This window comes from Primulina eburnea, chromosome 10, assembly GCF_022965805.1.
Source record: "Primulina eburnea isolate SZY01 chromosome 10, ASM2296580v1, whole genome shotgun sequence".
Classification (NCBI taxonomy): Eukaryota; Viridiplantae; Streptophyta; class Magnoliopsida; order Lamiales; family Gesneriaceae; genus Primulina; species Primulina eburnea.
In genome coordinates this window covers 4,455,326-4,599,504 of record NC_133110.1, presented here as the reverse complement: position 1 = coordinate 4,599,504, position 144,179 = coordinate 4,455,326, and the positions used below count along the sequence as shown (strand labels likewise).

Below are 144,179 nucleotides of genomic sequence, written 5' to 3'. Positions count from 1 at the left end.
GGATAATAATAATTTCTTAACATCATTACATAAAAATAAAATAAAACTTATAAATAATATTGTTATCATTGAATTTAATTAATAAAAGCACTAATTTACGAAAATAGAAAAGGACTAATTTACGAAAATAAAATAAAATTAGTTTCATAATACTAACTTTACACTATTTTGTTGAGTTATCACGCCGGAGAGGAGGTAGGTAGGACTTTCACCGGAGGACCAATACGTTTAACCAATTTTTAACCAATTCCTAGGTTTAGTGTCCTTTTGGTATCATTGTACCAAACATGAGATGGTAGGAGACTTGGTCTATGATCGATTATAGATTATTTATATCAACGGCTATAAATTAGTCGAGGTGTAAAAAGAAAATGCATCGGGGTGGGATTGTTTATCAAGAATTTGGCTTTCCAGTGATTCCACTAACATATCCAGTCTCCATATCTGGTTATTCTGGTAAAGATGTTTTATTAACGAGAAACTAGGTTGCAGATCTAATTGTTATCATCGATTCAAATTTTCAAACTCTGCAAGTCAAATATAAACTACGATTTCAAAGTAGTCTTGGCCAATCAACTGTCACATAGACATATCAATGGTCATTTTATTGGGTAAAAGAGGGAATATTTCACCTGTGGGGACAGTGCTTCTATGTGTAGATCCAAGATCCAGATTTAGCCACAAGTACACGAGGTCCACTATTTTTTTAAAAAAATTACATATGTGGCTAAATCTGGACCATCTAAATCCTGGGGGCAGTGCCCCCACAGGTAGGATCGAACGATCCGTAAAAGAGTATGTCTATTGTGAGATGGTCTCACGAATCTTTATCTGCGAGACGAGTCAACCCTACCGATATTCACAATAAAAAGTAATACTCTTAGCATAAAAAGTAATATTTTTTCATGGATGACTCAAATAAGATATATGTCTCATAAAATACGACCCGTGATATCGTCTCACACAAATTTTTGACATATGGCACAAGGGCAATGTCTATTTTCAGGAAATACTTTTGTTTTCCAGAAGAAAATATTCTATTATTTTTGGTTTACTTCAAAATTTTATATTTCTATCCATTTTCATAATCTCATTTTTAATTATTGTTTCCAATACAAAATTATCTTTCCCATATAATTTATTACACTATACAAAAAATTACTCCAAACTAAATATACCATGAGTCCTTTGACTGAACAATATTTGTAATATCTATTCCATTGTATTTTATGATGAAATTATGATCAGTCGTGTATTTTTTTTTTATTACATTGGTGATCGTTGGGCTATTTTTAATAATAAAATATATTGACTACAATTTCGTCTTAAAATGTAATTATAATATATAATCATGAACAAAATGGACCGCAAGTAGCTATTCAATCTTGTCGGAAAAAAACTTTCAAAATCTCTCTAATATATCGTGGGCTTTTTTTTTGGCTGAATAGGATGCCAGCCCATTGTTTTTTACGTTTTCAGGCCTCATGCGATTCGGGTGCTATCGGGCTGACCCGACAACAAAATTAGCGGTCTGCCCGAACAGTAATAATAACGGCTCCGAAATAAAGGTCAACTCGATCGGTTCCATGTGTGTGTATTTATTAATTAAGATTTTATATATAATTTGATTTGATCATCATTAGGTATATGAATTCCACCATGTTTTACACGAATCTGCCAGAAAGAATACTGATGTCTAATGAAAAGGTTTTGCATCCTATATTAGATCATCATAGTAATTTAACTGAGCAGGTATCTTGTGAGACAATTTCATAAATCTTTTTTCGTGAGACGTATCAATCATGTCTATATTTACAATAAAAAGTAATATTTTTCATGGATAACCTAAATAGAGTATTAGTCTCACAAAATTGATCCCGAGACCGTCTCACATGAGTTTTTTTATAATTTAATTTGTTTCTGAATTGTACTTAGTTAAAAAAACATCCCGACCAGTTTTCTAAAGTATTTATTTATTTATGTTTTCACATATTTTTATATAAAATCAAATACATATTGTCTATCAATAATCATGTCCACTTTTATTTATATCGCACTCACATATTAGATGTATAATTTTGATATATTTTATCACATTTAATAGATGAGTGTCACTTCATTTATGAGTACCAAAACGAATATTGTGGATAGACAATATATCAAAATTATTTGATCAGTAGAATCTCGTTAGGGTCATTGGATTAGCAGGAAAGAGCTTGAAAAGGCGAGCCAAGTGAAAAATGGATGTCAGCATGCATGTAGGCACGCGTTATTCTTCAATCTTACATAGTAGATTTAGACCGTATTAGGTATGTTTTTGTATATTATTTCGTCAGAATTTCTCAGATTCCAAGAGATTTTTTGGTAATTGGATTCTTTTACCTTTTGGCATTTTCCCACATTTCCATTGTTTTCTATTTTTATTTTGAAAAAGTAATAATTGTCCTTTTTCTTCCTTTTTTCTATGATGTGTTATTTGTCCGATGTGTATATATATACATATATAATATTTTATTTACTTTAACTTTATAATATTTAGTTAGTTCTATTTTGGAATTGAGTGAGTCTCATGTAAGACGGATCAACTCTACCCATATTCACAATAAAAAGTAATATTCTTAGCATAAAAAATAATATTTTTTCATGGATAATCCAAATAAGAGATCCGTCTCACAAATACAATCCGTGACACCGTCTCACACAAGTTTTTAGTCAAATGAAACGCTTTTTTGAAGCGAACTGTAGAAACTCTATCTTCTTTTTTTAGTTTGTTTTATTTTATTTTTAAATAATTGTTAATAGATGATAAACTATATTAGTGATTAATCACAAAAACTAGATAAATAACTTCAGTTATAATATATATATAAGTATTTAGATAATAATAACTAAATGCTTAAACGATAATATTTATCAAAACTTTTTTGTAAAATTATTTAATAAAAAAACATTTAATCAACAAAAAAATATAATGGAAAACAAATTTTAGTGATTATGCTTTTAAATAATGTACTGAAATTCATTGAGATTTACGCTGGATTCTTGGATTTGAAATCAATAGATTTTAATTATAATTTTATTGTTTAAAATGAAAATAGATCAAATCTTAAATCAACACGTTATTTATTTACACATTAGTAATACAAAGTAGAATGAATTTTAAATGAACTCATGATTAGGTGAACTTGATATCAATCTCAATTGACACGAATTAGTATATAAACAGGTAATCATTGAATTTGAAGTTTATGATCTTACTTATCTAAACAACAAAAATATATTTGAATATGTATCAAATATATAAATTTGAAATTCTTCGATTCAAACACAACCCGAGTGTCATGTTTTTATATTTGAGTATTAGGGAAGAATAAACTCTCAAATCAATAATAATGTAACAGCAATATTTTTTCTTAATTATATTGTTAGATACTTTGATTGTGCTTTTGGTTGGCTAAGCGTGTAAATGAATAATATGTAAAACAATTAATGATTTTATGTTTTTTTATCAAGCAAGCATAAAAAATTATGAATCAGATTGATCAGTTGTATATATTTTTTTCTGAATTCCAATTTTTTAGACTAATTGAATCAAATCAGACTCGAGCTCTATTCTTTTTATTTGATTTTAATTATTTTAGTTTTATTAAGCAGAGTTATACTCTCAAGTGCAAGAATGTACTGGGATTATATATATATATATAAATAATTGTTTTATTTTCTTAAAAAAAGCTGACCAATCATACACCGCCACGTAGACGGTGTTCATGATACCCTGTACACCTGGTGTGCAGGATAACAAGTTCGTGTGTGTGTCTATATATATATATATATATATATATATATATATATATATATATATATATATATATATATATATTGTATATGCAAAAACTGAAAAATACCCCAAAAAAAAGGTAAAATTGATAAGAACTTTTGACTGCTATAGTGGTTCTGTACATATTTTAAGGGACTTTTCACTCTTATTGGAATGAGCCTTCCAAAGCTTTTTGCATGCATCAAAGTTACTGACTCCATTCTCCATGGTACAAGTCATTATATATATTGGGTTCTTTAATCCATTTTTTTAAAATTATTATTTTCTACAAAAAAAAAATTAAATATATTTTAATTGAGTTTGATGTAAATGAAATTAATTAATGAACCACGTAAGTAAAGAATACAATTAAACAAATTATACATATAAATATAGATCATATTTTTAGCTGTGGAAATTAGTTTTTCCTAGTACGTTTATAAATCCATATGAGAAAATAGTAAATTCATTCCTCTAAGTTGGATTTTTTTTTTGTCTTCTAATTTGTCAAAGTTGTGTTTCACTCACGTAATTTAACGTTTTGTTGGTTTTTTGTCATATTTCACCCGAGCATTTATGTGACGTCGAAAAATTATGTATGATACTATAAAATATTGACGTGACATCAAAAAATCAATTATATGTTTAGAGCCACCCGGACCCAGTGCCAAAAGATAAACTTATGAGACTAAAATATAACTTCGATAAGTTAAAGGGCAAAAAAAGTGAACATGATAATCCATTTAAAAAATGAAAGTTGGAGCTCAAATTTATTAATTTTAAAAAATAAAAATAAATGGATAGACACACATACACAGTTTTTTTTTTTTTTTTTGAAAACTAAATCAATGTATGTTTAAATAAATAAATATTTTGTTTTAAAAAATAACAAGAGCAAAAATTCAAAAAAGTTGCATACGAAAATTCAAGAATTTTCATATTACAACTATTATTATTATTTATTAATCATATCATTGGCAATAATAAAATATAAAATAAGTTGATGAATATAAATATACATTTTTTTCGAAAACTAAACCAGCGCATATTTTAAAAAACCAAAAATAAATTTAATTTTTTAAAAATATAAATTAATTAATATTTCACAAATAAAAAAAATTTAATAAAAAAAATTGGTTGACTAACTCACCATTTAAAATGATCTAGTTTTCAAATTATTGAACTTGAGTTTCAACTTTTATTTTACATTTAATCTTCCTATTTTACTAATAAGATACGTGTTCAACTTCAATTAAACAATAATGATGAATTTTTTTAAAAAAAAGCAGCATTCACTGCTATTAGTGATTGATGCTGCAAAATATATTGTGACGACCGTCATGAATGGTGACATTTTACCTTAATATTGCAGAACTCCATTGTCAACTTTATTTTTTAAATTCTAAAAAAACCTAAATTTCTGCTATTCTGAAAAAATTAATTTCTAAAAAAACCCTAAATTTCTGCTATTCTAACAAGTAACATGCCTGTCTGAGCGCATAGAATGGATTCTTAAAATAGTGTACTACTTTCTCAGTAGTATACAATTTTGTATGTTCTGAGGTCCAATTAAATTGTTCGATCGAGCAAATCGACCGATGACAGAACTGTGAATGTTTTTGTCCATATTATTTTTGCTTTTTTGTGCAATTATTATTATTATTTTGTATTCATCGCAGAATATTCAGGAATTAGGACACACGTCTATTCCAATCCCAACATATCGATTATATTCAGACACATTATTACACACGGAATACAGAGTACGTACATATCATTTTAATTCATTTTGCTGATTTTTGTACGAATAGTTTATTTATTTGAAGTATTGAATTTTAAAAATAAATGTGATATTCACTTAAAATTTAAGGTGTAGTTTATCTTAGTTCAAATACAACTCTCGAATTTACTCTATGTCTGAAATCACAAAGAATACTGTTAAAAAGAGGTCAGGAGAGTGTCCTGACGTAGCTCATCCAACGCTCAAGTAAGATATTAAGCAGGGGCGGATTTAGTGTAGGGCGAACGGGGGCCACGGCCCCCCCAAAAAATTTAAAAAAAAATTTAGTATATATTAATTTTTTTAAACTAAATATATAAACAGATATATATATATATACATGGCCCCCCAAAATGAATGATACGTCCATGTATCTCAGTGGTTAAAGTCAATTATAACGTTTGCTCCACCCGATTTCGAAACCTGATCTCTCTTTCTTTTTTTTTTTGGCTTAGTGACGGTTGTGACGGAAACCGTCGCAAAATCCGCGACGGTTTCTTATAACCGTCGCCATATAGCGACGGTTGTTGAGAAAACCGTCGCAAAATAAACTAAGCGGCCCCCCAGTGTCGAAATCCTAGATCCGCCCCTGATATTAAGAATATAACGAGAGATCAGCTTAGGGTACTGCTGAAAGTCAATATAGTGAATCCATATATCGAATGAATTAATTGGACGCTCAAACATGATATTTATAGGAGGATACACGAGCCTTCTACCTTAGTTAGAGATGTGTCAGAGTTTGAAATTTGGTTTGAGCTTAATATTAATGGACCAATTCATGGGGTATCAAATTGAAATAGGAAAAATTCATAAAAGTAAGGAACTACATGCGGATGGTACCGGAGTAATTATTTAGGGAATGATTTAAAAAAAAAAAAAAAACCTTTTTCCATATATTCTTGAAAAATGTGAGCAATATTAGATTGGGATTTGATTACTATATAGTTTTTGGGAAAAAAATTAAAATTAAATAATGTTTGTTAAAGAGTTTAAAATCTGATACAATGTAATGAATTTTTATGTATGTCTAATGGTTTGACCAAAAAATCTTGATCAGAATAGACTGAATAATGTATATGTTTGAATTTAGAACTTTTAACTGTCAAAATTTTCAGCTTTGAAGACCGACACAAATAAGACCAATTCACTACCTTTTACAACATTTAACAGTTAGCAACCTACTTGGTCAAGTTTCATTTTAGTTCAAATCTATAGCTCTCCATAGACCGGTCAAACGACGATGCTGGACTCACGTTTGGCTCTGATCGAGCTTGATCATATTTATCGAGAGCGTATCATTTTTATTCATGTTATTAGTCAATTTACAATCTTAATCCACTAATTCACAATGTCCGCCGTCGCATCAATATTTTCCGGCGACACATTATGGTTTCTTTTGTGTCGTATCACACATTGATAAAAAAATTATTAAAATCAGAAAAAATATAAATTAGCTGACTAAGATCAGTCGTATACATATCGACCAATAACATGACAAAATACAAGAAGTATACAAGTTAAATTACAAAACTATGATTTCACTTTTTCCTCTGTCCCAATTATAAAATTCAATTTATACATTTAGTAAATTTTTCCTAATTTTTTTATTAATATAAACTATTTAGAATCATTTATTTGTAAAATATTTTTTAAATAAAAATAAAATGGTAAACTATTTTATGAAATTTTATTTTTCCAAATAATTTTTTATTTTATCTGAAAATACACATATAACGAAGGACATGCATGTCCACTCTTTTCTTTGGTCATGTATATGTATATATATATATATATATATATGTCCTCTCCAATAAATTTAAAAAGCTCAATCTTCGAGATTCGGATTTGTAATTCCCAGAGTGTATGGGGTCCAAAAGATGGGAATTAAATTCAAAAAGCTATATTGTGTGGTCGTAGAGAGTGAAAAAGAAAGAATGAAATGAAAAAGATCGGGGGAGAATGATTCATGTATATTTTATTGGGATCCGAGCCCTCCAAAAAATTAAAGAGAGCAGGGGGCAGCAATGATGATGGGGGGTCATCGATTTGCATGCAAAATATATACAATGTGAATCGGAGAAATAAAACAAAGGATAAATTGTTAATATCTATCTAAACCTAATACTCATTTTATGTTTAAAATTTTATTTTTTGAAAAGTTTGTTTGAACTTCTTAATTATTTAAAATTTTCAAAAATATTCTTGAGTTTTTGGTATGTGTCTTTTTATATTTATTGAGTTTATTCTTTAAAGACATATGCTTAAAGAAAGACATATAGATTCACGATGTTTATGTCACATATACCAGATTATTATTATTATTATTAGTTCATCATTATTCAGTAAAATAAATTAAATATTTTACCTCTTAACCAGAATGTCGTCGGGTTATATATACCGAATTTTAAAGACGGTTCTTCACAGTCTAACCACACAGTCGCAATATATGGTTACTAACATAGATTCAGTTAACAATACTTATCACAACTTTGTATCGTTTTCTACCTCATGATGTATAACAAAGAAGTTTAATTTTCAAAATAATAATGAGAGAGGCAATAAACTTTGGTTCTTTTATTCAAACATATGATACATTATTACATAATAACCTTCTTCAGAGGAGAGAAACTAGTTTAGCTAGCTGGAATTATAACAAACATAAACTGAAAATACTACAAAATTTATTTTAAAAGAAGGTTTAATGGTGTCATGGTGTCTTCATATTTTTTATGTCCGGATATATATAGATGTCTTGGTAGATTTGAAATCCAAACTTCAAACTTGTGAACTGCTTTGCTAGTTGTGGCTGAAAACATCTTTTAGTTGGTGTACCATTACTTAGCAGTCAGTCATATTGTGGTAGTTGAATGGCTTATCCTCCACTAATGAAGTGGTTAAATCACATGTCTTCTTTATTTTTATCGGAAAAACTTTTGCTTTTGTACGGTCTCTGAAGAAAAATGTGACTTGTGAGGACCTTCCCACTTGGACTTGTCTTTGCATTATGTTTTTGTCAGATTGAGGCTGAAAAACTAACCCGAGTTTTGGCTCTTTCTGGTTTGGGCATTCTAGGCAGATTCCATCTGTGATATGACCATCTTCCCACATGTACTTTCTTGCAGAATTTCCAGCGATTTTCTTTATTCCTTTGCAGCTTACTGTTTCATAGTAGATTTATTTATTTTTCAAATATTTATTCTGCAGAGCTAGTAGTTTTTCATATAATAATATTTAAAATAAAATATCCATTTACAAAATTTTGATAAAACTTAAATGAAAATTTGATTTTGTCCATCTCTATCACACAAACATATAATCCCATGCTCCTCTTGTGGAGATGTTGTCTACAATGAGTGATGGAACAAAAGGTGTTTCATTATCGGGAGGGTACTTCTTGATGAAGTTCTAAATATTTATGTCTGATCTTCTCAACTTGATGAAGTGAAAGGTTTCGTGGGAGCCATTCCTGGATGATTCTGGTGCTGCACTAAAAAAAAAATTAAAGCTTCAGAATATCACATCTTGACAAATAATCATTATTTGTTTATATCTAGAGTAAAAAATAATTAATACTTTTGACATAAAAGATTACTTATTTGTTTATCATATATAACAATGTCAATAGGTGAATCTATTCCTTCATTAAAAGAAGCTTTTATCATAATCTGAATTTCTCCGATATGAATCCATGTCATAGTTCATGCTACTTATATTTTGAATTTTTGCATTTCCTCGTTAATTTATTTAGAAGGAATTTATTGCATCTTCATCCGATTTTCCATGTGTTCCAATGGATTATAATTGTCTTATGAAAATTTATAGATTAGATGATACTTTCTGTTTCTCAGGCCGAGATTTCCTAAGAAATTTTCTTCCTTCTCTGCAGAAAATCCTTGATATCTCTGTAAGCTAGGATTTTTCCTCGTTGTCTAGCTAAAGAAACTAGACAAGTCTTCATGTGTTTCATGTCGAAACATCTCGTTTTCAGTCAGATTCTGATTCCACCAGATTATTCATGGCTCAAGATTCCTTCTTCTTCTTTATATATACTCTAGTTTAAAGGAACATCTTCAAAGTGGTACACTTATCTAAATCTTGGTAATAAATTGTTTTTTCAATATCCATAGTTGGTTCGAAGCGTTTTATTATCTTTCTACCATTTTCTAAAAAAAATTCAAATGTGAAATCTTGTTCTACACGTCCAATAATTATGATCTTTAAAATTTTCACTAGCTCATGTTTGAGTTCTTCAAAAAATTTCTTTGGATGTACTTCGACATGAGTTCGATGCTTAAGATGTTATCCTGCTTTTTAATGGTCCATTTTTTTTCAAGATTTATAAGATCTGGCTTTTTGTCTATATCATATTGTTCTTGGTATTCAACAACAACTTCCACTTCTTCCCCTTCAGGTGTAAGGATAAGATCTAAAGCTAGCTCTTCATTTTTTGCCTTTGTGTCTTACTTCCAATTATTGTTGGAAGATTATTTTCTTTACAATATAAAAGAGTACACTTATTAATACCCCTTAATCGTTTGCAATCTTTTTGAAATGTTGTCACGTGACAACAATTTTTCCAATTTCTTTTTTAGAAAAGAAATCATTCGTGTCAAAGTATCTGGATTATTATGGACATTATTCCCTATTTAGCATTTCTCTCTAGGGGGAATATTTTGGCAAATAAAAGTTGCATTGTTATATTTTTTCGACCTCTGAATTTCATCTATATTTAATTAATAACATAATATATTCATCCATCAAAATTATATAATGTAATTATAGACTATACATAGATTGAGTGTATTTATTTTTCTTCTCAGTAATCTACCCCTATAAATCGTTCTTTAAATATGGTAGTCATTCTCCCAGCTATTTTGCTAAGAGATTCTCCGATTAGATTTGAATCTTTGGTTCTGTCGAAGTCATGTTTCAGGAGATTTCAAATGATCCCGTCAGACTCATTTCTAGAAGTTTAATATATCATTATTTATTGAGATCAAGTGTTCCTGCTGTGATTCTCATAGCCGGTGTTCAGTCATCTATAAGATCTTCTTTGTTTTTGAAATCCAGTACATCAAGATAATTAAGATAACCACATAATGATGTATTGGTTCTAAAACATACTTCTCATAGGGTGTTTGGTGCGAGAGAATTTGATTTCTCCTTTACTTTATCCCGCTCATATTTATATTATGAGATCTCAAACTTTCCATTGGTGGTTCGTGAGAAGATGACCAAGTTATTGAGAGAGATTCACTTCATGTTGTATTCTTCTTCGGATCTACATTCGCAAAATTCGCCGGTTCAATGTTTTGACTTTACACTGGCCTTCCATCTTTGATGTAATGAGAGTTCAATACAAAAAAATGTGGTAACCTTCATTTCGTGATCTTTTTACTAGAACTTGGTTGTTATATAATTTGGATTCTTATTTAAATATCATTTAATGTTCCAAGAATTTTTTCCCCCAAAGATTTACTCAATTTTATGCGACACATAGTATAGCTGATTGTCATCACTTTGTACTATTTTTGGATTTCTCTAAGATATCCGGAGAGTTTAGAAGAATCCGGAACTATTTCTAAAAGGCTATTATTTTGAATCACAATTTTACTTCGGATTCTGATGTGTTCTTATTTGATTTCTATGTCTAACCTTGGTTAGCTATTTTTGTAAATACTCCAAAATATCGAAATAAGTTATGTAAATATTTAATTATACAACTTTAATAACATTATATGTTTGAAATAATTTTATATCAATTCTGATATCATTTTTGCTCCAATAAAACAAATAATAATTGTAAAGTTATTATCAAATCGAGTTTAAACAAAGTTTTTAGGATATAACAACTTGTGTTTTGATTTGGAAATTTATCTCCAATTTATGACATATATAATAAAGTAATAAAAGAACACACTTTATCTCCTTTTCTCCCCCTAATTATCTCTCACTTTGTTTGCTTTACGTGTCACCCCCGACCTTTAATCACTACCCTCTTAGATTTCAGTGGCAAAAAGAGCAGCCCACATATCTTTTCTTTTAAATTCTTCTTCTTCTTTTTTTTTTCTCCTTTAATAATTACCCAGTCATTAACCTCCAGTAGAATTATGATTTTAATCATGAGATAATTGCATTGTATATATGAAATTTTTTTAATAAAAAAAGATTAAAAAAAGCAATTGCTCCAATTTTGGTGCTTGATAAGTACAAGGCTATCCATGTGTTTATCTAAATTACAAGCGAGAAAATCACAATTCTGTTTATATATGTTTGCTTCATTGTGATATCGATAATCTCTACTATCAAATGCCAGTCTTTGTCACATATATTCGAGTTTTTGAAAATTTTAACAAATTTTTTATCTAAAAAGCTGATACGACACGGTACATATCAGCGTCATGACTAACCATATTTGTCTTACGTCGAAAAAATACTATTTTTTTCTTTTTAAAAAACGTAACACTTCATATTTTGACAATGAATATAGAACCAAATCGATTACATAAATGGCATGTGTATATTAAAATGTGTCATGTTTACTTGATATTTTTAGATTCAGTTGCTGAACTTTATATATATATATATATATATATATATATATATATATATATATATATATATATATATATGGGCAACAAAAATAGAAGAAAGAATGGAATAATGGAGTCAAGGACTTTGAATGAAAATTATCCCGAAAGCCGAGAAATGGAGAGAGGAATGTTTGAGATTTACTTAGACGATAAAGCGAGCGACGAAAAACAAAAGAAAGAAAGAAAGCAAAAGCAAAAGATGATTGCAGGGAAACAAACACATTCATTTTTATAAGATTTTGAGTTGGGCAAGGCACGCTTGTTCTACAATTTTGGAATTTTCGTTCAAATTTTGTACAATATTGATCGAATTCTTACCTCACTGTTATATGTAATTAAATATAAACTAACCTCTATTTTGATAATAAAAAAAAAATGCTTTGCAAATGTAGTAATCACATTTTAAGCATAAAGGAATTGTTTTATAACCTTATTTCTTTATGGCAAAAATCGTAACCTGAGCTCTGATATCATGTTAAGATTGGAACTTGAACCTAACATAACCTAAAAAACTATCTAAATATGGGAGGATTATTCAAGTCCATATATACATTTATCAAAGATTTTATTTGTTAAGACCAATGACATCCGGATATTTCCACACTAGTATTATATTGTCCACTTTGGGTTTTCACCCTCATGATTTTGCTTTTGGAACCACCCAAAAGGCCTCGTACCAATGGAGATATCATTTCATCTTTATTAACCCATGATCTTTCTCTAGATCTTCCAATGTGGGACTTTCGTTGGCATCCCAACAATCCTCTCCTCAAACGAAGTTCCACTGTTATTCTCAGTGTCCAAGCCTCCCTTCAAGCCTTATTCGTCCTCCAATCGAAGTTACTTCACTTCATTGAGTTGGAGCGCACGCCTTACATGAATACTGAGAGCATAAATCACCCTGAGAGTTTAATCAATGATTTTTACCAGGAGCCCTCACCTCCTTCGTTTAGGTATCGAGGATTCTACCCACACGGCTCGATCTAGACCATGGCTCTGATACCACTTGTTAGGACCAAAGGTATCCGGATATCTCCACATTGGGTTTTAACCCTCATAGTTTTGTTTTTGGAACCACCCAAAATGCCTCGTACTAATGGAGATATCATTCCATGTTTATTAACTCATGATCTTTCCCTAAATCTTCCAATATGGGACTTTGGTTGCATCCCAACATTATTCAACTGATGTTCGACAACAAACATGTTTTAAACTGAATTTTATTCACTGCTAATGATTCGGCTATCTGAAACTTATGATGATTAAGTTGATAAATTTAACTCTTTTTCCTAAATTAAAATGTCTGATTTAATATTACTGCTCCTTCTGGAAAGCTTAGGTTGTCGTCTCATTTAAATGCTTAATTAAGTTCAGTTAAGATTTTCAAGAATAACAGCTGTAAATATGTTATCTCAAAGAAACTACCGGAGCCTATCTAAGAAGCGCTCGAAAAATTATTACAATGAAACTCAGAGTCGGCCGTGAGACGTATCAAAATGGTCTGTATCTAGAGTGAAAAGTGATTAACACTGTTGTGATAATTATCTCGTTTCCGATCTGAGCCAAAAAAAATATTGTTTTTTATATTCGTGAGACGTGTCGAACCGGTCCATATCTAGAATGAAAAGTAATTAATACTTTTTTTCATAAAAAAAAATATTTTTTTATGGATCAGATTGGATATAAGATAATTATCACAAAATTGATTTGTGATACAATCTCATAGTTTTTTTCGTGAAACTCAAATTTCGTCAATTTCTTAACCTCTAACATCAACGATTATTTTCTTGTTTGTTTTGTTTTTGTTACTTTATTTGGGGACGGCCCGAGATGTTTAATTTCTCATGGTTTGTGAATTTTTACAAATGAAACTTTGTTGAATATTTGTCAGGAAACATGCAAACCAAATCATTTGACTCCTAAAAAAAAATATTCAAACTGGAAAGAAAAACTAAATCGAGAGAGAGTGCTTTTCTTGTAATAAGAGAAACCAATTATTCGTTTTGTCATCTTTATATTAACTTTTTTGTAACCCAAATCGAGAAAATAAAAATTTAGATGCTGCTTAAAGAGAAGTGCAAAAATCGACATGATATTTGGTCCAATATTAAATAAAATACTATGAATAGGTACTAAATATAATTTGGCCCAAATTTTTAATAGTACATATATTTTTTGAGTTCGTGTGAAATTAAAAATTTGGCTCAATATTATATTAAATAAAATAAAGACTAATTTGGATCTGCTCTTCAAGTTCAATTTCGAACAATTTAAATAATATCGAGAGACTTTTGGCTATTTGTTGAGTTTGGAGAAGTTAAAAAGTTCATATTTAACTAGGATGATGAAGTATTGTATAGTGTATCAATCATTTTTGAATATGCTATAATGTTTGACGAAACTGAATAATTTGTTCTAAAATATTTATATTGACTATAAGATTTTGTTAATCATATCAGTAAGAATTACATCAGAAAAAAAGAAGTTTATCGAAGTTCAAGTTAATAAAGATTTATTTTGAATCAAAGATGTAGTAGCCCGAATTCCAAATTGGGTAATTAACGGATTAATGGTGATTAAGAATGTTTAATGTGTAATTTTGACCGTGGTCGTGATCGGACGGACCGAAGATGGTTCGGTAGCACCGAAGAGTTCGGACGATCCGAAGTAAGTTCGGTGGATCCGATCATGAGGTGTCAAGAGTCGATCGACACGTCGGTTTACATGCAAGTTCGGATGATCCGAAGTGTAAGTTCGGTGGATCCGATCATGAGGTGTCAAGAGCCGATGGACACGTGGGAGTTCGGACGTTCCGAAGTGGGTTCGGTGGATCCGAACATAGCCTATAAATAGTGCTCGGATTTCCTCATTTTGCATTGCAAATTCTTGAGTTATGTCTCATATTTGAGAAGTTTGGAAGGTTTCTAGGGTTAGTTGTCGGTCGAGCGATAGCCAAGAGCTGCCAGGATTGGTAGCGTAGCGACGCCTGAGTTACGAGGCAATCGACATCAAAGGGCTGTCGACGGACGAAGGTAAACCCTAAACCTTTGGTAGTACTGGAGAATACTGGTTTTGCTAGTCGAGCATGGTAGTATTGTTCATTGGGTATGCTTTTGATGCGTAGGCTTGTTCTAGACCTGATTAGCGGTGTTGCGTAAGGCTAGGCTTGCTGTGATAGAGGTACGAAAGTACTATCCGAGATATCCTGGTCGAGTATACATTCTTATATGTGTTGCATGATTATGTGGTGCATTGATATATGTCATATGATGCATGCTATTATGTCACGCTTTATGATGCATGCTGCATTTCATGTTGAGCCGTATCTCCTTCGAGATAGCCTTTACTGTTGAGCTGTATCTCTTTCGAGATAAGCTATATCTTGTGGGGCCGCTCAGCCCTGTCTTGTCTTGTGGACGCATGGACACCGAGAGTACACAGTGGCCGACGGGTCGGGAGGGCTTCGGTGATCCGGGACATTTTTGGTCCACGTCTGTTCTTGTAGTGGATGCAGTGACCCAGAGGAGTACCGCGCGGCACTATCCACTTGGCGCCTCTAGACTGAGCATATTGAGATCCTTTGTTACTCCTGTTTCTTGACCTACCCTGGTATCATATCATAGCATGTGCATTTCATATAGGTTTGTATACTCATGCTTTTGTACTGGGCGTTCTTATCGCTCACGTCCTCGGTTTTGTTTATCTTGGACACCCCATTCCCATGGGGCAGGCCTCAGGTTGGATGGCTCAGGAAGAGCAGGAGGAGGACAGTGAGTAGCTGGTTGGTTTAGTTTTCAGTACTATTCTTTTCGATATGGTTGTACCGTATATTTCAATTTTAGTTGTCCTGGATTTTCGATTGGGTTGTTTAACTATCTTTTGATGACAGTTTTCCGCCTTTATTTCTGATTGTTCTTAATTAAGTTAATCGCATGCTTAGTTCTTGATTAGTAGGTGATTCTGGAACGGGTCACTACATTTATGGTATCAGAGCATGCTTACGATTTTGGGATATAGATTTCTGTTTTGGGATTTTCGTTGACCATTTTACCATTTTTCCCCATTCTATCTTGTAGCGATGGCTGACCACTTTGGTGATGAGAGTAGTCAGGGAAGTGTAGGTCGTTGGGGTGACCAGGACGATCGTAGGCGTCATCGTGAACATCGTCATCATCGGGATGGTCCTAGGCGTTTTGATTTGCACCGTTTCATTCAGATGGGGCCTAAGCCTTTAGTTGGCGGTGAGACTCCTGATGATGCTGAGGATTGGTTAGAGCGCATGGAGAGTTGTTTCCGTGCATTCCAGTGCACCGAGGAGCAGAGGATGGAGACCCTTAGTTTTCTTCTCGATGGCCGTGCGCGCAAGTGGTGGCGATTGACTTCTGCGCCGATAGTTCAGTCCCAGGGTAGGGTGACTTGGGCCGATTTCCGTGCAGCTTTCATGCAGCTGTATTTTCCTCCAGCCCTTCGCCAGGCAAAGACGATTGAGCTCCTGAATCTTAAGCAGGGGAGTATGTCTGTTGATGAATATCAGCAGAAGTTCTTCGAGTTGTTACCCTTTGCCCCTCATATCAGTGGCAGTTCTGAGGCCAAGTATGACCATTTCCTTCAGGGTCTTAACCAGGAGATTTTTGATCGAGTCACTGTCTGTGATAATCCTACTTCGTATGATGGATTAGTGAACCGGTGTCGCCAGGCAGAGATCAGTCTCCAGCGTGGTAGGGCTATTCTTTCTTCTAGACCTCCGAGTACTTTGAGCCCTCGATCTCAGTCTTTCAAGAAGTCAGGTTCTTCTTCTTCTGGATCTGGATCACGGTCTAGCGGTGTTTTTCGCTTTGGTAAGAGGAAGGTTTCTTGTGTGCATTGTGGGAAGAACCATCCATCGGAGCAATGCCGATCAGCCGCGGGAGCTTGTTTTCAGTGCGGAGAGATGGGTCATCTCAAGAAGAATTGTCCTCAGTTGCGAGGTGGAGCAGGATCTGGTTCCGGATCTCAGACGACTGTTCAGCAGAGGAGGCAGGGTCAGGCAGTGGGTAGTTCAAATCTTCGACCTCGTGCCCAAGGTCAGGTTTTTGCGCTGAACCAGGATCAGGCTGCAGATGAGACAGAGAGAGTCATAGCAGGTACTTTTCGTTTATGCGGTATTCCTGCTTTTGTTCTTATTGATACCGGAGCATCACATTCATTCATTTCTGCACGATTTGTTAAGCGTCATAAGTTACCGTATGTTTCTCTAGACGTCATGCTTTCTGTTTCTACTACGATGGGTCATTCGGTGTTAGCGAAGCGTCTAGTGATGGGTTGTCCCTTAGATTTTGAGGGTAACGAATTGAGTGCGAATCTTATGATCCTGGAGATGGAAGATTTTGATTGTATTCTAGGTATAGACCTTTTGACTACCTACCTAGCTACCGTGGATTGTTACCAGAAGCTTGTTCAGTTTCGTACGACTGAGAGCTCTAGTTGGTTTTTCTATGGTGAGGGAGCGCGACCTCCGATGCCAGTGGTATCTGCTCTGAAAGCCTGTCGTGCTTTAGAGGCGGGCGGGGAAGGCTACCTCGTCTATGCGATTGATTCCTCCACAGGTAGTGTTGGTATAGATGATATTCCAGTGGTTTGTGAATTTCCTGATGTTTTTTCAGATGAGATTCCTGGTTTTCCTCCGGTTAGAGAGGTGGAATTTGGCATTGAGTTAATGCCAGGGACTGCACCGATTTCTCGTTTCCCCTATCGTCTTGCTCCGTCAGAGATGAGAGAATTGAAGCAGCAATTGCAGGATCTTCTTGATAAAGGTTATATTCGCCCGAGTGTTTCACCTTGGGGAGCTCCAGTCTTGTTTGTCAAGAAAAAGGATGGATCGATGCGATTGTGTATTGATTATCGCCAGCTGAATCGTGTGACGATCAAAAACAAGTATCCATTACCTCGTATCGATGACTTGTTCGATCAGCTTCAAGGTACCTCTGTTTACTCCAAGATTGACTTGCGATCAGGTTATCATCAGATGAGAGTCAGAGATGATGATATTTCCAAGACTGCATTTCGTACTCGATATGGGCATTACGAGTTTCTAGTTATGCCATTCGGATTGACGAATACGCCAGCAGTGTTCATGGATCTAATGAACCGAGTCTTTCGTGATTTTCTGGATCAGTTTGTTGTGGTTTTCATCGATGATATCTTGATTTATTCTCACAGTGTGGAAGAGCATATCCAGCACTTGAGGATTGTGTTGAAGATTCTTCGCGAGAAGCAATTGTATGCTAAGCTGAGTAAGTGCGAGTTTTGGATTGATCGTGTAGTATTTCTTGGTCATGTGATTTCCAAGGAAGGAATTTCTGTGGATCCTAGCAAGATTGAGGCAGTGCTGAATTGGTCACGTCCTACGACGGTGGCTGAGATCCGTAGTTTCCTAGGTCTGGCAGGGTATTATCGTCGCTTCATTGTGAATTTCTCTCAGGTAGCTAGACCATTGACGCAACTTACTCGGAAGGATGTCCCATTTGAGTGGTCATCTGTGCGAAGATAGTTTCAGAGAGCTTCGTCGACTTCTGACTTCTGCACCTGTTTTGGCGTTACCGTCAGGATCTGATGGGTTCAGTGTTTACACCGATGCCTCTTTTCAAGGCTTAGGGTGTGTGTTGACGCAGAATGGTCATGTGATCGCTTACGCATCCAGGCAGTTAAAACCTCACGAGGAGAAGTACCCTATTCATGATCTAGAATTAGCTGCTATTGTGTTTGCGCTAAAGATCTGGCGTCATTATTTGTACGGGGTTAAGTTTGAAATTTTTACTGATCATAAGAGTCTGAAGTATCTGTTCACTCAGGCTGAGTTGAACATGAGACAACGTCGTTGGATGGATCTACTTAAAGATTATGACTGCGAGATCAAGTACCATCCAGGTTCTGCGAATCTCACAGCCGATGCTCTTAGTCGCAAGGTGAGAGCCTCTGCACTTCAGACCAGTGCTATGATTAGTACTATCCAGGATTGTTGTTCGTTGGGATTTAATTTCAAACATCGGAAAGGTAGGGAGAGCATTCGTGTTGCTACCATTTTATCTGAGCCAGCTTTGTTCGCTCGGATTCGAGATGCACAGATGTCTGATCTCAAGACTCAGAGATTAGCTCGGTTGGCTGGTGGAGATAGTAACTTCCATTATCAGTCTAATGGTCTTCTGTGTTTGTCTAATCGGGTTGTAGTACCAGAGGATGATACTTTGAGGGAAGAGATCTTATCTCAGGCCCATCGAAGCAAGTTGAGTGTCCATCCGGGAAGCAATAAGATGTATAAAGATTTGAGGACACGATTTTGGTGGAAAGGGATGAAGCGCAGCGTTTATCAGTTTGTTTCCAAGTGTCTTGTTTGTCAGCAGGTTAAGGCAGAGCACCGTCGACCGGGAGGATTATTGCTGAACTTACCTATTCCTGAATGGAAGTGGGAGCATATCGCGATGGATTTCATTACTCACTTACCATTGTCTTCGAGGAATAGTGATGCTATTTGGGTAGTGGTGGATCGACTCACCAAGTCTGCTCATTTTCTGCCATATAACCGTGATTTCACTTTCGATCGTATGGCTCGATTGTACATTCAAGAGATTGTACGTTTGCATGGGGTGCCAGTTAGTATTGTCAGTGACAGAGATCCTCGTTTTACCTCACGATTTTGGGGTAGTTTCCAGTCAGCATTGGGTACGTCCCTAAGTTTAAGTACAGCTTATCATCCAGAGACCGACGGTCAGACGGAGAGGACTATCCGTACACTTGAGGATATGATGCGAGCTTGTGTGATGGATTTCGGAACCGCTTGGCAGGATCATTTGCCTTTGATTGAGTTCGCGTACAACAACAGCTATCATCGTAGTATTGGTATGGCACCATTTGAGGCGTTGTATGGGCGACGTTGTCGTACTCCATTATTCTGGGACGAAGTTGGGGAACGACATGTTGAGGGACCGGAGTTAGTCCAGCAGGCTATTGATAAAGTTGCAGTAATCAAGAAACGGATTAAGATCGCTCAGGATCGACAGGCTAGTTATGCGAACACCAAGCGGCGACCTCTTTATTTTCAGCCAGGTGAGAAAGTGTTTCTCCGAGTTTCGCCTTTTCGCAGGATATTGAGATTTGGTCTCAAGGGTAAGCTGTCTCCGAGATTTATTGGTCCATTTGAAATATTGGAAAGCGTGGGGGATTTGGCTTACAGACTTGCATTGCCGCCGTACCTATCAAGTATTCATGATGTGTTCCACGTATCTTTGTTGAGACGATACGTAGCAGATGAGTCTCACATTTTGCATCCCTCTGAAGTTCAACTAAATTCAGATTTGTCTTACGTGGAGCGACCAGTTCAGGTTCTCGATCGCAAAGACAAGGTGTTGCGAAATAAGATAATTCCTCTTGTTTTAGTTCAGTGGCAGCGCAGAGGCACTGAAGAAGCCACTTGGGAGTTAGAGAGTCGTATGCGTTCAGAGCATCCAGAGCTCTTTTGAGTTGTGCTTTGTATATGTTTGTGTTTTCAGTTGTAATCGAAATATCAGTTGTATTCAACAACAATTGAGGTGTAATAACGATGTTGTTATTTCGTTTTGTTCATCCTCTAAGCCTGATTTCGAGGACGAAATCTTTTAAGGGGGGGAGAATGTAGTAGCCCGAATTCCAAATTGGGTAATTAACGGATTAATGGTGATTAAGAAGGTTTAATGTGTAATTTTGACCGTGGTCGTGATCGGACGGACCGAAGATGGTTCGGTAGCACCGAAGAGTTCGGACGATCCGAAGTAAGTTCGGTGGATCCGATCATGAGGTGTCAAGAGTCGATCGACACGTCGGTTTACATGCAAGTTCGGATGATCCGAAGTGTAAGTTCGGTGGATCCGATCATGAGGTGTCAAGAGCCGATGGACACGTGGGAGTTCGGACGTTCCGAAATGGGTTCGGTGGATCCGAACATAGCCTATAAATAGTGCTCGGATTTCCTCATTTTGCATTGCAAATTCTTGAGTTATGTCTCATATTTGAGAAGTTTGGAAGGTTTCTAGGGTTAGTTGTCGGTCGAGCGATAGCCAAGAGCTGCCAGGATTGGTAGCGTAGCGACGCCTGAGTTACGAGGCAATCGACATCAAAGGGCTGTCGACGGACGAAGGTAAACCCTAAACCTTTGGTAGTACTGGAGAGTACTGGTTTTGCTAGTCGAGCATGGTAGTATTGTTCATTGGGTATGCTTTTGATGCGTAGGCTTGTTCTAGACCTGATTAGCGGTGTTGCGTAAGGCTAGGCTTGCTGTGATAGAGGTACGAAAGTACTATCCGAGATATCCTGGTCGAGTATACATTCTTATATGTGTTGCATGATTATGTGGTGCATTGATATATGTCATATGATGCATGCTATTATGTCACGCTTTATGATGCATGCTGCATTTCATGTTGAGCCGTATCTCCTTCGAGATAGCCTTTACTGTTGAGCTGTATCTCTTTCGAGATAAGCTATATCTTGTGGGGCCGCTCAGCCCTGTCTTGTCTTGTGGACGCATGGACACCGAGAGTACACAGTGGCCGACGGGTCGGGAGGGCTTCGGTGATCCGGGACATTTTTGGTCCACGTCTGTTCTTGTAGTGGATGCAGTGACCCAGAGGAGTACCGCGCGGCACTATCCACTTGGCGCCTCTAGACTGAGCATATTGAGATCCTTTGTTACTCCTGTTTCTTGACCTACCCTGGTATCATATCATAGCATGTGCATTTCATATAGGTTTGTATACTCATGCTTTTGTACTGGGCGTTCTTATCGCTCACGTCCTCGGTTTTGTTTATCTTGGACACCCCATTCCCACGGGGCAGGCCTCAGGTTGGATGGCTCAGGAAGAGCAGGAGGAGGACAGTGAGTAGCTGGTTGGTTTAGTTTTCAGTACTATTCTTTTCGATATGGTTGTACCGTATATTTCAATTTTAGTTGTCCTGGATTTTCGATTGGGTTGTTTAACTATCTTTTGATGACAGTTTTCCGCCTTTATTTCTGATTGTTCTTAATTAAGTTAATCGCATGCTTAGTTCTTGATTAGTAGGTGATTCTGGAACGGGTCACTACAAAAGATGTCACAAGATAAACTAAATTAGTTAATTATGTTGTTGATTGATAAAAAAAAATGGTCCGACAACTGGATTATATAGATTTGATAAATGTTTTTGCCTCTAAAACAACTAGATGAATAATATTTACGAAATTATTTGAAATATTTATTGGTTTTTTTATGTAATATATTATTTTTGGTGTACTTATGTAATGTTTGTTATATTTATTATTTGGCATGAGTATGACTTTTGTGAGACGATTTCATGAATATTTATACGTGAAATGTTTCAACCCTACTTATATTCACAATAAAAAGTAATACTCTTAGCATAAAAAGTAATAATTTTCATGGATGACTCAAATAAGAGATTCGTCTCACAAAATACGACCCATGCGACTGTCTTACACAAGTTTTTGTCATTTGGGCATTTGCAATAAATTTTATGAGTCAAATTTTATTGAGATTTAAATACATTGTTGAACCAAAAAATTAAAAACAATTTATAAGACAAAATGTAAATATCAATTACCAAAATATGAAAATAACAACAAATAATAGGTTACTTTGCATATATATGAGCATCCTGCTTAAAATGTGTTTTTATTAAACATCATATTAAGAATTTCTAAAAAAATTATTATATATTTCGTAAAGTAATTGAAAAAAAAAAACCCCTTTTTATCTAATTTTGATTAATAGAGAAATTCAAATGAAGTATAAAAAAAATCATATGTTCTTAGTTATGTGCAACAAAGATAAGAGTGGGTCTCTCATAAGACGATCTCATGAATCTTTAACGGTAAGACGGGTCAATCATATCGATATTCACAATAAAAAGTAATATTTTTCATGAATGACTCAAATAAAAATTCTGTCTCAAAATACGATTCTGAAACCATTTAACACATGTTTTTGTCCAAGGATAAATGCGAACTTCTCCTAGATTTTTTTTTAATTTTTAAAGATTAAGACCCTTCATTTCAGATTTGATGCTATCCATGCAAGATCTTGATTCCATTCATGCAAGATTTGATTGCTAATAAATTATCTTACTTAAATATTGTGTTGTTTAATGATAATAAATAAGTGGTAATTTAACTTGGAGAGTTAAAAAGGTAACTAATAAATGAAATCAAATTTAAGAGCGAGAAAAGTTGGCATGCAATATTTCACTGTTCTAGAGATCGTATCTATCTTTTCTTGATTTACCAAAAAGTTAATATATATTTATGCGTTGTTTTTCGTCTCACGAAAAACAACTCTATTTTATAAAATTGACTCATGATACGGTGTCACAACGATATATTACGGTTGGAAAGACAGAGAGTTGCTTTTTGGCTTTGGGTACTTGGGGGAAGAATAAAACACTGTCTTCCTATGGGGATTATCGTGACACAATCCCATTATCTTTTTATCTTCCAATAAATAGCTAAATAGTTAATAAAGATAGTAAAAATAGTTAATTTTATTTACGCTGCTCATTTTCAATTAATTATTGGTTTGGAGGATTGTTTTGGTTAATTGGAAATGAGCAATGTAATTAAAATGAACTATTTTTGTTATTTTTGAAAATGAGCTATTTATATATAATATTTTAAAATTATTATATATTAAATTTGAGGAAAGTTTGTTTTATATAATTTTTTTAATAAAAAAATCCTATTAAATAGTGAGTACAAATTAAATGATTAAACATTAAAAGGCAGACATGTCGCTTTTTCTCCTTTTTATCTCTCTTCACAAACTCTCTGTCTCCTTTCAACCTTTTTCTTTTTGCCACTTTATTTGAATTTCTGTTGGTTCACTCTTTTATTCAAAGAGGTGATGTGGAAAATAAAAGTTTTTTTTAAAAAAAACAAAAAAAAAACTTAATTGAATAATTAAAAGTGGGGTCAAACTGTATTAATTTTTAGGAGATGTAGTCATCTTTTTCTTTAAAGAATATAGATTTGCAAGAAATACCAAAAACACAAGTGAAGGAAGGTATTTACAAAAAAAATTCTAAAGAAAAGCTAGCTATATGCATGTCGAGTATGTTTTTTGTGAGACGATATCACGAATCTTTATTTATGAGACGATACAATTCTATCGATATTTACAATAAAAAGTAATGCTCCTAACATGAAGAGTAATATTTTTTCATGGATGACTCAAATAAAATAACAGTCTCACAAAATACGACCCGTGAGACCGTCTCACACAAGTTTTTGCCATTTACGTTTGGCCATGTTATAGAGATTTTTTTAAATTTAAATATTATTATCTTATTTTTAATTTTTTTTCCCGGAAATAATTTCGCTTCATTACGCCTATAATAGTATATTATTTTTACATAAAACAAAATACGATAACATAATTAATTGATAAAATTAAACATGAATTATGTTTCCGATATGGTTTTAAATCGCATTAACAGAAAACACATCTCATATATTTTAACAAGGTAAAAACTTGTGTGAGACGGTCTCACGGATCGTAGTTGTGAGACGGATCTCTTATTTGGGTCATCCATGAAAAAATATAATTTTTTATGCTAAGAGTAGTACTTTTTATTGTGAATATGAGTAGGGTTGACCCGTCTCACAGATTAAGATCCGTGAGACGGTCTCACATGAGACCTACTCTTTTAACAAAATCAAGCATTACCAATAATTCTCAGGCAATTTTTCTTGTCATTATTTTGGGTTTGAAAGGTCGAACTCAACCCAAATTTACCCGTAAAATGTTTACTTATTACATACAAAAGAAAATTTTGCAATATAAAAGTTTCTTGAATATATAAATTATTCGGAATATAATTTACTAAGTTGGGTTTTTCAAATTTTTAACCAAAAAATAGAATCAATATTAATATTTTATAAAGAATCGAAAATATTTTTTTTTATAAAAATACGGAACCAGTAATAAACCACATTTTTTGGCTAGCTTCTGGATTTTTTATTTTTCTGGTGACAAAAACTAAATCAAAATTTTCTTTATAAAGTATATTTTAGAAACAAATATGCATTTTTATTTTTAAATATAAAAGTACAAACGTTTATCATGATTCTAGTCAAAATAAAAGTAAAAGAACCAACTATTTGGAATTTGAATTCTTTCTTCTTCTTTTTTCAGTAATAATTTGAATTTTTTTGTTCTCTCCTGTTGGATTTGTTGATAAAAAGTACAAATATATGTCCAATATATATATATATATATATATAAAAATTGTGTCTAAAACTTTGTGACTCCGTGATGTCATCTTCAACCACAAAATCTATTTTAGTTTAAATTTTACATTAAAATTGCGATTTCTGCACTAAATACAACATCCATCTCCAACCATTTACTTTTAATCTTATACAAACGAATATTTCTTTATTTTACATATGTTAATTATGATTAATGTTTTATTATTAATAATTTTAAATAATAATATTCAACTTTATAGTTTAATTATATATTATAAATTAAATTAAATTATATATAATATGAATCGATATACGAAAATTATTTAAATTGAAAAATATGAATACAAATTCAAACATAATACATATACAACTTCAAATATAATAAAAATACAACATCAAACATTTGATTATTGATTATTTAGTTTGTTTATCTTCTAAATGTATTTTCCTTTCAATGATTGCATTTATATTTGAATTATGTGTTTCAAATTGCATTTGTATTTCAATTTATTTCTGAATTGTATTATTATTAATTTTTTGCATTTGAATTAAATTATATTAATTATAAGTCATTAAATCAAATTAGTCCTTTTAATTTAAATAAAGAAATAAATAAATAATTTAAAAATCAACAAATAGACCTATTCTATTTACACCCTATAAACTATTATCCTCAACGCATCACCTATTTATTCCCTTTGCAGGAAATATTACCATACCATTTCAAACACAACGTCCCATTTTTTCTCATCTCGCAGAAGAAGCGCACACACACACACTAACTAAGTGTTTCGGGGAGGGAATAGTTTGACAAGAAACAAGAACCAAGAAGCAGGTTTCGGCGAGAAGAGAGATTTCGCTTTTTTTTCCGGGGGGGTGTTTGGGGGTGGGGTGTGTTCTAAGTTATGCGTGCAGGAGTTTGCGCAGCTCAACAGACCCTCTCCGTAGAGGCTGCTTCCGTTTTGAAGCATTCTCTTAGCCTGGCACGGCGGCGTGGCCACGCTCAGGTCACACCACTGCATGTCGCCGCCACTTTGCTGAGCTCTAGAGCCAGTCCTCTCAGAAGGGCTTGCCTTAAATCTCAGCCTAACCAACCATCACATCCGCTTCAATGCAGAGCTCTAGAGCTGTGCTTCAATGTCGCACTTAATCGTCTTCCTGCCACCCCTGCTCCTCTTCTTCACGCGCAGCCTTCCTTGTCTAATGCCATTGTTGCTGCTCTTAAAAGGGCTCAAGCTCACCAGAGGAGAGGCTGTATTGAGCAGCAGCAGCAGTCACCGCCGCCGTTGATTGGTGTTAAAGTTGAGCTGGAACAACTTATTTTGTCAATCTTGGATGACCCTAGTGTGAGTAGGGTTATGAGGGAGGCTGGTTTCTCAAGTACTGCAGTGAAAAACAACATGGAGGAGTCTACTAATTCCGTTTCTTCTGTTTTTCAGTGCTACAACAATTCTGGTGGGATTTACTCAACTCCAAGTTCACCTCCAAATTATGATCAAAACCCTAATAGTTTCTGGCATTCCAATCTGATGTCTTACGTTTCTGAGAATAACCCATTGATCTTTTCACCTGATCAGAAGGGTATTTTAAGCAAGCCCGACGCAAATACTTCCTCTCTGAAGGAAGATATCAAGTTGGTTTTCGAGGTTTTGCTCAGAAAGAAGAGACGAAACACTGTAATAGTTGGAGACTCTTTCTCCATGAATGAAGCTCTTGTTGCAGAGCTAATGAATAAAGTAAAGAGAGGAGATGTGCCTGAGGAGTTAAAATCCGTGTACTTTGTTAAGTTTCAGTTCTCATCAGTGCCACTCCAGCTCATGAAAAGAGAAGAAGTGGACATGCATATTGATGATTTGAAAAGAAAGGTCGAATCTTCTGCGTCAAATGGCAGAGTTATAATCTACACTGGTGACTTGAAATGGACAGTTGAAGAACTGTTTTGTGGTGGTAAGGAAGCCACGGTTTATAGCCCTATTGATCACTTAGTTTCTGGGATAGCAAAGCTGCTTTCTTGGTATAATAATGACAGTTTAAACACAAGAGTTTGGTTAATGGCTACTGCAAGCTACCAGACTTATACGAAGTGTCAAATGAAGCAGCCTCCTTTGGATGTTCAATGGAGTTTGCAAGCTGTTTCTGTTCCTTCTGGTGGACTGGGGTTGAGTCTCAATGCTACTGCTACGATGTGAGTGCTCAAATTTCTTGATTTTCTAGAACTTGAAGGCAATGTTTTAATTCTCTTTCGGGATATTTATTTTCAGTTTAAAGATTTTATCTGGTAATTGGTGATTGATTTTTCACTAATTTGTGTGTATTGAATTAAGTTTTATACTATAGTAAATGGGTATTTTTAACCAAAGATGAAAACATAAATTATGAGAATGAGTTTCTGTTTTTGTTTACTGCGAGTAATTTTTCTTAGAAACCAACACAAATAATAGCAAAAGATTCTTGAAATATGCTTTTTATTAGAGAACTGACTATTTTTGGGTGGCTTTAAAGAGCTTTTTGTTTTATGTATTTGCCTTTTTCTTGTAAATATTTATTCATGGTCTGAAGATAATGAAATGCTGGTACATAGCAGTGTGAAAAAGTTCTGTTTTGAAGATGTACTATTTACTTTCTAACTTTGTTCGTCTCCTAGTGTCGATAAATCCGAACGCAAGTTAATGAAATTTAATGATTCTTTGGGTATGTTTCAAAAGTACTTCGAAGTTGTCAAAGTGTTGTCTGTTTGAATAAGATTACACATTTTTACCTTGCTATATTGTCTGCTTGATTTTAGTCAACTTTTTAAATAATATTTAGATCTTCATGACACAGAAAAACAACTATACATTGAAGTATTCTTTTTTCTTCAAATTTATCTTAATCACGTCCCTAATTTACATAATGCAGTGGGTTGGATTCAAGAATCGCCTTTAATGAAAATCCATCAAATGTGATGCACAAATGCCCATTTTTTGGCAAGGAAGAAGATCAAGATATCCTGAATTGCTGTCCAGAATGCACATCCAACTTTGAAAAAGAAGCCAGCCAGAACGATTCTTTTTCATTAAACAAAAAAACAGAGAAGGCTTCTGTCCAATTACCATATTGGCTCAAGCCACAAGGCATTGAAACATATGAGAAGGTACCTATTACATATATTTCTTCTAGCAAATGCTAAATTTGTGATTTATCATGGTTCATTTTCTCTTAATTTTCATCAGGAAGGTTTGCTTCAGCTTAGGAGAAAATATAACAGACACTGCCAGAATCAGCACGGCGGAAGCCAAAATCCAAATAATTCGAGTGCAAATTTGACAAACCAGAGCTTTCTTGGAAGAAATAACTTCAATACTTTAGCACATCCTTTTTGGCCAACTATGAACATCTTTGGTGATTCAGACACAATTTCATTTGGTTATTCTTCTGTCAAGGCTAATCAAATCGCCACCGCTCTGCCTCGATTCAGGAGGCAGCAGTCTTGCCATATCGAGTTTAGTTTTGAGAATGGGAATTCTAAATACCAATCCACCAAACCGAACTTGGATTCACTTAAGAGTATGGATGATAAGGAAGTAAAGATCACTCTCGCTCTTGGAAATTCCATGTTTGCTGCTTCACCAAATTCTGAGACAACTAAATTGAATGCTGAAATGTGTAAAACATTACGAGAAAATCTTCCATGGCAAAAGGAAATGATTCCTTCGATTCTACAGGCACTGATGGATCCTAAAGGAATGGACCAAGATAAATGGTTGCTAATTCAAGGAGACGATTTTATTGGAAAGAGACGACTGGCAGTTAGCATAGCAAAATCCATGTTGGGTTCTTCAGATTTGGTCTTCTGCATGAATATGAGGGAAAATACAAGAACATTGACTCAGAACTGTGAAATGCTCCACAAGGCACTCAAAGATCATGAAAAGATGGTAGTTCTTGTTGAAGATGTAGATTGTGCTGATCCTGAGTTTGTTAAGTTTCTTGATGATGGATTTGAGAGTGGAGACATGGGAAAATTGATGAAAAGAGAAGGAGATTCGGGAAGAAATATAATGGTCTTAACAACTAACGATTCCTTGAGTTTTAACAAGAAAAGGGATATCACAGATTCTGTCATCCAGTTGAAAATAGTTGTCAGCGGATCCAAAATGGATTCAGGGGTGGTATCTGTTCTTGATCATAAGCGTAAATCGGATTGGGATTCTCCGATCATGATCAAGAGCCGAAGGAACAGTGAAATTGAAGATGTCATCTCAAACGAGCTCGACCTCAATGTAAAAGTTGACGAGGATGAACAAGGAGAAGACAAGGCTGGAGACTTAAGCCCGGTTTCAAGTGATTTGACTCGTGAAATCACAACAGATCAACGGAATTCACCAAAGTTTCTTGGAAAGATAAACAACCGCTTCGTTTTCAATCGAAGCACGGATCAACAAAACCAAGCAAAGGATATGTTCTCGTCCATGTTCAAGAGATCTTTTCATGAGGCATGTGGGGGTAGAAACATAAGCAGTTTTAACGTCGATGAGATGGTGTTGGAAGAAGTTTTTCAAGGGTCTGGTTTTTATCTCAACAACTTGTTCGAACAATGGTTAAACAATGTTTTTCAAAGAAGTTTACACATGGTTGATACTTGGGAGAGGGGAAATATTAGAGTTAGGCTGTGTTTAGGAGGAGAGGGGGAATATTGTTCAAACGATGGATTCATGGGCACAAGTCTTCCCAATGGAATCCAAGTTTCTTTTATTGTTTAAAATAGCATGTGAGATGTTCATGTTCTTAGGTTTGTAATTATTGATCTTTTAATACAATGCATGGTTTGTTTTAATAGCACAGTTTCTATAACTATGATTGATATTGCCTTCTCAAAACAAGGATTTGTGGCTTTATTGTTCCAATTTTAATTGAACAAGCAAAATGCCAAGGTCTATATCATGAATGGCTACTGTTGATACTGTATTTTAAAGTTCCTTGAAACTGTAAACATATTTAATCTCAACGGAAAAGGCAAAATATAGTGCTACTTGATCTTACCAAGAACAACACTACAACATGCGATTGGTGCCTTGAAACTGGGACCTAAGTAGGTTTCTGATGATCAGATACAGTGCATTAGAAAGCAGATTGGAGATTAAGGAGGATGTGGAAGTCACTAGCCACAAAGTTTTCTTGAAGTCCCCTTTTGTAAACAATGTTATCCGCACCAGAATTGTAATATTCCAAAGACAAAGATAAACAAATAATCCAAAATGTGTGCACTTTTGACTTCCGCAAGTCACCATTCATATCTTGCAAATCATAAAGAATTCATGATTATACACTTCATAACTACAAGACAAAGGGACTTTCTACTTGAAATTATTGCATCTATTAATTTATGGGGTCATCAAGAATATAGGACATGATTACACCAAGCGGCGGGACGTGGGGTGTGTCTCAATTTGATGGAGAGATGTCATGATTGTAAAACTTGACAATAATCTGGATTTCTGTGGGTTCTCACTGCTTTTCATACTTCGAAGAAAAAAAAAATAGAATGGTAAGGAATGATTGTCACGCTGGTTTCCCCTCCTTCCTATTTGCAAAATCAGACCAATTGCACGTGGGCATTATAGACCAAGAGGCACCTAAACTCTTATTCAATCTCCGGCTCCATAAAAATTGAGAGTCTTGTTTTCTCCCGATATCGTACCCGGAAAGAGCTGGGAGCCGGATGTTCGAGCTTCCGAACATTCGAGATCAAGTCGGATGGAGAAAAGATATCCTGATAAATATTTTTTTAATCCTTTGAATCTCAATTTTTAAGTTCCGATGAACACGAGCACATAAAAAATATACATAACTATTAAAAATTAAATCATCTTCCTAATACATCGCAAATAAACTGAAACAACTTCTTGATTAAGAAAAGCAAATCCAAAACAAAAATTAACATACCGAATCATTTTCTCATCAAACCACCACACAACTTTCTCAAGCTCTATTTACCATCAATTAATATTTAAACAATCACATGTTAATTGTCCCACATCGGTTGGATAAATAATCTTGGAGTTGTATATATGGACTTGAACAATCATCTCCTTGAGCTAGCTTTTAGGTTGAGTTAGGTCCAAGTTTCAATTTAACACCACACAACAATATGTTCACTTCACTCTTCTACGTTGAAGCTGAATGAGAGAAAAGGTTTATATCCTCTCTATTCTATTTTGTTCAAGTTTATTTGAATTACTGTTAGCCTATTTCTGTATGAGTTTCGGCCCAATAATATTCTATTTAAAATTTTAATCTTCCAACCCAATGTGTTAATAATATTATAATATTTTTTTTAAAAAAATATTATTAATATAATAGGATCGGGGCGAGGATCTCATCGAGAATATATTATGTACCTGATATCCTTCTCCTGACATTGATCGGGATGAGAAAAATCACGATAATTCATGTTGGGAAAACGACAGATGGAGATATTTTCGGGACACGAATGAGATGAGATTTCGGATGGATATGGATTTGTAGAAATTTTGCCTTCCCTAATGGCACCATGGATTTCATTTGTTCTCGTCGGCTGAGTCTTCCCCTCCTATTTGTGAATTAAAAGAAGAAGAAAAATTATCATGTGTAGCAAAATAAATAAAGGAGCATTAATAAGCAAAACAAAATAAATATATACAGCACAATTCATATTACTTGAAATTATATAGTAGGAATATGATCAGAAGTTGCAACACCAAAATTGTGCTACCATTTCTGAAAGATGGAACGAAGCCCAAGCTAAAACTGCGTTTCAGTTCACTCACTCATTTCTCAATTATTACAGGGAGAAAAGCAGAAATGGAGGAGGAGCAAGCCCGGCCGAAACAACAAAGTTCGAGGCCCAACCTAAAGCCCAATTGAAGAGGTTGTGGCCTATATTTAAAACTAAATTTTAAAATAAAATCGCCGACTACCGAACGTATTGTTATTTTTCTTCAAATGCCAATTCTCAACTTGTCTTCTTCCAAGATATTATGCAAGTCTGGTAGAGGGATCTTATAAGTTTTGTATCCTATAACATATTTAAGTGGTTAAGACGTTAAAAAATCAGCAGCCTTGTTTGGTTTTATGTCGACTAGTATTTAACCAGTGCGATGCACGGAATGATATTATTAAACATTAGTAAAAATGAATAGATATTTAAATTGAAGAAAATAATATAATTATAAAAATAAAAATAAAAACTATTTTTTCGCTAATTTAAAAGACTTTCTTAAATACAACACATGTCGGTTAAATTTTTTGGCTAATAATCACTATCATATATCAAAATTTTAGATTGTGTTAGCCTAAGACAACCACCAACCTTAATATTTATTTAATTCTTTAATTTTCGAAAAGCTATATATTATTATTTTTTAACATGTGAAAAAAATATTTTAAAATTACATTCAATAAAATTAATGAGAAATACTTTTTTAAAAATTCAGTAATTTCGTCTAAATCCACATTCACAAACAATTTTGTGAAATAGAACGTGTTTGACATATTTGAATGAAAATAAAAATTGTTTCATCAATATCTATATCCAAATGAGTTGTTATTTTATATACAAAATCTCTTTATAATATACGCAACAACCTATTATTCCGAAAGAAAAATGAAACATGTGATCATAAGTAAATTATGTATAAATCCGAAAAGTTATTTTATTAAAATTTACTATGTGCATTCTAAAACAATGTCAATAAATTTTATAAGGTATCTTCTAATAAGATGCGTATTTTTTTTTAGAATTGTTTAATGCATTTTCATTATGGAACATTTTATACTATCATGTATCCATGAACTTTGTAATATAGAAGAAAATTATCACATTAGTAATACGTAATAATTAATTTTTTTACAAATAGAAGAATAATATTTTTTACTTCTCGATCATGAAATAAAGATTTCAGACTTAATGTCTCGTTGTTTTCATATGTAGGTAGTTAGTTAATAACAACGAACAAATCTAAATTTAAACATTACATCTTGGAAGGATTCAACTCATATATGATGCTCAAAAAGATGAGTTATTTCAGAATTCAATTTTAGAGTAGATAAATTTAGTAAGATAAATAGAATAAAATTGGTTTCTAATATAATATACAATATTGCATTATTTATAATTTAAAATTCAAATAAGACATCTCAATGAACAAAAATTATATATTGGATGCTTTTGACAGAATTATATCATACATTAGCTCTTTCAAATTATGGAAATCTCGAATTGCATGCATTGTGTGTCAAACATTTCTGATTATTGAGGGTAATATATATGTTTATTGAGAGTAATTTAATATCCTTTTGAAACTCTTTTGAATCTATCACTTTTAATTTTCTTGTGCTCTCTTATTTGAATTTTAAATAAGACAATTCAAGATATACAATATATATATGATTTTGGAAGAAAATTACAATGCATTAATTCTTTCAAATTAAGGTAATTTCGAAATAATATGCATTTGAGATAAAAAAAATTTATGATTATTAAATGATAATTTAATATCCATAGGAAAACCTTGTTATAGTGATAACTTTTAACACTCAATCAATTTTATTTTTAGAAAAATTAAATAAACTAATTAAATATTTTATTTCTTTTTTAGTAAGTAATTTGAGTAGGAAATTACTGAAAATAGCAAAATATATTTTTGAATAATTACTTCATGAGTGATACTGAACATTACAATCATTTGTATTTTAAATTTATTTATACAGTTCTTAATTAAATTTATTGATATAAACAATGCAAAAATTTTAATGTAGTTAAGTTTTCAATAGAGCTTAGTTTCAATTTGAATAAAAAAATAAAATACATATAATACATAAATTATATTTGAATTAATATAAAAATTAATTAAATTAAAAATTGAATTAAATGAATTGATATAATCAATGCAGACAATAATTGAAGCGGTCATTTATTGCAGTACACATATTCCAATATTCATGATATATCTTTCCTTTTTTAGAAATGATATTTTGGCGGGAACTTTCCAATTTTGGCAACAACTCTGCTTTTATATATATATAGATTTGCTGACCCAACTCGCCTATTTGGCTGGGCGGGGCTATCATATCAATTTTTAGTTATATTTGACAGCGTGGAGTAGACCAACCCAACTGACCGAACCCACTTCTCATTTTCCGAATTGACTCTTGAATCCAAGGCATGAATAACAAGTTTCAACATTTAACACCCAAGAAAAGAGCTGTGAGAAGGCATAAAAAGTCAAACTTTTCGACTCCAAAAACATGTCCAAATTCATGGGAATGATGAGACATAATTCTAGGACCAAAATAAATGAGTTTATTTATAAACTTTTATATAAAACCAAACTGAGTTTATACTTTACAAATAAGTTTTTCATACATACATTTTTTCCAATAATATAATTAATGATTCTCTATAATATTTTTATGTTAACAAATACACTCATATGAGATGAACGAAGGTGAAAATAAATCGACACTTTCAAATACAAATTTAGATTATTCAGGTAATCCAATATTAATATGAAATTTGCGCTCAAATTATTTTGTTTCGGTTTTGTATGTGCGAATTTCATTATTTTTCATGGTACGTTTAAATTTGTTTAATAAAACATGTATCTTAAATTTAAACAGAACGATGTGAGTTTGGATTCAAACTCTAAAGATTAAATTGGAGATAGAAATGTTAGAGTAGATGTCATGTAAGTCAATAGTTGATTAAGAAATTTATGGAGCAGTCTTCATTTAATATAATTTACATTTCATGGTTTTGTTTTACTTTATCTGTATACATAACAATCGACATAGATAAAGACCTTGATTATACTTTAATATAAATGAATCATACATCGATCTTGAAACTCATTTGTATACATCGTATATTTTAAATTCGTTTCTAGTCGATCTAACCGCCTAAGAACAAAGATAAATGTCGTTTAAGCTTGAGACTAGCGTCTGCGATGTAGTATAACATGTTTCATGGTAAGGGCATAGAGATGTCCAATTATGCAGATCATTTGATGATTGTATCGAAATACCCTCCCTTGGACTTTCCAATTGGTTATCATTAATCGAGAGAAAAAAGTCATTGGTTATGACTGTACATCATTAGTCCTTATGACCCGGGACGACACTGAGGCTCTACATACTAGGATTATTCTTTGACTCGTTTACCGATTCCACGATGGTCAAAAGATGATGAGGTTGTGTGTAATTGCAACATGTGTAGAAGCTAGTGCATTATAGTCAGGAATTCACTACTTACCTATGGTGTGGATATCCTATGTGATATAACGAAATAGTAGTGCATAAAATCTCAAACAGAGTGTAAGATGTACTTTAGGGACAATGGGTCTCTAATTGTATATGCAATATCACTATGAATATTTCATGAGTGTATCACATAGCTATTGAATCCAATATGCAATCCTTGATGAACTAATAATTGCAGATTCGATCTGGATATATGAGATTAAATGACAGTACTGTATGTTAATCATAACTGATTGGTTCTTGCAGGCACTATCAGTGATACCTAAGGAATCATGGGGCAATGCTACTAGATTCTCTTACCATGATTTGATTGATTTAATAAAAAAAAAGATTTCTGACATTCTCATGATCAAATGTTGATGCATTGAATGAAGCAAATTAGAGAAAACCTGAATAAAAGAAAATGTCCTGAATCGCAGAGACTTGTGAGCCCACAGCTAGCTGTATCCCTGAACTACTGAGGGTCTCATAAGTACTGGATCATTTGTTCCCGTGGAGACAATAAATTCAAGGAGTTGATTTTATATAAAATTATGAGATAGTAAATTCAAGAAATTGAATTTATGATAATTAAAATTTGGAGAGAATAAATTCAATGAGTTGAATTTATGAAAAGTGAGAGTTTAAAATATTAAAGTCAAACATTAAGTTTATAAAAGATTAAATTAAATGGAGTGAGAAGTATGTATAATAGGTTTGTAGAAGTATAAATTCAACATATTAAATAATTAAAATTCTTAGTGGACTTTAATATAATAAATAATTAAACTAGTTTGACAAGTCAAATTAATTAACTAACTCATTAAGTTTAAGTAATAAACTCTAAACTTATAATTAAAGAAACTATGTTAAGAATTCGATTTTAAGTAAGAAATCCATAAACCCTAGCCTCCACTACATGCAAAATTCGAAAATGGCTCTCAAAAGCTCTCCAAAATTTCAGCCACCTCCGACAACTTTTGGGCTTGAATTGTTAAATGATTTTTGATCTCCAACAATAAAAACTACTCTAAATTTTCTAGTGTAATTTAGAGGAGGAACAAATATTCTAGTCGCAGAAGAATAAATTGTCCTTTCTATTAGGTGTGATAATTTTAATTTTATGATAAAATACACTAAAAATGATTTAATTTCTCTCAATTTATAAATGATTTTTATAAATCTATGTCAGTATGTAGAAATTAAAATCAAATAAATATTTTTATTTATTTTTATATATTATATAATATGATAATTATATAAATGAATTCGAGATAATTATATAAATAATTTTTATAAATATCAATATAATTATTAGTATCACTCGACTAACCTTAAAAATTGATATTTGGCTTGAATTAAGGACTCAATTATCATATTATATAATATATAAAATTAAGTAAGAATAAATAAATCATGCAAGCACTATCGACGCATAAACAGATAAAAAATATGAACTCAAGCAACAACTTTGAAATTATAAAATTTATTATGATAAGGTTAATTTTGTCATTACAATCTAATATATAAATTTAATCACTCTTATTAAAATAATACCAAACATTAATATAATATCTTATATCTTATTTATCTTTAACTTATCATTTTATTATATATCACATGTTTATCCTATCACGTGTACCAAACTATGCCTAAAGATAAATTCATAAACACCCTATGAATATTTTGTTATTGATTAAACAATACGAGTGTCCAAAGACGTTATATAAATGTCAAAATAAAAATTTTAGAACTCTTGCTATCTTTTAAACACGAGAAAAAGGATTTCCCAACAAGAAAAAATATTTCGTATTATGCTTTCGAGCACTCGTATAAAATTGTGAATGAAATATTAAAATAAATAATCAAATATATCATGTCGCAAAGTTATATCAGAACTGATGATTTATATTTCATCCTATGTCAATTTCTAAAATTTAAAATAAGCTCTCAAATCTAGATCCAAATATAAATGCACACCACTTCAAGCTTTTTTTCTTTAAAAAAGAAACAATTGGACCTCGGATGTTTAAATTGATAGAATAAATGAAATATAAGCGTTTAATCAATGATCAAAAATTCGTTTCCTCGAGCGAGTTATATCCTTGTCACAAGACATAACCTTAACCAGTCCCTTACATGCATGTTAGCCCGACCCCCAATTCAGCTAGTTTTATTACAACCGTCGCTAATACAACGACGGTTTATCAGAAACCGTCGCTATGTGTAATATAAAACCGTCGTCAAACCACCGTTTTTTTGTAGTGAAAGGCAATGCGCAGAGATTCCTCAGAGATCCCTATCCTCCTTATATATCCTGTAGTGACCATGGACAGTAGAGATCCTCTTCTCCTTATATCTTTTACTATTTATTAAGTTTAAGCATATTAAAATAACTGTTTTTGGTGTCTTTGGTCTGTTTTTTGGTTTCCCTATTTGCCTCTATTTGATATCAAAATACTTTTTTGGTTTTTTTTTTAAATTTCAAAACACTTGTGGTTTTATTTTTTTTTATACAAATTATTCAAATAGCACTTTAGTACCTCGATAATTTGTCAAATTTCATTTTAGTCCCTAAATAATTATAAAAAAAATTGTACACACACGCACCGCGTGTGCAGAGTAGCTAGTATACATTAATGCCGTGGATCATAGACTGATTCAATATAAATCTCAACTTATACTAATGTATTATTACTAGTCATGAAAGTTGGTCCAAACTCCAACGTGATCCGTAACCCATGCCTTAGTCTATAAACCTACGACTCATACCAATAGTACTGATGTATGGACATAAACTGAGGCTCGTGTTACTACCCACGATCTTTACATATACACATACCATTATTTGCACAGAAAAACTAGCATTCGGTGGAAAGAAATCAAAACCCTTTTCGTCAAAAAATATAGCAAACCACAATTCTTTCCCTTCTGAAAATCGAAGAGATTGTGAGTATGTGTTTTCTGGGCTGCGACGAGGAGGATGCGGAGGTGGAGCGGCAGCAGGCGCCGAGATCGTGCCCCTACTACGGCAGAAAGGTTCATGCAATCTACGTCCGGGGCCAATTCCGAATATGTTTTTCCCCATTTGCTTTAGATTCAAACGCAAGTAAGGATACAAATGAATCAAAACGTTTGTGAGCTATTCGAAGCTCGATTCGAAAAAAGCTCGTTTAATGATGTTCATTAAGATAAACAGATCAAGCTCGAGCTTTACAATATTCGGCTCGTTAGCTTGTGAACATGCTTGTTGGTAAGTTCACGAGTACCTCTTATATAAAAAAATAATAGTTTTGATATTTGATATTTTGCACATTACTTATTAAATATATAGAAAAATCTTTTATTTTATTTATTATAATAAATTTATAAATTTTAATAAGAATGTTATATTTTTCTTTAAATATATAATTTACTTTTAAATTAATTTAATGAAAATTCAAATGTATAATTCATATTTATCATGCTCACTATGGCTTATATTAAATTTTCCATCGCTATGGAGTAAAATATTTTTAGGTTTGATGAAATTTTACGGACTTTATTTTTTGAAATTACCCTATTAAGATTTTAGAACAATAATGCAAAGAAACACAAAAACCCATTTAGACATCATGAATCAATTTTAACTTTAATACATAAAATATTACTTTTACGTAGGAGTAAATAATATTTTTTATTTTAAAAAAATATTATTTTTTATTATATATATTAATCTGTCAAAATATAAATTTATGAGATCACAAACGGAAATCACATGATTTACTCATTTATAATTTAATTAACAATAATTCATAATATATATACACGATTAAATTACAGTTGGACCCCTAAAAAATAAACTCGAAAAGGAGTTGTCGATATTGAATTTTAGCAAACAAAGCCAAGCTTTGCAATTGTAGATCAATCATTTATCTTTCGGGTCAATAATTACTTCTATCATACAAAATTTCTATTTATTTATTTATCCTTTCCTTTTCACGTCCATATCCATATAAATTCCATTCAAAGTCAAATTACTTCTAGTATGCAAAATTTATTTATTTATGTATTTATTTATTGAGTGAGTCTCATGTGAGACCGTCTCACGGATCTTAATCTGTGAGACGGGTCAATCCTACCCATATTCACAATAAAAAGTAATACTCTTAGCATAAAAAGTAATAATTTTTCGTGGATGATCCAAATAGGAGAACCGTCTCACAAATACGACCCGTGAGATCGTCTCACACAAGTTTTTGCTTTATTTATTTATATTTTGAAACACTTTCTATCATATGATATTATTATTTCTTTTATTTGTTGATTTGAATGCGAAACTGTGCAAATATTTTATCAATAAATGAATTATCTAAAAAAAGAAATACGGAAATTTATGTGACGAACTGAGGGATCAGTTAGGATACGATCATTTAAAATAATATGGATATTTGGTATGAGTATGGGTACGTACGTATCATTTTACGTATGTAAATACAAATTTGTACACTTTTTCGTCGAACTTTAAAAAAGAATACTTCCAATTCTAAATTTAAAGCAGTAAGCGTTACAGAACTCCAAGGGACAATCTTAGATTTTCCATGAATTATTATTGCTAATGCATTCTTGAAATATATAAGATTTTAAAAAGTATGTAATTGGATAATTAGTATCATATCATCTCATAAAATGTAAAACACAGATAAATATACTGTAAAACAAAAAAAAAAATTATTTAGAACACATTGTGAAAAAAATGCTTTTGAAAAAAGAATATAAAACAAGATATAATTGAAATTTTTATTTTGGGAACCAAAAACCATATTGTTAAAATAAAACAATAAATTGCCCAAAAAACTTAGAAAAGCCAAATGTCATAGTTTATAATAAACCCAAAACTTATAGAATATGCCAATTTTTTTTTAAAAAAAAATTATAGAATACGCTTTCATAAATAAAATTTGGAAATAATTTTCAAATTCCAGACACAGAGTCAAGTTTCATCACTAAACACTAGCTCGAAAGGGCTGCGAAAGGCGTAGTCAAACGATCAACAAAGTACAAACTCCAAAACAAGTCCAAATTCAATGTCATTTAAAAATTCAAGTTGAAAATTATTTTTTTGATCATTTAGCTTGCATGTATTTTCATTTTCTGTCAATTTTCGATCAATTTATAGTCATGCGATCTATTAATTTGCATTTTTTGTCTTAATTTTTGTCATTTTTCATTATAGTTATGACGTGACATGTCTGACGTCATTTTAGTATTTTTCGATCAGACGATATCATATTCAATATTTTTTTTGAAAAAAAAAATTGTAATTTAGTGGATTAAAATCATAACTAATTAAGGGATCACAAGATCAATAATAAAATACATTTATCGGGAAAGAGTTTCCTCCTAAGAGACCCACCACCGTCCGCGGGTAAGTTCAGTGTGAGACGGTGACCCCGGAAGCTGACATGTATTACCCTTGAACCAGTACCTTTCGGGCACGTTGGCCACGCCCCACATGCATAAAAACCAAGACCGACACTGCATCGAACCTTCCAGCTCCCGATCGACGCACCCTCCCCCATATATATCCATACAGCACATAACATTAATTACACAGTCGACTGAAATAATTAATATATGATCAAAATCGATCCCCAGCTGAGCTAGAAGCAAAGAGAGACTGCTCCCGTGACTCATGTGTTTTCTGGGTTGTGAAGAGGAGGAGACGGAGGTGGGGCGGCAGCAGGCGCCGGGATCGTGCCCCTACTGCGGCGGAAAGGTTCATGCAGTGGACGTCGGCAGCCGATTCAGATTCTGTTTTCTCCCCGTTTGCTTCAGATTCAAACGCAAGTATTCTTGTACTCTCTGTTCGAAGCGCTTGGTTTCGTATGATTATTAATATTAGAAATAGAAGGGACTATCGATATTTCGTTTCCTTCGACTGATCAAACAGTTTTCCCGTTGATCGGTTCCGATGGAATTGAATATGTAATTGGATTTTAATTTCTCTTCTTCTTTTTTTGTTTCCAATTTAAATTTTCGATATATTTCTCTTGTAATTAAACATGCATACATATATACTTGACTACGGATTTGGAAGAAGATTTTTGTAGTTAATTTCTGATAAAATATTATAAAGCCAAAGTTCTAGAAAAGAAATCACAAAGGAAAGTTTGCTACGAAGCAAACCCCCAAGTTTTAGCACTTGCGTGTCAAGAATTATTTTATTATTTCATTATGATTCAAACCAATTATTTTTATACTTTCCTTTTCACGTATATATTTATATAAATTCAAATAAAAAAAACCAAATCTTTTGATAAGAAATCCGACCTAAAAACCCTGTTAAAGTAAATACTTTAATAAGCTACAGGCTACAGGGTTTTTTTTGGGTTGTTGTTTCTGATTTTTTAAACTTCAAAGTTTTCATAGGTAGACAGGTTTCATACGTATCCATTAATTTATCCAATTTTATCCTGGAGGGGGGAATTAATTTTTGATTAGTAGGAAGGAATGAATTCTAGTATAAATTATTCCTTGAAGAAAAAGACTCAAAAATATATCTTTGACCTAATATTGATATTTTAGAATTAATTTGCGAGAATGCTCTTCCAGCTTTTACATGTCATTCATCATTCATGATGTACCAACGTACCATAAAATTTGTGGTGTTGACATTAGATTATTTTGTTTGATAAATTGTCCTGAGGCAATACTCCTTTTTATTTAATTCTTTATTTATATTTCAAAAAATCTTCAGTAAAACTCCATGTAATATTTTATTTATATTTGACTTTTGGAATTGTCATTAATGCATGATAGTAAATATTTAATTATCATCATGATCGTTGTGTGTACAGCTTTAAATATTGAAATATTATTATTAAACTAACTATGAATTTGATAAAAAACAAAAAAAAAACAAACAACTGATCATATTAATCATTATCAGAGTTAAAAGTCATATGTAAATGTTTCTCATTGGTGTCGAGGATTGCATGTATTAGTTATTAGGAGACGGAAGGGGGATTGTTGTGAGTGGGGAGCATAAAACTTCGACGGTGTAATATTATTTAAAATATTGAAATTGTATTGTTATCACTTGTTTATAAATTTTCGTAAAAATTCAAGCAAATTTGGAATCATGTCCTATGTTTCTAAGTTATAACACAATTATTTATAATGCATGGTCATTTCACTGCAAACCATCAATATCACCATCAATATGACAAAAAATTCATTTAATTTTCATTTCAGAGGCTAATCCAAAGATGTCAAGAAACATTAAAAAAAGTCTCAACTTATAAAATCGTTGTTGTTCAAGTGTTGGGTATGTGTAATAATTGTCACTGCTTGGTAGAACGATTGAACCGTGGTGCAACATTACCACTAGCTATAACTTTTGGTAAAGCGACAAGCACTCGGTCCTACGTCAAGACTAACGACTATTGATTAAATGTCGGAATTCAAACTCGTAGCCAATTAACATAGACGGTTTTAACGATGGTTATGACCGTCGCTAGTGGCTTTTTTTTTAGTGAAATGGTAGTAATAAATAATACATGATATGAAAATTCATGTTTAGAATTTCAAAAATTCGTGTGGGCAAGACAACTATCTGAATAAATAATTAAATCATAAAATGTGATGATTTTGTTTCTCAACTACAAGTCAAAATTATGTGCTTCCTCCTCTCTTTCAGCAATATATTATTTTTTAAAACACGATTATTTTTTTTGCGATCCAAGCTACAATTGAGTGATCATGGGGATAAGTAAAAACTTCATCGGATTATATATTTTGCTTATAATCCCTTTTTTTTTTTATACTTGCGATGAAACTTCGATAAGGGAATATAATCTCATTTTTTAAAGGTAATATGTATTGTACGTTTTTTAAAGGGAAGTAATTGGATGAGATATTATCTTCCACATTGACAGTCGACCATAGGGTGGAGCCACCCTCAACTTTATTGTTTTTGGGAGATCAAATAAATTTTTTTTCATGCAATCTCTCTTGCATTTGAAGCTTTAACTACCCAACAATTTTGACCAATATATTATTTTTCAACGTCAATTTAGCTTTTGCACCATGCACTTTCAGAATTGGCCGAAACATTATGAACTCGATGATGCTCAAGCACCCGAGGATGACATGCATGGTGTTCATGATAACTATTTTACAATATCGCGTCGTTTATTATAAATACTAGCGGGTCCTGACACATCAAGAAGTATTTTAAAAAAATTGAAATGGTAGAAGAAATAAGATACAGTGCGAAGATAAACGTATAATATACGTGGTTAAATTATATTTTTGGAATTGGGAAAAAGGTTCACTAACGTTACAAAAGTAAGTTACTTTAGGGTTTGGCTTCAATTAATATATATGTACTTGAAGATTTCGTTTCGGGGAGTTGTTTTAATTGACTTGTCTCTATGTTTCAAATGACCCCATCACGTGCTTTCCAACATCAGATCGAAAATCGAAGGATTTAATACACTTCAATAGTCAAAACTTGGTGAATAAAATTTTGTAACATAATAACAAATATACATGTGAAATAGTTGGTAAGGAATTGGAATCTTTGGATTACATTTATATCGAATTCTAACTTTCATTCCTTATTATTGGGTTCTTGTGAATATCTAGTTCAGATTATGAAGCATGTTGCTCGGGTGTTGTCAACCTCTAATAATTATGGATATTGGATATATACTGAGGAGCAATATTGATTATATGTATACTTTCTGAAAAGCATGAATCGTCAATCAAGCTTAAATAAGTTCGTACGAAATTAAACGCGAAAAAATATTTTTAGTTTTACTATAATTTTAAATATATCAAGTCAATCATCAGATTAAACATCACACAAACATACAAAATTTTAAAAATACTTAGAATTTTTTTTAGTACTTGAGTAATTAACCATTAAATAATGTCTTTATGTTCTTTTGTTTATAAATGTTATATTATCACCTATGTAACATTTAAAATTTTATTTTATTTAAAAAATAGTAAAAGTTAATTTAGATTTCCGGAAAAAAATTAACTTAAAATTTTATCGCGCTTTTTCATATTCCTTTCACTCTTAATGTGGTCAACGCTTTTTCCAGTTTTTTTTTTTTCTAGATTAGAACATCGATCACAAATAGTTATAAAGCGAATTAATCCCACAAATTTTATTTCTCCCAATAAAAAATTTCGGTCACAAATACCCATTGTCAAGAAAGGAAATCACTGGGACGAGGAGGCTTCTGTGGATCGCATTCGCAGTGGCAAACGTGACCCTTTCCGACTTTTAAACACGTACCTCCAAACTTGCATCCCATAGCACAATATTCGTAACACTTCCCGCTGAGTTCGACGCTGTCATCTACGCCTGGAATGCAGTCTCCTAGGCTCGGAACATTTTGACAGCATCTTTCAAAACTATATTCGCCGTTGGTGCCTATTAAAAATATAATAACACACATGATATCATAAAAACAAATTCCAAAAACATTTAAGCTTCGTCTTCTAAAAATACATTAACTATCATCATGAATAATTATTATTACGAACAGTTCGACGTCGTTTCGAGATGTATATATCATTGAGAAAGAACGTGAAAATATCGAAAATTTACTCTTTGTTCGATCAAGATTTTGATAAACGATCATCGATACAAAAATATCGGACTAACCTACGAATATGGCCACAAGTATGGCTAGGAAAATGGGAATACTTCTGATCAAGATGGTCATTCTTTTCAAAATTATATTAATATATATAATATATTCCTCGATTTTTTTATAACATATAATGCAGAGGGTTTGGAAGGATTAATTATTTTTAACCAGATTATAATTTGCGAAAGATTTTTATTGCCATAATTTATTAATATAAGATCTTGCATTGTCACCTAATTTTATCCCAAGATTTAATGTGATAATAATTGTGTTAAATATAATACAGACAACTTGATATTAACCTATTTTGATTACTGATGAAATTTTAATATTTAATTCCATTTCGATGCTATGGAAATGAGATTTATTGAGTTGTACGACTGTTAGATTATCAAATATTGCATATATATTTATATAATATAAATTTCATAATTCAAGTATATAAAGTGTGTCAATGGTGTATTGTTGAAAACCAGTCCATCCATCTGGTAACAAGATATTGGTCAATAGCTTTTCCCTGACTTGTTCGAATAAATTACCTATATTTGTTTGTAATTATTTTGTCAAGAAAAAAGGAAAAAAGTTTATGATTCAACCTAAGGTGACATTTTTACTATTTCGAAATGAATGTAATTTTTGTTTTTATATTTGTTTCTTACTATTTTAGTTATCTATATTGTTCAATTTTAATTTTAGTAATTTATCATTCATGTTTGTAATTTCAATAACTTTTTTATCGGAAGTATTGATGTGATGATACCACATAGGAGAAATGACAACAATTGTGAAAAAATAAAGATATAAGATAAAAATTGAAATATGATAACATAAATGATCGGAATTGAAAAGAGACAAATATACAGGTCTAATATTGCAGTTTTCCCAAAATAAAATAAATAGTTTTAGGAATGACTAAATAATTCCTTAGTCTAAGGTCTAATTTAGTTAATTTTATGGCAACATAATTTACAAGGATAGTTTAATTATTTTTTGAAGCGAAATGTCTATGCTCGACATTTGACACACACACACACACATATAGGTAAATAAATGTGCACGGTTGGTACACACTTAATCGGTGGGCATAAAAATGAGTACGGTTTGTAAACAACATATCCAAATTGATATATATCAACTATGAGAAGCAGCTGTACATAGGAGACGATTAGAATTTTTCATCAATCGGTCGGATAAAAGATCTATCTTACAAATTTACTCGTGAGACAGTCTCCTATGAGTATTTGTTGCAATTTAAATATATTTTTATTAGACTTGATCAGAAATATAATTTGAGTGATGCTAGAGGTACATCAAATATTGTACATCAGTTCTTACATCCATCTCCACGATTAGCAAATTACCCCGTAAAAATCAAAAAATTACAACTCACTTTTCTGAAAGTCATTTTGTAGCAAAAAACACACTTCATCCATGCGTATTTTTTCGCATCATGGTCAAATCTCACTATATGAAAAATTAACTGATGCATCATGAAATGTCAATTTACGTCAATTTATTTCATCTTTTATTTTGATATCATTACACACATTGTAAACAAATTGAAACTAGTATTTATGAAATTTGACTTTTCTCTCAAAAGAAAGCGAAAATTCTTTTACTCAATTTGAAAAAAGAAAAATAATTTTTTTTGTTCAAACTCTTGTTATATATTGAATAAAAATTATCGCGATATAATGATTATAAATACTGATATAGCGAAATATGAATATACCTATAGTATTATTCATATATTTATGGAGGTCGGTTGCCATGCTCTCTCGAGATTTTTTGAATCATAACATTAGAAGAAAATCTACTAACCTCGTATTAATTGGTATCAGGCTTAGGGATTAAGCCCGACCATGGTTCTTGCTTCCGAGTATTGTCATAAGAATAACATTAAATTTTCTAGGCTTCATTCAAGAATAACTTAAAATTTCCATACTTAATATTTTTATTGCTTGAATTTGATATTTAAAATTTATTTGGTGTGTAAAATTTTAAGTTAACAAGTATGGAATTATTCACACTTTAATTAAATATTTCTAATTTAATTTTTTAAGTAAAGTTACTCAGTTATTTATTATTGAATTATTTTTTTATTTTAACTGTAATACAATTTGAGTTGTGTTTTGCAAGCTTAATTAAAATCAAGCCCAATTAAAACCCAAAAAAAATAGAACAACACAAAGTGTTGTTGTCCTCTGCACAGCAGAGGATCCGTGTCTGTACAAACTCCACAAACTCTTATATAATAAATTAATTATTGTCAAACAAAATGAAGTATTAAGATATAAAATAATCAAACACAACTTTCAAATATTCAAATGTAAATTTTACGGAGTAACTCATCTAAATTCTCAAGAATCAAATATGCAATGTTGAAAAAACATAAAGTGATATTTGCAAATGTTTTAAAAAAAATGATTATGAATTTTTTAAAAAATTTATAATATTTTTAAAATATTTGCAAACAATAACTAATTATCGGGCAATATTTTTTGGTTTAGATTGCGGATCGTGTCTTAAATGGGCCTAACTGACCTGAATTGTGGCCCATCACTTTAAGTTTGTTAAGTTAGCACATGGGTCGGTGCAACAATTCACAATTACTTCACCCACCCGCTTTCTACTAACGGAAATGGGAAAATGTTAATATTAAATATGAAAAAAGACGATATGAGTGATTGAATTTTATCGTATTTTTCATTTAAATCGAATAATGAAATTTGAGTTATATATAGTTGAAAAATGATTCAAGTGATTTAACATATTCTATTTAACATACTCAATAAATTCACCAAATATATATATATGTTTCCTATAAAATAGATTAGTGTAAAAATAAAAAATAAAAACCAATGAAATATAAATATTTATGTATATTATATACTATTAATTAAGAGGCAAAAACAGATAAACTTGTATGAGACGGTCTCACGTGTCGTATTTTGTGAGATGAATCTCTTATTTGGGTTATTCATGAAAAATTATTACTTTTTATTGTAAATATTGGTAGGGTTGACTCGTCTCATAGATAAAGATTCGTGAGACCGTCCCAGAAGAGACCTACTCTAATTAAGAATGTGTGACATTTAGAACTACCTTGGTCACCAATGGATTTCCTGAAATACACCTTTTTCTTTTTTCTTTTTCTTTTTTCTTTTTGTAAAAGAGATGCATAAATGATACACATTTTAAAATATTAGACTTATTGTTTGGGCAAATACTTATAAAATATTTTTATTAAAGTGTTTTTTAATTTTTTTTACAAAACATGTGCGACCAAATCGACCATGGTTAAACATGTGTCGTGAGATGATCAAATGTAGAAACATGTAAGCCACGAGCTTCTTGACTCAATGATCCCCATTATATCTTGATATACGACACCGTTACAAGCTCGAGACAGTATATTTCATGACTCCTCAAATATAAAATATATTTGTTTTTTCTAAAAAAATATAATTTTCTATAATTATAATTTCATATTTTCAGCTCTTGAGACAAAAATACATCACCACCGTCCAGAATTTTTTTTTCTTTTTAATAATATTTGCGTGGGGAACATATGCACGTTGCTCTTCGAATTTCTAGGAAATTTCCTCCAAGAAAACTGCTATCGAATTGCGTCAACTGATAAGTGGCCACTTCCTAATTTTAATTAATTCAATGATATTTATTAAACGTACATGTAAGTGATATGTATACGTGTTTTAAGAAAATTTTATATTTAAAATTTTCTTAAAACACGTATGAATTAAAATTTTCTTACAACACGTATACATATCACTTACATGTACGTAAAACATTAGATTATAAAAGTAGTTGAAAAAAAATATGTAGATCTTAAATTCAAAACCAAAATCAACAATTCCGATCCATTATTTTTTTTTTTTTCAGCTTTAGCTTTGCGATATTTTATCTATAAATATGAAAAGAATATAGCCAGAGGTTTCAAAGAATTCTCAAAGTTGAGGTTCAATATAGAATCAAAGTTACATCGAATTCCTCTGATGGGACATCTTATTATAAAATTAGCATTAAGTCTTAGTTAAGCAATCGCGTATTCTGTAACATTTTTATTACTGGCTTGATTTGGCTTGCAAACGAATCAAGTTATTGTACAGTTTATATGTATAAATTGCACTTTTAATAAGTGGATGTTATCTCATATCTCAGCGATTCTTTAAAAATTGATATTCCAACAATACAATTAGTTATTACACGTACACCATATAAATTTCTAGCTTTTGTTTGCAGTAAAAGGCTAGAAATAACAGAGTTTTGGGTCAGACGTTATATATATTAAGAAATACTTGCTATGTGTTGTAAATTTTTGGTTTATTTAGAGCGATGTGGCATTATTTGGATTCGACGAAATCGAAATCGAAATCGAGCTCGAACTCATTATTTACTGTATTTGAATATGTTATCAAAACATTTACATTACTTTCCGTTATTGATGAAAACTTTAAATTCATGTCATATTCTTGGTCCAAAAAACGAAGATATGTAAGTCTTTTCATTTCTGGTAAGGCTCGCTGGACTTGTGGCGAGGTCTAAGAGACGACTATCTTATGCTCCATCTTCGAGCTTAGGGATGTAAACGATCTAAACAAAACCAAACAATATCAGGCTTGAGCTTGACTCGTTTAAGATTATTTGAGCTTGAGCTCGATTCGAGTTTCTATTATCAAGTTCGAGTTCGGTTTGTATTGAAATTACTAAACTCGAGAAAAGCTCGAGCTGGACTCGTTAAAAGCTCGTTTATCATGTTAATTAAGTTGGGCTCGAGCTTGATTCATTAATAGCTCGTTTATCATGTTTAACAAGCATGTCTTGAGCTCGGCTCGTTTTTTAGCTCGTAAAGCATAGAATTGAGCTTGTTAAAAATTAAATATATCTATAAACTAATTTTAAATCAGACATAAAAATATAAATGCATTCATAAATAACCAAAACGACAAACATAACAACTAAAAAAAATCATTATATTATTGAATATCCCAAAAATAATACATATAGCATCCAAATAACAAATATTCACCGTATAAATAACACTGCAATAACTTCACTCCTTTAATACTCCATTCGTTGTGTTCCAGATAAATTTTATTTTTTAATCAATATAAATTCATTATATTCAATATAATATAATATTGTATGTTAATAATTTGTAAAGTTACTCAACGTGTATATGACTTGATAATGTAAATTTTTTGGGGAAAAAATAATAAGTTGGTGTGTTCTTGTTATTTTATTATTTTTTAAAAACATTTTAGTATAATGATATGCAAGTAAGATAAAAAATGTAATTGTGATCCAGCTAAACTTATTTAAAACAATTTATAAATTCATATGTCTTATAAACTGTTTTAGAAGTTTATAAGATTTATGATTTTATTTCCGGGCATAAGTCATAAAACTGTGAAATATAATAATAATAATAATAATAATAATAATAATAATAATAATAATAATAATAATAATATATATTTGAGATATTATAAATATATGAGAATAATTTGATACTTCAATAAGATATTAAAAAAATAAATATATTTGATTATATTATAATATTTTGAGTATTTTGTATCATTTTATTTCATATTTTATTTATATTATACATATTTAGTTTTTATAAAAGCTACTATTTGGCATTTGCACGGTTACGTATTTTATACAGTTAAGTTTATTTATAAACAAGATTTTTATATTTTTAATATACGATATAAATAATAATTTGTATGATATTCGGCTTTTTTTTTAGAGAATATTCGGCAAAATTTGGAAGCTGCATGCATGCATTGGTTGACATGACGTCGTGGTTTTTGGGCCATCAATACATAAATAGAATAGATATTGTTCCAACCATATATATATATATATATATATATATATATATATATATATATATATATATATATAATAATAATATTATTATTTGAATTTAAGTGGGATGTATATTAATATTATTATTTGAATTTAAGTGGCATCCCAATAAAGGGTCGTGACGAACACTTTTGTCTGACAATCTTATCTCCATACAATAAAATAGATTTAAATTTAAAATGTATTGTTCATCCAAGACTTTTAGTTTATTTAAAATTAAAAAGAAAAAGAAAGAAGGTGGAGTTTGAAAGCAATATGACTTATTGCCCTGATTTTATGAACACAAATTTTGGTCTCTTTTGAGACTGTCTCATGAATTTTTATCATTGAGATGAGTCAATCTTACCGATATTCACAATAAAAAAGTAATACTCTTCGCATAAAAAGTAATAATTTTTCATGGATGATCTAAATAAGAGATCCGTCTCACAAAATACGACGCGTGAGACCGTCTCACAATCTTATATTTGACTCATTAAAAAGTATTACATTAGTTTTATGTTAAAAGTATTATTTTTCACTTCAGGTATACATCAATTCGATCAATTTCATATATATGAATCCGTTGACGACCGTCTCACAAAAATCTATTAATTTATTAAGTATGGTCGTGTTGGAATGCGCTGGATACATGGTGTTACAGGTAGATGACCGCAGATCACTAACACCACCCGTTTTCTAGTTTGGTTCTCAAAAAAAGTTTATTTGGCCACGAACGCTCTCCATCACTAGACCAAAAATGTCAACATAGATTACTGAAACATTAATCACACGATTTATTAGAATATTGATGAACTTATATTTACTAATTCATTTATAGAATTTTAATTTTTTTTACTTAAAAATAAGTTAAATAACTATTCACTCAATTATCTAAACCTTATTTCATTTACGCGCGGACGAAAACATTTATATATTTTTTTCCAATAACGAAACAAAATTTTATTATAAATGCATTTCATTCTTGTGCATATTTAAAAGAGTAGGTAAAATAATTTTTTTAGTCCAATAAATATTCAAAATTTAGTTTTGATTCAGTAACTATGATCTTTTTCGGTTTAGTCTTTTTTTGCCAGATTACTGACATAACAATTAGAAATTGATGATATGTCTGATATCACATTATAAATTAGACCAAGATAGTCTGAAAATAAAAATTAATGCACCAAAATCAAAACTTGACAATTTAATACAACTAAAATACAAAATTGGACAAGCTAGTAATAAACAAAAGAAATTAAAAAATATTTTCCCTAAAACAGTATAAGATCACCACTTAAAAACATACATGATTCTTGACTTTTTATTGAGTATATATATATATATATATATATATATATATATATATATATATATATATATATATATATATATAAACATACATGATTCTTGACTTTTTATTGAGTATATATATATATATATATATATATATATATATATATATATATATATATATATATATATAAAATATATCACTAATATCATTCATATGTTTCATGCATGACAATTTATGAAACTCACAAGTTGTCTTGCTTCTTGTCCAAAAACGATTTCCGTTATCTCCCATCAAGTTTCATGCCCCTTTTGGGTAAAAACAGAAGAAGTGTAGATTATGAATAATTTGGTATTTAATATCTGATTTTTTTAATACATAAAGGATATATAATCGTAATCTCCATTGATGAAATTAAGTCATCTGAGAGCGAAAATATTAAAAGTAAACAAATAAACAATAAAATAAAATAAAGAAAATATTTTCGAATTTTATTGTGTGATATTACACATTTAATTGTAGAGTAGGTCTCATGTAAGACCGTCTCACGGATCATAATCCGTGAGACGGGTCAGCCCTACTCATATTCACAATAAAAAGTAATATTTTTAGCATAAAAAGTAATACTTTTGCATGAGTGACCCAAATAAGAGATCCGTCTTACAGATACGATCCGTGAGACCGTCTCACACAAGTTTTTACCTTAATTGTAAAGAGTTTTTGACCAAAAGGGATGATGAATTTCAACTTCCATAGCATGTGGAACGCGGATATATTGTTATTTAATCAGGAAAATAAAATGGCAAAATCCTTTTCTATTATTTTATGGGACACTTTTTTAAATAAGTTAAATGTCTCATTTTTCAAACTATTGAAAAAATATTCCATATGAAAAATGTCGTTATTCTTTATAATTTGAATGAGTCTCATGGGACATCGTCTCACAGATCTTAATCTGTGAGACGGTTCAACCCTACCGATATTCACAAATAAAAAGTAATACTTTTAAGCATAAAAAAGTAATATTTTTTCTTGGATGACCCAAATAAGATATCCGTCTCACAAATACGACCCGTAAGACCGTTTCACACAAGTTTTTGCCTAATAAAAATTCAAGGTCTGAAAAACTCGAAATGTATATATTTAATGATAAATTATAAGACTCACGAACGACTCGTAAATTAGAAGTGGCATATAGGACATTGTTAGTGCGTCCAACGTCGAGACCCCGATAAAAAGGATCCGTTTATATTGGATTAAAACTGTAATTGAAAGTTTTTGGGACTAAAAATGGAAATAGTCAGATTATAAACCAAAATTGAAATTATTCTAAAAGGTATTGGTACAGAAGAGCAGGTATGAAATGTAAGTGTAGCCATATTTCCGTTTTTGGTAAACTGCAACTTTCCCTTTACAAAAATAGCTATAGCTAACTTCACCAAATAAAACTTGTTCAAACTCCCTGGTAGGGATGTTAATGGGTAGGGTATGAATCGGATTTCATACATCAATCTTCATACTCCATTTATTAAATTCATCCTCGTACCAATCCACATACCCTATCGGGTATTGAATTTCATCCCTATACCCATCGGATTATCGGATACACATACACTACCCAAATATCCTATTATCATATATAATTGAATTTTTTCAAATTTAAATTGTTTCAATAAAGTTATGAATATTTAAAAAATTATTTAAATGAAGATTATGAAAAATTATTAATGATAAAAATTTGCAAAATAAACTTTATAGAAAAAATAATAAAATATTAAAGTAGTTTATATTAGTTGAATAAAAGTACGCAATTCAACAAAAATAAAATATTTTTCAATTTTTGAAGTCAAACATGGAATAAACTTACTAATTGAGAAGATGAAAATAAAATAGCGGTAAAACCTTGAAACGTAAAAGTGAAAGCGAAAGGGAAGAAAAAAGAAAAAGTATCGATTTACTTGAATTTGAGAAGATGAATCTTAATATAAATAAATATAATTACTATATATATACATATATATATATATATATATATTTATTTATATATTAATTTAAACGGATATTCGGGTCAGGTGTGGGTCGGATTATATCAAACTCGCCTCCATATCCAAACCCGAAAATCCTCATACTTGATTATCTAATTATTTAATCGGATCTAAAAATTCCTCCATACCCTCTTCTATTCGGGTCGGTAGTGAAATCCTCCAAAGGATTAGGAGGAAATTGCCATCCCTACTCCCTGGCCATTTTTTCATTCTAGGTATGTATTCTTTCACATTTTCTCCTTTATATATATATCGCTTTTTTGAAAGTGTATTCTAATATGTGTTGTGTAGATAACCAGATATTTTTTTTTTAATTTTACCATTGGGTTCATTTATTTTGATCCACGTTTCTTAATATTAAAACTTAAAACGTCATTAACAAAAAAAAAAAAGATATCTTTAAATTTTTTAGAGTCTTAGATCTTATAATTATGCATAATTCGTGTATATAATTGTTACAATATTTAGATAAAATTATTTACTGTTAGATGTCTTGCACCGACTGAATTAAGTTTTTCTGAGTTATATATATGAACATGGATAATCTTCCCCCTAGTTCAATCTAAGTTAATGATCTTAACATGATATCAGAGCTCAAACCCACGGTTATATATTTGACTGTCCTTGTGGACACCCGCTAGAATATCTTATAAATTTCATGATTCGGATGTTAATTATGGACATGAGAGATATATGTTAGATGTCCTGCGTTGTCTGAACTAAGATAAAATTATATATATTAACTTAGACAATCATCCCCCATAAAAACTAGTTTTCGGGACGAAGTTATGCGGAAATCCACGATCTTTAATAATCACCACAAAAAGAAAGAAAAGAATAACCTTTTCTATTGTTTTCCCCAAACTTCACCACTGGGGAGGATGTTCACATCTTAAAATATTCTATATATGTAAGAAGAAATAAGAGAGAATATTGTCATGATTTTTTCACATATTTAAGTTTTTTTTAATTAAGAATATTTTTAAATTGAAATAAAATGGATGATTTACGATTTATTACAATTGAAATATGTGTGAATTTTTTGAAGTTGAAATAAGTGTGAATTCTTTTATTTGTATATATTAATGAGTGGAAGATCCACGATATAATAACTCCAACAAAAATATTTTGAATTTGAAATATGTTTGGATTTTTTTACTTGCATGTATTAAAATGTGTACATTTATGTGTTCTTATTGATTTTTTAAATAATTCTTTTGCTGAGTTCCTGGAAACCATACAAACTTTCATATAAACCCGAGTTCTAAGATCTAATTATTGGGAATTGATGGAATGTCACAGGGTTATGGTGGACTCAAACCGTTTCCAATGAACCTCCTATGTTGAGTTAAATATTCTTAAGATCATATTTCAATTAGTTATCAAATATTGAATGACACAAGTTTAAAAGCACATAAAAATTGAGAACATATATTGAACAATGATTGTAAAGTAACTTACTCGAAATAATGAATAGAAATGTAGAGCAATGATGAAGAACGGGAATGAGGTTCATGAGAATTGGCTTGAATCTGTATCTTTATTTATTTATTTATTTCTAATAACTATACAGTAAAGAATTGAAGCAAATAATTTAGAATAGAAAAAAGTAATATAAGATATTTCAATTATATAAGACATAATCTAAAATGTTTATTAAAGAAAGTCATCTTTAAATTATGCCTTTGAAATATGTTAGAATAATCAATTTCACAAAATATAATTAGTTGTTAATTTATTAATTACATACTATCTTTGTATATAAAATAACAACTAAAGAATTATGGTGGAAAATTGGTGATATATATTTTTGTCATATATGAAAAATTAAGAAGTTATTTTTAACAAATAGAAACAGCCAATGGCGAAAGTTTATGTTTATGTTTATCATTTATGTAAAAACAGATTTTTCATTTAATCTATTTTTTAATATAAATATATGTATGTATAGCAGGTTAACGTTAGTGAACAAACATGATTATGATGAATACGAATATCCCAATTAGAGCTCTAAATGAATCAAGTTGATTCAATAATTTTTCGAGCCACTCGATAAATTATTGATTCGTATTCAAATTTATTGAACTCAAGCCAAACCCGAACATTTTTTTCAAGCCGAACCAAGCCAAAAATATTTTGTTCGATATTTCACGAGCCATATTATTTTGTTAAAACAATATAATTATATATTAAATATATATACATTTCGAGTCTCTATGACGTTTCGAGCTTTCATACATTCATAACAATAATTTTATTAACTCATGAATATGTTAGAAGATATTGAGCCGAGCTCGAACTTCTTTTCAAACCAAACACGAGCCAAAATAAAAATAAAAATCGAACTTCGAATAGAGCTCTAACTCAAATATATTTAATTTAAGTCAAATTCGAATCTTAAATTTTTAATAATATTCAGTTCATTTACACCTCTAATTCTAAATAATTGTAAATAAGGTTGATAAATAATAATGAAACGGAGAACTCAAACGAAAATTAAATCATACATCAACTCATTAATTGGTAGTCTATTCTCCATAGAATTATTTAAAATTAGAAGCATTTCGAATTCGATTTTCAAACCATACAATCCGAATTCAAAATACCTTAAATACGGATCCAAACAATGCAATGAATTTATATTTTTAATCATTAATTATTATCATAAAATAACAAAATACATTTAAAAAATTTATTCTTTATAAATTATAATTGAATAAATTTTAATTCATCGACTTTTATAAAAATCTAGTCCAAAAGCATACTTTAAGTTTTCTTTTTTAACTTAACAAACACTAAAAAAAATTTAAAATACTTGTTCAAACAAAATTTAGTTTTTATATAGAATTGGAGGAATATTTCAAACCCGACACATCGTCCCAAATGTCGAATTAGCTATAAATCACGGATTCGACCTTTATATATTTTTAAGGATAGTTCCATGATAAACCAAAAATACACCCAATAGGAAATATTTATCTTTTTATATTACTCTCGAACATCACTTTCCCCGTCATGTGATCCACCTGTGTGCGCAAAGTATATGTTTAATTTGCCTAATTGCAACATATTCTGGTGTTTTGTTCGCCGTACGTGGAATTTCCCACACGGTGACACCTAAGAATATTTTAAAAAAAATACCTATTTTATTCCATATTCTTTTTCCAAGCCGAGAATATTTTTCAATTTATTTTAATATTATTAGATCATGTCGGTTTCTCGTTGATGCCATCCGGGTCAAACGGTCGAGTCGGGTCGGGAACTCTGCTGGGTAGACTATCAAAAATGTTGAAGGAAGTATGAGTCTGAGCGTGGAACTTTGGGTTATGACTCCTCGAGTGCTGCGAAGGACCTGAGAACAAGGAAAACAACCACGTGAATGGGCGCCGGAGAGGTATCCGGCGTGGCCACTCCGATGCTTAAGTCAGCAGGTACTCAAGCAAGAAAACCAATGTAACCAAGTGATGGTTGTGGTGATTGGTGTGTAATAAATGAGAGTATTAAATGTTCATCAATATCTGAATGAATGAATAAATGCAGAACCTGGTATTTATAGTGGAGGAAGTAATGATGATATCGATTTTGGGGGTGTGTGAGCATTAAATATAATAGGGTGGCTGATTGTACCCTATTGCTCTGACATATCAAATCGTACTAGTCATATCCAATCTGTCTTGTCACCCATTAATGTTAACCAAAGAAAGATATGTCGGTCGAGTGCACTCTATTAATGTCAACGCAATTAAATGCTTCCCTCGCATCGAGATGTCAGAGGGGAAAAACTTCTTGGGTAATTGTGCCAGAACTCGGGCGCCAGGCCCTAAACCCACAACCCGGAAAATGAGTGTTTGCTTCCACATTTAACTTTAACAATATTCTGTCCTGACCCGGGCGCATTCCACATGTCCTGAGAGATCCTGGGCCCTAGCAACGTCCCGGGACATATCGGGGCATCACCACTCGTATTTTTACGTCAGTTGATATATTCGTTTTTTTATATATATTTGATTGATAATATGAGATTATTTTACTTCATTATTACGCATCGTGTCATGCCGAATACTTTTGAGTTGTCGAGGTCGAAGAAAACATATCAGCGATTGATTTTCCATTGGTTACGATCTGGCAAACAGTTGCCGATTTAAATAAATAAAATATGAGAATTATATATTACATTTTTTACTATAAAAAAATAGAGAGAATATTAAAAACTTTTATAAAGATATATATTTCACTTCACCGCCCAAAAAAGTAGATACCAAAATTCTTATTCATCACGCAATATCTCTTCTTTAATTATAAGTGAAAGGAAAATAAATTTCACGTATCCACACGCTTTTGGCACCTTTCCTTAAATATCAAATTTTAATTTCTATTTTATATTTTACCTATTTACATCAGAGTGAGTCTGTTATATGACGATCTTTTAAATCTTTATCTGTGATACGGGTCAACCATACCGATATTCACAAAAAGTAATACTATTAGCATAAAACGTAATACTTTTTCATAGATGACCCTAATAAGAGATCCATCACATAAAATACGATTCGTGAGACCGTCACACACAAGTTTTATATTTATATTAACGTAAACACGATTTTAGCTTTCTAAGAGATTCACAATTTTCAAATTTTAATTTAGTCTCACGTATTAAATATCCTTTTGAAACTATATATGCCAATCACGTTCATACTAAATTGAAATAAATTATTTCGTTATAATAAGCTGTCAAATATTAATTTTAATTTCCAATCGACACGTATGTTTAATTGGAGACCAAAGATTGCCCCGTTGTAATTGGAAGAAGTATATTTGAGGTTTTTTTTATTATTATTTTTTAAATAAGAGAGAAAATTGTTATAATCGAGTCTAAAAATCAAAAATGTTTTTTGATATATTTATTAAGTTATTTCAAAACAATTTATACGATATTTAACATTTTGGAAATAACATAAATAACAAAATAATATTTTATATGATATTTTATTTTTTAAGATAATTTATTTATCTTGATTTTTTTTCCATGTATCCCTAAATATTCCCAATTAATTTCTCTTTGCAAACTTTTTCCTTTAGTTTGTTGGTAAATTTTTTTATTCAATGAGAATTTTATTTTATAAAATATTTTAATTGCTTAATATAAAAATAAGATGTATCTTGAAGAGTGTGTAAAATATTTAAAGAGATATTATTTTATATATTTTATTATAAATAACAATAATTCCATATAAATAACATTGGAATGTTTGGAACATAGATCTTATGAATGATAAAAATTTTAATCAGTTCAAATTCATTAGAAAAATAAATTAATGTAATCTTATTTTATGATAAAGATTTTATCAGATCCTCAATATCTCTTTAGAAAAAATTGTAACTCAATTTTTAAAACACAAAAAATAATATGAGACGATATCATAAATCAATTTTGTGAGATAAATCTTATACTCGACCTAATATATGAAAAATATTAGATAAACTCGTTTTTTAAAAATAAATTAGTGAAATTGTTTGACAATTGATATGCTCTTTCAAAATTAATAAGGTTAAAATCATTCCACGTATACAATATTGTGGGACCCACGGTACAATCTGGAAATTAGTTAAATACTAAATAAAATCCGTTTTAAAAAGAAAGAAAAAAAAAATAACACAGAACATGCTCCGCAGCGGTTAAAGGAAGCTTCTTTGAAATTTCTCCATTCACCCACTGTCTTGGTTCAATCATCGGCCGGCGCCACTGTGTTGATTTTATCGATTCCGCAGGTTTGAATCTCTTTAATTTCCAGTATTTTTGCTTTTTTCGATCTAAAGCGCTATGTTTTTGGTTGCTCGAAGCGAATGAAGTTGAGACAAAACGATAAAAAAGACGAAGTAAATCCATTTTGGATGACATGATTGTAGCTGCATTTGTAGGAATGTTGAATACGCGGCTTCTCGTTTTTGCAGTTTATTTGGTTTGACAGTGACCAGCAGTGTCATCTCTCCTGCGACTTAATATAAATCGAGAATGAGCGATGAGCACAAAACGTCGCCGTACAGGCGACACCAGAACGACCTGGAATCCGGTGGAAGTCGCCGAGATTATGCTGAGGATAATGAAGAAGGCTTGGGGCCCTTCGATATTTTCCGGACGAAAAGTGCTCCGGCTGATCGGTTACGTAGGTGGAGGGTAAGTTTCTCACATTATTTCATCCTTTTTTTTTGAAATTATTTGGTAAATTTTTTATGTTACATGTATGTGTGTGCGCGTTTACGGGTACTGCCGAAATAAGAAAATGAAACAAATTCAAAAAAATAAAATGTGCAATGATTGAGCTCGCCTGGACTAGCCTTGGAAGTTCGTGTTCCTGAGTATTTTTTTTAATCACTTGTTTAAAACAAAAGCCCAAACCCTAGCAACTCAACGCCCAAAAATGAGAATCAGAAGAAGATAGCTCTGAACAGAAGAACGAAGTGTGTGCGGCTACATCCAAAACAACTAGAAAAAGACCGATTTCACATCTTTAGGATGCAGACGATGAAGAAATTGATGTCATCAAAAAAATGAAGGAGACCAAGAAGAATACAAATCTGAAAGCTCTTGAGGATTCTGATAATTCGATGGAACAAGATGAAATTCATGTTACTAATTACTATGAACTTATTAATTTTTTTTTTTGTTTTGTGTGACATTGTTACTTAAGTATTTCATATTTCAATATATTTATTCTGATAAATATATTTTTAAAAATTTATTTATTGCCCCTTGCTTCCGTAAGGCTTGCGCCTCAGGCTTCATGGTCCTTGACTCCTTCTGTGCCTCACGCCCTTGACAACTATGTGTACATATTACCACTGTAGTATGTGTCACAGTCTACGATAAATCGTTAATCACGTTTACGCTTAATCGGAATTGAGATTAAGATGTGTCTGAGAATGGAACATGGCTTGAAGTGGGACAAATGCAGATTGAGAATTCTCATATCCGAAAGGGCACCTGACACCGAAAACGGCACGGAGCTTAGGCTAATTCAAGTGTAAATATATCCTTCTTTTCGTGGGGGAGAAGCACTTGAGTCAAAAGTGCATTGATGCACATGGAACAGAACTTACATTTTTGTATAGACAGAAGTAGAAATCCTCTTAGCCGGATGAGTGGTTGAGGTGCGAGAATGATCTCAGTTCCTTCTTTGGTAACATGGGTTATCTCAGCTTTGCTGATTAATTGAAGTGGTGGGTGACATTCCTCCCCTGATTCACTCTCTCGTAAATCCGAACGTGGTCGTATCTTATATATTTTTAGAACTGACCCGGGTTTTTCCCTTCCCAAGCAGGATCTACCTTCTAGGAATAAGTCTCTATCATAAGATGCCATTGGAATTCGAACTCCTGTCTTCTCATTAATCTCCTTATGTTTTACCATTGTACCAACTACCATACCCGTGGGGCTCGAGAAGGAGCTCGTTTTACCTGGATGGATGGCGAGGTGATTACATTACATGCAAATGGAAATGAAATATATCTTCCCAGTGCATAATCAAAATGCTCGTTCTATCGAAAGAGTAGCCGAGATAGAATGAAATGTATGGAAATGGAACTAAGCTTGTCAAGTGGAAAATAGAGCTTTCACCATGCTGGATCAAAATACCGTAAAGTGAGCTGAACAAAATCAACATCTTTGAAACAAGCACAACAAGTACACCATAATTAAGAATCAAAATATCAGTATAGAGGCACTCGCTTAGTTCCATCAAATGCCAAATTACAAAACAAAAACTCAGTGAAAATGATTCTATTGCCAGGAATCCTCAGCTTGCTTCTTGATCAAAACTTAATCTGATTACTATCATCAACTGATTCGAAATACAGTCATATATTAGGGAAAAGAACGGGTTTCCAACTCAGCCAGCACAAAGTTGACTCAAAGCATTTGTGATTGAAAAACAACCTAAAAGTACATAATGTAATGGCTTTAATAAATTGAAACATAAACTGGATTGTGCTAAAATAAAGTACAAAATATTAAAGTTTGTTGGCTTCATATGATTTTACTTACTATGCACGTGATCATATCATGAATATTTGTCTCATACTATACACATGGAGGATCTATAGCAAACACTCACTTGTACTATATATCACAAATGAGACACAAAGACTGAATTAATCTCTTCATCATGGATCCAGAACAAACATTAACTTGTCAAGAAGGTTCAAAACATCTTCAATAATTGTAGAACTCAAAACAATTATCGGAATATCCATGATCCCTTTTTATTACGTAGAAATATGGTTAGAAGACGGCTTGATATTTATAATAATGTGGCTTAAAAATACTTTACTTGTCAAGACCCATATCATGGTTGTTATCATGAAAGAACACAATTTTCCCAAGATTTTATAGCTTAGTCTTATAAAACAATTAATTAAAAGCTTTTAAAACCAATCCTGAATAATTGTGATGGTCAAATGGTTTTATACTTCATTCTATCGTTCAACGCTTATACGAGGAGTTCACAACTGAAATAGTCTTTGTTTAAGTTCTGTGTAAGAACTTTAGCGAGATAGTCTAAGTTACGGTGTTATAAACTAATAATTTGTATTAATCCCAATACTCATTAAAATAGCTCATACTTTTAGATGATTATCTCTTAACTTCGTGCCCGCAAATTAAGTTAAATCTTAACGCAATTACTTTTTATTTATTGCTATTATTAATTTTTTATTTAGTAAAGCAAGATGGTTGTATGGTAATTATATTTGGTATATTTAGGTAAACTAACAAAATTAACCCTAACTCAATGAAGAAAAAACTAGATGCAATGTGCAACTATGTTGGGGATAATTGATTACTTTGCTTTGCACTGTAGGCAAAACACGCATTTCATCAATTGATCTTGTATGTGTTTTCGTATTTCTTTCGCCATGTTGGTCCGCTTCGGCTATGCTACCTCTATCGTTTCACTTGATGTTTCTGGTTAACTTTGCTTTTTATGGTGGATTTTCTTTGAACAAAATTGCAACATAGTTACTTGTTTAGACAATTATAGGTTGTCATCTAATCACAAAAACAAACTAAATGTAATCTATGAGGTTTTCATCCAAATGTGCCTAAATGACGAACCAATATTGAGAATTTTTCTCAGTTTAGATATATATCTTTATGCTATTTTGAATGTCCGCATACCTTTTTTTCATGGCTCCCAACTAGGGGTGTGAACGAAATGAATCGAATCGAATATTAATAAAAATTGAAAGCTTGAATTTGGCTCAAACTAAGTATATTCAAGTTCGAGCTCGATTCGAAGCTCGAAATTTTAAATATTTTGGCTCGAGTTCGGTTCATTAGGAAGTTCAAGTTCGATTCGAAATATTCTAATATATTTGCGGGCTATTCGAATTATTGCTTGGATATTTGGTTCGAGAATGATGGTTCCGAATCTCGAATGGTCCGAAAAGATCGAAATGTATATATGTTTACTATATAAATATTATAGTAATAAATATTAAGATCGCGAGTGACTTGTGAACAAAATAATTTTGGCTCGAGTTCGGATCGAAAAAATTCGAACATGTTTGAGTTCGGTAAATTCAAATATAAATCAAATATTTATCGCGTAATCTCGAATAGCTCGCGAACCAGAACGATTCATTTATCATCCTACTCCCAACTCCCTGTAGTTGCTGGGTTTACTAGCATTTTTACCTGATAAAATACAATTTCTTTTATGAGGCATACCTTGTAGATGTTGTGAATCTGCCAGATAGAAAAACATGACATAAAGGTAAAGCTCTGATTTAATAAACGCATACTAAGTGATTTTTTTTGACGATGTAGGTGATTTATTTATTTATTTTTGACGATATACTAAGTGATTATTTGATGGTTAAGTTTGTGGAGTTTGTCAACATGGATCGCTAGTTATGTTTTCCGGAAGCTGATATTTCCTCCATTTATTCAACCTGATGCCGTTAATCTTATTGATAAAACTTTGCTACACTGTTATACTAGTCAATAGAAAACCAGCCATAGTACTTCCTTTTCTCAGTATCACTCGTTGATATATTAGTGGAAGATCAAATGTCTTGGCCAATGTTTCTAGGAAGCTTTGGCTTTGTTTGGTTTGCTTTCCAGAAAAAAATATTTCATCTTTGGAAATAAATTCTACCATGTCATCCTATTTGATTCCAAATAATATGCTTCCAACCATTTCACATGTCCAATATAATCATTATTTTTAATTTTATTTTTCATCATTCCTCATAAATATTTGTACTTTTTGTATCATATTTACTTCTTATATTATTTTAGAATTTTAAAATATCATGCATAAATAATTCAAGACATTATTCAAATTCTGCAATCTTCAAAAAAACACAGTTCCAGGAAACACAATCCAAATGTATCGAGTTAAAATCAAACACTACCTATGTTTTTATAATTAATACTCCCTCAAAAAAGAATGAAAACGGGCCATGAAGGACAATGATATATGCTCAAACAAAGAGGCATTAGTGATTGTCTAATTTTCGCATGCTTGTAGCATTTATACATCTTTCGCAATCTTTTATGACCTTCATTTGGTTCTTATCTGTGGTTTGCTTCTTTTGCCAGTATGGATTTTTAACCAGGTTGTTACATTTTATCTTGTTTAATTGTGCTTTAGTTTGACTTTTTTTGTGAGGCCAACAGATGTTTTGGGGGTAATTTTATTTTTGTTTTAATCCTACTGTTTCCTTCCAGCAAGCTGCACTTGTACTGAATGCTTCTAGGAGATTTCGCTATACTCTGGATTTGAAGAAAGAAGAGGAGAGAAAGCAATTGATTGCTAAAATCAGAATGCATGCTCAAGTCCTTCGAGTAATCATATTTCAATTTTAATTGGTTCATTAATGATCATTTGTTGATTATTAAACATGTATATATATATATATATAAATGTCACCAGGCAGCAGTTCTGTTCCAATCGGGCGGGCAAGGACCCAATGGTAATTATTTCTGCATTCCATCATTCTAAGTTCTTTATTCAGTAAGCAGCAGTGGCTGTATTATACTATGCGCCATGCCACCTTTGTCATGATTAATACATAATCCTTACCTTGTCTATATGAAAATGGCTTTGGTTATTGACTTATTGTTGGCATGATTCAGCATGTGATTTTTTATAATCATTATATTGGCGAAGTTCGAAAAGTAGGCTGAGCCATAATATTACATTTTTTTGTTGCATTTTCCTGTGAATTTGTACACTTTGAATGCTTCATGTGCAATTGTTTTGGATATTTTTTGTTTCTGGATGTGATCTCGACTTATGACGGCCCACTTGTGGAGGATCAATTTGTAGAATGAAAATTCAATCATTTTTCTTCAACTTTGTTCCAGGAACTCCAAAGGAGGTACCTTCAAGCCCAACTAAATTTGGGGATTTCGGTACTAGTGCTGAGGAACTAGTTGCATTGTCCAGAGAGCATGATCTTTCTCTTCTGCAGAATATTGGAGGGGCAAGTTCGAAACAGTTGCATCTTAAATATCATCTCTGTATAAAATTTTGTGCTCTCTTGTTCAATATTATTCTATGTATCTTGATTTCTTTTTTCTTTTCTTGTCATCAGGTTAATGGAGTGGCTGAAAAATTGAAATCTGATCCGGACAAAGGTATACCTGAAGATGAGACTGACCTGGAAAATCGAAAGAAAGCTTTTGGATCGAACACGTATCCTCGGAAAAAGGGGCGTAGTTTTTGGGTGAGACTTGGATGTTAAAGCAATACTTTGCATGGTTAGTACATCAAAATGGTTCAGTGATTACTAAAACTTATATTTTGGTTTGCCTGACCCTACAGAGGTTTGTTTGGGATGCATGTCGGGACACGACTCTAATCATCTTGATGGTTGCAGCAGCAGCTTCTTTAGCTCTAGGTATAAAGACTGAGGTAAGGTTAAGAAGATATCTGTTTGATATTTTATAAAGTAGGATTGCTGTTGACGTGTACATTTCTAATATTTCTGCTTGCATTACAATCATTTTTTTATTTTTTGGTAACTGCAGCATTGCTTGCGACCTTTATCTCTTGTGGTTTTTCGTGGTCATTTCGTTATGAACCACAGTGGTGTGTATGAAAACATTATTTTAATACTGTATTAGATATTTTATTGGCGACTTGATTATTTTTTAAATGATGCCATAATTTTAACTGCATACCAAAGTAATAAAAATCAAACTGAAACTTAATTGCCTTTTATTTTGTTGCTAGAAATATATTAGTGACTTACAGCTGTTGATCCAACTGAGGTTATTTTATGACGGTAGTTTTGATCTTGAAAATATGTTTCTAACATCATGAATCATCACGCTCGCGTATTCAATCATGTAGGGGACATTCTGTGGATGTGTGCTGGGTGCATGCTTGTCGTTTAAATTTTAGGTATAGTAAGAGTTTATTCTTATTTTTAGGGCATAAAAGAGGGTTGGTATGATGGAGGAAGTATTGCGATTGCAGTTCTTATAGTCATTATATTCACAGGTATGCCGGTTGTGTATTGTTTTTAAAATATGAACTGTGTCCAATTGTGACTGTTTTACTGCACTCTTCTTTCTGTTTGCTTGATTTGTACTGATGATAAATATTATTCCTAAAAAATGTATGCTTTACAGCATAATGTTATGCGGCAGGAAATATAATGTAAGTTGGATGCTGGATTAAGCCAGTATTTTTACTGCTTCCAGTTCCTGCTCTAGCGTATTGTTTCTACTTTACTAGTAGACCAAATGGTAAATTTAAGGGTGAGAAAAGTCTAAGGCAAGGTGATCCACTTTCGTCTTTCCTGTTTAATCTGGTAGTAGATGTGTTTGGTAGATTGATTGATAAGGCCAAGGCAATGAACTTTATCCAGGGACTGCAAGTAGGTAACTGATCACCATCTGCATTCTTTGGTGGAAATACTGAAATCATTATGCCGAATGTCAGGATTAAAGAACAAACTGGAAAAACACGTCTTGTTGGGCCTTAATTGTGTAGAAGTAGAAGTAGAAGTAGAATTGTTAGCTAGAGAGATTGGATATGTAAGGGAGATTTGGGCCATAAGATATTTGGAGGTTCCACTGGTTGGAAATCCGATGAAATTTGATTTTGGGAATCTGTCTTGTCTAAGACGTAAGAAGTTAGCTAGTTGGAAGAAAGCGTTTTGTCTAGGGGTAGATCAACTCTGATTTCAACAGTGCTGAATGCTTTGTCAATGTATTTCATGTCTCTTCTCGTGGATAGTGGCGTTGGGAAAACTCCCAACTAGCGACATTTTGCAGAAAAGGTGGCCCAATTGCGCTTTAAGACCACAATGGTGTAATCTATGCCGGAGTCATGAAGAGAACCAAGACCATCTTCTGTTGCACTGTTCTTTTTCACGTGCAATTTGGACAAGAGTTCTGCAAGAGCTTCGTTTCGATTGGACATTTCCAAGAAAGGCTCGGGACTTATTTATCATGGAGACGACTCTGGCAGACGGAAGAAGGAATAACAGATTCTGGGTCATGGCGGTGCATTGCATCTTTTGGTCTCTGTGGTTGGAGAGAAATGGTAGATTGTTTGAGGATTCGGCAGAGTCTCTGGACGAAGTATGGGCAAAGATCAGATTCAGGGTCGCAACGTGGACAACAATGTTACCGGAGTTTAAACATTTACTTATTGCTGATGTGATTAGGGATTGGAATTATGTTTGTTGTTGATTTAAGATCTCTATTTTTAATTCCATATTTGTACTCTAGTTCTTAGGATTACTATCCTTTGTAATCCATTTTATTATTCTAATGGAAAGTAGTTTCGTATCAAAAAAAGAAAAGAAACTGTAGATATAAGGGTTTTGGACAAGGAGTTTTCAGGGTTTTTCGAGTTAAATCTTTCTATAAGTCCTTCTTTCTGATATGTGATTTTCCTTCCTTTCTTCTTTCTCATGTTATTTGGAAAACACCAATCCCACCAAATGTTCAAGCATTCTCGTGGAATGCGGTTCTGGGTAAATTGCCAACTTGTGATATTAAGCCAAATAGGTGGCCTACTTGTGCTCTTTGTCCAAATTGACGTGTGCTTTGTGGGTAAGAGGTGGAGACTCAATATTAAATACTTATTCATTGTCCTTTAACGAGCTATCTTTGGCTCAAAGCTTTGGAGGAGCTGAGTTTGGTTTGGGTGGTTCCGAGATCTTTGCGTGAACCTTTTGATGTAGATCTTGGATGTGATGTGACCTCGATAGGAGGGGGTATAATTTTTTGGATTGCGGTAGTTCATTTATTGTTGTGGCTGGAGTGGAATATAAGGATTTTTGACAATCTTGAAGAGTCAGTTGAAGAGTGTTGAGACAAGATTAAGGTTCGGACATATGACTGGATTGGAAACATTTAGAGTTTAAAAATTTCTCGATCTCAAATTTAGTGAGAGATTGCAGTCATATTTGTTTTGATATGATCGGTGCTTTTGTTTTTCTTTTTTTTACCTTGCGGATTTGTTGTCCACTTTTTGTAACTACTATATTTAATTATTTAATATAATATTATTTCCTATGTAAAAAAATGTCTTTATATGCACGTAATATTGTCGAATTGTTTATGTTGAATGATCTAGTGGATTTGGAATGGTGAATAGATTATTGACCTCTGTCCACATGTTTCTATACTATCTACCATCATATAATTCCATTTAATGAATGTTGTAAAGATGTAGGTTTTTTTAGATAAACCGTTCGTCTTGGTTAGGAAGTATGTTTACCAGATAGTAGCAATAAAATTCGAGAATTTGGTGGAAGTCTTCAATCATTGCCACAAATGAACGTATTTTGCATCCTTCAATAGTTTATTACTTTTCTGGCTGTTGCTATGTCGTACTTCATGTTTCTAGCTGCTAATTTTATTGATATCTCAACAATTCTAAATGTTAAACTTTTAAGTTGTATCATTTGTCGCATTGTTCATTTTTTACCAAATGCATGATCACAAGGGGCACTTAATTGCTTTTATGAACGATAGAAATATCTCTAACTTGGTTGTGTCAACAACACAAAGGGGAGCATTCCTGGATGGACAAAATAAAAAAAAAATGGTTGTAGGTATCGAAAACTATTTTTGATTACAGGCCAAAATTTTAAAAAGTAGTGTAGTTATCAACGTTTAAAATATATTATTACAGCTGAGTATGATTCTTTATTGTGATAAAGCAATTCAAAGGATCATGAAAAGATTTTGACGATAATATGACACTAAATATTTAAATATTCTGAGGTTATATTTGAAGAATTGACCGAGGAGGTTAATGAGCTTTTAAGTAGAAAGTTGGCACATTGTAGGTGTTAGCACAAATTCGTGAAATTAAAAATTCCTGAGAAATTTGGAAGAGAGGAGGATACAGGCTTGTAAAAGATTTGGAGTATTTCTGGAACAATCAGTTAGTGACTGAGAACATTGTTTATATGACATGTAACCTGTTTTATAGTGCGGTGGAACTTCAGAATAATGTAATTTTGCATACACTCGATTTGCTACCAAATATATTATTAGGAACAAATTTTGCGAATGAGAGAGGCGTGACTTTAAGAAAGGGAAACATTCCTTTTCCAATAATAATGCAAGTCAAGTATATTTCATCCTTCAATATTGTCAACTTTAAGCAGTTAGAAAACATTCGACATTTAATTCTTTTGCAGCTGTCAGTGATTACAGACAATCACTTCAATTTCAAAATTTGAACGAGGAGAAACAAAACATACAGATGGAGGTTGGTATTATACAGATAGTGCCTCATGCTTGTAACTTTTCCTTCTATTTTTCTTACGTTTAGTGGTTTCCTCATAGGTCGTTAGGAATGGACGGAGAATTAAAGTTTCAATATTTGAAATAGTTGTTGGTGATGTAGTTCCCCTCAAAATTGGAGATCAGGTAAATAAGAAGATATGTTTCTCTGCTCATCCACTTCATATCCCCTGAAATATAGCAGTGAAAATGTTTCTACATGAGTATTTTGTGGAAGAATGTGAGCCTGGAGGTGGTTTATTCAAATTTTAATTTATTTTGACATCACTTTCATATGTACAGATTCCTGCAGATGGACTTGTAGTCGCTGGACATTCCCTTGCAATTGATGAATCAAGCATGACAGGGGAGAGTAAAATTGTAAGCTTCATAAGATCATATATTCTATTTTGTGGTTGTCCTAGCCTCTATGATCTTATCACTAGTCAATTGTGTTCATGTTAGGTTCACAAGGATTCAACTAGAGAACCCTTTCTTATGTCTGGATGTAAGGTGGCCGATGGATATGGCACCATGCTGGTAATATTCTTGTTTTTTGACATCTCTTACCTACTATTTTAATCTGAGAATTTTCATATATATAATGGAAAAACTCAATTTAAGCATAACAGCGTTTCTCTGATAGTTGCTAAACATGGGGAGTCTTTTGTCTTTCCTATTCGCAAGGACATATTCTCCTGGAGCACATTAGATCTAAGATGCATTATTATATGCTAGAATCTTATCGTCACTTCCTTGTGTATTACTTATTTTCTTGGCTTTAAAACGGGAAATTTCTTGATGGTCTTTGTAAATTATTACAGATTGCATGTGATTTTCCTGAAGTAAATATTCTATTACAATCTTCGATGGAATTCTATGTGGCAATCTTATAGTGTGTTGAAATTCTGCTCTTTTTTAGGTAACAAGTGTGGGTATTAATACAGAATGGGGATTACTCATGGCAAGCATATCAGAGGACAATGGTGAAGAAACTCCCTTACAGGTAAATTTTTCGAAATTCTTGAAAGTTTGTTTTGTCACTGTAGTTGGTTTCTGAATCACACTAAATTACTTGTTACCGAGTTTAGGTACGGTTGAATGGGGTTGCTACATTCATTGGCTTCGTTGGCCTTACCGTTGCTGTACTAGTTCTGGGTGTTCTTGTGGCCCGGTAACTTAATTGTGAATTTAGTATGTGCGATCTATATTGCCATCATTTTCCTAGTGGAAGTTGATATGTCAATTTTAATTTTTTGTTTATGCAGATTTTTTTTGGGGAAAACCACAAATCCAGATGGCAGCAAGCAATTCATACGTGGAAAGACTAAAGTTGGTGAGGCGATCGATGGATTTGTAAAAATATTTACTGTTGCGGTATGTATTCATCCTACTGGTATTTGGTTTAATGTACGTCATCTTTGTATTGTCTAACATATGAAGACAAATTTCTAGGTTACCATAGTGGTTGTAGCTGTGCCAGAAGGCCTTCCATTGGCTGTAACTCTGACGTAAGTCTGAGAATTGCTGTTCTGTATTCCCTTGTATCATGTATGATGGCCACTGGGTGAAAACAAGAATGATGATGGTAACACCCATACGTTGCTTACGTGTTATAGCTCCAATTGTTGTCGAACAACTTAAAACAAATCATAAGTTGGCCTATTATTTTTCATGTTTCCATGATACATTATTGTGATCCGCATCATTTGATATGTGATATATCGCTGTTTTTAGTTTTCCATTTCAATGGAAGGCGTAGAGGGCTATTTCTCTTTATAATCATATTGAATTTATATATTTGCGTTGTAGGCTTGCCTATTCAATGAGAAAAATGATGGCTGATAAGGCACTGGTTAGTATGTGTACTATCGATTAATGTGATGCTAACCTTGTTTCTTTTTTCTTATCCATTATCCAATTATTGTCCCTGGATTATATTAAACATCTGAACTGCAGGTTAGAAGGCTGTCAGCCTGTGAAACAATGGGTTCTGCAACTACTATTTGTAGTGATAAAACTGGTACCCTAACTCTAAATCAGGTGAGTTATCAACTTGCCTTTTGTTTCCACTTCTATTTTGGAGGGCGAACCTGGGATGTGGGTGGGTAAGGTTCCTCTGGTTGTGGGATGATTGGAAATATTTTGATCATTTTCTTTGTTTATGAAAATCAATTTTTTGGGTTCTGTACAGATGACTGTGGTCGAGGTGTGTGCTTGTGAAAAGAAAATTGATCCTCCTGACAATAAGTCACTGCTTCCTCCTACCGTCATTTCATATCTTATTGAAGGCATTGCACAGAACACAACGGGAAGTGTATTTGTGCCTGAGGTATGTCGCAGGAGGATGAACTTTGTAAATGATTGCTTGCTTGTTTTGTACTTATGTTTTAATTGAGAGCTTAACAAAGAATCTTGTAACACATCACATGAGTTTCATTGCTGTTTTGTATTGTTGTCAAAGATGTGCTCTATTTTGTGTCAGCAGCTTTAAACACCTGAATTTGGCGATGATACAATGATTTTGGGGTGAATAATAAAACATGAACCCATAGTCCTTTTAAGGAGTATATTATAACACTTGAGCTGTACAGGGAAGCTTCTAACATATAAAATTGTCTGGACAAAATTGTGATTATCATCTATTCAGAGGACTGTTATGACAGTACTAGATGTGACATTAATTTTGTTTGACTCACTTTTATGTATTAAGCTTGCACACTTACTGTTTCTGGTTTTCGACAGAGTGGTGGAGCTTTTGAAATTTCTGGATCACCGACAGAAAAGGCCATTCTACAATGGGCCGTGAATGTAATAATCATTCCTCTTCACCAGTGAATAGTGTGTTACTCGTTTGGTCATTTCATTCCCGTTTATTTTGTTATCATGTAGCTTGGAATGGACTTTAGTGCTATACGATCAGATTCGGTGATAATTCATGCTTTTCCGTTCAACTCAGAGAAAAAGCGTGGTGGTGTTGCACTAAAAGTGGTAAGTGTAGAATCTTTTTCAGATGGTGCATTTTTACCGTACATCTATCCTCTTTAACTTGAAGAGCATTAATACATTTTCTGTGTTATGAGTTATACTCGTCATTTCTGTGTTATGAGCATTAGTAATTGTGGCTGTTTTGGCAGTCGGACTCTGAAGTTCGTGTTCATTGGAAAGGGGCCGCAGAAATAGTGCTGGATTCTTGTAAAAGCTACATTGATGCAAATGACCGGGTGACAAAGATGGACGAAGATAAGGTTTACCAGTTTGCTAATTTTCTTGGTTTCAGCTTGTTCTAAACCAGTTCCTTTTCTTCAAAATGTGTTTACAAGAATTTGGTTGCTCGAGCTGGGTGTGAAGAATATTACCTAATAATAAACACCAATCTTTATCTTCAAGCAAAGGACTGCGTTTGTACCAGCTAATTTAGTACCAGCTATTTAAGGACAGTGTTTGTTTTCTCTAGTTGTCACTTTTCAAGAAAGCAATTGAAGATATGGCTGTGGGAAGTTTGCGTTGTGTTGCTATAGCCTATCGTCCGTATCCACTGGAGAATGTCCCGGCTAGTGATGAGGAACTGGATAATTGGCAGCTACCTGAAGAAGACCTAATTTTACTTGCCATTGTTGGTATTAAGGTGCGTGTCGTATTTTTTTGTATGGATATCAAATGAATGGTTCATCACATGAAATCCTCCACATGTATAAGCATGTTTGTGCTATCAAGAAAATTAAGATATACTATTTTAATAACCTCTAATGTGTGTAATCCTTTGTTGTGTAAGTTGGCATAATTAAGATATACTATTTTAATAACCTCTAATGTGTGTAATCCTTTGTTGTGTAAGTTGGCATGTGTGGTTATTGGAACTTCTGTAATGAATCTTAATTAATCATCAAATATTTGTTAAAATCCTGAAAAAACACAGTTAGCTTGAAACGTGAATGGAAGTAATAGCAACCATTTTTGGGCCAAGATGTTTTGCTCCTAGCCACTAACATCATTTGACATCTGGGATAATATAATTAAAAATATTTAATAGCTAAATAATATTAAATAATATCGAAGATGAATTATAAATTTAACAATATTTATTCTGATTCTTGAATGTATTTTTTGATTTCTAATACATTCAGTCAAATTAAAGATGAAAACCTGAATAGTTTTTTCACTTGAAGCAAAAAATATATTTTGAAGAAAATCTTGCACCAATAGTATTCAAAATCAAAGAGATGGAGAACAATTTGCTTTTGATGTTTCATCTTCCATCAAGCAGCAACAGTGATTCAAATTGCAGTCGGATAGTCGAACAGTCGTAGTAGTTTTTTGAGAACTTAGAAGCATGGTTTTGTTCACCATATGGTTTCTGTTTATGTGAATGCAAACCAGGAGCCTATTTTGTGGTTTTCACACGAAAGCTTTCTTTTTCCAAGAAGAGCAGAACAAGGCTTGCAGTGCACACCCACGATACCTCTTGAAGTCTTGGACCTTTTTTTGCACGCGTAGAGTTTTAGTCAACGCACGAGGCATGAAAGTATATAGTCCTGCTCTGACATCATGTTGAAATTTTAATAACAGAAATATAATGAATAGATAATGCACACGACACATGATCTATGTAGTTTTGCATGAAGACTGACAAATACAAAACAACACTAGTTGGCAAAAACTCTTATCAATATTTCTTAATGTTGAATATGATATTATCTCTTTATATAGGTGAAAGGTTTTGATCAATATGGTAGGAATCTTTCATGATTGAATCACAAACAAAACTATATTAAAATATATAATGCTTTTATTGCATCAATCTTAATCTTAATTATAAAATGTATTAATTGGTTTGTTTCTAGTTTGCTTTTCAATTTTTTGCTGCTTTCTTTTGTCATTTCCTTTTTGTCCATATCATCGATAATTTCAACATCTAATGCACACCTAATGCTTTTCATCCTGAAATTCCCATTTTCTCCCTGTTTACATAAATCGATTTGTTTTATGCATATATTTTAAATGTGTATTTGTTTATGGTAACACATGTTGGATGCAGGATCCTTGTCGTCCAGGTGTAAAAGATTCAGTTCTGTTATGCACTGATGCTGGTGTTAAGGTATGCATTAATGTCAATACACATACCCACAAAAGACATTACCTTTTTCTTGTTTTGTGTTTTTCTTAGTTGTGGATTAGTACATGTATCACCATTCATTTATTATTTAAATATATATGTGATTCTGTAATATCTTATCTGTGACATTAATGCCTGGCTAGTAGCCTGCTGCAATTTCCATCAACAGTGAGCCACAGAACCTATGATGGTTTCTGCTCAACATGCTGCTACCTACAATCTTCATTGAGCTAGTCTAAATATGCTCATCTAAACTTCAGATCATCATGCTAATGTGCCCTGAGCCCATGATGGTTTCCATTCAATGCACAACCGCTTCAGATCCTCCTTGAGTTATGCTAAATAAGCTGATCTTTACTTCAAAAATTTTAGGCAATTGTGCCGTAAATTAAATGTCATGAAAACATGAAAGAAAGAAGTCATAAAGTAACTTGTAGTGCTCCCATTCAAGGCTGTATTCCTCTATCCAAGGGCACAATGGAGGAGGGAGGTTGAGCTCAATGTACTCCTTAATTCACCATAGCTCCATAAAAAACAAATGGTTCCTTTGCCTGCGACTCCTCCCCTTTTTCCTGTGCTAAAATATGAAAATATTAAAGTTTTACAGTTCATGTTAAACAAGCACAATCTTCGTTATTCATCCTCCAATATATGAGAGAAACACTGTGTTACATGCACAATCCAAAGTCACTACTCTTGTATTACCGCAAAGTTCTTGTTCTTAATTGATGTTTATGGTTGTCTATATTTTTTTAATATTATTCTAATTTTTTGTTGTATTTTTTTCATTCAAACCGAATCATAGGAATGCACCCTTGAATATGGTTCTTGAGATTCCCACAAATATATTTAAGTACTTACAGCCTAATATCAAAATCGCGAAACTGCTTACTTTAGCTGAAGATTTTACTAGAAATATTTTAGACTTTCTTTAACATCTAAACTTCACGAGCTCCTCATATTGTGATTTCAAATGATGAACAATTCCATAATTTTTATTGATGAGTTCAATGGCATAATACTAAATGATAATAGTTCCTAAACATCCTGTGGGCTGTGATAGCCGCCTGAGTTTTGATGCATGACTGTTTTCACCCTGCTAACTCATTGGTATTTAATTTGAATTGTTGGTTTCCCTTTCCAATAGTAATGCTTATATCATTTTATTTGCCTTTTCACTCTTGATTGCTCAACTTATTAAAATTGTGTGTTTGGAGATACTTTTGAGATTGATAATGTGGTGTTGAATTTAACATAGCATCTTAGGCTGGATTGTTATAATTAGTCTGTTAGCATATACTGATGACCTGTATTGTTAATTGTTGCCTTCGTTTTAGTTTTCCTTTTTTCATCGACATTTCTGTATTCAGTACATAAATGCCTTCTGTGTTATTGCTCAAGCATGCATGATTACAGTTTGATGAACTTGTGCAACACTTGAGTCACATCATCACTTATGTATTAGTTCGTTCTCTGCTCCTGTAGTTCTTGTTAAGTCACTCGTTCGTATTTTAAGAATGGTCGGCCTATATATTTTCTTTCTTGCTTCTACCTGGAGCTTGATACCTGACACAATGTTGTGATTATTGTTTTAACCATTGTATAGGTGCGCATGGTCACTGGAGACAATCTTCAAACAGCAAAAGCTATAGCTTTGGAGTGTGGGATCTTGGGGTCAAAGGCAGATGTTGTTGAACCTAATATTATTGAAGGAAAGGTATTCCGTAACATGACTGAGACACAAAGAGTAGAAGTGGCCGACAGGATTTCGGTATGAGCTGAATTTTCTTTGTCCTTAAAATGATGGTTCTATACCTCTGATTGTTGAGGAGGTGGTGCTGATAACTTCTTGTTTTGACCTTGTAAAGGTGATGGGAAGGTCATCACCAAATGACAAACTACTTCTTGTGCAAGCATTGAGAAAAAAGGGACATGTTGTTGCTGTCACAGGAGATGGCACTAATGATGCTCCTGCACTGCACGAGGTCTGGTTTTCACTTCCCAGTTTTATCTGCACGTCTTATGTTTTAGACAAAGGAAATCTTAGCTTGTGAAAGCCACCCTTTAATGGGTATGTCCGTATGTGCTGAACTGTGTTAGTTCCAGTAAAGCTCGCTGTAACTTTATTAATTTTTTTTTCTGATTTGTCGAAATCAATATAACAGAAGGTGATAGCATTTTCTTTTGCTAACCAGACGGCAGACATGTTACATAAAAAAATCAATACATATTATTTGGCTCGCCAATGATAAAAGTTTTGCTAGACACCTTTCGGAGACACATCGAAATGTACTATGCTCATAAATTTCACTGTGTTACCAGTAGACGGTATTTTATTTAGACGCAAGGTTGCTATGCTGAAAATAATTCTATTTGTTTTTGGGTTTTGTTTTTCTTATTCAGTTTACTTAACCTGGTTTATACTTGTTTGATGATGCAGGCTGATATTGGCCTTGCTATGGGTATCCAAGGCACAGAAGTTGCTAAAGAAAGTTCTGATATCATTATATTGGACGATAATTTTGCTTCTGTTGTAAAGGTTAGCCTGTCTCTCTCTTATGTTGATGCTGCCAGTTGTGCAAGTACTGAGTTTGGTTCTTACAGAATGCCCCTCTCACTTTTAGCAATCTTGTAGTAATGCTGTCGTTTGTTTTTGAATCTGAAATCACTGCGGTTAACCTTTGCGCAGTGTCTATGTACTATTCATTAATTGCTGCCTGGATGACGTGTGCATTTATGATGGTGCAATTGTATCCGTCCTTATCACTGGTAGTTGTATCCATTCCTGGCACTGGTTTGCACGCTCATAAAATTTTAGGGATGCGATAAAAAGCTGTATGTTCTGCAGTAGTTGAGATAAAATTTGGGAAATCTTGAATCCTTTAAATTTTTTCATTATTTAAGCAAATTATTCATTAATTTCGGAAGTACTAGGAGTTTGCATAACCAACTTTCTTGGGTGACAACTTTTGCTATTATAGCTTGTTTGGCCTTAGAACATTAGAATTGAAAGTCATGTCAATAATGCAAAATTAGATCTAATTTTTATATCAATTGCAGGTTGTACGATGGGGTAGATCTGTTTACGCCAATATTCAGAAATTCATACAATTTCAGCTGACAGTTAATGTTGCAGCTCTGATTATCAATGTTGTCGCAGCAGTTTCTTCTGGTAATGTCCCTCTCAATGCAGTGCAGGTTTGAAATCTCTCTCCTTCCCTCTCCATTTATTTGTTTGCATTGGTGTCCTCTGTTGCTTTCATTAGTGTACAAAATTCGTAACAGTTTTCAGGTAAACATTAATTATGCTTTCTGATCTTTTTTCTCCAGCTTCTTTGGGTAAATCTTATTATGGACACTCTAGGAGCTCTTGCACTAGCTACAGAGGCTCCTACAGATCATTTGATGCATAGAGCTCCAGTTGGTAGAAGGTTAGAAATGTGTATTAGCCAGAGTTCTGATGCTCATGTTTGTGTTATTGTAAAGTGGGTTTCATTTTTTGAATGATGACAGGACTTGTCATCCCTGTCCACCAACCATTATGCATCTTACAAATGCGGGAATTGAGATTGTATAAAAGAGATCTTAATGTTAATATAGAGAATTATGATGTTTATATTTTTACTGCTTCAGCGATTGACTTAGTATAGGATCCCTTGATCTACGGATTGTGGCCTTTCTCAATAGTCCATTTATTTTAGACAAGTAATGGTTTCTCCCTCACTTCCAAACCTATCAATAACATTAAGAAATATTTCACTGTGCCTGTAAGTCGAAGTATTCTGTCTAACCTTTATAAATAATCTGTTAAAAGCTTTCTGTGGAAAGGTCTCATGCCAGTTGATAAAGTGAATTGAGTTCTTTTGTCATCCTGCAGTTGGGAATTTGGATTTATGGAATATCAATTCTGTCTCAATAAATGTGTTTTGGCCACATATTTCTAACGCTTTCATACTATTTAATTGGTAATGTGGCAGTTTGATCTTCCTGAATTACATTTTCTATGCATGCATTAAATGTATTATTTAAGAAGTCATGATGTTATTAATTGGTTTTTTTTGGAAAAAAAGAGCATCTGCTTGCTAAAATTGGTTAATCCAAAATCTTTGATGACTATTTTTGTTTTGTTGTATAAAAGTTGCATAGTGAGATTTCCATGATCTTTTTATCTCAATCCATTGCCAAATGTTATAATTTCTGGATGCATTCAGTAATTTGATTTATTTTTTTGAATCCCTACTAACCAAGAAATACTCTTGTTTTAGGGAACCTTTGATAACCAATATCATGTGGAGGAATTTGTTAATTCAGGTATCATTTCCTTTTGTCATGACCATGCTAATTGGATGGTGAGATGAATAGCTTTTGGTATTTTTCAACCGCTGAGATGGTACAATAAATAGATATTTTTTCACCCTTCCTCTCACGTTAAGCTAGAGACCGGTAAATATGTGCCTAGAATGTAATAACCTGGGTGTACACGTACAAGTTGATTGGTATTAAGCAACAAAGGACATATAATAGCAACTTAATGAAATTTAAGGGGTCATGAATTTCCGATCTCTTGACTCTGATACAATTTTGAAATCGTCTAACAAAAACTAAAGCCATGGGAGGCGGCATATTTGATAGTCAAATCCGTTCATATGTATATTTATTTTTTGTCGTGATTTAATCCACGTGTATTTATTTTTTGTCGTAATTTTTCTCATCGGTTTATTTTAGGCTTTTTATCAAGTCACTGTCCTCTTAGTTCTCAATTTCCGAGGAAATAAGATACTGAATCTGGAACATGAGACCAAAGATCGTGCTTTCAAAGTAAAGAATACACTAATATTCAATGCATTCGTCCTCTGTCAGGTATGTTGATTAGGCTAGTGAAAAGATTTCTTGCAGCTTATGCTACTTGAGTGTTGGAAATGTATGGACATGTGGAATATGGCTATCTACCAAGACAGGACATTGAACATATCCCAAAATATACCGTTTGTTTTGGAAATCTGTTGCTCTTTATTTTAGTGGTGTCTGATATTTATGTGAAATTGGCTAGGAAAACCTATTTGATTGTGATTGTGGGAAATATGCTCGTTAGATAATTCTATCAGTTTCTTATACTCCTTATTCCTATTTCATAAGGGTGAAAGGATATTGATTAGACAGTAATATTGTGGCACAAGCACAGCGAGCAGGTTGCAAATTGTTCAGCCATAGACATCTTGTCACATATCATCTTGCGCCAGTTCTAGTAACTTGAGTATCTGAAAAAAGGAAGGATGAAAAAATAATTGTGAAATTGTGCAGAAAATTCAATAGAACATGGAAGTTATCCATGAATTCAGTATTTAAATCTTACTGAACCTAGGTCAGACAAAAATTATGTTTATATAGGTAAAATCATTTAATGACAAATTAAATCAACAACCAAACTCAAGCTATAAGCATCTCTATGCACGATGAAGATTTGTAACGACCAGTATTTCTGGTGTATTATCCTCAAAAAATTGTGATGTTTCGAACTGAAATTCTCTCAATCTCTTAATTGTAGATATTCAATGAAGTTAATGCTCGAAAGCCCGATCAGATCAATGTTTGGAAAGGAGTCACTAAGAACCATCTCTTCATGGGAATAATTGGTCTCGAAGTGGTGCTTCAGGTATTCTTTTTCTTCCCAAATGTAATAGATAACTGCCTTATTTCCTTAGTGAACTATATCATCTTCACTCTTGTTTTATATTTCACATCTCTGTATATATACACTTTCTTGCTATTCAGGTCATCATCATCTTTTTCCTGGGGAAATTTGCTTCAACTGTACGTCTAAGTTGGGAACTGTGGCTTGTTTCTATTGTCATAGGTTTGGTCAGGTCTGTATATCATTGCCCTCACTTTCGAGTTTCATGCTTCTTCATTCACAACATATCTAAAATGCTAGGATCAATATCTTTAGTTGCAACACAGATGAGATCCCAATATCAACTTTACAATATTCATGGGAGCTTATGTTGAATGTTACTTATTGATTACCAGCTGGCCTCTAGCTATTGTTGGAAAACTGATTCCTGTTCCTGAAAGACCTTTTGGTGAATACTTCAAGAAGAAATCCCGCTGATGGTAAATCTGAGATATCTTTGGTCTTAAGAATCGCCTTAAAAAACTGTTTCAATTCATTAATATATGTATTATATCTCTATGGTTTTACAGGTTAATGACGAGAGATCCTTTTAGAAATTGCTGTGGTATGTGCTAACTAAAGTGTTCATAAAGATAGTACAGACTTTACTAACTTTACGACGGCAAGTTTCTGGTCTCTGGGTAGCGGAGTGGCCTAATGTTTTTCGTGTGAATAAGTACTGTTATTATCTAGGTTAATTCGACAATTTTTTCTTGGTAGTATTTGAAACGAGCCACTGCTGGATTTTTAGTTCTGGAAATCGACTGTTTCATTCATTGGTGTGAAAAATGTATGATATTTGTTGCTTTTTGTGATTTTTGGTTGAACGCTTTTAATGTTTTGTTGACACTAACAATGTCCATAGGACTCGAATACAAACTTAAAATCGACCATTATATGTTTGATGATTGGTGTTTGTTTATCTTGTGCGTATAATAAACAAGATAAGGCGTATTTAATCTAGTCTAATCTGTAATGATCATAGACCGTAAGCTGATACGGCATGAGTCACATCTATATCCATACATCATCACTGTCATGTCATGAGTAGTAGGTTGGTTAAATATGAGTTGTAACTCACACATGTAACGTCACTCATAAAATATTTCACGCTGGAAAGTGGAATTTTTCGTTTATATTCAAATCCAAGATTTATAGGCTCAAGTATTTAGATTATTAGAGTGTGGGGTTATCAATTGAGCTACTATTCTATATTGACTCGTTAATTTTGTCGAAAGGACGAGAGTCATGGAAGATAATATGGGGACAAAAAATCATGAAATATACTATTTGAGTTTTCTTTCTTTGTTTTTAATTTTTTTATTTTTGAAAAAAATCATTAGGGTGTTTTCACCGTTCCCTGAAGTCCAACACCGACTTCATCTTTTTTTTTTTCAGGACATAAGAGAAGGCAAGAACTCACGTAGTAAAAAAAAATTACACCAGATATAAGGTTTTTTTGTTGTTTGAGATTTGAAATAATGTTGTACGTTATAAATGTCATAATTAAGCATGTAAATCATAAATTAAACTAGAGTAGGTTTCTTGTGAGATGGTCTTACGGATATTTATTTGTGAGACGAGCTAACTTGTCTTTGTTTATAATAAAATGTATTATTTTTGACTTAAAAATAATAATTTTTTATGAGCGATCCAAATATAATATCTGTATCATGAATTGACACATGAGAATATCTCACAAAATTGAGTTTTGTGATTAAAGTATTAGACTTCGCCAATGAGCAAATAAATACTATATGAATCAGTATGAAACCTATCAGAGTAAAAAAAACAGATACCAAACATGGAGTAGATATGTATGAGAATGGAAGTGATAGGATTTTTCAAATATATATCATGATTTACCCTTATTTATGCACACGCAGACACCTTCAAGCAGTTACCGTGATTACCTTAACTTGTTTTGTTTGGCGACTTCAGTATATCAATTATCTCCGGAATAAATTAATATGATATCAATTCATATTTGAGTAGGTCTTTTGTGAGACGATCTCATGAATCTTTATCTGTGAGATGGATCAACTCTACCGATGTTCACAAAAAAAAGTAATACTCTTAGCATATAAATAATAAATAAAAGATCCGTCTCACAAAATACGACTCGTGAGACCGTCTCACACAAGTTTTTGCCTTAATATTTTGCATAAAATAATTTCTTTTCATCTGTGTTTTAAGGACTCGGAAGAAATTGAATTGTGCTGATGCCATGATATGGTTGATGCACAATAATCGGTCCAAATAAGTCGCAATTAGATTAATTAAAGCAGTGTGTGAAATCTTTCTTCTATGTTATTTTGTCAAAGACTTAAAATCTCTTTGTATTTGTGCATAGTCGCCCGATGGACAAATATTAAAATCGAATTTTATAGAATATAAAAAGAATTTTAGTTAATTGGTGACCTAAATTCGCCTCAGCTCGACCCCTCTGGTCCTCGTTCAACTCACCGGCAAAGATGTCAACTCCAAGCTCCACCACTGCGACCCAACCCAATCCATCATCCGACTCGATTGACCCGATTTTCCATCTCATCCGATTGCTACCTTTCTCTGTCCTCCGGCCGCCGCGTCTCCGCCTGAAGCTGCCGTCCTTCACTCTCCCTTCCTCCATGACAGTATTCTCCCTGGTCCTCCTCACATACTTCATGGTCGTATCCGGTATCGTCTACGACGTAATTGTCGAGCCACCGGGCATCGGATCCACCCAGGATCGCTTCACTGGGTCGGTTCGACCTGTGGTCTTCCTTCCGGGTCGGGTGAATGGCCAGTACATCATCGAGGGTCTCTCGTCGGGGTTCATGTTTGTTCTGGGAGGCATCGGAATTGTGCTGTTGGATCTGGCGCTGGATAAGAACAGGGCGAAGAGCGTGAAGGTGTCTTACGCGTCAGCTGGGGTTGCTTTTGTTGTGATTTCTTATGTTATGAGTATGCTTTTTATTCGCATTAAGATCCCGGCATATCTTCGCTGATTTACATTTTTATTATAAGAAAAATTAGCTTCTGTTATTTTCGGGGGTTTATGATTGTAATGCGCTGAGAATTGGATGATTGAGGAACCCTTTTGTTTCACTGTTATTTCTTAGCTCTATCACGATTTAGAAGTAAAGGGAAAGGCCTAAACAATTCAGTGCAGATGCTTAAGTTTTTGAATGCTTGGGAACCTGTTGCCGAAATGTGTGATTTTCCTTTTCGTCCCCAAGTAAAGTTAGTGCTAATCTTGTTATGGGTGAACCACATTTTATTTGTAATTCTTGCTTGTCATTGAAACATAAAACTTTTTTTTTATTTTGAAGTAGAAATCATTAAGTAATGTAGCTTAGATGCAGAGTGTGTTTGTGTGATAAGTGAACACCTTCGTCTGTCATAAGGTGAATATTAGAAATTCTACATTGTTTGCGTGACACACATCCTTGTTGGATTTACTCGAGTGTTTCGCTTTACCAAGTCTTTGCTTATAAGTTTGTCGTTTATTGCCTATTTAGAGCTGGGCTCCTGTTACATGGTGAATATTTTTATCTGATACTGAACTTGCTCTTAGCTATAGTGATTCCTGAAGTGTCTTTATTACATAGACCACATAAAAGTCTGCTGTCTGCCTGTAAAACGTTGGCCATGATTCATGTTGTGTGGGGAAACAGTCGAGGCTCCAAAGGGACTTTTCAATGTGTTAAACTAGCAAAGAGTGTCCAGTAGGATTGATGATAAACATAAAAAGTCTTTTGTTGGGATATCTGCTTCTGGGGTTTATGGAATAATTTAGGTTGTGTCTTATTTGCTTATTCCAAAACACTATTATTTTTAGGGAAGTTGGCACTCTGTCAAGAACGGACTACAAGTGTCTGCTACCCTGCTAGCTAGACCTGTATGACAAGATTTGCTATACTTTGTGGGGACGTTTCGTTACTATACTCTTGAAGATACACTATTGTGCTAATAACATAGAGCGTATATGAGGTCAAATGAATGACTAGGTATTTGATGTGGACCTTAACTGTTTATCATGTCTTTATTTGATTCAATAAATATAGAACATGCTCCCAAGGGTGACAATGACGTTGAAAGACATCCTAGAATTTCTCGTGGAAGTGATTTTGCATGCGAGCATATCTGTTTTTTGCTAGTATTAAACTTAAAGCATACGGGTGACCATTTGTTTACTTAATCTCATTCAATTTTCTGTTGTGATTTATTTGTTCCAATTTTCTTTATCTTGCTTTACAGGTATTGGGTTTTTTGGGTTTCATAATTTTAAGAGAATTTTAACTTGTTACGTCCTTGTTGGTATGCCTAAATATGGGATCCAACCGTGATCCTTATTTCCTTGTGGCTTTAGATTATGATTTGTGAAACAATTATTGATGTAGGTCGTATAAAATACCCGTTCATTGATATCATGAAAATTCATCTATCCAAGCACGACTTAAAATTTAAAAGATATATAAGATAAATTTTGATATGTAATAAAAGATGCCAAACTATATTTTTTTTAAGGACAATTTGTGGCCCCCGTCCCCATTTGCACCACACCAAAAGGTCTTAATTGGCTCTTTCGTCTTCGTTAATCATCCTTTGTGATGCATTATTATTGATTAAATTATATAAAATATTTTATTTTTCAAGTCTTTTAACGTTGTTTCACAACTATCACTTACTAATATATTTATGAAATTCCTTTAAAAAATATATTTATGAAATTAAATTTCTAAATTTTATTATGTTGCATTTTTTTAATTCTATTATTTAAGATTGTTTTAAATATTGGAGACCGAGAGTTCGGAAACGTCATACTGACTTAAAGCGTGTTTGGTTTCATTTTTCTTTCCAAGTGTTTCTTTAGCTCAATGTGTGTGTGCTTTTCAAGTGTTTTTTTTAGCTTAATAAGTGTGTTTTTAGTAAAAGTTATGTTTTTGTGTTTGGATAATTAGATAAGAAAAAATTCTTTAATTAATATAAGATTATCATTTGGGATTTTGGAAAATCACTAATTTTAGTTTAATTAAGTGTTTAAATCACTACAAACCCATCCAAACACATAAAAATTATAAAACGTTTTTTTATTAAAAAAAATACAATTTTCTTTCTTAGTTACTCTAGTTTTTTTAATCTAAACGGCTCTAGGACGGTGGAATATAAAATACCGAAATTTTGAAAAATAATAAGAATTAATAATAATGATATGATAAAAACTTGTAGATAATGTCACGGATCATAGAGGAACAGCGGAGCAAGAAAGCTCACAGCTCCGGCGAAGCATTTTTCCAGTGCGCCGCCGTGTTCTTCCCGTACCTTCTTCCCGCGGAACTAGCATCAATTTCGTCGACCTGTAATTCCTTGTACCAAATCGCGAAGCTAGTAACCGCGAGAAGAACTTCCGATGCTTCCAGAAATTTCGAGAACGTTCCAATCCCTTTTCTCAATCCCACAGTGGGCGATTCGCAACCATACCCTTACTTCCTCTACACCCCAACCCAGGTTCTCCAGATGAAGCCCGGCTTACGCCAGCCATGGGGCTCCGACAATGACTCGCAGATGTGTCAGGGACATACTCGACCCGACCCTTTTCTTTTCCGGGTCGAGGGTGGAATTGATTGTGGATGTGTTGATAAGGGTGGGATTTGTGATGACTGTCCTTGTATGGAGTGTGGCCCAAGTTGTATGTGTGACTTTGGATGTGGGAACAGGATGACTCAGGCAGGGGTGTCCGTTAAATTGAAGATTGTGAAAGATGATAGAAAGGGTTGGGGTTTGTATGCTGCTGAGTTGATTCCTGAGGGAAAGTTTGTCTGTGAATATACAGGTAATATATAATTTGAAGTTGTTTTATAGCCGATGTTTAGAAGATGTTGATCTAATGTTCTTGAACTTGAAGGTGAACTTATCTCTACCAAAGAATCTAGACAACGACAGCAGAAATATGATGAACTTGCATCAAATGGGTGCTTGACCCCTGCTCTGTTGGTTGTGAAGGAGCATTTCCCATCTGGGAATGTATGCATTAGGATCAACATTGATGCAACAAGAATTGGGAATGTTGCACGATTCATTAATCACTCTTGTGATGGTGGAAATCTTGACACGGTGATTGTACGCAGTTCTGGGTCTTTGTTGTCTCGTGTTTGCTTCTTTGCTTCAAGAGAAATTCAGGAGAATGAAGAGATTTCATTTAGTTATGGAAGTTTTAGGCTTAAACCAAATGGCCAACGATGTTTTTGTGATACTTCTTCTTGTACTGGATTTCTTCCATCAGAACACACTTGAACATCTACAAATTTACACAAAATAATCTTTTGTTGTGTGCAATAATCCATTTGGAAGTTAGTGTAATTTTGTTGACTGTGCATACCTTGTTATATGTGAGCGAAGAATGAAACACGATCAATCATTGTTCTTACTAGCTATTTTCTGGTGATGATTATTTACCGTGTAAGAAATTGAAACACAAATGGTTATTTCGTGTTTAACAGTAGATGTCCAGGTGTGTTGTAATGGTAGGAACTCGGCACAAGAAAAGCACTACATAAATATTGCCGGCTGTCTGACCTAAGCCTAAAACTTTCATAACTAAAAGAAAGAGCTTTTCATTTTTCTGAACTTCTTTGGATGCAAAGAGACCCAGAACTATGTACGATCACTGTGTCAAGATTTTCACCATAAGGGTGGTTGATGAATCTTGCAATGTTCTGGATTCTTGTTGCATCGATATTGATCCTGATGCATGTGTTTACAGATAGAAGATGGTCTTTCGAAACCAACAAAGAAAGCCATAATAATTTGGTCTTAGAAGATGGAACTTGGAAGCATCATCCGGCCCATATGTCATGCTGTATCAACTCTTGCTAATCAATTTTTTGATGAAAATTTTGTTGTGATGTATTTTCTTACGAGAAATGCCAATCTCTACAAAAAGAGAGATTCAAGCATGCCTGTGAATTTGTTTTGTGCTAGATCAAGATATGTGAGACGTGGCAGAGATAGCAAAGATACTGGAAATGGTCCGACGAATCTGTTGGAGGAAATGATCAAGATCTTGAATTGATAATAAGATCGGACTTTCTCTGGAATCCCAAAAGTGAACTCGTTGTTTTCAAAGCACAATGCTCTTGATATTGTCGTAAACCACAGGAAATAGAGGCCCGAGAGAGATGTTTTCCAAGTCAAGCCCCTGAAGATTTGTCAACCCACCAAGATCCGGCACTTCGCCAGAAAATTTGTTATTTGACAATGCAATAACTCTGAGGTCCCCCAAGTTCCTCAATGAATGTGGCAAAGTTCCATTTAAATAATGTTCCTCGTGCTCAAAACAACCAAAGATGAAATTGTACCTATCCCATCTGGCATCCGACCAGTGAGGTTATTGCTATCGAGTATTAAACTTTGAAGCATTGTCATTGATGATATACTTGGCGATATGCTGCCTTGAAAGAAATTTGAAGTTAAGTTTAGTAATTCCAAGGAGGATAAGTTAGTGAATTCACCGGGAAATGGTCCCCCATAAACCAAGAGAAACCAATAGTAGGACTTTCAAGCCTGGAATCTTAGCAAGTGTGGCAACAAAAGAATCGATAGAGAAATTCTCAGGTAATCGAGGTGCCCCTGTTTCTCCCATAATATGCAGCTGAGATATGTTCTCTTCATAACAAACAATGGTAAGATTCAACGATGGCTCACTATCACAGAAATCTGTGGCCTTGTTCCAGCTATTCAAAGAGGGTGGAAAACCAAGAAGCTGTCGAACATTTAGAAGGGCTTGGATTTGGGATGATTCAAGCTGCACTGTGTATGTGATTGAAATTAACATGAGAAACAGAACTGGATTGGCGATTTAGACTATGTTTCTCCATTCTCCATTATGCGCCATCAGCTGAATCGACCGAGTTTCCACTTGAAGTTCCGAAGATTCTTTCAGCTATAGCTCGGTATGTGTTATAAGCTGTCCAGAAGTGTCCTGCTTTTGTCATGAAGGCGAACAAACCTGAATTAACACCAGAAATAGGCCAATGTTTTATAATATAACACCACAAGACCAAACATATTTAAAGGTTTCTCATCATTCTTCGTTTTGGAATTCGGAGTGATACCTTTCTCGGCCACGAAAACAATTTTCTTGGGTCACCAACTACTAACCTTCCATTGAAGCAACCATACAATTCAAAGTGAGTTTTCATAAGACTTGAACAAAGATCCCAATGCCGTGATTTTCTTCAATTCAAAGCAAAATCCATCTGAGTTCTTTCATATGACTCCCAGATTATAAGTCTGCTAAAATTTGGAGGCTTCTAACCAAGCACAGATCAAGACAATTGAAGTGACAAATTCTGAGCTAAACTACATTTCAACCACCATTAAGCAACAAATCAATCCACATTATATTTCTTGGTATGTTTGTCTTTCTCCTAATTTTGTACCCCACATTTGCTCATGTGATATTTACTACTTTGGAAGCTTCCATAGAGTCTCAGTACTGTTGGAATGAACAATGAAAGGAATAACAAGATCATAAACTCTGGACCCTTAATCTTCCTCAACGACTGGGGGGAGCATTCATTACCAGTTTTAGGGATGTAAATGAACCAAACTGTTTGCGAGTTATTCGAAGTTCGGTTCGATAAAAAGTTCGTTTGAGTTTTTTTTGTTAATCATATCAAATCAAGCACAAGCTCGATTTTGAGCTCGAAAATTTAATCAAACCAAGCTCGAGCCTAAGGATATTCGGCTCGTGAGCTCGCAAACATGTTCGATAATAGGCTCGCGATCGGCTCGTTTAGGTGGTTCGTAAGCTTGAGCTTGACTCATTTGTTGAGCTGACAAATAAAAATATTAGTACTAATGTCAATGGAAGGAATTGAATACAAGACATGTATGAAAAAAATGATGAATTCACATCATTTAGTCACATGCACATTTAAAAAATGAAAATTTTTAAAGCTAAATATGCAATTTGGTTTGTATTTTATGCTTCCAACGGAACATTTTTGGACATATACAATCTAAGGATTAAATTAATTTTATTGTAATTAAAATTAATACTTGAATTTGAGTACATTAATAAAACATTATATATATATTTTTATTTCAGACAATATGGACTGTATTTGCATTTTTTTTCTACAAAATATTAAAACATTTTAAAGGCACCATCGGGACCGTACACTTGTCATGCATCTCTGCCTTTCAAGAAAGGACGAAAAATAACTAGTCTGTGCGTTGTACAATCTGCATTCTGTTGTGTACCTGAAACTCTGAAATGAAAATGGGGTTTATCTTCCTTAAAAACCCTATAAGCCCTAGTCCCGAAAGCCGTCACTTAAATTCCAAAATTCAGAACTGTAAGCATAAGCGTGTTTTGAGGGGGATAATGGAAATTGATCGAACTGATGAAGGAGCTCCAGGAAGAACTGGGACTCTGCGGAATCTGGCAGCGAGGGGTTCCTTACGAACGTCAATAGGAAAGCTTTCAGGCTCATCGAGAATCCTACCCTCGCAGAAGGATTTTCATTTTTATAATAATTTTCCGGAATTCAAGAACCTTGTTAGTGAAATCAGCGAAAAGTCGAAAAATCTGTTGATAAAAATTGGGGCATCGGAAGATTTGTTAGGAAAGGCGGTTATGTTCCCGCCTGATGAAAAGATGGAATTGGATGATGATGTGGCGAACGACTGGCTTGAAAATGTGAATGACGATATTTGTGAAAAGTTTGATGTGTCACTGGAGGAGTTCAAGAGGTTGCGGAAGAACGAAGAGGAGAGTGGTATCAGGAAGACGAGAGTTAATGCTGTTGATGATGATTCCGATAGTGGGTTTCAGATGGTTTATGGGAAGAAGAATAAGAAAAAGTTTTCAAGTTTGGATGCGAATGTGGAAGAATTTAGAGTGGAGAGTCGAGAAGTGAGGGTAGCAGAAAAGGTGAAGCCTAAGGTTCCATTTCACGTACCTACGATACCCAGGCCGCAAGACAAGTACAAAATAATTGTAAATAATTTGAATCAGCCGTTCGAGCACGTCTGGTTGGATAGGAGTGAAGATGGGTCTACCTTCGTACATTACTTGGTTAGATACTGGTTTTCATTTGTTGCTCGTTCTTCTGTTCATATTTTTCTGGGTTTTGTTTGTTTCTTGTTTTGTTCTTACTTGTCAAGGTTATTCTTGTGTTCTTGCATTGCCTTAGAGTTTGGTGTCTTGGTGATGATTGTTGTGCTTACGTGATTACAATAAAATCGGATTGGATTACCGAGGTTATTTATCTATTGGCTATTATAAGTTCTTGTTTGCTTTTGCCGTTATTCTTCTCAGTTTCATTTCAATCAATTCTCCATCATATCAGCTGCCTTACCAAAGTGACGACCCTCATTTGTTTAATTTAATGTTAGGAAGTTTGTCTAAGATTGAATGTGTCTGGCTGATGACAATGTTTCTGAATATATTGAATGCTCTTCTGAAAGTTTTGGCAGAGAAAACGAGCCTTCTGAAATCATTCTCTGCACAACATATCTCTATCTCTCTGATCAAACTTGGGTATGGAAATGGTCACGGAATGCACATATTGACTTTAGCTTCTCTCTGATTGTTTGATTAGATGTTTCTCATAGGTTATTACATGTATTAATCGTACCATATGATAAGAACAAATATAAAAATCTTTAATGGTTTTTACTGTTAACTTATTTTTCTCCTATATTAACAGGAAAAGCTCTCTGTCCTTGACTTTGTTGGTAAAAATGACAGCACTGCGGAGCCTATTAAACCTCCTCCAATAGAACTTACCCCATTCAAACTTGTTGAAGATGTGAATGAGTTGAGACGGCTGGCTTCAAAATTGTCTAGCGTGGAGGAATTTGCGGTAAACTATGTCCTGTTTATTAATAATACACACGGATACACGCACACGCTCACGCGCACACACATGTATTGATATATTGGTTTGACATTATATACTTCAATTATTGGTTCATATAATTGTCCAGGGTATAGAGGCTTCGTCGTAGTTGATAATCTATGGTGCCTTTCTTCATGGTTAGCTATTGAGAGCTGCTTTCCAATTTTTGTGCTAAAGTTGTTTTCACCCATGTCTGGAATCACATCTCCTGCTAGACTCACTAAATGCCAGAGCTCCCCCAAATGTTTTAGTTTGTTTGAAGCACTATCATGAATTTGTCTCACCTTTGAGTTAGGACACATGCTCCAAAAGGAGAAACATCTAGGCTATAAGGGTTGATCTGGACAATTTTTTGTTCTTATTGCACCCTCCACTATGTTCTCAAATGCATGAGACAACACTTGCTCAGATGTCCAGGCTTCATGTTCTTAAAGTCGTGACGTATGAAGTATCTTGGTTTTGTTATGTTTATCGATCCCTTTCATATGCATGGTGGTGGGTCTGAAATTAGTGTATACCAAATTATCTTATATTTAGAATTCTCCTAGTTAGTAGAAATCTTTGTTGGCGAATTTGTGATCATGTGATTTTTATTGTAAGAGAGGGACTTTAGTTTCCTACAGATACCTGCCTAATGTGTCAATTCAGTACTGAATACGCCACTTTAACTACATCTATTGATATCGAGTTATTGACATTTTCTTGAGCTCTCCTTATCTCCGCCTGCATATATATGCATTGTTTATTTGTTAATATGTTTATCACTTCTCCTGTAATAAGCTTGGTGTAACTCATAGCTGGGGGTTTGTAGTTTGAGCTCAAGCTCTTTTATTTGGCTTATGAGTGAGACGGGTTCTTCGAAAACCCAAAAAAATAAGTAGTCCATGTTTTGAATATATATGCTTGGTTCTATCAGAATATTTGAACTTAGTTTATGATCAATAACTTGCTAATTTTAAAGCAGCTTAGATCATCGTCTGGTTTTTCTCCTGTCAGTCCTGTAAAAACGTACCATAGAATGTATTTTCTTATGTGGTGATAGTTGCTATAAATTTCTAAAAGTCTTGTGTAGCATTATTACGTTGGTTGGTACAATTTCAGGAGATATCCAATGGAACCCACAAAAGTGTGTGCTCTTCTATTTGCACCTGGAGAGTTTGATACTCGAGTTTCTTAAGGTTATTTCTATGAGTTATCGTGTTTTTGTTGTTTACGTGTGCAACTATTTTGCAGGTTGATTTGGAGCATAACCATTACAGGTCTTTTCAAGGCTTGACGTGCTTGATGCAAATTTCCACAAGAACTGAGGATTTTGTGATTGACACACTGAAACTCCGGGTTCACGTTGGTCCGTATCTCAGACCTGTATTCAAAGACCCAACTAAGAGAAAGGTGACTTTTCTGATTGTTGTGGATAATTGGGATCACGTTGGCTTCTCTAAATCAGCATAAATGTTGGGTTGATTAGGTCATGCATGGAGCAGATCGTGACATTCTATGGCTTCAACGGGACTTCGGCATATATGTCTGCAACATGTTTGACACAGGACAGGTTTTCGAATTGAAACCCATTTGTGTACATGATGTTGCATAAATGAATTATTTTGCTACGTTAAGCATTTGAACACACCTAAATCCCAAATTATTCAAGCTTCTACATGTCGTATTTCTTAAAACCGTGGCGCGTGACATAATTCATTTTACTCGATGGAATAATTTGAAGATTTCTACATGTACTCACATTGTGACATTTTTGGGCATGTTTCTGTATGTTAAATGAATTTTTTCCATGTTATCTCTTTTGATATCATTGAAAATAGATGTATGTATTAATGACATTTAAACACAACGGTTAAAGTTATCACACTTCTTTATCTGATTCTGATCTTGATTATATTTGTTCTTCGCTGACAGGCCTCGAGGGTATTGAAATCGGAACGTAACAGCCTTGAGTACCTGCTGAATCATTATTGTGGAGTTGCAGCAAACAAAGAGTATGATCTCTCCCTGTAATAAAAAATCCAGTAATATGGTGGTCCATATAATTTAACTGACATGATGTTTCTGCCCCTTGTGTAAAAGCATTAACTACGCACTACCGCCCCTTGTAATTGGAGTGGCATAATCCTTTCTCCATTGTGGGAGAGGCCAGGGTTCAGACCCTGATAACAACAAAACCCCCTACCCTCATGTAAAAAAAAGAGAAGCACTGACTATTAGTACTGGAACAGTGGAACTCCTAGGAAAAGTTATAAAGAAATGGAAGAACAGAAGGAAAGAGTATAGTTAGAAGCGGATTACTGGATTAACCAGCTACTTTCTGCAGATACCAGAATGCAGATTGGAGACTACGCCCACTTCCCCGTGAGATGATTGCGTAGGTTTCTTCTTAAACTCATGCTCTGTTATATTTTTTATGAATTTATTAATTTATTTATGATGTTGCATGTGAATTTGTACATAAGAAGCCTCTTGTTGACTTTCTGTTGATAGTATTCTCTCTGTTATTTAATGCAATATAGGGACTTTGTTTTGCTCACGTACTTGTGAGGTGGTCATAATTATGCGTGTGGAGGACTGAATATTTAATTCTAATAGTGTGTAAATTATGGTTGTCTCCTGTCTCGAAATTTGAGTTACACAACTAGTACCCACTGCCTTTAAACCAACATGAGAGTGCCGAATTGACACTTGTATGATTAGATGATTTAGTTTTGAGGCTTTGACACACTTCCTGTGTCGTACACATGCATATGTTATTTTTTAGACCCGGGGTAGTTAGCAGGTGAATCAAGTTTAGTAGATGAGATAGTTGAAGGTGGGGGTGAAGGATGTGAATTGATTGTGTAGTAACATGAAGCATTAAAGTTAGACAACCAGGAATCACGGGACTTTAAATTTTTAAGATCCTAGTTATTACTGTGAGGTCATCTTCATGTCAATTTATGATTTGTGTTTTACAGATATGCCAGAGAAGATACACATTATTTGCTATACATTTATGACGTGTTGAGGCAAAAGTTGCTAATGTCAGCTGCTGAATCTGAAAATTCCGATCCTCCTCTAACTGAGGCAAGCACTTTAAATTCATTGTTAGTTGGAATTTGGTTTCAAGTATTTAATCGGAATTGTGACTTCGACTCTAAAACTATAAAAGACGAAACTTTAAAATGCTTCCTAATTTCAAAGGTTAATTTTTTCAGATCCAAAATACTACCTACTTTCAAAGCTGACTGGAGAAAACTTTTTGAAATAAAACATTGAAGTTTTTTCGTAAAATTATAGACAGCAAGGTGCGAGGATTGGTATGATCAGACTAAAGAAAAAGTAGTCCAATCTGTATCAAAATGAAGAGTTATCAACCTCAGCAGGGAACGTCTGTGTTATGTGGATATCCACACTTAATATTGTGACATGTTTAATCTAAAACCTGATTATATACCCTTTAGCTTCACCTTGGCTCCTCCCTGCTGTTAGGGATATCCAATCAACTTGAGAGTTTAATGTGAGTGGTGGCATATAATACCAGTGTCCTAATATTCAAGTCTCCTGTGCGTTGGGGAGCAATCTTGACACAATTTCCAATTTTTCTACTACACATAAAATTAGTGACGGAAGGTGATCCTGGTTGACTTGAGCTCAATCTTTTCGAACATAACATAGTTTACATTATTTTAGAACTCATTAATCAAATTCAAGCCTTTAATTGTTTAATAATTTAATAATTAATTATCGTTTCTTATTTTTATAATTTTATTTATTATGTATCAAAGTCCTGATTCCTAAACTTAATCATATAGTACTACTAAAAATTGTTTCTATACATTTTTACATTATAATAATGTAGTTTTCAATTCTTTAATATGTATTGGTTTATAATTTTAATTAAAAAAATTTTAAACTTTGTTAAAATATCTAGAAACACGATGATTAGACATATTTACTTTGTGCTGTCATCATAACTAGTACCTTTAATGTTCTCTTAACCGAATTTTGTTGTGGAAAAATTTATGTTCAGTTCTCTTGCTTACATAACTCGAAACTCGAAAGTATCTTTTACTTTTTTTGTGGAGAAAAATATGTTCAGTTCTCTTGCTTATATACCTGCAGAAGGTATGTTAACCAAATAGATGGGCTATAGAATTTAATGCATGACTAAACATTTGTTGCAACTGACAATTATATGGTATTTCGGCAGGTCTATAAACGGAGTTATAATATATGCTGTCAACTCTATGAAAAGGAGCTTCTGACTGATGACTCGTACCTTTACATTTATGGGTATTGCTCCACTTGTCAGTTTGTGGCAATGTTTAGTCATGGACCTTGCTGTCCACAGGTCAAACTAATTGCGTTCTTGGCCTGTGTTCGCTTCTACTCATCTGCTTTTCTGATTTTTTGGTTTAAAAATGATGATGCAGGTTACAGGATGCTGAGCTCAACCCTAAGCAGCTAGCTGTTGTTTCTGTGAGTAAAGTTATTCATTCCTGTCTTTTTTCCTATATACATTTTTTATACATGTCTGTCTTTCCCTGTATACAATTTTTACATGATCTTTGTTTGCGTTGTTTATTTTGCCTTTGGGTTGGTTATTACCCATTTGTTTAGAGTGCTTCAGTCGCTATGCAAGCTATTGGGAATTTCGACAAGCAAACAATTTCTATCCATTGTTCTCAGTTCTCTTTTCCTGGATTTTGTCATATTCGCATACTTACGAAGGTGGAGATATGTGAGGGTAAATCTGGGCTCTTGCCCAGCAGGTTCGATTGGAACTTTTGTTAGAGTTTCAAGCTTGTGCTGTCATTTGTGTAAAAAAGTCAATCTTACATCTAATTAAACACTATTTGGACGCTATGTCTGTATCTAAATATCATATATTCATGTAATAAAAAATATATATCATATATTAACTTGTTATTCAGTTAATTATTTTAAATCGCTAATTTAAGTATTTAGAAATGAATTCATTATTTAAATTTAAAATTTTAGGATCGATTCGTATTTTTGATGGAAATTGTTAACGATACATAGTACAATTTTAGTAACTCTTGAATGGCATGTAGGGACTCTATGAATGGAGGGATGCTGTTGCTCGCGCTGAAGATGAGAGCACTGGATATGTTTTACCGAATAGGACTCTTCTCGAACTCGGTACTTGCTAGCTTTTCCAAATTTAACTACTTCCAGTGTTTCTAGGTTTTCCGATGTATTCTTTTCATACTGTTTTCTCTGCCTCCTCACCCATTCCATATTCTTCTTCCTTTATGCTTGTTGATTAAAAGCTAAACGGATGCCTGTCACTGCCAGCAAATTACGTCATGTTTTGAGATCTAAGCACCCATACATTGAACAAAAGATTGCTTCTGTTGTTAGTGTAATAAAATATGCCATCCGAAATGCTTCTGCATTTGAGGAAGCCGTTGAACATCTTAAAGCGAGGCGATTGGAAATGGTATGTATTTTATGAATTATCCTATCTTCTCTTTTATTTTCTATCTACAGCTAGCTTACTTGTCTCCGTGAACTCACTAATTGCTGGTGGAAAGGGGAAAATTATCTACATTTTGACATAGACTCTCTCGAGTTTTGTGGAGAGTATTACTTCCAGTATCTCATATTCTCATCACAATGAAAAATAAAGTTTTTATAAACTTCAGGAAACTAGCTCGTGGAATTACTTGTACCCGCTTATCGGTCGTCTTTTGTTGTTTGCTTCTAGGACACAAAAATATTACGACATTTAAATTGACCAAAAACCAAGCGTCATGTGGGTTGAGTTTAGAGGACATGATAAAACTTGTGAGCGCGAGGATGAGGAATAACAATCTACCACAATGAACAGCATAAACGCACAAGGAAAGCATGTTAGCTGATTATTTTACTTAAAGTTGCTTTCAAGTTTGTTCTGCAAGTGTGGAAGCATCTTACGTCTCATTCTCAAATATAGATATGCTTGTTGTAAATTTTTAGTGGATTGTATTTATTGCAGCCACTAGATAAGTGGTCCCTTCTTGTTCTTTGGTTTATATGTAGATTTTCTCGAACCTTTGTAGCTTGATATGTGGTATTGGGTCAGATAAGCTCAATAAAGTTCTCTTTGGAGGTCTATGTCTGGCCTCTCTCATCCATAACCATTTACTTACCACTAATATGTTATGTAATACTTTCATTTGATAACAAGATCATTTGTTGCAGGTAAGTGATGAAAATTCTTTGGCTGCAAACGATTCTCAATTGTCACCTCCAACAGCTCCTGAAGTAATAAAAATTACCAATGAAGTTGAAATAAAACATAGCTATTTACCTAATGACCGCGAAGATGCCACCTCAATATCTTCGGTTCAACATGTGAACGAGTCTCGTGTCGTTGAAAGTTCTAATGCTACAATCAGTACAAACGAGCTGAAATCTGCTCACTACTCCTATGAGAGTACTGGGAATGAAAAAAGTGAGACAGATGGTTGTGCTGCTACCGTTCCTAGAGAAACACTGCGTGAATCTGGCCATCCTGTAGACACCGCTACAGATATGAAATTGTCACCAGCCGTAAGCTACTTTTCTGTTTCTTGTCATTGCATATTCTTCTGGTTCCTGTGTATGATATTCATGTAAAAACTGGTTCCTGTGCATGATATTCATGTAACAACTGTTAACTTATCAGCACATGCTGACCATACCGTCCTATGTTCCTCAAATAAAATCCCCAGTTGTTATTGATTTGAAGAAGTCAAAGATCATGTTTCAGTTCATTCTTGGCGTAAAATTCCTGTCAGAGCATTATTGTCCCTTGACTGCTAAAAACACCTCTAGTCTAGCAAATTGACTTGCTTTACCTTAGGCTGCAGCAACTGTTCCGACTCTGGAAAAGCCAAGCCGAGCTTTTGGGGCATTGTTTGGCAATCCAGCAAAGCGGAAGTATAATCCTGATAAAATAGTGAGTTTCATTGTGAAGTTTGACAATTCCTGATTGACTAAATTCGTTTACTTTACTTTTTTTCCTCTCAAGATTAAAGTTAGTTACTTGGCTTTAGGAGCAACAAGACACTAAACTGGAGCAAATAAAATCAACAGTGAGTCTCCCATTCCATATATTTTCAAGCAGGGATGAACGATTTCAATCGTCCGTTCAGGAATCTCCCTCAATAACTGAAGTTCCACCACACATGGAAGAAGTCCCAGCACCAGCTAATGTTTCAACCACTGAAGACATTATTAATCTCGGTGATGATTCAGACATAGAAGAATCTGCAAAAAAGAACTCCGATTCTGCATCCAACCATGACATAAACCACCCAGCAAACAACATAGCAGGTTCTGCATCAGAGATTGATGATGGAGATGAGCCCATGTCAATGTCCGATCTATCCTCAAGCTTCCAAAAGTTCTTTGCTTCACAAGAGCAACCTAAGAGTTTAGAAACGGTGGAAAAATTCCAACCCTCTCGGGATTTTGAACCGTTCAATTATGCAGCTGCTCGAGAGCAGGTAAAATTTGGGGATGTTCACAGGACGCAAACGGAAGAAAACAAAGATAATACTAGGAGTAGCCTTAAAAGAGATGGGAAAAAGAGTTCCGTGACAATTAAACCACAGAATGGTGAAGAAAAAACAGATGTTCTTCCACAGGGTAGAAGGCGGCAGGCTTTTCCAGCATCCGGGAATCGCAGTACTACTTTCCGTTAAATAGATGGACGACTGATCTCTTATACGCATATAGTTTACATCAGTTCCGGGTTTAGTATATCATCTGAATTTTAATTCTACTGCGGAACATTGTGATTCATCTAATTTTTAATCCTTGGAGTTCAATATTTTTTTCCTTTTAATATCCTGTACCTTTGCTGATTCTTCTGAAAAAAACACATACTTTTTCATTTATGCACGAGGCTTCTCCTCGAAATATTTGAGTTGATAAATATAATTTAATGTTTTAAATTAATTGATTTAATCCAAAATTTAATTTTATTCTCATTGAAAACTAATATATATTTCTTTGCACATCTACTTGTATATTTCTTTTAACAAATTATTATCAAATAACTGAACTTTCAGTTTTAATTTTTTAACATAAATTAATTTTGTAAGATTTCAGTTCATGTAATTATTCTCCAAATATATTTAAATCAAGTTAATCAAGGGCTACTTGAAAAAGAATGATGTCAAATATTATCTTTTTAGTAAGTAAATTGTAAATTATTTTTCTTTGAGAAAGTAATGTTTGAGTTTAAAAAACAAACTTAAATATGCTTGATATAAAAAATAGAGGAAATTTTTTTTAGAAGTTTTTATGCATTTCAGGCTTTTAATATGGAGTTTTGTGTAATTGGCTCAACAAATGGGGTATCATATGTTAATTAAAATTATTTATAAGGACCAATTTGAAACTTTCTCCATAACTTTCGTTCTTTCTTCCTATTCGTTTGCCAACATCTATTCATCTGTGCGTCGTCGTTTAATACAAACTCTCCATCGCAAGATTCCAGCTTTCTCAGAACTCGAAAAGTATCCATAATCATCAGCTCAAAAACCCCAACATTCGGAAGATGACCTTCTTCTCCCAAGCTTCTTCTGGCATGATCAGCCTTAACATTGGTAACTCTCATTATGTGTGTGTTTGATGTGTTTTTGTTTGTGGTATGTGTGTTCATAAACTTTTAATTCGATGAAATTCTAGTACCTATTGACCACCTATGAAAACTATATTTCTGTGTAAGGTGCACTGATTTTGTAGTCAAATTGTAAGTATTTACTCTGTTACCTTGTTCGACTGCTCGTGTACATTGGTTTCGTGTATAGACAGTTATATGAACTAGTTTTGTGATAGTGTGATGATAGATTTTAGTGGGTTTTGAGTTTGAGGGAGGTTAATGGATTTTTTCCAATCTTTTGTGAACTTAGTTTTTGGAAAGTATTCGTCCTGCATAGTATGATGAACCTTGTGTTTCTGTTATTTAGGGGGCAAAAAGTTTTGCACAACAATCGATACATTGACTCAGCGTGAGCCTGATTCAATGCTTGCGGCAATGTTCAGTGGTCGCCACACTATCTGTCAGGATAGTGATACGGTATAACAACAGCAAGAGATGCATTCCAAGCGTTATTTTGTTCATAATGTTATCCTCAAATATGTCAATTGAGAAGCATTGCTTAGACAGAAAAATAAACAAAAGATGCTAGACATGAAAGTACATGATGTTAGATGCTTTCAAGGAGCCATGATTTTGATTCAAAATGTATTTAGTTATTTTACCGTTCTCTTCGTATGTCATATTAATTTTGTCAAAGCCCAGCGTTATACGAACTTTGACTCTTTTGTAACATACTAACATTTGATGGGTTTTCTCCAAATTCACGTAGTTTCTGGTTTCTACTGATGTTGCCACAGGGCTATGTTTTTGTTGATAGAGATGGGAAACATTTTCGGCATATTTTGAATTGGTTGAGGGAAGGTGAAGTTCCCATTTTGAAAGATTATGAATATTCTGAGCTTTTGAGAGAGGCTGAATATTTCCAGCTTCTTGTGAGTCATTCCTTACTCTTTGTTGATTTCATGTCGTTCTAGATAGTTCTTAATTCTTTATTTAATCATGAGATATTTAAATTATGTGACGAACCTTGCATGCGACCAGGAATAATGTGCTTGTTTCTTTGAAGTTCTTTTTTATAACCTTTCTTTTATTAAACAATCATATTTCTTCTACTTTAAACTCGATGATAGGAAAAAAATTTAAAAAATCTCAGTCCATGCATGGATAGAATTTTTTCTCTCTTTTAAATATGATCGTAAATTCATAAGCTACAGTGGAACTGTTTTTGTAATACACTTGACAGCAAAAAAGTCGGAGGGGAAAGAAACTTGGATTTGAAAAAAAAAATAGAATAATTTGTCAAGCTAGAGGGGTTATCACCCATCCTTTGCCTCGCTAAGTCTGTGAATGAGCATATCTGAAAATGCCACGTACTTTCCAGGGCTTAATTGATGGAATTAAAACATCGTTGATCAATAGGAAGGTGGACGAGGAGATGGGTACTGAACTGACACGAATCGATATTATTAAATGCATTCAGTCTGAGAAAGTCAGATTTCGAGGTGTCAATCTCTCTGGCCTTGATCTTTCAAAACTGGTACTATTTATCGACTCTGACGCATGTTTCCACTGGACTGAAATATTAACAGAGTTTTGATGTTGTGATAAGCACTTATACCTTCTTATAGTACCCCAAAGTTAAAGAAGAGTATATACAACTGGGAAAAGGAAAATATAAAACTAGTAAATGATTACAAGATTAGCTTTGGTTACCACTGGATGCTACAAACTTAAGTTTGCTTGTTCTCAAACACAGTTTCTTGTAATTGAGTTTATATATCAATGTAAGTCATTTATTCTTTTTTGGCTTATCATATGGATTTTTTTCTCAAGTTGTCATGTCTGATAAGATCCATTATTTCCATTGTAGTTTATTATTAATTTATTAAGAACATTGCATCCAAGTTTTTGCTTAAAAGCATATGGATTGTGGTTATCTGTGAACCCTGTTGCTTGCTACAAGATGGTTAAGTTTTGTCTATCAGTGTAGTTGATGATGCTTTCTTTACCCCACTGTAGAAGATTTATGGCCATGAATTTCTTAGTTTTTTTTCTGCTTCTATTCAACTTGTCCTCTACTCTGGTCAGCTTCTTGCAACTTTTGTTAAAAATGCAGGACCTATCTTATGTGGACTTCAGTTATGCATGTCTAAAAAATGTCTTCTTCTCACGCGCCAATCTTCAATGTGCGAAGTTCAAGGTGAGTATTATAATCTCTTTTGAGAGGAAAATGTAAATTTTTTTTTTTGATAGGAAACTAATCATATTATATTAGAATTGGAATTTTTAGTACAAGCGGATGAGTAATCCGCAATGAAAAGAAATTTAACGTTAAGTAAAATAACTAGTACGGAGGCATCTTAATCTATGCGCCCGCCCATACAAATTTCCGATCTCTAATCAAATCTATGATTCCTAAATGATTGAACTCTTTCAAATATGTTGTCCGAGAGGAAAATGTAAATTATTCTGCTTCATGGATGGTTGGTGCTGCCACATCTCCTGTAACATGTATGCATATGTTTTAATCTATTGGAAAGTTGTGTTTTAAACTGCATACAATATATCCTCAAAATAAATGTTAGGTCTTTTATGGATACTAGTTTTTATATGATTTATAAATTATATTTGTCATGCTTTTAAATTTCTCACATTCTTGTCCCCTCCCTAGTGTTTATGGATACTAGTTTTTATATGATTTATAAATTATATTTGTCATGCTTTTAAATTTCTCACATTCTTGTCCCCTCCCTAGTGTATAAAGATAAAATGTGATGGAATCGAAGACTACAGAAATATGGAAAATAATGAAATTATGTCATCTGACATCTCTTACAGCTCGTGACTTGATTTTTGTTTCTTTCTTTTTATCTTGATCATGATAAAACTACTTGTTGACGTATGCTTATGTAATTTTATACATATTTGTTTGTTCTTAACCGATATATGAATGTAAGATATAGGATATAATTTGATTCTTTTGAACATTATGAAGTTAATCCACTAGTGTCTACGATGTGCATCTTACTCGGTTTCCCTTTCTAATGGGTAACACCGTTTTTCTGGGATTTTTTTTTTTTTTGAACCTTGTCATATGAAGACAGATGTGATATTCATCATGCTAGAATGTTTTAATTTTGTGACAGGATGTGGATGCTGAGGCTTCCATATTTCACAACGCAACATTGCGAGAGTAAGATTATCAATTTAAGGAGCTTTTTCCTTTCTGGGAGCTCCTTTATTTTTACTTTTGTTTGGAGTAGACTCCTACATAATGCTTTCAGTACATGAATTTCTGGGATGAGAATATGTAATTCCTGCTGGAATTGTTATTTGGGTTAAGTTCATAAATGTTTCTTCTTTGTTGTCTCTAATCAATTTAACCCGCTTAGGAAAGATGTGAATTTACGGGGGCTAATCTTCGTGGGGCTCTTTTAGCTGGGGCCAACCTCCAGAGTGCAAATCTACAAGGTAATTCTATCTGCACTTCAAATATGTATGCCGATGAAAAATATATATTCATAGTTCTTCATGACTAAGCTCTTCAACACATGATTTTCGAGAAAGAGTATCTTTGTACATATGTAGCCTTGTTTGGTCGAAGGTTTTTTACGTTTTTTAGCATGTTGCAAATTTTGGAGGATATAATTACGTAATGATTTGTCATTTTTCATATCACAGATGCTTGCTTGATAAACTGTAGCCTCTGCGGAGCAGAGTTACGTTCTGCACATCTACAGGTATTATCCCAATTCTTTAGAAATACTGAGTTTAGATTGAAGAAAGCTGTTTTATTTTTACTTTTCCAGACTGCTGATCTAACCAATGCCAACTTAGAAGGAGCTAATCTTGAAGGAGCAAATCTGAAGGTAAAAATACTGTATTTATTTCATGTAATTTATTTCCCAATACCATCACAAAATCATATGTAAGAGGATTATGCTCCTAAGGACTTGATCTCATTGTTGTATTGTGCTCAACAATTCTTCTTGTTATCTCAAGTATGCCAGGTAATTTTTTTCTTAATGATGGCTTTCATTTGAGGTGTTCAAATTTCTCATCTTAAATCGATTGCATTGATTCTGGAAACAATCAAAAGAGGTTCTTTTCACTGAAAAGTTTCCTAGTTTTCAGTAATAGGATGTCATTGTATTCAGCTAAACTCGTGGCGCCATTTGGTTATATGTGTATCACAGGGCGCAAAGTTAACTAATGCAAATCTGAGAGGTGCGAATCTACAAAGAGCTTATTTACGGGATGTAAATCTTCGCGATGCAGTAAGTCGTTCAATTTAAATTCGAGCCACGACCCATTGGAGAGCACTCACGTGTAACTACAGATCAATATTTATCTTGCTGATACGTTCTTGACAGGATTTGGAAGGTGCAAAACTTGATGGTGCCAATTTACTTGGAGCGATCAGGTGATCAGACAAGCTTCTACACATCACATTATATATGTCTGATTGGCTACAAGATTTAATATACAGTGTTGTCGTAATTTTAAGTTTCGTTTCCAATCTGGTGGTGAATATTAATATCAATTAATTTATGGATGAATGCGTAGAATTGTGAAATTCTTCAAGCCTGGCCTGTGTGTAAATGTTCTGGAGTTTCATATTTATTTATTTTCATCGATAAATATAATTTATATACATTATTATAATATAGTAGCTGGGGTGTCCTCCTCCTTTGCACTTCGATGTTTGAAACTCGAAATGTAACTTGTGTTTATTGTAGTTTGAGTGTGATTTTATAAAGTGCATTTTATGAACGGCGAGATAAGGAAAATTGTTTTTTTTGTCGTGTATGTTTGTTTATTTGCGATTTTATTTTTCACATTATCAAATTTAATGTAGCATCAACGCATTATTAATGTAGCGTTGACGTGTGTAGTATTAATCACATCAGCATTCATTATAAAAAAAAAAAACTAAAATTGTCGAAAATCGAAAAATACAGGGTAATCACAAAACAACAAAATTAGATGACAAAAAATACAATTTTTTCTGAAACCTTTCTTCTAGTCTTATTTGAGTCGTTTAAAACATATTAGAGTAGGTCTTTTATGAGACTGTCTCATGAATCTTTATCTATGAGACTGTCCATCTTACGGATATTCACAATAAAAATTAATACTCCTAGCATAAAAAGTAATATTTTTCATGGATGATTCAAATAAGATATCCGTCTCACAAAATACGATCCGTGAGATCGTCTCACACAAGTTTTTGTCAACACAGTAACAACTCGTTTCGAAAAAATCATGTGGAAAAACATGAAGTTTTACTTAATTAACCAAATTCGTTGAATTTTGATTTGATTGACCGTTCATACACTATTCATGTATAACTCTATACACAATTTGTTCACACATACATGATCTTGATTGATTTGTATGTATTTTGAGATGTTCTGATTGATTTGTCTAGGTTCATCGTATCTTGAGACGCCATGTCAAATATTTATTTGATTTACTTAAATTAAGTGTTTAATTATATTAAAATTAACACGAAAACATATGTGCTAATTATGAATCAGGATACACTCGTGAAATTGTTTCAAAATAAATTTACTCGTTAAAAATAATTTATTGTCTTATATATTTGGCTTTGCGCCTTGTTAATCTACTCATCAAAAAAATATATCCGAAAATATATTTTCCTTATTAGTTGATTAAATTAAATAATATACACATGCTCTGATTTGATTTATATATTTCAAAATTATTCGATATAAACAATTACAATATAATTATCAACCAAAAAAACCCTTTTTTTGGTTGATAATTATATTGTAATTGTTTATATCGAATAATTTTGAAATATATAAATCAAATCATACATAAATATTTTTTTATTTAATATGTATAAGTTGAGGTGACACTACAAAATAAAATCGACGTAGACTATTGGTTCGGTTTCATTGACATTTTACGGAACGGTTTTAGTTATATTCGTGAAGTACTTTAAAAATAAAAAATGAATATATTCGTAGAGCCTATAAATATAAGGTGAACTCTCTCCAAACTTGTCTTCAAACAAACATAATTTATTTTTACAGTTAAAATTAGGAAATCATAAAGTTATTTGCATTAAGATGCTGAAAATTTATATTAAATGAAATTATTGGACGTCGTGATGACGGCTTGGTACTGAAGTTCTATGGTTAATATTATATCAATATCAATAAATTATGAATCTAAATTTGAAATTAAAATTTATTTTTTTAAAGATTTTAGCGATAAAAATTAACGATGCACTGTTAATTAGATAAATTTAATTATTCAATCATTATATTACAAAATATCATGAATATACCAACGTAAAGGGCATAACAGATGCATGTTGAGTGTTAATTTATTTAAGAGATGAGGGTATTATTGACATTTTTTAAATGGGGCAAAATCTTTATTAATATTGTTATTATTATTATTATTATTATAAAGATATGATCTAAAGCGGAACCTTTTAACAGTGTTTTTCAATTATTTTTGAGTAGACGGTTTCACGAGTCTTTATATGTGAGACGGGTCAACATTATCGATATTCACAATAAAACGACCCATGAGACCGTCTCACACAAATTTTTGCTTTTTTTTACTTATTAATTTTTCATACAAGGTGTGTGTCTTTAAATTAATTATGTGCGTAATTAATTTTTTTTAAAATACCAAACTTAATCTTTTACTTCATTATTAAAGTAAATACAATGGTTTCTTAAGAAATTTTTTATATTATGAATCATGTAATTATTTAAAAATTCAAATATTTGGGTAAAATATTAAATAAATATTTTAATAATTTTAAAATTTTGAAAAGGGAATACTATAGTTATAAAGAAATGTACAAATTTATTAAAATAATTTTTTAAAATTTTTTGTAAATTAAAATATAATACTTTTATAATTTTAGAGGGGTAATCTCGGTATTTTAAAAATTCCCATTGAAATTTTTTACTCTAAATATTTCAAATTAAATAATAGATAATATAAATATTACATAATATTAAAAAAACATAAAAAAAAATAAGATATTATGATAATTTTTGCACATCACGTCAATATCAATGATGTATCAGCATAACCCAAGATATCGACAACTAACAAGCAAAGATATAGTATGGTGTCGAATTAAAGGATTCAAACTCCAAAAAAAAATGACAAGGACGCAAGAGGAAGCAGATCTCCTTGAACGAAGCATGAAGAAACCCAAAAAAACATCGGAATCACATCAGACCGACTCCAATGATATTGTGCTCATGGACAACCCCATGACAGAGAACAATCAAGAAGAGATCAGAGAGCAACAAAATATATGGGATGTTGAGAACCAACCTTCGTACAAGGAAGCACTTAAGGGAAAGAAGAATGCAGGCGAGTCGACCGCCTATCAATATGAAGACGGACTCATCTCGGATGATGATTTTTATGGCGAAGACGAGGAGGAAGAAGGATGCCCAGTCATCAAACTCTCGAAGGAGGAGAAGAATAGATTACGTGCACCATGGCGCCAAACACTGATTGTCAAGGTATTGGGTAGATCAATCGGATATAATTACCTTCTCCGAAGGATCAAGACCCTATGGAAGCCAAAGTCCCTGATAGATCTAGTTGCCCTTGAGAATGACTACTTTATAGTTAGATTTTATTCTATGGATGACTATGAGCATGCGAAGTATGAAGGCCCGTGGATGGTTTTGGACCATTACTTGATCGTTAAAGAATGGTCTCCTAATTTTGACCCACGCTCGGACAGTACAGAAAAGCTACTGGTGTGGGTGAGGTTCCCTTGTCTCCCGATCGAATACTATGACCAAGAGTTCCTAATGAAAATTGGAAATAAGATTGGTAGACCCATCAGAGTTGATCAGGCAACTAGCATGGTATCCAGAGGCAAGTTTGCACGTATGTGTGTAGAGGTGGACATTACAAAACCCCTCTTGGCAAAGTTTAAGTTAAGAAGAAGAGTCCGCAAAATCGAGTATGAGGGTATTCACTTAATATGTTTTGATTGTGGAGTCTATGGGCACCGCCAAGGCGAATGCAATGGTAAAGAGGCTGCCAAAAACACCGATAACGCCATGGAGGAAGTAAGAGGAGAAAGAAGGGAGAGCAGCGGGGACCCTGATGACCACAAAAGGAAAGCCTTAATTCCAGCGGAGATCACGGAGAACTTCGGGCCGTGGATGATGGTAGCGCGATCCTCTCGCAAATTTGACAAGAATAGAAAAGGACGTACGGAGGGTTATGGAAAGCTTCCAAACAAGAATTTCTACGAGAATCCTCAACAGAATCAAAACCACATGAGCCAGTCAATGTTTGAGGTGTTGGGCCAAGATATCAACGCTGACATGGACCTGGGCCTGAATGAGGAAGGGCCTGACAAATTAGATATCGACCAAAGTCTGGTAACTAAGCTCGATGGCAAGGGAAGAAGGCCTAATGTCCAAACTAACTTAAAGGAGGACCAATGGTTAGCGAAGGAAGGAGGACACAACTTCAATACAGAGAAACAGAATCATAATTTGAACCATAAGAAGGGAGGGGAAAAAAACCAAGGGGGAACGAGGCAAGCTGCAGCAGCGGAGGAACATGTGGTAATTCGAGGCTCTCAAGGAGGCAAGACCATCTACCGTAAAGTGCTCAACAAAGTGCAGACCACGGACTCTCTGGAAATCAGTGATCTACTAGGAAGCAACGATGACACCGAGCATCACCAAGATCCTCCCCCCAGCTATAATAAACGGGTAGAGGATGAACCAATGGACCATGACAATGTCATTAGTGACGAGGAAATAGTCGAGGAGACTGTGTTGGGATCACATTTGCCCCAACAGCCCTGCAATCCCTTGTGGTAGATCGACGGTCTTGCATTTGACAGTTAAGGTGCAAGTACTTTATTTCTAATTATTTTATGAACTTTATAGTCTGGAACTGTCAAGGCGCGGCCTCTGTTGAATGGAATCGTGCCCTCAAAGATATGATCAAGAGACTCAATCCAAGAATCTTGGGACTTCTTGAACCTCGAGTCTCAGGAGCCCATGCCGACGATATATGCAAGAAGATGGGATACAAGAACTGGCTGAGAGTTGAAGCCGTGGGGTTCAGTGGTGGCATTTGGATTTTCTGGCAAGAAGAAATAATGCTGGAGGCCATCTACACCCACCCCCAATTTGTGCTGGCTAGAGTTGAAACAAGTAACTCTAGTCCCTGGAATTTATCTATCGTCTACGGTAGCCCCAATGCAACACTCAGGAAAAAACTCTGGGAAGATCTCACGGCGGATAAACTGAATATTATTGGTCCATGGATGTCTATCGGGGACTACAATTGCACTATCTCTGATCAGGAAACAAGCTATAACCGAGGCAGTGATCAGTCAAGAAGTGCGGGTATGACTGATTGGATGTTTGAACAAGGACTCATTGACCTTGGCTTTGTTGGACCAACCTTCACATGGACTAGAGGCTTGAACAGCACAACTTTTAAAGGGGCCAGATTAGACAGAGGGGTGTGTAATATGGATTGGAAGGAACTATTCCCAGAAGCCACAGTGACTCATATCCCACCAATCCAATCAGACCATACTCCGTTGCTAGTCAAGTTGAGAAACACCAAAACTAACATAAAGAAAGGAATATTCAGATTCCAGGCAGCCTGGCTAACACATTGTAAATTCAAAGACCTTATTCATCAGAAATGGGAAGCCGGTAAGACTCTCTGCGACAATGTTACAACAATGGCCCATGTGCTACCTGAATGGAACCTCTCCACCTTCGGGAACATTCATAAGAAGAAGAAAAATCTGTTAGCACGAATCGAGGGCATCCAAAGAATCCTGTGCAATCAACCTAGACACAGAATTCTTAAGCTTGCTCGTAAACTTTGCCAAGAACTAGATAAAGTGCTGGAGCAAGAAGAACTCTTGTGGTACCAAAAGTCTAGGGAGGATTGGATTTTTTCGGGAGATAGAAATACAAATTTCTATCATGCATCCACTACCATCAGAAAAAGCAGGAATAAGATTGAAGCACTAAAAACCGATAATGGAGAATGGATTACAGACGAGGAGAAGCTCAAAAGCACGATTCAAAATTATTACTCAACTCTCTTTCAATCGGATCATACATGTAATCTTACATCGCTGGAAGGTGCTTTTCCTCCGCTAGCAGATTCTAAATCCCGTGCATTATATGCACCTTTTTCGTCAGAGGAGGTGAAACAGGCCCTAGATGATATGGCACCGTTTAAAGCCCCTGGACCGGATGGTATACCTGCTGGATTTTATCAAAAAATGTGGAATATTGTAGGGGACTCGCTAAGTGAATATGCCCTCCATTTCTTAGAGTCAGGTGTGATCCCGACAGGAAGCAATGATACACTTTTGACTTTAATTCCCAAAGTTCAGAACCCCGAGCATGTCACACAATTCAGGCCGATCAGCCTCTGTAATGTTAACTACAAGATCCTCACCAAAACCTTGACTAACCGCCTGAAGAGTATCATGCCCGATATTATTGGGCCCTTTCAAAGCAGCTTTGTCCCTGGTCGCCAGATCTCTGACAACATCCTGGTCTATCAAGAGGTGACTCATTCCATGAGAAAGAAAAAGGGGGCAAAAGGATTTATGGCCATCAAAATAGATCTTGAGAAAGCCTATGACAGACTTTCGTGGAACTTTATTCGAGAAACTCTCGAAGATGTCGGGCTCAATCAGGCTTGGGTCAGAAACATCATGAGCTGCATTGAATCCCCTAGACTTTCGGTACTGTGGAACGGGGAACAGATGGATTGGATCAAGCCGAGCAGAGGCATACGTCAAGGTGACTCAATATCTCCCTACATTTTTGTCCTATGTATTGAGAGATTAAGTCACATAATTACTCAAGCGGTAAGGGAAGGGTCTTGGAAATTAATCCGATTATCTCGACACGGTACAGAGCTATCTCATCTGCTATTTGATGATGACATGGTTTTATTTGCCGAAGCCTCCCTAGACCAGATTCATGTTGTACTGGATTGCTTAAACAGATTCTGCGCATGTTCAGGCCAACGAGTTAATTTCCAGAAGTCTCACATCTTTGTCTCTAGAAACGTGCCTGATATAGTCGCCAAAAACCTATCAGACATGTCAGGAATCCCTTTAACTAACGACCTGGGAAGATATCTGGGAGTACCGTCGGTCCATGGACGAGTCAAAGGTACGTTGTATAAACAGGTTTTAGAGAGGGTGAAACTCAAACTCGAGGGCTGGAAGACTAAGTATTTGACGTTCGCGGGACGCAAAGTGCTAGTGAAATCAGTTCTTAATGCTATCCCACTTTTTATTATGCAAACTAGTATTCTACCAGTGGGCATATGCTCTGAAATTGAAAAAACTATCAGAAATTTTTTATGGGGAAGCAAGAATGGAGAGCGTAAATGCCACTTGGTTAAATGGGATACCGTATGTAATCCAAAATTTATGGGTGGCCTCGGAGTCAAGAGATTGCAAGCTATGAACCTTGCATTTATGACAAAGCTTGGGTGGAAATTAACAGTTGATATGGATAGTCTATGGGCAACAGTTATGGCAGGAAAATACATGCATACCAACCGTACCAATAGAACCATCCAACCCAAAGCAAGGGCGTCTAATGCTTGGCGAGGAATTACCAAGGCTGCGCAATACTTAGAGAAAGGAATAAAGACTGTGGTGAGGAATGGGAAATCTACTTGCTTCTGGAATGACAAATGGTTGGGATGCGAACCTTTGAGTAATTCCTTGCTCAGGGATATAAACTCCACCGAAAGGCACAAAAAGGTGGAGGAATACTGGATAAAAGGGGTTGGATGGAACTGGGATGCACTTAATGGGATGATCCCCACACTTTTACAAAGTAGATTGACTGCATTTATCCTGAATGATGAGGAAGACTTGGACGACACCTGCTGTTGGGGATGTACCAGTAATGGAAAATTCACAGTGAGCTCAGCCTATAACTTGATTACCAACATGATAGATCAAACGAGAGACAACTCCTGGAAAGTAATATGGCAGATGGATGTACCATATCGAATAAGAGCCTTTATTTGGAAAGTTCGACATGGTAAAATCATGAGCAACGTGGAAAGGGCAAGAAGAGGGTTCACCACTAATGGAAATTGCAAATTATGTGAGAATCACCTTGAAGATGTTGATCACATATTCCGTAAGTGTGTCAATGCAAGAAGAGTATGGGGCACCATCAAGCCTGAGCTAATTGGCCGAAACTCCATGAAACTTAGTTTTGATAAGTGGCTAGTAACAAACTTATCCCAAGAGCAACACAGCATCCTGCCGAAGGACGGGAATATCATCTTCGCAATTACCTTATGGTGTATGTGGAAGTGGCGCAACGATTATGTATTCAAGGAGAAGACAATAAATCTGGGAGCTAAAGTGGCATGGATAAAGAACAAAGTCTGGGAAACAAAAGCAGCCTTCAAGTCAAAAAAGGTGATTCCAAGTCAAGAAGTGGAGTACGAGAACCGCATGTTGAGATGGATACCCCCACCTAGTGGATGGGTATCTTTAAAGGTGGATGGGTGCTGTAAACAAGGAATCCTAATGACAGGGGGAGGAGGTTTAATTCGCGACGAGTATGGCAATTGGCTGATAGGCTTCATGCACAATATTGGGTACTGCTCGAGTGAGGAAGCAGAACTTTGGGCTGTCTATAAGGGGCTAGAGTTCATGGAACTCAGGGCACAGACGACTCTTGCTAGGAGTTGACTCAGAGATGATAGTCAAATGGTTGAAAAACGAGGGATCACCCTGCTCACCAGTAATCAATTTGATGTCCAAGTGTAGTAGCCTCCTTGCTAGAGAATGGGAAGTTAAAGTTCAACATATATTCAGGGAACAGAATAAAGCTGCTGACTTCTTAGCCACCGAAGCACTGAAATTCAATAGAGGATGCAGAGCTATCTCATCTCCCCCAACAGCACTTTTCAACATCTTGGACAAAGACAAGCGGGGAGTAGGAACTTGAAGGAAAATAGCTATACGATAGGCGATAGCCGTGGGTGTCCCCCCCTCAATCAGCATCCAAAAAAAAAAAAAAACAAGCAAAGATATGGATTTCCTAATCCTTAATGTATAAAAAAGTATGTCTGAGATGGTTTCACGTATCTTTATTCATGAGATGGGTCAATCATGCTCATATTTACAATAAAAGTAATATTTTTAACATAAGTGGCTCAAAATAGAATATTCATCTCATAAAATTGACAGACCGTCTCATATGCGTTTTTATGTACATAAAAATGAATATTTTGTAAAATTAAAAATGCACATATTAAAGAGGGATATATATATAATTTTTGCTTAAAATATGCAAATATAGATTTAGATAAATATATAACAATCATACAAACTCAATGATCTTCTTTATGTGAGAAATATTTTTCTGTCTAATATAATATAATTATAATAAATAAGAACCATAGAATAAGTCATAGATTTGACAAATTCCATTAATGGACAGTGGCAATTTACCCTCTAAGACAAGCAATGAGACAACCCTCAAAGCTTTTTTTCTATATCAAACATTAAACATTCATTGATATTGTAATTCGTTGATTTTTTTTTTATTATTATTATTATTACATTTTATTTCTTCATTGGTTCTTTGAAGGGGTCCATTAAATTCATTTTTTAATGTGTAATTTTGTTTAACTTTTTTTCCTTGATAGAATTGAAATTTGAAGCTTTAGAAAATAACAATGGACTTTTTTCTTTTTGAATTAACATTGGACTTTTTAAATACCTCAAATTAAGATGAAAATCTAAACTAACTGATTTTTTGAGTTTCAAATTGTTTTTAGGTGCGATAATTGTCACGTGGTGTTTGCGTTGATGTTCGATTTAAAATATTTGAGTTATACCATTACCATTAGCTATAATTTTTGGTAAAACGACAAACGTTCAGTCCTACAATTCATGATATCAGATACAATGTTAAGGGTTCGATGTATAGAACAATCGAAACGTAGTTCTTGAGATGCTATACAGTTTAAAATATTTGAGTTACATCATTGTCACCGAATATAGATCCTGGTAAAACGATAAACGCTCGATCCTACTATTACGTTATAACTTTGTATAAGATGGAAACTTCTTAATAATATCAATAAAATTTGGAACAATTTTTATAAATAATATCATATGTTAAATCATAGAACTTGTCAGGCTTAAATAAATTGCATACTTAAAATAATTTTTTTTAACTAATTTCCAATTTACTGTTAAAAATTCAGATTAGTTTATTTACGTTGTAGTAGTAGCTTTGGAGACATTGAAGTATAGAATATTATAAGTATCTAAAAAAACCATTAAATCCCAAGAAAAGTAATTTAAAATAGATTTTCCGATATCATCAACAATCAATGTAGCATCATTCCAATGTACTTTACCATATTTTTCATATATAGCACAAGATATGGAAATGGCGTCGGGTAGTTTTCGATGTTTTTTTATTATTTAATTGGAATCATTTAGCTTTCATGTGTCACATTCTTGAACTGTATACTGCCTTGTTACAATGTGAGATTATTTATTTTTTTTACCGCCACAAAACATTACAAAGCACTGAAAATGACCACAACAAATTGAAAAATAAAATAAAAGCAGCATTTTTTTTTAAAAAAAATATAAATTTAGTTTGATTTTTGTGTTCTTTATGCACCCTTGTTTAATTTATGACATACAACTATAACCAAGTAAGAATTTGTTTTTTTTAAGCCTGAAATAATGAAGTTATTAAATATATTATTCAGTTCTAAAATGAGAGTTAGATGCAAAAAATAAAAATAGCATAAAATAAAATAGAAATACACTTGAAAAAAAATGCCTTTCCTCTTTTATATATTTATATTACCTGCGTGCTTATACAATTCTCTAATTTTTTTTTTAAAAAGACGGATTTAAATATTTTTTGTAATTTAATTTATATATAAAACAGGAGTTTTTAATTTTGTGAGGAGTATAATCTTAGTTATAATTTGGTGTGGATTAATATATAATATAATTTACACAAACTACTGACTTGGGTATTTAACAAGTCGGACAGAGAATAGAACAAGTCTTCATTGATTTCAACTCCAACAAGTGGCGCTGCCTTGTTAAAGCCGGCTGCTGCATATATTTCTCTTCATATATTTTTCCACTTCATTAAGTTGGTTGGAGCTTTACTCTTTCATATACAACTGAACTTGAAAGAGTGAAGAAATCCAAGAATGGATAGGCTAATAAGGTTAGAGCCATCCAATACGGTGGCGATCGAAATCGAACCCGGGCAGAAATGCTCCGGTTCCATCAGTTTACGCAACGTTATGCACACGATGCCAGTTGCGTTTCGCATCCAACCGTTGAACAAGACACGGTACACAGTTGTTCCACACTCCGGGATCATACTACCTCTCACCACACTCACACTTGAAATCACTTACCAACTTTCTCCGAATTATTCGTTGCCATACCGGTACCCGCATTGTGATGATTCTTTCATTTTGCAAAGTGTGGTGGCTCCTGGAGCAGGTGTGAAGAATCCAACATCGACTTATGATTCGGTTCCGAATGATTGGTTCATTAACAAGAAGAAACAGGTGTATTCTGATAGTGGGATCAAGATCATGTTTGTTGGATCGATGGTTTTGAGCAGTTTGGTAGCTAAAGGTTGTATGGATGAAATCAGGGAGGTTCTCGAAAAGAGTGTCCCGAATTCGAGAGCCGCTGATTCTGTTGATTCTGAGGGAAATTCATTGTTACATTTGGCTGTTGCTCAGAGTAGGCCTGATTTGGTCCAGTTGTTGCTTGAATTCGAGCCAGATATTGAGGCCACTAACAGAACCGGATCGAGCCCACTCGAGGCAGCTTCTGCCTCGGGGGAAGAACTGATAGTTGAGCTACTCTTGGCTCACAAAGCAAGCCCGGAAAGATCAGAATTTTCCACTTGGGGTCCAATCCATCTAGCTACAGGGAATGGCCATGTTCAAGTTCTTAGGCATCTTTTACTGAAAGGTGCTAATCCGAATTCGCTCACGAAAGACGGAAACACTGCACTGCACTTAGCCGTCGAAGAGAAAAGACGAGACTGTGCCCGGCTGCTGCTAGCCAATGCAGCTAGATCAGATATTCGAAACACAAGTGATGGTGACACACCTCTACACACAGCCTCCGCCTTAGGAGATGAGCAAATGGTGAAACTTTTGCTCCATAAGGGGGCAAATAAAGATATAAGGAACAAACAACGTAAGACGGCCTACGATCTTGCTGCTGAAAACGGGCACACAAACCTATTTGACGTCCTAAAACTTGCCGACAAGCTATGTACTGCTGCGAGAAAGGGAGAGCTGAGGATGATCCTCAAGCTTCTAGAAAATGGGGCATCCATTCATGGGCGGGACCAGAACGGCTGGACCGCACTTCACCGGGCCTCATTTAAGGGACGTATAGACGTGACACGAATGTTGATCGAAAAGGGCGTTGATGTTAATGCGAAAGACGAAGATGGATACACGGCGTTGCACTGTGCTGTGGAGTCGGGGCAGGTGGATGTGATCGAATTGCTCGTAAAGAGAGGAGCTGACGTTGAAGCAAAAACAAATAAGGGCGTTACAGCCGTTCAAATTGCTGAATCTTTAAACTATACAGGGATTATTAGGATCCTTGTACAGGGAGGAGCTGCAAAAGATGGCGTTTCACAGCTTAAAAGTAAGCAAAATTCTGTGGCATTTGGTAAGGGGATTTCTAGCAGAGAAATGGATACTTGTGTGGTTAAGAAGAATCAGAATCATAGCAGGAGAGTTCGTCGGAGTAGCTTCGATCACTATGCTCCATTAGCCGTGGTCTGAGGCCCGGCTGGAAACACAGTTCATGTGAAACATTTTTTCAAAAAAAAAAATATGTGTCGATCGCATACTAAAATACATAAAGTCATCAATCGGATTTAGTTTCAGGAAATAACTGATTCATTAAGCGAAAGGTGGAAGCATTCTTTTTCGGTTCAGAGGAAAATCAGTAGAATTATGAGTGTTGATTCACAAGGATAGAAGTGCTCAAATATGTTCGAGTCTGTCTGTTTCTCTGCTGTAATTGTAATTATTACAGTGATTATATGAAAGATGGATGTTACTTACCTTTTTGGTGCTGTTTGCTCCCTATCGAAGCTCATAGGCAAATCTATTCTACTATCTACGTTGTGTTTACTGTAACGGGAAATTGATCTTCAGTCCTCGGTCGTCGATTTTTTTTGTGTTAAGTCTCTGAGTACTTTTTTAGTACCACGTTTTCACATGAAATGTACCACATTTTATATGACATAGTACCATAATTTTGTGGGTAGATAGTGAATCTAAATAAATGTTTTGATTAGGGATTTTTCACCAACTTCCCCTTACTTTAATTAGCTAGGGATCTAACAATATTTATTTATTTCACAAAAGAGGTAGTTGATTAAACTCCAAACGTGAAATATATCCAATGTAATTATATTGTATGTCAAAAAATCATATTGAACTGATATTTCATTGAGACTATGGTTCATTTCTCAAGATTATAATATAAGATCGAATGTTTTTCGTGTTATGAAAAGTATAGATGATAATAACAATATAACTCAATTTTATTTTAAATCATATAGTAACTCAAACACCAAATTTCGATAACTTATATTGTAAGTAAAATTATCACATCCAAACAACATCTCCCAATATTTAAACTAATTGCAATTTATGAAAATTGAATACATGACATTGATTATGATATTAATTGTAAGATCGGTATTTGTCGTTTACTAAAAGCTATCGAAAGTAGTAACGATACAACTCGAATATTTTTAAATCATATAATAATTCAAGCATCATATTTCAATCACACGCCTAGCAAAGACAATTATTACACTAAACAACTATGACTATACGCTGTTACAAATTATGGAATGTTGAAATTTGATAGGAATCTATTTTTTGAAATAAATTAAATAAATAAAAAGAATAATTACATTGAGCCACTTCCTGGTCCTAATTTCATAATTTGTTCGCTGTTAGTAAATTATAATGCGAAAAAAATTATTTGATTAAGTATTAGTGAACTTAAAACATAGTCAACTTGTTGTTAACAAAGCATTTAACATTTGATTAAGTATTATTGAACTTTAAACATGGTCAACTTGTTGCTAACAAAGCATTTAACATGTTACACGGTTGATAAGCATGAATCCAATAGCACTTGTTGAGCTTTATTTTGTCATTTTCGTGTTTATCTGACATTTTTTTCTTAGTTTTACGTTTAAATCGTCATATATTTTTTGTTTTTTAGGTATAACCGAAAGGTGAAAAAAGTTTAATTTTGAAAATAAAGACAACAAATTTAATGTCAAGTAGGAATGATTCATGATAATAAAGGAAATAATTGTTGAAGAGTTTTTCTTTCTTCCAAGGAGATTTGTTATAGGATCGAGGAAGTTTTATGTTTTTGGAACAAATTTGGACAAGAAATATTTTTTTTTATCACATTTGAAAGTTGCTAGAATCAAGTTTTGAAAAAAAAAAACCAAAATATAATAAGTCATGGAACAAGGTGTGGTCACGTCTATTTGATTCATTGGATATTTTGGAAAGAAAAAAACTTTTAGAATTGAGATAAAGAAATTTTTGATAGAATTTTTATTACATAAAAACTCAATATTCCTTATTAATATACTCTATTCAATGATGTTTTATTTTGAGAGTGAGTCTCATGTGAGACCGTCTCACGGATCATAATGCGTTAAACGGGTCAACCCTACTCATATTCACAATAAAACGTAATACTCTTACCATAAAAAGTAATACATTTTCATGGATGACCCAAATAAAAGATTTGCCTCACAAATACGACCCGTGAGACCGTCTCACACAAATTTTTGCATATTTTTGAAATTTATTTTTACTTTATCTTTTCTCTCCTTGTCTACAAGTTAAATACTACATACAGTCTCATAGGAATTCACCATATGGAAGGGAAGAATATGTGAGAGGGGAAGACACTCTTGACAAGCAAGATTGCATAATTTCTGAGATTTCTTTTCTTTTTTTAATTCCTTTATTTTCAGATATCAAACATTATATTTTAATCTAACTTTAATTTTATGGTGCAGTAGTTTTATGATGGAGACCACGATGGAATCAAACTTGTGATCTTTCTTTGCATATTGAATTGATCAGTATCTTGATTTATTTTATGTTATTAATCCATATTTGTGTTGGTTTCTTATATTTAATATGACGAATTAATTGCATGTTTATTATTTGGTTTCGGCTCGAAAGAGAATAAATTGAAAATAACTTCAAAAATATGGATCAACAAATGGTTAAACGGACTAAACATAATATTCGATTTTATTGATATTTTGAATACCTATAAACTTTTGTAAATTTTTTAAAAAGCAAGTTTGAAGACCACATTATTTTTAAAACTATACAAAATTTTACATTGAATAATATTAAATTTTTATTGAATATATACAAGTTTAGGTTGAATACTTCTAGAATTTAAACTCCACATAACTCACTAAAAGTTTAAACACAATACAAAAATAAATAATTTTATGATAAAAATGGAATAAATGTTTACTTTAACAATAATTTAAATTTTATTTTAAAAAAATAAATTTACCTGTATATAATATAATAAAATTTTTATCCCAATTCTAACATTGCACCCGTTCGATCGATAGCAATTTAATCAAATTTTTAAACGTAGTTTTTTTTTATTATTGATTTAAAATATCTTAATAATTTTTTTATAATATTAAATTATGTATAGTATAACTTTCTGAAATTTTTTCTTTTATAAAATTTTAAGTGACTTATTTAGCGTATAACTAAAACGTTTCGAACATTAGGAATATAAAAGGTACAATAATATAATTTCCTAATGAATTATGCACGCCTATCATTGATAATTCTGAATTGCTGTGCAGATCAATTTTTTTTTTTGGGTTTTAATCTTCGGTACATCTGGTAGATTAATAAATCAATATTTGACTTAATAATCATGAATTTGATTTTTCCTATCAAGATTTTTTTTAAATAAAAAATTTGCACATAGTTTATCCATTATGATTTATCTAAGCGTAATATGTTAACTACTGCGTTAATCGAGAGTGTACCCAATGTTCATTTAAAGATAACGACTTCGGGTTCAAACATCATTTAAAAAACTTAAATTTTTTGTTTATATAATAATTTCTACTATTAAATAATTTTTATTAAAAACATAAAGAGATTATGCTAGAACTTTAAAGATGAATTTTTCTAGTTTTTTAAAAATTATTCATACTGATTTAATTGGATAAATTTTTTTAGTTTAAAATTTTGTAATGTTTAATAATAATTTATCGTATCACATAGAGTTAATTAAGCTATGTTTTAAATTTTTGGAAGAAAATCATTTAAATTTCAATGTCATTAACATCGTATATGTTTTAGTAGGTCTCTAGTTATATGATTTCATAAATCTATATTTGAGAGATGGGACGACTTGATCCATATTTGCAGTGAAAATTACTACTTTTGACATAAAAATAATATGCTTTATGAGTCAGATCGGGTCGAAGATTCGTCTCACAAAATCTACCAATAAGACGATTTCATAAGATTTTTTGTTTTTTTAGTAGGTTTCATATTAAACGGTCTCACTGATTTAATCAATAAAACAGGTTATGGTCCATATTTAGAATGAAAAATAATAATATTGACATTAAAAATAATAATTTTCACAATTCAAATCTAATAAGATATTCGTATAACAAAATAAACTCATAAGACGTGTTCATAAAAGTTTGTGTGCTATATTGAAGAGCTCTATATATACTCCATTAAGGATTTCCATGGAATTCTTTTAATTTTTTTTTTTTTGAGGGAGTCTCATATGATATCGTCTCACGGATCTTAATTTGTGAGACGGATCAACCCTACCCATATTCACAATAAAAAGTAATATTCTTAGCATAAAAAATCATACTTTTTCATGGATGACCCAAATAAGAGATTTGTCTCACAATTACGATCCTTAAGACCGTCTCAAACAAATTTTTACCTTTTTTTATTCTGTAGGTTGATTTATGTCTAATTTAAACGAATTATGTGCTTGTAATTATTATTGAGATTAATTTCGATTTAAGAAAATTATTACTTCATATATATTAATAAAATATTTTATATGATTTTTATTTTTATTATCATCTATTCTATTTAATAAAATTTCCACACTTTTATTTTTATTTCAATCATTCATATATCAATTTAGTTACTCTGTAGTTTGTCAAATTTTACTTTAGTCGATCGATAATAATAATAAAAAATACTCTCACACTGTCACACACATCGCGTAGAGTAACTGGTTATTTAAAAAGAGGATGCCATGCAAATTTGAAGGATCGCATTCCCACTTACCCACAAAAAATTGCGGACAAGTATGGTAATTGAGGTTCCGCAACGCCGAAATCTGGAGGGTGGCCCCATTCCTACCAACTATTGTCACCAACCAACACTTGCGAGTTACGTCCCCAAATGATATTTTTTACGTCGTCAAAATTGCCCCCCGATAACTAAAAAATTATTTCAATAAAAAAAACTCTTAAATAAAATTGTGAAATTGATATGTTATTTTCTATGTTCGAATAAATTATTAAATAAGTTGGTCAAATTTTTATATAAAACTTCTGAAAACTTTGTAATATAAAATTATAATCCAAATCACCGAAGAATTAAAATTATATTTTTGACCAAAAATAAGTAATCAAATCAAATTAAAATCGAAGAAAACCATCAATATTTATCGATATCATGAATCATATCACAATTAGCACCAAAAGCACGCGCCCCAATAATCGCGCGTCACTCAGTTACCCCCTATCGAAATTTCACTGAATTCTCCGTAGGAAGATTTCACTATCCTAGATCTACCACCGTAGTTTGGTAGATGTCAACTATATGGGTCCGGTTCTGGGTTCTGGATACCGTCCGAAACCGGATCCAGAATCTGTTGAACATGTTCAGAAAATGTTGAACCGGTTCAAACCACAAACCAACAGATTATACATGATTTCGGATCCAGTTCTTACATATCGGATCTGGTTCCAGGCTTAACGACCCGAACTGATCCGTTAAGTATGCCTAATGGGTAAAGATATTATTTATTCAACACATAATTATTTATTTATATAGTATAATTGAATATTATGATTGAATGAATTGGTTAAGTGGATGTTATATGTGGAGGCACGGTCCCTCACATATATGCGATTTTAAAAAAATTAGTGGATATGATGAATGTGAGGTTAAATTTAGACTTTTGATTCTATCCGGAGTCCTGTAACTAAGATGGAATCAACAGAATAAATTACAATGAAATTAGACTACAGCACTGCAGCACAGTAGCTGACCATTACTGTACTAGGATTTTGTTTTGTTAATTAATTGATTAGTCTCTATAAATAATCTCATCACCCTACTCCCAAAACTCGCGTCTCCCATTTCTCGATCTCAAATCAACCGCTCCCCGTCTCCATTTCCCCGAAAAGTATGGATTCCCTTTCTTTCTCTAGTGTCTCGCTGCGTTCGTGTTGTGTATTTATGTTTTTTGCTTGACATCTTCGTTCGTTCATTTTGTTGAGTTCCTTTTTTTGTGGTATTAGAATTAGTCTCGCGATTTTTGTTTTGTTGTTTTGGTAGATTTGTGGTTTTTGAATTGCATTTTTGAAGGTTTTTTGCTTCGTTTCGCTTAGATCAATCGGTGAGAGCCAGTTTTATTGGTTTTCATGTGTTCTTTTGATGATGTGATTTCGGTTTACTTGAATTGTTATTGTTGTTGATTGAAATTCGATTTGTTTTGATGTCGATTTTGTGTGTTCTGGAATCTCGATGCAGGTAATGTGCTGACGTGGCTTTAGTAAGGAGTTGTGATTGGGTGGCGGGGATGGAATATGTGTGGATAGGCTAGACATAGTTAGTTTTCGGGTTGGAATTTGTAGATCTGGATTTCAGATTTTGATCCGAATAGATCTGGCTTGAAGTGGATAATGAGAGTGTGTAGTTCGATTAAATTTGTCGGCATTGTGCCCCTGGTTCGGGTTTCGAGCATGTAATGGTTTTCTTTGTTTGGATCTGGAATTTTCTTTCGGTTTTTTGTAGTTCGATTAAATTTGTCGGCATTGTGCCCCTGGTTCGGGTTTCGAGCATGTAATGGTTTTCTTTGTTTGGATCTGGAATTTTCTTTCGGTTTTTTGGCAATAAGTTTTTTATCTTAGAACTTATAGTGGTTGATTTAACACCACCATACAGTGGAATCATCGTAACGATTTTATTTGTGAAATTTCTACTAGTATTTATCATTTGTGAGCATTATGAGCTAATCTGGTGGGCAATCCGTGATAAGATCTGTTCCAGACATTTTCCCTGTTTGATCATTCGATGCGTTGTAATTGTAAGAAAATGATTTACTTACGGGCGGGCTGCATGTGAGCCATGTGATTAATAGAGTCAAAAACCTTTTTTGATTTCTGGTATCTCACTTGATTAACATGCATAAATTTATTAACTTGATTTGATTGTATGTATCACCTATGAGATGTTTATGTTGTATAATTTAAATCGTGATGTGATTGAATGAATTTGATGAACCAGAAAAATGGCTTCTCACATCGTTGGATACCCACGTATGGGCCCTAAGAGAGAGCTGAAGTTTGCTCTGGAATCTTTCTGGGATGGCAAGAGCAGCGCGGAGGATTTGGAAAAAGTGTCGGCTGACCTCAGGGCATCCATCTGGAAGCAGATGACTGATGCCGGGATCAAGTACATTCCTAGCAACACGTTCTCTTACTATGATCAGGTACTTGATACAACTGCTATGCTTGGTGCTGTCCCCTCGAGATACAATTGGAGTGGCACTGAGATTGGTTTCTCAACCTACTTTTCCATGGCAAGAGGCAATGCCTCAGTTCCTGCTATGGAAATGACCAAGTGGTTTGACACCAACTAGTAAGTGATGTGTAAAACTCCACAGCCTTAGAGAGTTCATCTTAATGTTTGTCATGTTTTTTAAACTCGTGCATTCTTTTGCCATTGCAGCCACTTTATTGTGCCAGAATTGGGACCAGATGTGAAATTTTCATATGCTTCCCACAAAGCTGTGAACGAATACAAAGAGGCTAAAGCGGTATGAGCTCTATAAATCTCCTTCTATATTTCCAATTTTACCAATAAACAGAACATGTGTGTTTTTCTAAAAGATGGTAGTCATTGCCCTCACATTTTTGTATTTTTAAGTGTCATTGCATAATGGGTGTCTCACTGTTAACTAAAAGTTTGTTTGATTTGTTACTGCCACCTGATGGGATTCACCTTCATGCAGCTTGGTGTTGATACCGTCCCTGTACTTGTCGGCCCTGTTACATACTTGTTGCTTTCTAAGCCAGCCAAGGGTGTTGAAAAGACTTTCCCTCTTCTCTCTCTTCTTGACAAAATTCTTCCAGTCTACAAGTAAGAAAACATATTACAATATTTTTATTCAATTGACTGTCTCACTCATCACATTGTCGAACCAATTTGGTGTTTAAATGGATGTTTACCTGCAGGGAAGTTATTACTGAGTTGAAGGCAGCAGGTGCGTCGTGGATCCAGTTTGATGAGCCCACACTTGTTTTGGATCTCGACTCTCACCAATTGGAAGCATTCACCAAGGCATATGCTCAATTAGAATCAAGCTTATCTGGGCTTCATGTTCTTATTGAGACTTACTTTGCTGATGTCCCTGCGGCGGCATTCAAAACCCTTACCTCTCTTGCCGGAGTCGCTGGGTTTGGTTTTGATTTGGTCCGTGGTAGCAAGACCCTTGATTTGATCAAGAGGGAATTCCCTTCAGGAAAAGTCCTTTTTGCTGGAGTGGTTGATGGCAGGAACATTTGGGCTAATGATCTGGATGCATCTCTCATCACCTTGCAGTCTCTTGAAAGCATCGTGGGAAAGGGTATATTGGCAAATTCCTGAATTTACGAGGTATCAATTTGCTGTTATGGAGAGTCGTTTATTCACTTTTTGTGCAGATAAGCTTGTTGTATCCACCTCCTGCTCCCTTCTCCACACCGCTGTGGATCTTGTAAATGAGCCTAAGCTGGACAAAGAAATTAAATCCTGGCTCGCATTTGCTGCGCAAAAAATTGTTGAAGTTGATGCTTTGGCAAAGTCACTGGCTGGAAAGAAGGACGAGGTATATAATTCACAACAGCTGTCTTATGAATTGAGGACATTATTTTCATTTGGACTTTTCTTCCTAAATAAATTTGTTCATTAGTATGCTGTTCACATGTCTTTCCACAATTTCCTTAATAGTTTTGTCTGGAACATGAGATGAATAAACTAATATGTGTGGTTGGTTGTTTATTGCAAGTCAGGCATTCTTCTCTGCTAATTCTGCTGCTCAGGCTTCCAGGAAATCCTCTCCGAGGGTGAATAATGAAGCTGTCCAAAAGGCTGTAAGTAGTTAATCTGCATATTTACCATTTGATAGAGTTCTGTCTTGTGCTTACCAATCTACTCTACTTTTTGCAAACAAGGCTGCCGCGTTGAAGGGCTCTGACCACCGCCGTGCTACCAATGTTAGTTCTAGACTTGATGTTCAACAAAAGAAGCTTAACCTTCCAATCCTACCAACCACCACCATTGGTTCCTTCCCCCAGACCATAGAACTCAGAAGAGTCCGCCGTGAATACAAAGCCAAAAAGTGAGTGATTCTCTCTTCCTCTGCACTTTGTCATCAGCACGGACTTGAGATTATGTATTTTAAAACATTTCGTTTTGTAGGATCTCTGAGGAGGAATATATCTCCTCTATAAAAGAGGAAATTAAGAAAGTTGTCAAGCTTCAGGAGGAGCTCGACATCGATGTTCTTGTTCATGGAGAGCCGGAGGTAAGCCAATGAAATGATCATAAATAAGCTATTTGTCATGTTCTGACAAATCGAAGATACTATAAAGTCATTGTGATTATGTCTTTATATTTTGAATTTTTTTAATTCCAGAGGAACGACATGGTTGAGTACTTCGGCGAGCAATTGTCTGGCTTCGCCTTCACTGCCAATGGGTGGGTGCAATCTTATGGATCTCGCTGTGTGAAGCCACCGATTATTTACGGTGATGTGAGTCGGCCCAAGCCAATGACCGTCTTCTGGTCCACTGCTGCCCAGAGCATGACCAAGCGCCCAATGAAGGGAATGCTTACAGGCCCAGTTACCATTCTCAACTGGTCCTTCGTACGAAACGACCAACCCAGGTCTATATCTTTCCTGGAAAGATATGACATTTCTTGTTTCTCACCATTTAAACAAATTCTGACTCGCATTTCTTGGTTCGCAGATTCGAAACCTGCTATCAAATCGCTTTGGCCATTAAGGACGAAGTTGAGGATCTTGAGAAGGCAGGAATTACGGTGATCCAAATTGATGAAGCTGCACTGAGAGAAGGATTGCCTCTGAGGAAGGCTGAACATGCTTTCTACCTAGACTGGGCCGTCCACTCATTCCGAATCACCAACTCTGGTGTCGAGGACACGACCCAGGTTTGTCCCATTTACCTCGCCCTTTCTGGTCAATTATCTTATCGTGTTAAAAAAAATATTGGGCACCTCCCATCAGCATGCTCGATTTTTTTTAAAAGAAATGGTTTCTAGCATGATAGCAGTAGTTAAAAAAAAAACCTGGCCCAATAACACTTATCAATAACCTTTTTTTTTTCATTTTGACACTACAGATCCACACCCACATGTGTTACTCCAACTTCAACGACATCATCCACTCCATTATCGACATGGATGCTGATGTGATCACAATTGAAAACTCCCGGTCTGATGAGAAGCTGCTATCTGTGTTCCGTGAAGGCGTGAAATATGGTGCTGGAATTGGTCCTGGTGTGTACGATATCCACTCCCCAAGAATACCATCTACCGAAGAAATTGCGGACAGAATCAATAAGATGCTTGCTGTTCTTGAAACCAACATCTTGTGGGTAAATCCCGATTGTGGCCTGAAAACGCGCAAGTATGGTGAAGTGAAGCCTGCACTCGAAAACATGGTTTCTGCAGCAAAACTCCTTCGCACTCAGCTCGCAAGTGCTAAATGAGCAAATTTAATGTTGTGACACACGCACACTAGTTTCTATAAGTAGTTGTTTCTCAAGTTCTAAGAAATGATTTCTCAGTATTGAATAATTTGTTGTTTGTCATGAAAATTCATTCAGCGGTTGGTTGTAGGCTGCCAAATGGCCTTTTATTTTTGGTTTCGGTGTTTTTATCTATCTTTCACGCTTCTGAAGTGTTACTGTATTTTGTATTTTAAGCATTGTTTCAATTAGTGTATCTTGATCAAGAGAAATTTAAATCAGAACAAGTGGCTAAATTCGCAGTATATTATTATTTTTTTCCATTAAATTTAAATTCAATTATTTTTAATAAAAATAAGTAATGCTGAACCTGAATGGCAAACAAATAGGAAATTTTTTTCTCTTATTCACAATGCATCGTGTACATCACTAAACTGAATTAGTACATTACGATCGAACAGGCTGACCAAATATCAAGTTTATAATCATTAGTAATTACAATCATCAACCTCATCAACGGTAGATTTGTACATATAAATAACATAAGACATCAACGCCGCCACAGTCACACCCATAGCTGCCACGATCACGGCTGTCTTGGCCACTTTCAAAGCTGAAGCCGCCCATTTCCGTCCCCGGAACTCATCTTCTATATATGCATTTGCATTTCCTACATCATTCGAAGGCAGTGCCGTGGCTTCATCTTTGGTGGACTCCTTTTTAGGCCTTTGATCATCCTTGGATCCAATGACCCTTTTGTCATCCTTTTCAGTGACTCTGTTTTTTATTTTGGGTATTGTAATATGGAGCCACTCATTCACAAACTTTGCACTAATTGTTGAGGAATCATAGATGTTTGATAATTTTAGTTCCTTGTAGAATTTACTTTTCCGCGATGGATTTATTGAGCGTTCCCCTGAAATCTTTAGTGTCCCTTGATGGCTAATTTGCACTCTTAGCTGTTCCTTTTCGAAATCTTGAAATAAAATTTGGAAAGAGTTATGGCCAAATTCCTCACATGAGACTGAGTAGACGTAGAAATGCTGAACTAAAAGGACCCTTTTCGAGACATTATCTACTTTAAAATATAAATGTGAAAATGATAATAGCAATGTGATGTTCAATTAGGAGAGAAGGAAATGTTACTTGATGAGTTTATGTTAAAGACAGGTCTAACACTATTTGTGATGACTAGGCTACTGTTCTTCTATGTTATTCACGGTCAAATGAAACAATTTTTCATCGTATACTTAACATGTGAATCGACTATTTTGTTTCATGGAAAAGCTAAAAAACGACAACAGCGTAGTCTCATTGCATAAAAAATTCACCTTGGAGATGGATTTCAAGAATGTCACGATCCTCCTTGCGTTGCCATTTACAAAATGGTTCGAATTCGTGAATTTCAAGCGGTTGAGCACCTGATTTTCCTTCCATTTGTTATTATTTGGTTGAGAATGTTTTGTATGGTCCGTGGAGGTATTTTTTGTCTTGAATTCATTTATATACATATTGTAACGTTTAAGAACAATTGAGAAAACATGATGCGATGGATTACCCAAGTGGTTTCTTGTGGATTTCCCATTGGGAAAGAGAATCGATTCTTGCTGATTTTATAGGGATATTGTTGCTTTATGCTTGAGAAATCCCACTTAATTTTCTGAGTGTTTTTATTTCTTCTTTATGTGGGCAATCGAAATCGTCTGGTTTACTTAATAATAACTTTTCATGTGTAAAATTATTATCAGAAATATATTATTTATTAATATTTAATTTCACGTGAAAAATCATTTTTCTAAATAAAATCAGATAACATTCTAGGTTTTATTCTCCTAACATTCCCAATTTTTTATATAAAAATAGAATATATCAAATTAACATTCTCAATAAAAAGATGAGTGAGTCTCATGTGAGACCGTCTCACGGGTCATAATCCGTGAGACGGGTCAACCCTACCCATATTCACAATAAAAAGTAATACTCTTAGCATAAAAAGTAATACTTTTTCATGGGTGACCCAAATAAGAGATCCGTCTCACAAATATGATCCGTGAGACCGTCTCACACAAGTTTTTGCCTAAAAAGATTATACAACCATATAATGCGTGTATTGTCGGTGATGGAAAAGTTATCCTTCATTTCCTTCGATATAAGTCTACAAGCCACATAAATTAACAGGTGGATGCCTTATTAGCCAATGCAACCATAAATCCCCTAAAATTTCCCTCCTCGACACTTTCACAAATTACACTTTTCGATTCTTTATCATATTTTTCTTGAAAAATCTTCTAATCTCATCCACGTCTACCTCTGTCCTGCTAACCAGAGGTAGAATTGAAAATTGTCTGATAAAATTGACTGGTGAGATGATCTAAATTTTTGCCAATGAGAAAAGAAATATAAAGGAGTAAAGATCACCTCCTTCTATTCTAGCGTTTGGTCCTATTATGAGTAAATCCCACTCTCGAAACCAAACAATGTGTGAGTCAAGGATGGCTGACTTTGGTTTGTTTGGCCAGCAGGATTTTCGACCAAGACGGAGTTTGAAAATCCTGCTGACTTATAAATTATAGTCTGGTAGTACTATAATTTATAAGTCAGCAGGATTTTCAAACTCCGTCTTGGTCGAAAATCCTGCTGGCCAAACAAATCAAAGTCAGTCATCCCTGACTCACTGAAAAAACCAGATTGAATAGTAGAGGTTCCTGAAAAAACTTATTTTGTGATGATTTTTTGTCTGTTTTTTTTAATGTCTTCACTACAACAAAAATGATTTTTCGCAGCGCGGAAATTCTTTTTCAAGATGCAAGCCGTTGAAAGTTCAAGATTTATCTGCGGCGTACATGTACATGCTGTTAATACTATTACTAGCGTGCAATGTACGACGTTAAAGAAAATAGCAAAATTTCGAACCGTCGCTAAAATTAGCGACGGTTTAGTCTGTCGCTAACAGTAGCGACGGTTAATAATAGTATTAACAGCATGTACATGTACGCCGTGGATAATCTTGAACTTTCAACGACTTGCATCTTGAAAAAGAATTTCCGCGCAAGCACCGTCTGTTCTTCGTAAGCACAGGACGCTGCTCCACGTTTGCAGTATCCGCGCTTACAAAACACGTACGCTGCTCACGCGTTTCGTAAGCACGGATTGAGCTATTTTTGCAAATGTTTTTTTTTTAAAATTATTTTTGAAATTAATTTTAAAAATTAAATTATTTTTTTAAAAAAAACTCCCGATAGATGATGCTTGCTGTATCCTGAATATTACTGGCAATATACATAGCTTATAGGATCTATGAAGGGCGGGCATATAGTTGTTAGCTGAAGGATTATCGAAGGTTTTTTAATCAATTTTTTAAAATTGATTAAAAAATAACGAATTAAAACTGAAATTTGAAAATAATTTGTCTCAAAACACGAAAAGATAAATATATATGACCAAAATTATAATTTTTATAAGCTAAGAATTGTTCAAACAAAGATGGGAAAATTCTGAATCTGTTTTTTTCTTTTTTTTTTTTAAATGCGCAGAAGAATTAAAAGACTAAAAACATATAATTTTGAAGGAAAATCACCATGCTTATCTAGTATAATCTAGTTTATTAATCTAACTTATTAAATGGGTAAGACGCTTCGTTTCTCGAGTTATATATGTGGTAAATGTTTTAGAGAAAAGGAAAAAATAATCTTTAAGGTTTTCAAAATACCCAAAACTTTTACTAAAAATAAATATATATCCAAACTTGAAAAATTTAATTATTAGAAAAAAATAATTTAGAAAATTGAAAGTTATCGTGGATTATTCACTTCATAATAAAGTATCGATAATAAATTTGATAATATGTGTAAATTAATATTCGATAAATTAATAATATTTTTGAGATAATAATTTTTGGGAAGACATTTATATAATCTATGTACCTTTCAATATCACAAACTAATAATTCTCTAGAATAATAAATATAAATATTATAATTTGGTATATTTAACTACGTCTACTTTTTTTTTTATTATAACACACACAGAGAGAGGGGATTGAACTCGAGGAGGCGAGCGAGCTAATCGACGGGTGAGACCACTGAGCTACAAGCCCGGTCTCAACTATATATACTTATCAATAGCATATATCTTTCCGCGCATAAATAAGGTATATTATTATTTTAAAATAATTTTGACACTCTTCGGAATTTGTTCGGCATCAGATTGCCTAACAAACAAAAGAGTTCATTTTTATATGCATCTTAATTAGTCCGTCACATTAAAAAATGAAATTTCTAAACTTTTTCAAACTTCTAAACTAAGTCAACGACTCAATATCTTTTGACTAAGTCACGGTTTCACGAATCTTTATCTGTGAGACGTGTCAACCTTATCGATATTCACAACGATACCTGAAAGACAGAAAAAATGTAAATTTAGTACATGTTCAGTGGTGTGAGAAAGTTGATGAGATGAAACTGATCGTGCTGACATCAGCATTGATAATTTCATTATATGTTCCAATGAGATGATGTTGAAATATTTTTTTTATTTGATTTAATAATTTGGTATTTAAAAATAGAATAATTAAAACATGATTAAAAAATAAAATTACATATAATTAAAAATTACACATAATTTTAAAACTTACATGCAATAGAAAAAATACATTTAATTAAAAACTTCAGATTTTTTTTTTTGTTTTTACGAGTTTTCATATTTTTAATTTCTTAAAAAAATTTAAAGGATGAGATTGATTTGGCCGATGATCTGTAACAGTCAGATCATCTCAACCGTTTTATTATTAATTTATTTTTATTTTAAAATTTATTATATATTTTTTAATCTGTATGTTGATTTCATGTATGAAAAATAAAAAAAAAAATAAAAATTGGACCTCATCGCGCAAAGACTCTCTACGTGAAGAGATTATGAGCATAGCACACGGATGATTTCGTGTGCTTCTTCCTCTACCATGAGATCCCGAACAGGATATCGAGTGGTTCTTTAGTGACATTCTTTGCACGCTCCAGTGAGGAACGGGAAATCGACAATTATAAAAACTAATGAGAGATAATTATAATTTGAAATTATAAAATAGAAAAACAAATGAACTAAACTGCAATCTAAAGAATGAAATTCGAAGGAAAAAAAATACAAAATTACACTATTTTAACTCTATATATATAAAAACTAATAATTATAATTGCGTTTTTTTTAATCCTCCATTCATTTGTATCTATCTATTAATGTACGTTATTATTGAATCGTTTTCAAGAAAGATGTCAAATGTTAAACTAGAGGCTAAGTGATGGCTACCACACTTTTGTGTAGATATGAATATGAATACTAGTAAATTCACAGCCACCAATACATGATAAAAAAAATCATAAATCATAAAAAAAATCAAAAATAAAAATCACAGGACGAGGGAATATATTTCTCAAAAAACTTTTCGTGAGACGGTCTTACGAGTCGATTTTGCGAGTCTAATTTTTTATTTGAGTCATTCATGGACAAATATATATTTTTATTTAAAAGTATTACTTATTATTGTAAATATGAACAACGTTGACTATTTTAATAGATAAAGATAGTGAGACCGTCTTACCAATAACATATTATATATTAATATGATTTTTATTTAAATTTCGATAATGAGATAGATATATTTCGACCAAAAAAAATTATATATTCTGAAACAAATGTTGGTACCACCCCGTGGTTGATATAAGATGTGTCATATTTAAGGTTTGCACTTTTAAATTCCTCTTTCGAAAAATAAATATCGAAATTCGCTTCAACTGTCAAACGTCATCCCCGCCCACATTTATTTCACCCTACCTTGTGAGGCACTGCCCCCATGAGGTGATCAAAGGCCCAGATTTAAACACACATACACCCCATGAAGTGATCAAAGGCCCAGATTTAATCACCATGTAAAATCAATGGCTGAGATTCTGTGAGGGCACTGCCCGCCATACCCACAGCCATGTTACTCGTATTAATTAATTGAACATTTATGAGATAATATAATAAATATTTATTCGTGAAATGATTAATTATGTCCATATTTATAATAAAAAAACAATATATTTGACATAAAACATAATATTATTTCATAGATGACTCAAAAAGAATATTTGCCTTTTAAAATTGATTTGTGATGTGGTCTCACACGAGTTTATGTGTGACTAATAAGTAACATCCTCAGGCAGAGTTTGAAATCCCACACAATTAATCATTTGATAAGTATCTCACCGAATCTCATATTTATTTGGTCATAATATTTATTCATTAACTAATTATTTATTTTAAATCTATAAAATTCTTAATTATTTAGCTTACATCAATCAAATCATTGAATTCAAATTATAATATATCTTTAATAAATTAATATTATAAATATTTTATTAATATTAAAAATCAAAAATCAAAATTTATCATCTTACCTCAAAATTTATCAATATAACCAATCAAATTATTATCAATAAAATCAAATAAAAAAAGTATAATTTATGTAGCAGAATTATCGCTTTTTGAATAATGCATGATAGTACATAATAAATTTACAAATGATGTTCTTATCACTAAACTAATAAAGTAAAATTAATTATCGTAGGTCAAACATTACGTTGATTTTGGTGTCCACTCACTTTCTACATGCAACGCATTAAATTTGTTAGTTTCATCATAAATCATTTTCACATTTTTTTATAAATCATATTTTTAAGTATACAAAAACTCTAATAAACCGTCTCACGTATCAGTTTTCTGAGACAAATCTCTAGTCCAACTCGGTTCATAAAAATCTATTACTTATTGTAAATATAGGAAGGTGGGAGTATAAGGTTCCAAAAGTGAATTAAATGGTGCTGATTATAATGCCTAGTCGATGCCTCAAGCAAAGAATTTTAGAGATTCTTTAATTCTAGTGAATATCGAACATGTTTTAAATTATTTCAATTAAATTTAAATCTCATTTATTTTTTTACGATGTTCACGCTAGCGTTAATAAGCTCGACTCATCATTCGAATATCTATTACTATATTCTTCATTTAAAAATCTAACATTCGGTGAAGTCATTTTTCTAATGATACTACAAAATTGCAAATGCAATCTTTATTTTTAATTAATTTACAATTTGGTTGATGCAGATTTTATTAGAAAAAATTAGAAAGAAAACTGCTTCGATTTTTTTTTTATAAAAACTATTTATAAAGAGGACAAAATTTTAAAATACTAAAAATATTAATTAATATAATATTTCACGTGTCGATAAACCAAGTTGCCACAGTTGTCCTTCCACACGAGGGACACTCGGACAGAAGAGAGAAACCGTGGCCGCTCCGACCCGACCCGTCTCTCTCGCGTGTCAATTCCAACAGAATCCGGGGGCATTTTGGTCTCCCGAAAAATCACGAGATTTGACCAAGCTGTCTTATAACTCCACGCACTTGTTTTTTTTCAACTACCCCACCCTTCCCATTTTGCATCTTTTTGGGTTTTTTGGGGTATATTCTTTCTTCCCTATTTTCTGGTTTTTTTTGTTGGGTTTGCAGTATAAAAATCATGAAGTGAATGGTCACAAATGTGAATTCTTACGTCGTCTTTGATTTGTATATATACGTTTACTTAATCGGAGTTCGCTGGGTTTTGAAGCCATTTCTCTGTCTTCTGCAAATGGATTAGTTCTTTATGGGTGATTGATTTGTCCCGTAAATCCAAGGTGAATCCTTTACATTATCATTCAATTATTGGTTTTCTTTGGCATGCTTGTTTTGTTGGGATGTAAAGATTTTTGTTTTGTTTTCGTAATTCTCAAGCTATCGTTTTATGATGGTGGTTTTGGACTGGGGGACCTCTGTGGCGGTTTCAATTAGTTGAAATTGAGTGGAGTTTTTTGGGTTTTATTTTTGGAATTTTGATCAACGCATGGAGTTTGATGTTTAGATCGTCTTAAACGCAGAGGTTAGTCAATTGGGTTTTAAGATTTCGTCGTTTTACTAGGAATAATTAGGGTCATTTTTATCGGATTGTGATTTTAAATCCAAAAAATAAGGACAACGGTAGCCAAGGTTTATTTTTTTTTGAACTGTTGTATTCAAGGGTCGTCCTTCCTTCTGGATATCTATCTGATGTGCTCACGTACATTGTTTAAGTGTCGACTTTGTGATCTGATCCCGTTTGATTTAATATTGTTTTTGTTTTTTGGCCTCACCCGGATTCTGCTTAAACAGTAAACGATAATAAAGCCCAAATATTTTGTTTTGTAATAACAAAGACGAATTTCTTTTTGTACAGACAAAGGTTAACAAATTATTTCATTGATGTTCAAACGCTTGTCATTGCTACTTCTGTATACGTAAATAAGCTTAATTTTATGACTGAAGTGTTGCATTCGCAGTCTTCTTCGGGGGTTCATTAAAAATATTTGTTTAGGGCTGGTATTCGAGGTTGTGACCCTCAATCTTGTCTTCTGGACGGGCTTTGCTTGATGCATTATATTTCTTGTCAATGTTCAATTTGATTTAATTTCTCTACAAAACTTGGAAGACAACTTCTTGACAGTGGTTTATTTTTTTTTTAAAGGGCGACGAGTATTGGCTGTTGATCAAATTACAGGTCCTTATTTAATAATATATTTCCATGGAGGATTTGGTTGTGTCTCCATGCCAGAAGCAGACCACACATGCTTCTCGAAAAAATTCATTTTTCAAGGATCTTTTGCTTGTTGCTCGAGAAGGTTCCGTCTCTGATTTAGATTTGGCTTTGTCCTTGCTGAAGAAAAATGGTGGAAATGTAAATGCAAGGAACTCATTTGGTCTCACACCTCTTCATATTGCAACTTGGAGGAATCACATACCTATAGTTAGAAGGCTGCTTGAAGCTGGTGCAGACCCTAATGCTAGGGTACATTTTTCATTCCGATATTATATTATTTTCTATTCTACTCACTTTAAAGTCCGGTGCACGCCAAGTTATTTTTAGATGCGTCATATGGAGTTGTGGGTTTTTTTTTATCTCAGTCAACATGAGCAGGTCTTTTTTCTCTAATCTTCTAAGTATTTATTTGTTTTTCTTTTTCATTCCGTAATCGCCTTGAGTCGAGGCACTGGATAATCAGGATAGATTCAATTATGAAGGCACATCTATATAGATTGGAGCAAGGAGAATGAAATTGTAGTTCCCTGTTGTCAAAAATAAAGAGCTTTATAACAATCAAAATGAGGAAGATTAGTTCAACGATTTAATGTTTTCTCAAATTAATTCACTTCCTTGTGTAGTCCATTAGCTTGTCAGCAGTGGGCAATCATTATAATTCAATAAATGGGAACTGTGTTTCTTTTAATGATCATTTACTTGTGGAGTTGGATTGTTACTATTATCTAAAATGAGAGTGGTCCCTAGTCAGGACGGGGAATCAGGGTGGAGTAGCCTTCACAGAGCTTTACATTTTGGCCATCTAGCAGTTGCATGCGTTCTCCTTCAATTTGGTGCCTCTTTTACATTGGAGGACTCAAAATCCCGGATACCTGTTGATCTCCTATCTGGGCCTGTAATTCAGGCTGTTGGGAGTGAGAACAATTCAAGTATGTAAATTGAAAAAAATGAAATTCTTAGTTTGTTTTGATCATCACTTAGGATGACTTATTCTACTTTTTCAGTTGCTACTGAGGTTTTCAGCTGGGGCAGTGGTGTTAATTATCAACTTGGAACTGGAAATGCACACATTCAGAAATTGCCATGCAAAGTTGATTCACTTCATGAGTCATTCATCAAATTGATTTCTGCAGCAAAATTTCACAGCGTCGCAGTCAGCTCCTGTGGGGAAGTCTACACCTGGGGATTTGGAAGGGGTGGCCGACTTGGCCATCCTGACTTTGACATACACAGGTAGGTGGAAATCAGCGTGGCGTTGCCGCTCTTCTACTAAAAATTTTAATTATCATGGAGAACTTGGTAAACCCTTGTGTGCTGCTGAGATATCTGAAAATATTTTGTATGATTACTCTTATTTATCCTATTGGATTTTGCTTCCGTTATGTCAATATTTGATACTTCTTGTCATTAAGAACTGTGGGGTTAGTGTTTCTTTCAATTCTATATTTATTGTTGTATTTCGTGATTTCTTATATAGAAAAAGAACTTCGGGGATTACATCTATGATGTTTTCTTTTCATGATCCTAACAAACACCTGAGTTTCTTTTCTTCTCTTGGTTTAACTGAACTGTGGGGAGGATTGAAATGAATGTTTCTTGAAATTTCTACGAGATTAACTGTACGTCATTTTGCAGTGGGCAAGCTGCAGTTATCACTCCTCGTCAAGTGACTTCAGGTTTAGGCACACGTCGGGTCCAGGCTATTGCTGCAGCTAAGCATCATAATGTTGTTGCTACAGAGGGTGGAGAAGTATTTACTTGGGGTTCTAATAGAGGTAAATTAATCCATGGATGTCGTGATCTTGGTGTCCTTGTGTTTTAATTCAAAATATTTGTGTTTTTCTCTTTAGGAGAGGCTGGATTGAAAATAGACAAGTTGTAACCACATGGATTTTCAGTTTATTTTAGATAGAGAGCAGAGTTACTGGGGGTTGGGGTATAACATGAGCGATTAGCTTTTATAATCATCACCATTCATCTTGTTTTACAGATTTGACTTATTCCTATGAAAATTTTCAGAGGGACAACTTGGCTATACTTCTGTTGACACCCAGCCCACACCTCGAAGGGTAAGTTCTTTGAAGGCACGAATAGTTGCTGTTGCAGCTGCTAACAAACACACTGTCGTAGTTTCGGAGGCTGGTGAAATTTATACATGGGGTTGCAATAAAGAGGGCCAGCTTGGTTATGGCACCTCTAACTCAGCATCAAATTACACTCCCAGGGTGGTTGAGTACTTAAAAGGAAAATCTTTTAGTCGTGTTGCTGCAGCCAAGTATCATTCTATTGCCTTAGGATCTGATGGAGAGGTATGAAAATGTGATTTAACTACTTCACTAAGTCTCTAGGAAATATGAATTTTTCCTCAAAGGGAGACGTTTTAATAATTTGGCTCATCTTTGATGGTTGGCAGGTGTTCACTTGGGGACATCGACTTGTCACTCCAAGACGTGTAGTCATTGCTAGAAGTATAAAAAAAGTTGGAAATACCATACTTAAATTCCATCGCAAGGAACGCCTCAATGTGGTTGCCATATCTGCTGGAGTGGCACACAGTGTAGCTCTAACAGATGATGGTGCTTTGTTTTATTGGAAATCATCTGATCCCGACCTTCGTTGCCAGCAGGTTTTTGTTTATATATGCGTGTGTGTTTGTGTTATTGGATTTTCTCCTATAAATGAGGTACTTGATGGTTTTTTTTAATAATTTTTTATTGCATAGCTTCATTCACTATGTGGGAAAAGTATTGTCAGTGTTTCTTCTGGGAAATACTGGACTGCTGCTGTTACCATTACTGGTGATGTTTATATGTGGGATAGTAAGAAGGCAAAAGATGAACCACCCGCTCCAACTCGAATGCATGGGGTGAAAAAGGCAACTAAAGTTTCGGTTGGAGAGACACATTTGTTGTTAATTAACTCACTCTATCATCCAGGCTATCCTCCTAGTACTGCTGACAGCGCAGAGGAGCTAAAGGTCAAGGATGAATCTCATGAATTGTGTGAAAATTTCATGTTTGATGATTTAGAGTTCGAGGACATATGCTCAAATGTCCAGAAGGATTCTGTGAGCACAGGCCTGACAGATCATAGAAACTTCTCTGAGAAAAGAGGTGTTCCTACGTTGAAAAGTCTTTGTGAGAAAATGGCAGCAGAACATTTGGTGGAGCCTCGAAATGCTATACAACTCCTAGAAATTGCAGATTCACTTGAAGCAAATGATCTTCGGAAATATTGTCAGGCATGTTTTCAAACCTTATTTACTGTTCATGTCCCTTGATAAAATGACATTTTTTTTCAGTCTTTTTTGTTTCAGTAAAACTGGTAGTTTTTTTTTTTTTATGTGGTACTTTACTCGAGACCACAGGCTTTACTTGAAGTTGTCTATGGCTGCAGTCTCAGTTTTGTCTTAAGAATAATTTTTGTATCACTGTTACAGCCTTACCACTAATATAATTGGGTATCAAATGATGAATGCGTGCAACACCTCTAGATAATGTGTTGAATGTCGTCCCTATAAAAAGGATCATGTGATTCTTCACTGAATTGCCTATCTTATTTGTCTGCTGTAGAAATTGTTTTGGTTGGCTAATGATTCTTAAATTCTTCTTATTTATTTAACACGTGCAAAACTTACTGCAGGAAATTGCAATTCGCAACCTTGATTACATTCTTACCTTGTCAGCACAATCTTTTGTAAGCACTTCATTAGATGTTTTAGTAGATCTTGAGAAACTTTTAGATATTAAGTCATCAGAAACTTGGAGTTATCGCCGGCTTCCTACCCCGACTGCTACGTTTCCAGCCATTTTAGACTGTGAAGAAGAGGATCGTGAGAGCGGAGTTTTTCGTACACGTGATGATGGTGCAAAGAGATCGCTGTCTTTCATGAAAGATGGAGCTCACAGATCAGAAGGCTTTCTGCATGCCTTTGATGACGCAAAAGACGGCATCCCCAAACAAATAAGAGCTTTGAGGAAAAAGCTGCAGCAGATTGAGCTGCTAGAAGAGAAGCAATCCAAGGGTCACCTTCTCGATGACCAGCAGATAGCAAAGCTTCTGAAGAGGTCAGCTTTGGAAAGTTCCCTTGCCGAGCTTGGTGAACCAATCGAAACAGTGCAGTCGAATGATTGTTCATCTATTTCTATTGATGAAAAAGGAAGTAAGAGAGGGGAGGTATCGAGAAAGCAAAGAAGAAAGAACAAGCACAAGACATCACAGAAGGAAGAAGAGGCTAGCAACGCCGTAAACAATCTCAACTCAGGCCTTGAAATAGATTTCTTGGATGTTGAGGCTCCACAAGATGCCAATGGGGTGCGTACAAGTATTTTTTTACAAACTTCATCATCATTTTGGTGTCAGTGGCTCTAATGAACATTTATTCACAAAAGTGATCTTGGGTTAAGATTTATATGTGGTGAAATGGGTAAAAGGGCTTCTGGGCAACTAAATTTTAAAAATTCCGACTTTCGGAAACTACTAGTTTCACAAGATTTCATTAATGTTGAGCTCATTGCCAATATAGTATACTTTATTTTTTAGTCTAGTGTTAAAACGGTCTCACGAGGTCACTGTTTCTTTATCAAACTTAATTGTTCTTCAAATTTGTTTTAAAATATATTAGTTTTCAACCTATAGGAGAAAGATGTAGATTCTGAAAGTGCCATGCTAAGCCAAGACTCCAAGGAATTTCTTTCCAGTGATAAGAAAGCAATTAGAGACCGGGCCAAGGATAAGATTGCTACATCTGCATCATCCAAGAAGAAAAGCCGAAGAGGCGGGCTCTCTATGTTTTTGAGTGGTGCCCTTGACGACACACCAAAAAGCACCCCTCCTCCTGTGATTGCCAAAAGTGAAGGGCCAGCATGGGGTGGCGCTAAAATCTCAAAGGGTCTAGCCTCGCTACGTGAGATACAAGATGAGCAGCAGATCAAAACTAATGAGATACAGGATGAGCAGATCAAAACTAATGAGACTAAGCGTACGCAACAGATAGAAGAGCTTTCTGATAGCACTGTTATAAAAGGGAAACTTCAATTTAGTTCTTTTGTGCCTTCCTCTCCGATACCTATGGTCCCTCCTCAGAAAGCACAGGTGTCTACTGCCGAAAAAGATACACCTCCTTGGGCTGCATCTGGTACTCCACCTTCTCTTTCCCGTCCCTCTCTCAGAAATATCCAGTTGCAGCAGGTATGCTTCCTCTCTGTCGTCAAGTTCTCTATTTGAATTTTCTTTGCATGGTTGAGTGATGCTTGTATGATTTTCTTGCGGGCCAACCTGAATTCTAAACTTGTCAAAGATTGCTGAAACCTTTTTTCGAGATTCTTCCTTGTAACAATTTTCATGTGCTAGTACCTAATGATTTTTGCAGGGAAAACAACAGAACATTTCTCATAGTCCAAAGACTAGAGCTACTGGTTTTTCCGTAATGACAGGCCAGGGATCACCATCGGAGAATAGTGGCGTGAACCGTTGGTTCAAGCCAGAAACTGAGACACCCTCTAATATTCGTTCGATTCAGATCGAAGAAAAGGCTATGAAAGACCTCAAGCGATTTTACAGAAGTGTGAAGATCGTAAAGAATCAGTCATAGCAGGACAGGGTAACTTTTTTTCCTTCTTTTCTTCCCTTGTTTAGGTATCATTCTTCTGTAAATTTACTTGTACAGATGGTTTCTTAATTTTTTTTATTCTAAATCATCTTCACCATGACCATAATCTATCAGTATAATATGCATTTCTTGCATGACCTATGGTTCCAAATTAGAAACTTAAATTGTCAGAAATGATATTTTTCTATCAAGTTTTATCATGTAGCTCCTACATAATCTACTCAGACCTCTTTTAACGTTTGATTTTTTAAAATAAAATTGTGTGTTTTTTGTGGATCAAGCACACGTGGCATTGGAGTGAAGATTAGATCTACAAATAATAATTATATTGTATGATTTGATTTTGATGTTAAAAAAAATTAGAGGGATTTTTATAGATATTTTTGAAATTAATACAGAGCTTGAACAATCCCTCAATCATCCGGCCCCGTACTGGCAACATAGGCTGTTTCTTTCTTTCTTTTTTTTTTTTATTTGTCCTTTTGAAGTTACATACATGATACATAGACTGTTTAATATAATTAATGTTTTATTGGTATAATATCTAGAATATATAATATGGTTAAAATTAAAAATATTTTACTTATACTTTCATATGTTTAACAGGTACGTAGGCAGATTATTATTATTTAATATCATTTTATAACAATTGCTAATTTTGATTCAGACTAAAAATAAATTAGTCATACTTTTATACAAATTAAAAGGTATAAATTTTAGAAATTTGAGTGAACAGGAAACTGAATCAGGACAAACTTCAATTACATTGATCTTTTCTAAAATCAACCGAATAAAAAAAATTGATCGGTTTTTAAAATCGACCGAATCAGAAAAGTGTTTTAGTTTGAAGTTTGTATAAATAAAAATCATATTGAACCTAATCGATCTTGTAGATATAAAAATTATATAATATATTTTGTTAGAAAAATTTAAGAGAACTATAGCTTGTTATAATCGATTTTATTTGTATTTTAAATTTGTTTCTTTTTCTTTACTAGCATTTCATTTTAAGAATTTATAATTTTTATTTATAATAATGTGTATTGTCATTTTATTATATATTACGTTATTAAATGTTTCGATGTTTGTACTTACATTGTTAGTTGTTTATTTTTATAAATATAGAATCGATAGTGTGTGGATACAACCAAAGTCCCGTATTGAAAATACGTGAAGAAAATAATGAGTTTATAAGATGGAAAAATATCTCTGAGATTTTTTAGATAAAGTTCAAAAACAAATCTATGATGACTTAGACTCGAAATGAACAATATTATATCATTATAGAGTTGTGTGAGTTTCATTACACAACAAGTGATATAAAAGCCAGATTTAGATCGAGCCACCTACAAACAAAGGAGTCGGGGATCCGAATAAATCCATGATACACTGAAAATACACATGAAATATCATAGGAGTAAATAAAATGAAAAGATATCTTCCAATAAATTTTTGACATATTGGAAATACACGAGAAATATAATGTGTAATTAAGATGAAAATATAACTTCATTAGTGCGAGTTTTTTGCATAAAGTTCAAAACTAAATTTATGATGGCTTAAGCTCAAAGTGAACATTATTATACGAAGTTGACAATATTATACCATCGTTGAGATACATGGGTTCAATTGCATAACAGGATAATCAAAATAATTCATTTGAGAAAAAAAAATCAGACAATCAAACTGAGAATCTAGGTTTGGTTTGTTTTGTTTGTTTTAATTAACGATTTGTTTTGTTTGTTATTTGGCAAAATCGATAGGTTCGGGTTTTAAGAAAAACCGAACTATTCTGCATTGGCTCACCCTAAATATAGATAAGAAATATTTTAAAAAAATCGATAATTAATTTTTAAAAAAGCAAAACTATGAGATACGTGGATATTTGTAAATTAGATTTTCGATAATTTTAACCAACGAATAAATTAGGAACACTAATACTGCTGCAGGATTTACAATGATCAAATATAATTATTTCAAAAAAAGTAATAATTTCACGGATGAATAAAGGGACACTAAACCTAGAAAACACGATTTATATGCATCGGATGCGATAGATAAATATTTTCTCAGCTCAAAATATTTTGACAAGAAATCCGACATGACCGGTCGGTCGACCGGCCGGCCAGTGACCATACGGTCGGATTGAATCTTGTTCCTAAAAAAGGTTTTCGAA

At 33.5% G+C, this 144,179-nt stretch overlaps 11 protein-coding genes across 18 annotated transcripts; 10 read left to right on the top strand and 1 right to left on the bottom strand.

Annotated features, from left to right (window-relative positions):
* The first annotated feature begins 26,137 nt into the window (after nucleotides 1–26,137).
* LOC140842672 (protein SMAX1-LIKE 4-like) lies at nucleotides 26,138–30,268 on the top strand. 2 transcript variants are annotated; one of them, XM_073210732.1, is made up of 4 exons: nucleotides 26,138–26,788; nucleotides 26,882–27,627; nucleotides 28,341–28,575; nucleotides 28,655–30,268. In XM_073210732.1, exons 1-4 carry the CDS (start codon nucleotides 26,348–26,350, stop codon nucleotides 30,182–30,184), a joined length of 2,952 nt encoding a protein of 983 aa, XP_073066833.1. In that variant the 5' UTR covers nucleotides 26,138–26,347; the 3' UTR covers nucleotides 30,185–30,268. The 2 variants fall into 2 exon arrangements, with proteins under 2 accessions (XP_073066833.1, XP_073066832.1); XM_073210731.1 differs by having other exon boundaries at nucleotides 26,138–27,627.
* An 11,020-nt stretch (nucleotides 30,269–41,288) lies between these two features.
* LOC140803643 (uncharacterized) lies at nucleotides 41,289–41,780 on the top strand. The gene has a single exon (XM_073159545.1). It carries the CDS (start codon nucleotides 41,374–41,376, stop codon nucleotides 41,575–41,577), a length of 204 nt encoding a protein of 67 aa, XP_073015646.1. The 5' UTR covers nucleotides 41,289–41,373; the 3' UTR covers nucleotides 41,578–41,780.
* Nucleotides 41,781–60,201: 18,421 nt separating this feature from the next.
* On the top strand, nucleotides 60,202–82,019 carry LOC140842671 (calcium-transporting ATPase 10, plasma membrane-type-like). Of its 2 annotated transcripts, none has more exons than XM_073210729.1 (35): nucleotides 60,202–60,331; nucleotides 60,515–60,737; nucleotides 65,292–65,408; nucleotides 65,497–65,536; nucleotides 65,931–66,049; nucleotides 66,161–66,292; nucleotides 66,391–66,480; nucleotides 67,002–67,071; nucleotides 70,238–70,308; nucleotides 70,386–70,469; nucleotides 70,626–70,703; nucleotides 70,788–70,862; nucleotides 71,245–71,328; nucleotides 71,414–71,496; nucleotides 71,591–71,699; nucleotides 71,778–71,833; nucleotides 72,135–72,177; nucleotides 72,282–72,365; nucleotides 72,517–72,654; nucleotides 73,068–73,133; nucleotides 73,215–73,313; nucleotides 73,460–73,570; nucleotides 73,780–73,950; nucleotides 75,361–75,420; nucleotides 77,045–77,209; nucleotides 77,307–77,423; nucleotides 77,879–77,977; nucleotides 78,499–78,636; nucleotides 78,769–78,869; nucleotides 79,704–79,749; nucleotides 80,164–80,298; nucleotides 80,984–81,091; nucleotides 81,211–81,302; nucleotides 81,466–81,549; nucleotides 81,640–82,019. In XM_073210729.1, exons 2-34 carry the CDS (start codon nucleotides 60,576–60,578, stop codon nucleotides 81,545–81,547), a joined length of 3,225 nt encoding a protein of 1,074 aa, XP_073066830.1. In that variant the 5' UTR covers nucleotides 60,202–60,331; nucleotides 60,515–60,575; the 3' UTR covers nucleotides 81,548–81,549; nucleotides 81,640–82,019. The 2 variants fall into 2 exon arrangements, with proteins under 2 accessions (XP_073066830.1, XP_073066831.1); XM_073210730.1 differs by having other exon boundaries at nucleotides 60,211–60,331; nucleotides 60,482–60,737.
* A 1,489-nt stretch (nucleotides 82,020–83,508) lies between these two features.
* LOC140842670 (uncharacterized) lies at nucleotides 83,509–84,250 on the top strand. The gene has a single exon (XM_073210728.1). It carries the CDS (start codon nucleotides 83,584–83,586, stop codon nucleotides 84,094–84,096), a length of 513 nt encoding a protein of 170 aa, XP_073066829.1. The 5' UTR covers nucleotides 83,509–83,583; the 3' UTR covers nucleotides 84,097–84,250.
* A 2,073-nt stretch (nucleotides 84,251–86,323) lies between these two features.
* Nucleotides 86,324–87,588, top strand: LOC140803706 (histone-lysine N-methyltransferase SUVR3). Its single transcript, XM_073159599.1, has 2 exons — nucleotides 86,324–86,924; nucleotides 86,997–87,588. The coding sequence occupies exons 1-2, from the start codon at nucleotides 86,324–86,326 to the stop codon at nucleotides 87,383–87,385; spliced, it is 990 nt and encodes a 329-aa protein (XP_073015700.1). The 3' UTR covers nucleotides 87,386–87,588.
* Nucleotides 87,589–90,340: 2,752 nt separating this feature from the next.
* On the top strand, nucleotides 90,341–99,814 carry LOC140842669 (protein RRP6-like 2). The gene is made up of 14 exons (XM_073210727.1): nucleotides 90,341–91,175; nucleotides 91,810–91,965; nucleotides 93,235–93,393; nucleotides 93,470–93,553; nucleotides 93,916–93,995; nucleotides 94,328–94,378; nucleotides 94,965–95,073; nucleotides 96,200–96,282; nucleotides 96,423–96,468; nucleotides 97,065–97,152; nucleotides 97,284–97,453; nucleotides 98,197–98,547; nucleotides 98,840–98,935; nucleotides 99,033–99,814. Exons 1-14 carry the CDS (start codon nucleotides 90,372–90,374, stop codon nucleotides 99,681–99,683), a joined length of 2,928 nt encoding a protein of 975 aa, XP_073066828.1. The 5' UTR covers nucleotides 90,341–90,371; the 3' UTR covers nucleotides 99,684–99,814.
* A 511-nt stretch (nucleotides 99,815–100,325) lies between these two features.
* On the top strand, nucleotides 100,326–105,253 carry LOC140842668 (FH protein interacting protein FIP2-like). Its single transcript, XM_073210726.1, has 11 exons — nucleotides 100,326–100,592; nucleotides 100,956–101,065; nucleotides 101,386–101,520; nucleotides 101,970–102,125; nucleotides 102,705–102,788; nucleotides 103,735–103,781; nucleotides 103,986–104,059; nucleotides 104,270–104,328; nucleotides 104,398–104,457; nucleotides 104,785–104,865; nucleotides 104,962–105,253. Exons 1-11 carry the CDS (start codon nucleotides 100,544–100,546, stop codon nucleotides 105,013–105,015), a joined length of 909 nt encoding a protein of 302 aa, XP_073066827.1. The 5' UTR covers nucleotides 100,326–100,543; the 3' UTR covers nucleotides 105,016–105,253.
* Nucleotides 105,254–115,726: 10,473 nt separating this feature from the next.
* On the top strand, nucleotides 115,727–117,683 carry LOC140803758 (protein VAPYRIN-like). Its single transcript, XM_073159642.1, has one exon. The coding sequence runs from the start codon at nucleotides 115,847–115,849 to the stop codon at nucleotides 117,461–117,463; it is 1,617 nt and encodes a 538-aa protein (XP_073015743.1). The 5' UTR covers nucleotides 115,727–115,846; the 3' UTR covers nucleotides 117,464–117,683.
* A 5,326-nt stretch (nucleotides 117,684–123,009) lies between these two features.
* LOC140842666 (5-methyltetrahydropteroyltriglutamate--homocysteine methyltransferase-like) lies at nucleotides 123,010–128,051 on the top strand. 5 transcript variants are annotated; one of them, XM_073210721.1, is made up of 14 exons: nucleotides 123,082–123,176; nucleotides 123,524–123,737; nucleotides 124,280–124,633; nucleotides 124,724–124,811; nucleotides 125,007–125,134; nucleotides 125,230–125,621; nucleotides 125,698–125,861; nucleotides 126,046–126,126; nucleotides 126,208–126,374; nucleotides 126,455–126,560; nucleotides 126,672–126,922; nucleotides 127,006–127,207; nucleotides 127,399–127,808; nucleotides 127,846–128,051. In XM_073210721.1, exons 2-13 carry the CDS (start codon nucleotides 123,676–123,678, stop codon nucleotides 127,765–127,767), a joined length of 2,364 nt encoding a protein of 787 aa, XP_073066822.1. In that variant the 5' UTR covers nucleotides 123,082–123,176; nucleotides 123,524–123,675; the 3' UTR covers nucleotides 127,768–127,808; nucleotides 127,846–128,051. The 5 variants fall into 5 exon arrangements, with proteins under 5 accessions (XP_073066823.1, XP_073066822.1, XP_073066821.1 ...); XM_073210720.1 differs by having other exon boundaries at nucleotides 127,399–128,051; XM_073210722.1 differs by lacking the exon at nucleotides 123,524–123,737 and having other exon boundaries at nucleotides 123,010–123,176; nucleotides 127,399–128,051.
* LOC140842667 (uncharacterized) lies at nucleotides 127,940–129,220 on the bottom strand. The gene is made up of 2 exons (XM_073210725.1): nucleotides 129,078–129,220; nucleotides 127,940–128,722 (listed from the first exon to the last, which is right to left on the bottom strand). The coding sequence occupies exons 1-2, from the start codon at nucleotides 129,181–129,183 to the stop codon at nucleotides 128,235–128,237; spliced, it is 594 nt and encodes a 197-aa protein (XP_073066826.1). The 5' UTR covers nucleotides 129,184–129,220; the 3' UTR covers nucleotides 127,940–128,234.
* Nucleotides 129,221–135,197: 5,977 nt separating this feature from the next.
* On the top strand, nucleotides 135,198–142,100 carry LOC140842665 (uncharacterized). 2 transcript variants are annotated; one of them, XM_073210718.1, is made up of 11 exons: nucleotides 135,198–135,457; nucleotides 136,321–136,641; nucleotides 137,144–137,321; nucleotides 137,397–137,625; nucleotides 138,028–138,167; nucleotides 138,412–138,701; nucleotides 138,806–139,018; nucleotides 139,115–139,633; nucleotides 140,035–140,706; nucleotides 141,031–141,582; nucleotides 141,764–142,100. In XM_073210718.1, exons 2-11 carry the CDS (start codon nucleotides 136,378–136,380, stop codon nucleotides 141,983–141,985), a joined length of 3,279 nt encoding a protein of 1,092 aa, XP_073066819.1. In that variant the 5' UTR covers nucleotides 135,198–135,457; nucleotides 136,321–136,377; the 3' UTR covers nucleotides 141,986–142,100. The 2 variants fall into 2 exon arrangements, with proteins under 2 accessions (XP_073066819.1, XP_073066820.1); XM_073210719.1 differs by lacking the exon at nucleotides 135,198–135,457 and having other exon boundaries at nucleotides 136,502–136,641; nucleotides 137,140–137,321.
* The last annotated feature ends 2,079 nt before the right edge of the window (nucleotides 142,101–144,179 follow it).

Bases quoted from the DNA above. Each gene is read 5' to 3' on its own strand.
- LOC140842665 (XM_073210718.1), top strand. From the start codon at position 136,378: ATGGAGGATTTGGTTGTGTCTCCATGCCAGAAGCAGACCACACATGCT. The intron at 136,642-137,143 runs GTACATTTTTCA...GTCCCTAGTCAG, and splicing joins GTGCAGACCCTAATGCTAGG to GACGGGGAATCAGGGTGGAG. The intron at 140,707-141,030 runs GTGCGTACAAGT...TTCAACCTATAG, and splicing joins CTCCACAAGATGCCAATGGG to GAGAAAGATGTAGATTCTGA.
- LOC140803643 (XM_073159545.1), top strand. From the start codon at position 41,374: ATGTGTTTTCTGGGTTGTGAAGAGGAGGAGACGGAGGTGGGGCGGCAG.
- LOC140842669 (XM_073210727.1), top strand. From the start codon at position 90,372: ATGAAAATGGGGTTTATCTTCCTTAAAAACCCTATAAGCCCTAGTCCC. The intron at 93,394-93,469 runs GTGACTTTTCTG...TGGGTTGATTAG, and splicing joins AAGACCCAACTAAGAGAAAG to GTCATGCATGGAGCAGATCG. The intron at 98,936-99,032 runs GTGAGTTTCATT...ACTTGGCTTTAG, and splicing joins AGTATAATCCTGATAAAATA to GAGCAACAAGACACTAAACT.
- LOC140842672 (XM_073210731.1), top strand. From the start codon at position 26,348: ATGCGTGCAGGAGTTTGCGCAGCTCAACAGACCCTCTCCGTAGAGGCT. The intron at 27,628-28,340 runs GTGAGTGCTCAA...TACATAATGCAG, and splicing joins CTCAATGCTACTGCTACGAT to TGGGTTGGATTCAAGAATCG. The intron at 28,576-28,654 runs GTACCTATTACA...AATTTTCATCAG, and splicing joins GCATTGAAACATATGAGAAG to GAAGGTTTGCTTCAGCTTAG.
- LOC140803706 (XM_073159599.1), top strand. From the start codon at position 86,324: ATGTCACGGATCATAGAGGAACAGCGGAGCAAGAAAGCTCACAGCTCC. The intron at 86,925-86,996 runs GTAATATATAAT...TTGAACTTGAAG, and splicing joins GTTTGTCTGTGAATATACAG to GTGAACTTATCTCTACCAAA.
- LOC140803758 (XM_073159642.1), top strand. From the start codon at position 115,847: ATGGATAGGCTAATAAGGTTAGAGCCATCCAATACGGTGGCGATCGAA.
- LOC140842668 (XM_073210726.1), top strand. From the start codon at position 100,544: ATGACCTTCTTCTCCCAAGCTTCTTCTGGCATGATCAGCCTTAACATT. The intron at 100,593-100,955 runs GTAACTCTCATT...TCTGTTATTTAG, and splicing joins CATGATCAGCCTTAACATTG to GGGGCAAAAAGTTTTGCACA. The intron at 102,126-102,704 runs GTACTATTTATC...TTAAAAATGCAG, and splicing joins GCCTTGATCTTTCAAAACTG to GACCTATCTTATGTGGACTT.
- LOC140842670 (XM_073210728.1), top strand. From the start codon at position 83,584: ATGTCAACTCCAAGCTCCACCACTGCGACCCAACCCAATCCATCATCC.
- LOC140842666 (XM_073210721.1), top strand. From the start codon at position 123,676: ATGAGAGTGTGTAGTTCGATTAAATTTGTCGGCATTGTGCCCCTGGTT. The intron at 123,738-124,279 runs GTAATGGTTTTC...TTGATGAACCAG, and splicing joins CTGGTTCGGGTTTCGAGCAT to AAAAATGGCTTCTCACATCG. The intron at 125,862-126,045 runs GTATATAATTCA...ATTGCAAGTCAG, and splicing joins TGGCTGGAAAGAAGGACGAG to GCATTCTTCTCTGCTAATTC.
- LOC140842667 (XM_073210725.1), bottom strand. From the start codon at position 129,183: ATGGAAGGAAAATCAGGTGCTCAACCGCTTGAAATTCACGAATTCGAA. The intron at 128,723-129,077 runs GTGAATTTTTTA...TTTTATTTCAAG, and splicing joins TCTTGAAATCCATCTCCAAG to ATTTCGAAAAGGAACAGCTA.
- LOC140842671 (XM_073210729.1), top strand. From the start codon at position 60,576: ATGAGCGATGAGCACAAAACGTCGCCGTACAGGCGACACCAGAACGAC. The intron at 67,072-70,237 runs GTATGCCGGTTG...ATTCTTTTGCAG, and splicing joins TATAGTCATTATATTCACAG to CTGTCAGTGATTACAGACAA. The intron at 79,750-80,163 runs GTATCATTTCCT...GGTTTATTTTAG, and splicing joins GGAGGAATTTGTTAATTCAG to GCTTTTTATCAAGTCACTGT.